Below are 144,179 nucleotides of genomic sequence, written 5' to 3'. Positions count from 1 at the left end.
TCGACACAAGTCCGACTCTCCTTCAACCCGCCTAAGCCGGAGCTTGGACCAGTCACATTTTCTCAGTCTAACTTAAGTCACAGAACTGTTGTGAGGGTAAAATGAAGGAAAAGCTACTGGTATATACCACCATAAGAAATGGTAGGACCACTGATTAACAGACTGGTGGGGGAAGATGAAGGGGGCTCCCTAGCAAAACAGCATTTCTGGAAAATTTTTTTAAAAAATGACATAATCATGCCAGAGTAATGCTCTAGGAGTTACCTCAAAGTCTATGGGTTTCTTCTGACAAAAAAATTGCCCCCACCCCTCAGACTCTCCCAGTAGGTTGCCAGCATCAGCTAAGTAAAGAAATAATAAATTGAAAGTAGGGAAATATGACAAGACCTCAGCAAAGGGATAAAAGTGTTCATTAAGCTGAAGCATTCTTCTTACATGGTTAGGAGCTGAGGAACAACTGGACCAGTGAAACAGTGAAGTGTGTCCCCACCCACATATGACGATCTTCATACTGTTTTTACACTCTGTACTATATAGAAGTGTGTTCTGGACAGTAAAAGTGTAATGGTTGGAACAATGCTGAGAAGTTCTACTTCTGTAGGGAATTATTCACATCCTGCGTCTTTTGGCTTGCTTTTCTTTTTAGGAATACAATCAAACCATTACAAAGAATAGGTTTCTGTCCTTGTTTATTTTATTGTGAATGTTGCCAATTTCCTTTCCTAATGAATCCTTTACAAGATTTCATATATACATACTGGTAATTGTATTTGGAAATTCAATTTGCTTAGATGCAACAAACAAGTTGAGCATAGTTTGAAATGCAAGGAGATTTCCTTCCCTAAATATTTACCGTAATTAGACAGTCTGTTAAATCTGCCTTCCCATCTGCTTTGGTGCCAGCCTGTTGCCAATTTGTTTCTCATTACTCAACAGAGTGGAAAATTATTATGGTGAGATAAATGTGGAATCCACAAGTCAGTGATGTATCTGTCATCAATTATCATTGTTTTGCTCAAAAATCTAAGTATTTTATTATTTAAAGGGATAAAGGATGAATTGGGCTGGTTTATACCCCCTGGATACAAACCCTCTGAGCTAGTTCTTGTTTATTTGAATTGCAGACTGAAAGACAGAATAGTTCTGCTGCAGCAGCACAGTCAAAAGCCACAGGACTGATATGGCGGGTGAAACGGAGTCCTTATATTCTGGGCGAGGGAGAGATATTATCCCACCACTAGCCACCAATTGTAATGGAGTCCTTATATTCCGGGCGAGGGAGAGATATTATCCCACCACTAGCCACCAATTATAACGGGACAGGTGGCCTACAATCAAGGTTCCCACTAAACTGACCAGTGGGGTTTCCTTTGCCACCCCAAATATCCCGGGCTAGTGTTCAGGGATTTTCTTTTTACTCTGCTGCCACCATTAAAGAGAAGGAACTCTGCTGCTGGCTGCCAAATATATAAAGGATCCCACCTCACATTCACTCTTGATCTGGGGGGAATGTCCTTCATAGTCCCATATACAAAAATGGAGGGAACTCAAAATTGGCTGGGATTCTAGTCTCACAGACAGGCACTCTTCAACCGCTCACACACAAACGCAGGCTGGCACAGAGGGTGCTTGAACTGTGAATGAAATTTATTTTGAAAACAAAAGAAAGCCTTCTTAAACTGGCTCAGAGAGGTACTAACGCTTGATGGTTTCAGAGAGGTTCTTTTCACTTAAAAATTACAGTGGTTCAAATGTTACTTAGGTTTCACACAGACACACGCAGGTGTCTCTTCAGGAATGATTTTGCTTTAGATCTACTAACTTTCTTCACAAGCAGACACTAGTCCTTTGTGATCCACAACCCACTGAATACACACACACACACACACAGCCTATGCCCTGTGAGATTCTGGCATACAAAGCCTCGCTCTCTCACACTAATCCCAAACTGACCTCACTGCTTCTGATCGGGCTTTTCCCAGACTGGTGTTACACAGGGGTAGGACAGACTCTAGGTCTGGACAGTATTCACTGTCAAGCCACTGACTGGCGCATCATTTTTCACCAAACTCAGGGCCTCCTTCCTCTGACAAGCATCCTCAGCTTGTAGAGTGACTGGACTTCTGTCAGCTAACTCGGCTGAGACAGAATCCTACAATACAGATCTGACAGACCGCTCTCTGTCAAACTCTGGCTCCTTCTGATCTCTGTATCAGAATCTCTTCAGAGAGAGTGTATCCTACTGACAGGCTCTGCTCTGTCTATTTATACTGCCAGCACTCTGGCTCCCCCTATCCCTGGCCGTAGGCAACTGTGCCTTTCTCGACCAATCAAATGGGGTCTTTTGTATAGTGGAGCCTGCTGCCTTAACTCTGGCTGTTACTAAGACCTCTTCATTAGGCCTTTCACACACACCAGCCCTTCAGGGTGGGGCAAGTCTGTTACAGCGGGCTACTGGAGGAATAGTTGAGGCAATCAGATCAGGACTAGAGAAGTTTGAGATATCCTTGTGCAGACACGTGCCCTAGTACTGTCCATGCAGGCCAGCAATTACATTCACTCTGATTTTGCTTATGTGGTTTTACTGTCTGCCAGTAAACATCTGATGTACAACCAACCCACAACACACTGAATATATTTTATAAGTCAGACAATTTTGCAGCAGTGTAAAATACAATTGAAACTATTTTGTAGATTTGCATTCATTATTTTACAGTCATGTCAAGCTATGGACCAAATACAATCTTTTTTTAAAAAATGTGACTTATAATTAGGACACAGGAATTCTCACTGAAACTTCAAAATAGAAGTTGTGAAGGACTCAGTGCTCCTACCATTTTGAGGAATTTCTTTCTCCACACTTCATTAATGGTTAGCACAGGAGATTAACAAAGTTACCGGGATCAAGATCAATTGATATAATTACTTGTTATGAGCCACAACTGCCTTCTTGATACTCATCCTTCAACTTTTGCCCTGCCACATGTTTAGTACCAATATAATCCAGAGACTCTTAGGTATGTGCAGTATTTCCATAGTATTTCCACAGCTTGTGCATCCTACAATCCTTCTGCTCTCTTCCCTTTCACATCAGGACAATTACAGGTCATCCTAGTCCAAATGGCCCAAGCCAGTGGTGAAATTCAAATAATTTAGCAACTGGTTGTTTACAAGCACCATTTTAACAACCGTTTCTGCCGAAGTGGTGTGAACCTGCTGAATCCCACCACTGCCCAAGTCCCCTAAAAAACTATAAGCCAGATCTGACTTTCTGTTCTAGAAAGGATACCAGCCCCAGTAGATGTATACAGCAATGGGTGTAATTCCTTTTGTGGAAATCAGTTCAAAGGAAAATTTCTGAGCTCTTTGATTTCTCCTGTAATCTGTGTCTTGACTTCAACATGCTCTCCACACCCAAAGCATCTTGCATTTTTCATGTCTCCATTTTGCATGTGTGTGCGCTGCACTTGGGACAGGCAGCAAAACTGTCTGAGAGACTGAAATGCTATCTATGGAACTGGAGAACAAGGATGTTGGTCTAATGCCAAGTAGCTTTCAATTGCTAGGTGATGTAAAAAGATGATCTTGTGGTAAGTTATAATAACTTCTGTCTGTGGAAGGTTTGAAAGTCAAACCATAGCCTGTTCCATATTTCCTATTGCAGCATATACTGTCATATTTTTTAAAATCCTGGATGTAGATTGCCTTGTGTGACAATCCCACATACTGGGAATACATTATTAGGAACTGCTTCCCTGCACTTGTGCTCTGCATACGCATTATGCCATAGTGCATGTACAATCACATGTGATGATTTCCATTTTGATTTCTGATGGTTTCTCACCAGAGGTGTAGCTAGGTAGACTGGAGCCCGGGGACAAAACTTGAGTTTGGCGCCCCCCCCCCCCCGTGATGAGTGAAACTAACCAAACAATGATTTTTTGCACTAGGTCATTTCTAAATCACCATAGAACATGCCCCAACACAGCAATAGTCTATACCACTCAGCAAAAATCAAACATTTAGACAATTTTTTCAAAATGCTTTCAAAATGTTTTACTACGGCAATTAGATACCTAGGCAGAAGGGAAAGTGGCTGCAGCATTCCTCCAAACCAGGCAGTGCAAGTAAGCATCTTAAATCTCTCACAAATCACCGTCACTGACAAAACATTTGCCAAACGAATGTCAGCGTCATCTCTCACAAAACACCTCCCAGCCCCAGCATAACATACATGGCTCTCTCCCCAATCAAATGTCTTTCCTAATTTTGTCCTCACACCAACCCTATGAGGTAGGTTGTTAGCCTGAGAAACAGCTCCCAGCCAGTGCAAGTGGGTAGTAAGCATGCAAATCTCTCAAAAATCACTGAGACAGCTCTACTCCAGCTGTCAAAGGGATGAGTGGTGTCACCACCACCCCCTTCCTTACCAGGCTTCGTATGCAGTGGTCCATGGGCTTGGGTTGGAGAACTCTGTATAGCATTGGTGGCGAACCTGTAACACTTGGTGCCAGAGGTGGCACTCAGGGCCCTCTCTGTGGGCATGCACAGAATTAGCCCCCCCCCCACAGACACACACACACACAGCATTTTATTGGTAACTGATTAATCTGAGATTTAATTATCTGTGACTGCATCCCAGAGAGTCACCCATTATTTCCCCAACATTCCCGCTTCCTCTGGTGCGAGTATCACTAGAGTGCTTTTTAAAAACATTGGCTGTTGCTATTGCTATCACACCATCCTGAGGTGCTTAGTTAGGTTCAAGGTTAATCAGGACTTAGAAGGCTAAGTAGGGTCACCACATAGTCACTACTTGGATAGGAGGAGACTACCAAGGAAGACCAGGTTGCTATGCAGAGGAAAGCAATAGCTAACCACCTCTGTTTCTTGCCTGGAGATGCTCCATGCAAAGGATTGTCATGGAATGGGTTGCAACTCAATGGAATGTTCTCTTTAATTTGTATTCCAAAGGTGTGCACTTGAAGTTCTAAAAATCCTTTGCCATGATCTCTGAATTCTCAGCTTTCATTAACACCCCCCCCCTCAATAGACTTATTCTTTGCAGAGTTATAAAGCTAGAAATTCAGAAATCATGCTGGTAGATCTTTGGTAGTACACACTTTCTGACCTCCTAAACCTCATTGTGAGGCTGGGGATGGGAAGAAGCAGTGAGTAGGATTCTAATTTTTTAACAGCTGGATCTTTCCCAACCAGCTGGGCAGCCTCCTTGGAAAGCAGAGTTGCTCAAGCCAGCAACCCTCACCTGGGGGCTGCTGGGGCTTCTCTCCCACAAGGAGGGCTGGGGAAAGAAGGTTGGCTGGGGAAGAGGTGAAGAGGGCACCACAGTTCCATCCACGTAATTTTTAAGCACTTCACTATTTGAATTTTTAAACAGGATATGTTGGGGATCAGTAATAAAGGCAATCTGCGGCTATCTCCGGTGCCTGTCAAGACCCCCTCCTAGCAGGGTGTCCCCCCCACCACAAAGTGCCCCCCTAGGAAGACTCCTAGTTTGGTACGGGGTGGGAACCTTGCCAGCCTGTTGCCGTCGGGGGATTCCCGCTTGCCAACTTCCCTGCCAGGACTTTGGTCCTTCCTTGTCCCAGCCCCCTCATCATAAGGCGCCGAGCTGGCATCCCCACCACCCCTGAAGTTTTCCTTGGGGTTCTGCATCACTACCTGCACCCGCTCTAACCACTACTGCTCCACAAGTGCCTGGCACCGGCCACAGGAAGGAATCAAAACTGCCTGTTGGGGTGGGAGGAGCGATGGGCCCACGGAGGAAAACTAAACAAACCTTCCTGGTGGAGAACCAACAAGCGCTGCTAGGACTGGAGTCCCCCTCCCATTCCCGCCTATTTGGGCGCCTCTAAATAAAGGGAGGGAGCTGACCAGGCCGTCTGCGCCCCCCGGGGCCATTTGCATGCACCCCGCACCCCCGTGAGCGTGTGCTTGCCGTCTACTCCCTGGGGTACTCTCCCAGCCAGAGCTCCCTTCGGCGCGCTGCCGCCCGCTCGTTCTCTGCCTCCAGAACAGGGAGGCCGTCAGGGAAGCGGCCCGCATCCCCCCCCCCCGCATGAGCATGGTCAGATGAAGCCTCCGGCACCCGGCCAGCAGCAACCCCCTTCTTTTCTCCCTCACTCCCTTCCTAAAAGCCTCTTCTAAGGCCGAGTTGGTTGGTATGCCAGGGGGGAGAGCAAAACGTAAACAAACCTTCCTGGTGGAGAAGCAACAAGCCCTGCAAGGACTGGAGTCCCCCTCCGCCTTGCCCACCTATTCCAGGCGCCTCTAAATGCAGGGGAGGGAGCTGACCAGGCATTTCGCCCCAGCGTCTGCTTGCCACTTACTCTCTCCCAGCCAGAAGCCCTTTGGCGTGTGGCACCTGGCTTGGCCCAGCTGGTGCAGCCGCTCGTTCTCTGCTCAGAACAGGGAGGCGGTGTGAAGCGCATGCATCATCCCCCTCCCCAGCGAGTGTATGAGGTCGAGATAGGCCTCGAGCCCAGCTAACAACAACCCTCTTGCTTTCTCTCCCTCCTCAGCCTCTTCTAAGGCCTTGAGTGAGAGTCGTTAGCATGCCAGGGGAGGGGGGAGCAACAAACCCTTGAGGGAAAACTAAACAAACCTCCCTCGAGGAGAAGCAACAAGCCCTGCAAGGACTGGAGTCCACCTCCATGCCCACCCTATTCAGAAGCCTCTAAACACAGGAAAGGAGCCCAGGCGGCACCCGACCGCTTGATGGTGTGCGGCCCGAAAGCTTTATTCTCTGCTCAGAGCGAAGGAGGCTGTTGTGTGAAGCGACGCATCCCCCCCTCCCGCAGAGTGCGAGGTCGAGATGAAGCCTCCAGCACCCAGCCAGCGACGCCCCCTTCTTTCTCCCTCACTCCCTTCCTAAGGCCTCTTCTAAGGCCGTTGTTGTTATGCCAGGGGGAGGGGGGAGCAATGTGGGCGACCCGGATGAAAAAACAAACCTGCTTCCGCTGTGGCTCTGCGACTAGGAGGGACTACAGGCTGTTGGTCCGGCACTGGCAGGACTTCGAAGGCAAAGCCCGAGCCCGCTTCTTTGCCCGCGATGCCTGTGCTTGCACTGCTGCTGCGGCTGCTTGCTTCCTCCCGGGCCTTCTCTCACCTCTCCCTTCCCTTATGCGCTGCTGCAGTCACTCTTGGCAGGGGAGGAGGTTTGTGTGCAACCTCCGGCCACATCTCGCTGAGAGAAGGAGAAGGAGAGCCAAGGCCCACTTTACGCTGGGTCCAAAGGGAGCCGGAGCTTCCCCGCCCTTCGACTCTGGTGGCTTGTCTGAATGGTGGGACTGGCCCAGAGAGGCTACCGTCCAGGGTGGGCGTGGCTAAGGCAGGCTGCCGACTGCTATGTGCTTGGCTTCACATGATCTGGTGCAGTCTGGGGAGGCGGGGGAGGGGCCCACCACCCGACATTTTGGCGCCCCCCACGTGACCGCCATTGTTGCGCCCGGGGACAAGGGGTACCCCTCGTCCCTATGGAGAAACGCCACTGTTTCTCACATAGGACTATTATTTTAATCTAAGAAATATGAACAGCGGCTATCTTCATAGCCAGAAGACTGATTCTGGAGAGGACTGTCTTCTTTTACCACCATTCGGTTCACATTCCCTATTAGGCCTACGTTCCCATTCCCCTTCACTCCTGTGAGTTAAACATGCCAACATTCAGAAAATTTTCAATTTAAAGAACCCATGTATACTCAAGTATAAGTTGACCTGAATATAAGTCGAGGTACCTAATTTTACCACAAAAAACTGGGAAACCTATTGACTCGAGTATAAGTCTAGGGTGGGAAATGCAGCAGCTACTGGTAAATTTCAAAAATTAAATAGATACCAATAAAATCCATGAAGGTATCTCACTAGTTGTAAGAAAAGTTGACTAAAGGCAATCCTTCACAAGTCAGAGGACCGGAACAGGATGATGAAGGCAAAGAAGGGGAGACTGCCTGGCTTAGCTTTATGTCAAAAGTACAATGTGAGGTACCCACAAGGCCCCTCCCTCCAAAAAATGGCTCACTAGAGATTTTTTAAAAAGTCATTAAGCAAGGCAGTTTTTAAAGGAAGCAGATACTAGCTGGTTTGCTAGCACCACCTTGTGAACAGTGTATGCTTTTATCCTTGCATGTTCAGGGACATATTTTATTCAAAGGTAAGATTTACCCATCAGGAAGATCTACAGTGTCTCTTTGTCTCCTACCACACTTGCTAAATAGCACAGAGGGTATTTCTGTCCTTAGAATTGTAAGACCCTCTTTTTTCAGCTTTAATTTGTACTGTTTTACAGAGAGGAATTTACACAAAAACTCAGCTTGACCTGATTTACTAGTAACAAATCTTGACTTGCATTTTGCAGTCTTTAAACGCTACAAGTGCAATGGAATCTCTCTCCAAGAGGATACCATGCCTGTCAGAACACAAATTTCAAGGGCACAGAGTAATACCTAACAGGGCATTCAGAGCCAATGGAGCAACTCTAATTGCAAAGACTGTGGCTTTATCAAAGCTGGAGGATTTACAAACCTAGATTTACATAAAAACACAAAAAGGGAATGGTGAATTTAATACGCAAAGTTGGATGCAGGCAAAATGCTTCTGCCACAGCTGGTGTGATCTCCTTTCTCGGTGTGCCACAGCTCCAGCGGCCATCTTGGAATTACCGTATATACTTGAGTATAAGCCGAGGGGGCTTTTTCAGCATTAAGAAATGTGCTGAGAAAGTCAACTTATACTCGAGTATATATGGTATGTTGTTGTTCCAGCATTGTCTACTTTGTTCTAATTAAATTGACATTTGATTAAATTGATAAAGTCAGAGTTCATCAGGGTTTCCATTCAAAAGACGTATATGTGACCAGAAATGGACATTTGAAAAACATGCAATTTGTCATAGATTAATATCTGCAAAATTAAACATCCAGTGCTGCAAATCCAGTTCTGAAATATTATCTAACTTGGTCAGCCGCTAGACGTGTTCCAGATGGTATCTCTTCACATTACTGGAATGGTGTATCCTGAGCTACTCCCTTGAGTGAATCTACCCACTTCAGCACATGCACACATGCCCTAATACGTTCTTAATGTACCTTGGAACAATAATAGCCATGCACACTTTACAGGGAACATATTTGATCTAATCCATCCATCTGTCTGTCTACACAACTAACTTATGAGAGCCAGCATGGCAGAGGCATAGCTAGGAAAATGGAGCCTGGGGCAAAATCTGCTTTTTCTGCCCCTTCCCCCATGGGCAGCTGCTCTCCCCCACCAAGACCAAACACGGGTGTTTTTTTTTTTGCACCAGGTCATCTCAAAGTCATCATCACATTATAGAACATGCCCCAACTCACAAATCTGGATAAAAGCCAATCCAGATGATTTTAAACAGACCCTCATGAATTCATATGATTTTTGCATTGGAATGAAATGAAACCACCATGAAACTATAGAACATGTCTTAGTCTACAGGCAACAACAAAACAATTCTGCATCCCACGCTCTATGGTGCCACAGTGGCACAAAAACCTGTTTGAAAAATGCGGATCCTCATGATTTTTGCACTGTCATCCCAAAATCACCAGCACATTACACCCCAAACTCCAGCCATTAGCCACATGTCTGAACACAACAATCACACATCCCATGCTTCATGGTGCTGCAGTGGCACAAAAACCTGCTTGAAAATAATGAATCCTCATGATTTTTCCACTTGGTCACCCAAAAATAACCTGCACATCACTGCTCATACCCCTAGACACAAGTGTGAACACAACAATCACACATCCCATGTTCTGTGGTGCCACAGGGGCACAAAAACCTGCTTGGAAAACACAAATTCTCATGGATCTTCAAGATTTTTGCTCTAAGTTCCACCCAAATCAGCATCAAATCATAGCCCAAGCCCCTGACCACATGTCTGAACACAACAATCACACATGGCCTTTTCTTCCCCCACGCCACCGCAAAAGGCCCCAAAAGGCCTTCCCTCCCCGCCCTGCCCCACCCCAAAAGGCCAATTGGGCCCACAGGGCCTGGCAGAGGTCTTCTCTTCCCCCACCACCCCTTGTCACCTTCCCCCACCCCTAGCCACCTTCACGCCACCCCTAGCCACCCATAATGGGAATGGTTCACACCTCAGAAGATGTGTCACTGTCATGGGCCAGCCAGGCTCAGTCAAACCAGGGATTTGAAGGACTCCTCACATGAAGAGTCAGATCATACAATGGCTCCAATCAGCAGCAGTAGAGTTGCAGGAGGAGGTCCACTATGGACAGCACAGTGGGTGACAGAGGACTCCCTGTACTCATTTCCTTGCAGGACACCCCTCCCCAAAGTGCATGCTCAGGAGGACCCATCAATTAGGACAGGTATTGACAGGAGCTGCAGATAGGTGACAGAGACTTGACCATTGCAGGTTTGAAACCTAGGGGGTGGGGGGAGATCTGCTGTGGTGACACCACAGACCTCCCCCCCACAAAAGGGCTGCTGACTGAATTATCTGGCCTTTGGCTCCTTGTTGTGATGCATTTGTATTTTTTTTTCTGTTTCAGATCCTGATCCAACTGAGAGAGCTTCTGCTCCTACCACTGACCTGCTGTTTCACCCACAGCCTTGCCTGCAGAACAAAAAAATGCCTCCAAGGTATACAGAAATCTCCAAGGTATACAGAAATCTGAACATATTGGTCCTCCACCTTAATGGAAAGCCACACTGGGAGAGTCACTCTTGTTTTCCTTCAGGAGACTCAGAGGTGGAGACAGAGGCTTCAAGTTCTGTTGCCTTTGCAGCCTCCACCAGTAAAGTGTGTTGAAAAACATAACTGTGTTTTTAGAATTTGACTGAGTGAGGGTTAGTTGTTGAAGAGGAAGAGATGGAGCCTTATTGGAATTGCAGATGCTGGAATTTGCCTGTGGAGTGAATGGAGCTCTTTACGGAGTGAATGGAGCTCTATGATGGTGTCCCTTCTGTACGGACAGACCTTGAGGTTCCAGGCTCCTTGACACAGAGAGACATCAGTGGGGTCTGTTCCCATTCAGTTCACCTCCCGACTCAGCCAAAATCTCTGGAGGAATGAATCTGTGAAGTCTGGAGCTATGTTGCCATCACAGGGGATCTCCAGGTCTCACTGGGGGACAGAACACTGGCTGGCAGCTCATCTGCTTAGTACCATCCCTCTCTTCCCCTGTTTCTATCACCTCACTCCTCCCCCATTCCTCTGCATCCCTGATTGGCTGTGGGAGCTACTGCAGGCTGCCTACTGCTCTTTGATAGTGTAATTGTGATGTTTACAGTAAAAATAAATAAATAATATGAAGCCCTCCGTTTTCCCTCTGACAGCCTGGGAAATATCCTCTTCAGGGGTGGCTCAGCTATGTCAAAGCTGGGTTGTGTTGGTCGCAGTGCAACTCCTGGGCCTCAGGATTACACCACCCAACAGTAAATTAACTGTAGCTTTAAAATGTATTGTTTACACTTAAACCCCCCAGAAATATTAATATTCATAGATCGGGCATAATTTGATTCAGCGTTTCATAATCAACCTATGGTGAGTAAGGCTTAGAAAAGGTTGTCTTAACACAGTTCTTACAGGGCATTGGTGGCGAACCTTTGGCACTCCAGATGTTATGGACTACAATTCCCATCAGCCCCTGCCAGCATGGCCAGTTGGTCATGCTGGCGGGGCTGATGGGATTTGTAGTCCATAACATCTGGAATGCCAAAGGTTCGGCACCATGGTTACAGGGAATCCCTATAATACTTCTATCTTAATCACTTGGCTCTTCCTTTGAGCCACTTACTATGATTTTTTTCCCTTTTATAAGCATATTTTATAAAATACCTTTTTAAACAGTTGCAGCAAAAGTTGTCACAGTTCTGTCACACTATTTGACAAGGTCACAACTTGATCCCCTTGCTGAAATAAAAAAGGAAGGTTTTGCTTTCCAAGTCCCTCCATTGGGTGGCTGGATTACTGCCTTGTAAAACAGCGTGACTGTACTGTTATTGCTGAAAAAAGAGAGAGCCATCCAAGATCTCATTGGCTGACACCTTGATTTCACATGATGTAATATTTATATTCTTCAAAGTAGTATATAAAACACAGGGTTTGCAACTCTAACACCTAATAAATTATACTGAGGTAGCAATTCAAAAAATTGTTTTTTAAAAAAAAAATCAGTTTGCTTAATTTATTACCTGCCTGCTAATATGATTTTTCATGACTTTCTAGCATTTGTAGGGTATAACCCTGGATTAGAATTGGTTTAACTGAAAACAAATGCACAGTGGAATGAGCTGAGCCAGGAAAATCCTCATGCTAAGGGAGCAGCTAGATAAGATGCAGAAATTCTGTGATCAAATATCCTGATACTTTTAATTGTTTTTAAAAGTGGCTAAACTTCCCCTTTCCCAGATGTAGTAGGGTCACCAAAATATCAATGTTTATATTTAATAAATACTAAGGCTAAAACTAGATTAGAAATGCGAAATAAATGGCTAGATCTCGCAATGTAGTCAGATCTCTGATTGTGGCAAAATCTTCCGAAAGTTATAATTTTATGTTAAAGTAAAACATATGGTCGTTTTTCCACAGCAAAATTGCATTGTTGTTAGCATGGGCAATACTCCTGTGCAGTCAGGAATTCTTCACTGTTCCTGAAGCTGCACAGCATCTGCCTCTGTGTTCCACTGCCATTTTCCCTTTCCCCCGGAGATTTCAAAAACCACTAAATTGGAGGTTATTTTGAAATGCTTCCATGTAACTCTGCTGACTCCACTGCTGAGCCAAACATCATGGCAGCAAAACCTTTCCTTTCCTTTGCCCAATGGGAGGAACGCCTCTGCCGGGAAGAACCGAGGAGCCGTGGAAAATCAGAAGCAGGGCAAAAAAAGCTGCGGCAGGTAAACTTCTGAATCTACCACGGGTCATTTTTGACTGTGGAAAAAAGTCCTATAACCCACACAAAACCATTCTTTTTGCTCCTGCACCTGAAGATGTCAGGGCAAATAGCAGCATGATGGAAGAGAAGAGAAAATGGCATGGAAAGTAACGATTAAATCCTTTCTCCCAGTGCCACCACACAGATTTATTTCAGCAACTTCAGCAATTTATTTCAGCAATTAAACACACCAAGCTATCTGATCACAGTTCTCCTGCAATTCAAATAGTTGCCCCTCAGCTCTAGGGGTTAATGTCTGACAGCTTTTTCCAGAAGCATGGTTTTGTAGGACTTTTGTTCATCTCTTCTAGAAGCCAATGGGGCGATGGTAAAAGTGTAGCTGGTGTGTTTTTCCCCTCAAAGATACACAATTTTTATATTGACACATTCATTGCTCTGGAGTTAAATATGGAGAGAATGATGTAATCTCATCCATCAACATCTAACAAATTTTTTTTTCAAATCCCTGAGCCCATTTTTAATTGAAGAAAACATTTTGTGCTATAGTATAAATCTGATTTGGAAATGTTCGTACATGCTATGCCTTAGGACCTTTTTCCATAGTGGCTCTGACAGGTCTGCAAAGAATGTGAGTTGAAGATTAACCCAGGGCCTGTCCACATTTCCATTTTGAAATCAAAATCAGATAATACCATCTTCAGTAAAAGAAATCTCAACATTTCACATTATAATGAAGACCACTTCCTTTGAACAGAAGGAGAGGTTGAATCCAAACTGCTTCTCGAAGAATTGAAAACATACTTTGACAAGTAGGCACACACATGGTCAGGTTGTCCGTGCTGTGGAATGCTCTTACACATGATCAAATGTATGTAGGCTGAGGTGAGCAGAATTTATTTACTTAAGTATGTACAAGAACCGGGGGGGTGGGGGGGCACAAGAGATCTGTTCCAAAAAATTTGGGAAATCAAGGGGAAATTTAAAGCAAGGTTAAGCATGCTGAAAGATGAACACGGAAACAACTTAACTGAACAGGACAAAATAAAGAAAAGATAGGAACAATTCAGTGAAGAACTATATAGAATAGATTATAGGATGATGTATTCCTTCCAAGAAGAATCTTTTGAAGAAGAATCTGCAGTTTTAAAAAATGAAGTGAAAAGTGTTCTTGAAGAAACTGGGATGTCAATAGAGCTATTTCAAACCACAGAAACAGTCTATCAAAATTGTTATAAGAATATGGAACACTGGAAACATATGGAAGACTGGAAACATAAATATGGAAGACTGGAAACATTCAAGCTATATTCCAATTTAAAATGTGTGTGTGTGGGGGGGAGAGATGTCAAAGACTAATTTCTCATATAAATAAAGCAATGTTCCAACTCTTACAATAAAGGCTGCTACCATATTTGGCTGGAATACAATGTGGCCAAACATCAATGTTTCTTTTTTCTTTTTAAAATAAATAAATAATATATGTTTATTAACCATTTCAATCATTACAATAAACTCATTAAATTCTATACAAACAAATCAGCACATCATAATGTACAAAATGTAAAGTTAATTCTTATATGAACTATACATATGAATATATAAATTATAAATACATTAGCTTGAACAAATTTGAAACTAAGATCAAAAGAAGGAGTTATCTTGCTATTTGAAAGACAAACAGAAAAAAACAAAATTCCATATTCCATAAAATATATACTTTATAAATGTTGACAACATTTCACAAACCAATTATATTCCCTTATTTATTTAAATATTTTGTTAAGCCCCAAGTTTTATTAAATTTTTCTGGATTGTTCCTTATTTTCCAAGTCAGTCTGTCAATAGACATTATGGATGTTATTTTCTTTTCCCATTCTTCTACTTTAGGAATGTCACTTGATTTCCATATTTTTGAGATCTTTATTTTTGCAATTGTCACTAAATATAGGAATAGGTTAATATTATGAATTATTACTTTGTTGCTGGACATCCCTAGAAGAATTGTTTCAGGACGTCTTGCTATTTTTGTGTGAAATATTTTATCTAAAATGTCAATTATCTTATCCCCAAAGGTTTGTATTTGACAGCATTCCCACCACATGTGGATGAAGGAGCCCACTTTCTTTTTGCATTTCCAACATTTATTTTCATCACTTGTGTTAAATTTGGCTAGTTTAGTGGGGGTGTAGTACCATCTATGGAATATTTTAATAAACTTTTCCTTTAAATTAATAGCTAGGGTGAACTTGTTATGTCTTTCCCAGCATTTGTTCCACTCTTCTAGTAATATTGGCCAGTTAAAATCTGAGGCCCACTTTATCATTACTTCCTTTACTGTTTCATGTTCCGTTTCGTAGCCTAGTAATATTTTATACATTTTATTTATCAATTTTTTGTCATTTTTGCATAGTATTTCTTCAAATTCATTAGTATTCCAGTTGGGAATTCCAGAATTCAAGTATTCCAGTCTTCTACTTTTAAATCTTTTATAAAATCTTCCTCTAAGTTTTTGTAGGTATCCCAATTGCAAAGAATACCGTTGCTTTGTAATTCTGTTATATCCTTCATTGACATCTGACCATTTGATTGTTGGAGTAAATCTTTGTAATTAGGCCAGTTTCCTATTTCTAAGAAGTCTTTAATTTGTAATGATTCTGCCCTAGATATCCATAATGGTGTTTTATTGTAAAACCTGTCTTTGTATTTCATCCATATTCTGTGTATTGACTTTCTGATTTAGTGGAGTTGTGTTTATTTTTTGTTCATTTGGCCAAAGGTAAGCATGCAATCCTTTCCTTAAATCAATTTTTTCCAAGTGCAATAATTTTTTTTTCTTTTAGAATTATCCAGTCTTTTAACCAAGTCAGTGTGGCTGCCTCATAAAGTTTCTTCAATAGCACAGTATCCTCTACGCAAGCAAATGGAGGGAGGGGGGGTGCGCCAGCGTTTAAACCCCTGACACCTGCCTTGCTCTCAGTTTAGTTCTACTGTAATAAATCACAATAATTTATTAAAACAGTCATTAACCAGCATAACAACATTGCTTGACATAAACAAGCATGCAATTTTTTAAAAAAATCAATAAAATTCCCTTGCATAAAAAATACTTAATCCACCAATGACCAACAGATTTTATATGCAGCTGCACAAAACTGTTCAGTCTTTATTGTATGCAGTGGTTTTCTATCTATGAGAAGCAATCTAATGTAGTGTAAATGAGTGCTACTGTGTAGTTTTGCTAAAACACATGTGCAAACTTTTTTAAAGGGTTGTTTTCTGATGGCACCGATGACAGCACTAGTGACCTTTGCCACCCTCGGGGTATATGACTGAATATTTGATTGTGTGCTGAAATAACACCCTTCCTAAACAAATCTAAGGCATACAAGGGGCTGGAAAATACAGTGGTAAATAGGAAGTGTGCGACATTCATAACCAAGCTGATTTCAAAGCTTGCCAATCAGCCACACACAAAATAGGGAGTAAGGTTACCATGTGGAACGGTCTTCAGTCAGGACTGAGCAGACTTATTATTTAGCCTCAGTGTTAACCATCTGAATTATATTTATTGTTGTACATGGAGAATGAAGAGCATGTTTTGAAAAAAAAGGGCAGAACAAAAGATGCAGAACAGAATGCAACACTGTATTGTTTCTATGTTATCTATGGGAAACCTCATATTTTCTGTGAGCAAAGCTGTTTCATATTTAATGTTCTATTTGTGCTCTGTGTTGTTTGAAATTAATGTCAGATCACAGCCTACAGCTCGGTTTTCCGTTGCTAGTATTAATAATGGTGAGTGACACATTGGTCAGAACTTTTCCACATTGCTCACATTGTGTTACATCCACTTAGTAATTTGGTCCTTTGTCCTGACAGGCTCCCCTTTCCAGAATAGCCAGTGATCTTTGGAGAGTTTTTATCTATCTTGATGTTACTTACAGCCACTACCATCCTGGCTGAGAAAAGGAAGCTAACTACTAACACATAGTTTAATTTCTTGCATCTGTATTATGATGTCATATCAAATTGCATTAAACATACCCAAAAGTAAACAGCAGGGTGCAATACCAAAGAGTTCATGCTTCAAAGCAGCCATTTTCTCCAGATAAACCGATCTCTCTGGTCTTGTGAGCATACTCTCTGCTGGCATACACCTGCAGGGTAGACCACCTTGGTCTCTCAGGAGCTAGGCTATCCTTTTGGAACAAGCAAAACTTGTTCATGATTCTGGATTCTGTTCATAAGTTGTCTACTTTTGTCAGGTAGTTAGCGGCACTCCTGTAAGCTTGAGTCCCTGCATCATGCCAACCCCCTCCCTTTCCCCCTGACTCCCTTTTATCCCTCTCAGGAGATTCCCTCCCTTCTGGGAGCTCCCTGCTCCAGCCTCCTAGTGGCTGGTGATCTGTCTGTTGTGCTCTGCCAGTCTGGGACTGGCTCTTCAGCTCTCCTGGTCCTCCTCCTTGATTGTAGCCTAGTTGGGGCTGCAACCCCCCCCCCTCCACTTCACTCCACTCCACTCTTTAAGGCTGCAGTGGGTTGCTGATTGCAATTTGGCCAAAGCTGTGCTATCTTCACCTTTTCCCAGGAACTGCCGAGGCTTGCTCTTACTGCCCAGGCCCTCCTGCCATTTACCTGGAGTATTTGGGAGAGGGATGGAACAGGCTGCTTGGTGCTGTGAGGCAGCCCCAACAGAAGGCTGGCAACCATAAGCAAACCTGATTTGTAACTGTTACACTGTAATACTGAGAAGGCTGGCAAAAAGGAGAACAAAGAAACAACCACATCATATATACCACTGAAATGAATCTATTTCCTGATGTTTTCGCAAAGCCTACTGTGTGGTTTCTTCAAGCCTATAATACCCTCATAACAGGCCAAGTGAATGATGGGTGACTCCCTAAGCATAGCTCTCACTGAGAACTGGAAGACTAAGTGTTGTCAAAAGCCTCAATTTAAAAAAGGATAGGGAGGAAAAAAGAGGTTTGTAGGGTATAGTATGTAAGTCCCTAGTTTCTAAGTTTAGACATCAGACATAGGCTGTTGTCACATCGAGGGGCATTTCTACTAAAGATGACGCCCAGAGCAAGCACTGCCCAGCATTGAGCTGCGCACATCACCCCCACCCCCAACGCCACATGTAGTTGGGGGGATGGGGCGCAGTTCAAGGCTAGAATTGCTGGCTTCAGCTTTAAATTGTGAGCTCCATCTCCAAAGCCTGCAATTTAAAGGTAGACCCAGTCAGGTTGACCCCAGCCTTGAACTGTGAGTTCTGCCCTGACTGGATCCAGCTTTATACTGTTGCCTCTGTCTCTGAAGCTCCACTTTTGAAGTCATGTAGATTCCAGAGGCAGAGTCAACAGTATAAAGCTGGACCCAGCCTGGCTGAGCCTGCAATTCAAGACTGGCCTTCGCTTGGCTGGGTTCAGCTTTAAACTGAGAGCTTTGAGGTGGAGCCAACAGTTTAAAGCTAGACCTGGCCAAGCCCAGCCTGGAACTGTGCCCCCCCCCCCCCAACTGGTGAAAGGACAGGGCTTCTGGGGTGGGAAGGGGGTCTAGGGTGCATGACACTCCTTCCTCAAATAGCATTGCCCCACCCTATGGCCACATCAACATTTTCATTTCATGTTGTCAGCCACTTTGTGTGCCATTTGAGACAGAAAGGAGGGATATAAATCCTGAACATAAATTTTAACCTTTTAACAAGTTAAAAAAACCTGCATTAGGACCTCTTTCTATAAACTAGTGTCCCTTATGAAAACAGTCAGAGTTAGGGTGTGTCTTTGTTACTGACTAGCTGTGGCATCTCTGTGCTCCTTGGGTTGCTAACTCTAGGTTAGGATAGATTATAGGCTTCTCATTGGTTCAAGGAAATTGGCTCACATGACCACTGTTGGAGCTGAGGCAAGTTCGGAAGCAATGTTTACATTCTGTTTTGCATTCTCTATAAATTGGCATCTGTTCTGAAAATTTCAACCATAAATGAGAACCTGGCCACTGTTTTTTGCTCTATTTTTCCCAGACATCCAATTTGATGTTTAATGCAACATGGTGACTATAATTACTAAAACCAAAAAAAAACAAAAAACCCTGCAGCTATCAACAAGAGAGACACTCATACAACTAAATGAGAAGCACTGCTGTGTCTCAAGGGATATTTATAGAAAGATAACCTCAACACCATTTGGCCTGTCAGGGAGGTCCTCTTGATTACTGATAGTGTATGCTTTAACCATGTGTGATGCAGTGTGTTGGAGGAAGCACTGAGAGACACAGTTCTCCTGTCCTAGTTTCCTTTTATCTTTGCAGCTCACCACAGTGAGTGTGGCCCACCCAGAAAGCTGGCAAAGAGTAATTTTGTGAGCTTTTTAAGCTTTCCTGCATTTCTCCATGAAGTGCTGCTCCAGCTCTCCCACCAAAGTATCTTCCTTTACATCAATCATTGTGGACAGAATTATGTCCGCATAGTCATTGTCCATTACATCATATAAATACAGTTCTAGTTTCATGTTTAACTGCTGGTGAAGTGCACTTAATGCAGGAATGGCACTCACGCCCTTTTAATAGGAAGTTTGTAGCTTATTTATGTAGCCATCCTCTGCGGTCCTTCATGGTAACTTTCAAGGGGGAACTGGGCTTTCTTTCTGGGTACTTGGCAGTGCATTCTGTGTGCACTGCTCTGAGAGATATCATAACTTCATCCGGATGTCAGTATGCATTGACTAATGCTTTACATGCATGCATGCATAGTACATGCATCATAGCGTTATGTGTGGATAGTGTTACTGATGGGTGACAATAGTAAAGGAGGAGTGGTGTAGGCTTGTCAACTCTAGGTTGGGAAATTCCTGGAGATTTGGGGATGGAGCCTGGGAAGGTGGCACTTGGTGAACCCAGGAATAAGATGCCATAGAGTTCACTCTCTGAAGCTGCCATTTGCTCCAACTGATCTCCGGAGATAGTCTGGAGATTAGCTGTAGCTCTAAGAGAACTCCAGGCCCCATCTGGAAGTTGCACACAAAAACTACTGGGTTGGTGCAAAGTGGTTTTTGCGTGCACCTGCATATTGGCCAGAATCACCTCAACTTTCTGAGAATCACAAACAGCATCACTGGAGGGAGATGCAGGATAAAAGGCACAGTTCTAGTTGTTTGCATGCCACAGCATCTGTTGGAGCAGGAGTGGGGTGAGTCTTCGCAGGATGAGGGCTAATGTCCTGTGAAGACCTATGAAAGGGCTGTTGAGAGATGCATATGTCAGTGCATATGTGCAACTTCACTGCTGCCTAGTTGATACTCACCTTGCTGCTGCTTCTGGGCTCTGATCTTCAGATTGGACCCCTTGGACTTTGCTTAATGGACTCTTGGCTTCCTGTTATGGTAATTTGGCTCTGATCTTGGGCTCTGTCTTGCTTTGGCTTCTACATGCTGTGCTCTTTTCCTAATTGTGAGTCTTCACAGACCAGGCCAACCTCCTGCTATGACCTGACACCTCCAACAGGCTACCTAGACCAGCACAGAGGAAAACTTCTAGATTCTTGTGCTGCAGTGCTATGTGGCGCCCCACTATTGAGGTAAGTCCTTCTGCACCAATGTTCATGCCACTTTGTGCAGAGTTGGTGGCACTGGCACCAGCATAACCATCTCTCCGCTTCCAGTGTAGCTTCAGCGTTCCCTTTGGATTGTAGCCTAAATCTCCAGCAAAAAAACTTTGGCCCTTAAATGCTTACAAAATAAGTGCAGTTTCTCCACAAGGGGAGATTACAAGATGGGATGCCAACACCAAGAAAATACACTCAAAATATACCTGTCTCTTGTTTCCAACTGTCTCACCTCTGCAGGCAAAACCAGAGAGGTTGGGGCTCAAGATAGGGATTTTCAGTTTCAGAGTGCAACAGTTTGGGGGAGATGGACTTTCAGGCTCCACAGGGCTTTAAAAGTAAGAATGAGAGTTTTGAACTGAACGTGACTATCAGTTCAGATCTTTCAACACAGGACTGCCATGACCTCTGTGTGTAGTACCTAATAGCAACCTGGCTGCTGCATGTTGGACTAACAGAAAATTTCAGACAGTATTGATGAAATTCCAGTTTCTAGTCAGTTTGGAAAAGTTGGATAACCAATCCAGAAAGGAAGAGGGTAGATTCACGGCAGCCAGGCACAGCACAGCACTGCCATTACTTAAGAGGTTCTCAGTGGCACATGCTGCAAGAAAAGAGGGGGAAACCTCCAATTCTACTGCAAGTCCCCTATGCAGCCCAATGAACTGCACCACATTTTTAGCTGCTGGAAGTCTATGCCGGAAAAATGGGGCATTTCTGAGTAGGAAGCCCTTAGGAAATTCTGTCAGCTCTGCTCCCAGAAATGCCCCCATCAGTGCAGATGCAGGCTGTATTTTAATGTCTATTTTTATACCTTTTGCCATTAAAAGTTCCCAATAATATTTCAATGCCTTCTAAAGCATTATTTCCCTTAAGGAATCTTTTTAAAAAAACTTTTAAAATTAGCATATACTTTGGGACAGTCTCATAGATTGTGTACTTAAACTGATGTGTTGATTATATATAGAGTTGTTTCCTTGTTATTTGAGTGTAGGTTTTTTGCCTGCTGAAATATTATAAAAATGTTCTCAGGCACCTAAGATACAAAATGGTGGCATTCCCATTTTTAATTACAGTGTAAAGTATCCCTACTTTCCAGCTTGCAATGGGAAGATGAATGAACATTCTACTGGGGCCATCAACAAAGAAATAAAACATATGTTCACAATACAGTTGTACTTTTTGTCCTACTGCCACTTAAAGTAACATGCCAGTATGACTGACCTTAAATTGTAAATAAGATTGTCACTGAGGTACCAAAATTTGTACTTACTGTATTAAAGGTAGATTTCTGTGAACAAACTCTAGATTAATTTTATCTAAACACTTACTGATCTCAGAAAGATTACTCAAGAATAAAGATTCTGAGAAAGCTAGCATAACAGCTTCAGTTGAAAGAGGATTAAAATGTGTTTAAAATCTGGAAAATGGTCCCTTGACCATATTTAGACCAACAAAAAGAGAAGTTACCCTGTAAGTCCAACTATTCTATAGTATGAAGATACCTAGTGAACCATGATCCATCATTCTGTCAAATTGTATCCTTTTTTATTAGAAACTTTGAACGTTCTCTAATGGCATTACAATGATTCAAATATTTGTTTTCAATCAGCATTTAGTGCATGCTAGTTATTTGTAAAACATTTACCTGATAAATTGGTGTTCAGATCAGTGTGCTAAACATTCAAGAATAAAAAGGCATTGCAGTCACCTGTCATAATACCCTATATTGTTATAGGTCAAGATGAGAAACCACTCTGTGGGACTGGCTCACTTGCTGTGAGAATTCAAAGGATGTTTATCTCGATTAGTTAAAGACCTATAATTGCAGCAGTTTGTCCTCAAGGAACGTAATTACTCTACAAAAGCTCTCTACAGGAAACCCGACATTAGACTTGGCTAATTAGGCTGACATTCACAAGCTGCCCTTATCAGAATGCAGTTGGATTGCCAATAGCATCTATAAATGCTGCATGAGTTGCTCACAGAAATCTTCTGCCACAATGATGCCTTTGGAATGATTTTCTTGCTGTCTTCAATACCTTTCTTCAAACAAGCCCCCCTTTCCCAGAGGCAGTTTCCCAGGAAGAACGATGGAATCTGACAACAGCCTGGAGACCAAAGCAAGTTATTATGGGGTGGAATGAATGTATTAGGTTTTTTCCTCCTAGTCAAAAGTTTTGTCATTCCATGTCCTTATGAAAGTGACTATTCTTCTTGCCACCTGTTGGCACATTCCACAGATCTTCCACCATTGCCCCTTTTCAGTGTCCAAGTTTCATTCATTTTCCTGTACGGGTTATATTTGGGATGTGATAGGCTGCCTGCAGTATGATATGAATAAGCTCTACCATTGATCAAAGAAAGCACAGCAAACAATGGACTGTAGAAGCTGCACAACTATACTAAACAAAGTCTCTTTATGATTTGAATAACCATTATGGTTATCTACTGATATGTAAGTAGCGTTCTATAATGCATTGTGGAATTTCTGATATTTCTAATTTTACTGTTGCAGCTTCATAAGCTCATAGGATATACTGTTACTATGTGCCCAGTAAATTTTACTTTTCTTCCCAATATGCATTTTAGTAAATCTGGAAATATTACTCCACCAAGCAACCAACAATATGAATCACCACCATTTGTGCATTAGATAATTACAGGAATTGCTTGTGTTTACAGAATTACTATTTGAGTTAATATGCCACCAAGAGAGGAATTGTCAGTTACTTACTGTCGGTGGTGTGTGAAACATTAGTCCGGCAAAGGCTCTCCTGAATAGCTCACCTACAGTAACAACCTGGGAGAAGGGTGAGTGTGTGGTAGCTAAGGATGGCACTGCAGTAGCATAGCCTCCCCCCCCCCCCAAAGGGATTCTGTGTAATGTTGAAAGGATGAAAGTGGAGGAAATGGACTGGGCTTTTATTACTACAAACCACTATTACACATGCAGTTGATCGCTCAGACATCCATGCAAAGAGGTAGTAGAAAAAAATCATCATGCATGCGGATCAGCCCTGAAATTTAAACCTGCTGCTTTGAGGCCTTGAGAATAAGGCCCAAAATTTGAATATTGGATCCAAAACCTGCAATTTGGAAATCCTAGAAGGATCCAAACAATTACATAACTAGCAGTGATATCCTCAGCAGAGTCATACCCTTCTAAGTTAATTGCAGTCAATTGGTGTAACTCTGCATATGATAGCGCTGTAGTTCCTCACTCACAAGACAGCTTTGGGTATGTGTTGGTCAAAAACCAGCTGCCACCTTGCCATATGGCAAACTGCTTTTCAAACTGAAGCATTTCAAATGCTGTCTGTCATATGGCATACTGTAAGAACGTCAAGTGTACAAAGAAAAATCCAAACAAACAAACCTTGGACATGCCCAAGTCCTTAGATGAGCCAGAAGAAATTCTTTGGAGCCCAGGCATGAGATGTTAAAATGCCTGTGGTCCCTGTCAGTGGTAAAGATTAGGTATTCATGATGCATCTAAGTCAGTGTCATTATCCTAGCAAACATCAGATTCAGTCCTTAAGAAACACTTCACATAGATTAATTAAAATGTTTTATTGAAAGTCAGGGGATTTTTTATTAGTTCACATTTTTAAAGGCAGAGTGATGCAATGTTGAAAGTACATCAGTTGGTTCATACAGTCACAAACATGTATTTATTATTAATGAAGACACATTTTAGGAAAGAGAAGCATGACTGGGATCAGGATGAATCAATGCTGAGGAATATTAATGTTCCTCAAAATACATTTTCACTATTCATTCTGCACACAACTCCAAATTCCTCTTTAAAAAATGCAGTGTTTGGCTTTCCATCAATTAAACTTGTCTTATATTGATCTATGTATAATAATGCTTGAATTTAACAGAAGAAAGGTTTACCGTCTGCTGCCCTGACTGAGCTGAAAGAAGAACTGGGGAAGAATGAATCCTCTTCAATGGATTTATTCATTTTCTATAATCTTCCAACTGATGGTGACCCTCTGAATCGATGACCTTCAAAACATCTTATCATTAACAGTCTTGCTCAGGTCTTGCATAGGGTGATGGCTTTCTTGATGGGGTCAATCCATCTCATGTTGGGTTTTCTTCTTTTCCTGCTGCCTTCAACTTTTCTATAATTGATTTTTCCAATAAAGTTGGTCATAATGTTGATCAATAAAGTTGGTCATTATGACCACATTTTGGTCATAATGTGACCAAAGTATTATGGTCATTTTAGCTTTTAGAGAGAGATCAAGTTTAATTTGATCTAGAAACTACTTATTTGTTTTTTTTGGTACTCCACAATATCTTCAAACCTCTACTCCAACACCACATTCAAATGAATCAAGTTTCCTCCTGTCAGCTTTCTTCATTGTCCAGCTTTCACACTCATACATATTAATGTGGAATACTATGGTATGGATTATCTTGATCTTAGTTGCCAGCATCATTTCCTTACACTTTGGAATCTTTTCCACTTTCTTCAAGGATGCCCTTCCCAGTCTCAGGCTCATTCCGCACATGCAGAATAATGCACTTTCCAACTGCTTTCAGTGCTCTTTGCAGCTGTGCGGAATGGCAAAATCTACTTGCAAACAGTTGTGAAAGTGGTTTGAAAACGCATTATTTTGTGTGTGCGGAATGGGTCTCAGTCTCCTCCTGCTTTTTTGGTTGCAGGCTGCCTTTTTGGTTGATGATGGAACCAAGGAATAGAAAATCATTGACAATTTAAATTTCTTTATCATTAGCCTTAAGATGTGTAAAACCTCAGTGGTCATTACCTTTGTCTTCTTCATGCTCAAGTTTGGTGCTTTTTGCTTTAACCTAAATCAGGAGTTATTTCAAGTCTTTACTGTTTTCTGCCAGTAATATTGTGTCATCTGCATATCTCAAATTGTTAAGGTTCCCTCTTCCAGTTGTCATTCCTCTTTCATCTAAATCTAATCCAGCTTTCCTTATGACATGGCAGTATAGCTGGATCAATCTAAAGAGCAAGCAGATAGCAAGAAGAATGCTAGATATGCAGTGCCTGAAACAGGAACAATTATTTTTATTTAAGCAACCAAAGTAAAGAGGATTGAAGCCCTAAAACTTTTCAGAACAAACATGTTCTAGTCTGTGGTTTATGCTGAATCAGTGACCCTTGCAGGTGGTTACCCAGATAACTCTGCATCTCTCTGTTCAAAATTAGTGGTAATATATTATCATTCTTCACACACATTTTCTTAAAGTTACATATATGGCACATAAAGATACAATTTTCCCACATGTGTGTGTCCCACAGTGGTCGAATCCCCACTACTGTCTTAGCCAGGTTTCAGAACACAAACTAACCAGATTTGAGGGACAACCGCCCCATTGCTTGCGTGGCAGATTCCATTTCTGGCGCTCGTTCTCCCTGTTAATCCGCGTTCTGGCCAGACCTGGTTGCAAGTGGCATAGACCCCATTAATACGGTTCAGAGCTGATCCAAGTGGAGGGATGAGGGTTGAAACCCTGACTCGTTTCCTGCCCTGGGGTGTGACGTGGAATTTGGGCAACCAATCAGTGCTGTGATGCGTGCGCAGCCTTTCCTTGGTTTTGTTTTTGCTTTTGCGATCAGCCAACACAAACGTTAAACAATCAAATGTGTGACTTTGAATTGTTAATGGTTTACACAGGTAACGAGTAACTGTTTGCACAGTTAAACATTAAACTTTTACACGGTTTTTTTTATCATGCCCATACAATGTACATTTCCACAGTGGGAAAAATGCCCCATCAAGGCATGCCAGTCAATCAGGGGAGACCGGCAAAGCCAGCTCGCCTGGTAGTGGGGATTGCTAAGAGTTCTACAACTGGGTGTGTCTGCTGTGTGTTTGCTGCAGTGGGGAGGGAGAAACTCTGATGAAGAGGACACGGTTTCACAATTAACAGGTTTGAACCTGCATGCAAATTTCAAGTGGGGATTCGATCAGTAGCAGATCTGGGGGAGCCGGAGGGGTCAGCCAACCCAAGTACCACTTTTAGGAATCACATGGAAAGCACCATTGAGCCAGGGTTCCCACCCTGCCAAAAAACTGCCCTCCTTTTGGGTACAGTATCTTTAAAATTCAAAGAGTCGCTGGGTTGCGGTGGTGGCCAGTTGCTTTCCTGCCCCCTCTGGCCCACAGGAGATGTGGTGAGTGAAGCAAATCAGCAAGGTGAGTTCATGTGCTGTGGAATCCCTGGTGGGGCAGTGGGTTGCTCTGTCAGTGTTGGACTTCCGTGTGGCCATGGGGGCAGCTGGGAGTATAGCACCCAGGTCAACTGACAGAGGCACATTTTGAGAGCTTGCCCCAGGCATTATTTTCCATAGATACACCCCTGGTCTCCCAGGCATTTCACAGTATGATCAAATAACTCAGAAACAGAAAATCCTCTAATAATCAAGTATCAACAACCTAGACTAGAACATATAAAGGCTCATACGGTATCATACTCCAATGAACATTCCAAGTTACTTTCTGTTTATAGGAATGAAATTAAATACACCTGTTAGATCATCACATCTGATCTGCATGTGATAGATTTTGTGTACTATGTTGCATTCTGCCAGAAGTTAGTAAACCAAGTGCCTGGCTGTTTGGCATAGCAATCATAATGTGAGCCACCATAATCAGGATACTAGGAATATTAAAATTTTAGTCCAGGTTCCAAGTAATGCAAACAAAACTCCAGTGAAGTCACAATGGAATTTGCTCTGGTTAACTTCTACCAGGACACAAGCTTTAGGCAAACTGAAAGGCAACTCTTGAACAAACCTGAAGTATGACAAGGAGTTAATTCTTGGGCAATCTATTCCTCTTGCTTGGCAGTGTTGTTGCTGTTGTTGCTGCTGCTGTTGCTGTTGTGATCCCCCACAATCAGTAGCACACTCATTTTGACTGAGCCCATCATTGTAAAAATCACAACAGAAAGTGAGAGGTGCATACTCTCCATATTGACCAGTTGTCTGATACTGACACTGCAGCGTTTGCAAGCTATTTTGCTACTGTACTCTTTGATCCACCCCACCCCCATCACCACTTTATCTCTTTTCTGTTCTGGTCTTATCCCTCACCTATCAGATGAGAGCTGAAATGTTTACTCCTTGTCCAGCCTCCACCCCTTTTTCAGTGCAGAGTGGTAAATTGCATAAACTAAGATGTTTTCAAATTCTTCTGAGATTTTTCTCTCCTTGTTAGAGGTTGATAGCCTTTTTAGTTGCCTTAGATGAGTTCACAATGTTATCGTTTTTGAGACACATTGAGCAGATGTCTGAAAAGGTGGAGCATAAATATTTTAAGTACCTATTTAGTAACCTCATTTTAAAGGATATTTTTAGAGACTTGGGCACCACAAGTGCATTCCCTTCTTCAAACAATTAGTCATAGACCCATCCTAAGGCAAATGCAAAAAAAGATATACAAGCTGGGTGATACATGTATAGAGGCAGCAGCAATTTCCACAGCAATATCACCAGTCTGCAACCCAGTTCATACTTCTCTTTCTTCACCTCACTGTGTGCTGCCTGAATCCCAGGCAGGGTCTACACATCTGGAGTGGAAAGTACCGTAACTGTGCCAGCCAACCCTTGTTAATATTCCATATCATGCTAGCAGTTTGCAGAATTTCCAGCTCTTACCCAAGTCTTAAAATGAAAATGTAGTCTATGATGAATGTAGCAAACTGTTTTCACATAACTAAAAAAAGGAAAAAATGTAAAAGACAAAGCACAACAAATTGCATTTGTTTATATTTCAATGGCCATCTGCCAAAGATCTCTCTGCTTTTTGGGTATCCGATGTTCAGTACACCATCTGTTTTTGAAGCTGAAGATTAGACTTTCTGTGTGCTCGTGAAAAAACATCATTGCATTTGTCCTGATCATTTTCCCTCAGCATTTGTTGTTAATTTACAAGTTTCTCACATCCCTCTGATGATTTCTGTCAGCCTGTTTACATGTTTTAAATTTCCGATGGAATGTACATTTGCTTTACTACACCATTTTGGATCTGTTGCAGATTTTCCAAAGGAAGAATTGATCAAATCCAACTGTGCGTTACTGGACATTTGAGAGCAATGACAAGTACCTGTGGGGTACACTGATACCAGACCTCCATGACTAAATTCAAGATGGATCTCATAATGATGCCTACAGCCTACACTAGAAGTAGGGGCTCCATTTGTCTTTTGTCTAAAAGGATGACATAAAGGGAATCATTCTTAGAGATCTTTGAACATATGCTTCTCTAATGAATCTGGCATTTATGCATTTGCATCTTCAGTCAAAGGAAGTTATTTATAGCTAAATGTATTCCTTACTGTCTGGCCTACGGCAGGGTAAGGTTGGTTCAAAGGAAAGTGTTGGATGGACTCCTATCAAATCTCAGCTCAGAAAAAGAGCTGCTGGGTGGCCTCACCGGTGTGTTTTCCAGAGATCATTCTCTCAGGGCTTTTTCCTGCTTTGGCTTGGAGTTTTAGTATCAAGCTGGCTGGTCATCAAAAAATAGGCTTATAGCAGTGTGTGAGAACTCCACCGCCATCTCACACCTTGGTTCACATTCTGATTTTTTTCCTTCCACAATTCAGTGAGGGTTCAGCTTGGGGCATGTGTGTGTGACTCTTTTGCCTTAGTAGCTTCTTTTGCCAACTTTGGTAGGTATATCTAATGCGCATTTTCATGGAAAGAAATGCCTTAGCTATCTCTATGGCTCATTCCGCACATGCAGAATAATGCACTTTCAAACTGCTTTCAGTGCTCTTTGAAGCTGTGCGGAATGGCAAAAACCACTTGCAAACAGTTGTGAAAGTGGTTTGAAAACACATTATTTTGCGAGTGCGGAAGGGGCCTATGCTCTTGACTTTTCTATGCTGTCATCACATCATCCTATAATGTGCTGGATGTGGGAGATTCATTCAGTGCCTTCACCGGAGATGAAAGTCAAGGACTCTTTGTTTTATTCTTCCTTTAGCTTTGTCTTGTTCTTATTTTTTCTCACAGCTTCTGATGGAATATTTTGTTTTTATTTTTGGTGAATAAAGATATTGCTGGTGAAATCATAGTTTCTCTAGTGCTTTTATTATTGCACCGATTTCTTGGCTGTGATTTTTAACCACTGTTCACATTCTAATGCTCACTAATCAGTTTGACTGATTTTATTATAATTGCATATTTTGGGCTGAACAACTAAATGGGAAAATAAGAATATAAATTCTTTTATAAATAAGCAGTAAATTAAAAAGTGTTATATCAGACATTAGTAGGAATAGAGACAGGAAGAGATTCTGCTGCTTGTAGCATCTAACTATCCTGGGCCCAGCCTTGGTGAGAAAGGCGCAGGGTAGGAATAAAATAAACTGTGGGGCCAGGACCACGTCTCTGGTCCTACACAGCAGAATTAGTTTAAGAAAAACTAAGTTAGAAATAAAAGCAAAAGACATCTGACATTAGAAACAAACAGACAGTTTTTACTTAGCAGAATTTAGAAAAGTTACAGAAGGTGAACTCTCCTGAGGGAGAGACACGCCCCGGGTGCCCTCGAATGAGAGACACGCCCCCTTCCGGGTGGCTCTCGAGTGAGAGTCACACCCAGCATATGAAAGACCCCAGTCTTTATAGATGCAAAGAGTACAGACGTCACACGGTTCATCCCCTTAAGTTTCACGTATTAATCCATACCCCTTTCACGTGCTACAAGCATGTATGTTCAAATCTCATTGGACAGAATCTGTCTCCTGGTCACAGTAAGACAGCCTCTTATTCTATGTTCCTTCTGTTACTCAAACGCTGCATGCTGTTAGCTTATGGCCCTCTAGGCATATGCAAAGGGCTGCCATAAAGCTAGACTCTATCTCCAAGAAAAACCCGTTTTGCTAAGTTTCTCCCAGAGAGAGATGTCCTTAAGCAATGCAGCATTCCTTACCATCATAAAACTTCCTTACCAGCATGAAATGTTAAAACATTTAAAAGATTTTACATACACTGATTCTAACACAATATAATTATAGTGAAATACTAATACATGTGAATCTCTCATTATCATTTCTGTGTTCATTTAACTATATAGAAAAACACTTTTTCCTTATTTAATTAATCACATTCATTTCTAACCCAAAAACAGAGTAATAAATGTATATGGCTTCTGTCACGTAGTAGCCTGTAGTTACAAGATCCCAAAGATGTGTATCTGTACCTGCCTGCATCTTCACTAGCAAGCTGGTAACCTGCCTTTTGACCTACTGCAAAAATGCAGGCTTGCTGGTCTGTATACACAGAACCCATTTTGATTCATCAAATTCTTGGTTCTATGACTTCCATGTTTCTTGATTAAATACAAATTTATACACATTCTAATCCGTCTCCACAAAATAGATCTGCTTTATGTTTTTTCCTGCTTTGTGCCAGGAAAACTGTTGTTCTCATATATGATAAACCAATCTTGTGAGAACAGAAGGTAAACTGTGCTATTTATTCTATTAGTAAAAATGTAAAAGACATAATCTGATCTATTTGAAGCATGATAATGTGCTGGACTGGTAGCTAGTTTCACTCTAGAGTGTCCTACAGTTTATATGAAGACACATCCCCTGCTTTCCAACTTCTTAATGTGGCTTTGCTACTAGGGAACAGGCAGAAGCCCAGCATAGGTGTCCTTGTTGCTGGTGTTGAAGAAGGTCACCGTTCATACCACTCTCCTACTTGTTGCATCATCTGCAGTGCAAAATGACCGCCCTTATTTAAAAAATAAAAATAATAATATCTTTGTGATTCTAGTTCAAGATAAATTCATTGGATAATGTCAAGAAAATGTAGTTAGCTAAGTGCTCTCAGGACACACATGTTGCAGATCTTGTGGAATAAAGAGAAATGTTATTTATTGCCAATTTTACTAGTCCTGACACAAGTTGCTTTTGCTTATAAAGCAGCCATTTAATACCAGAAAAATGGTTGATATAGTAGATATTCATTTCAACATTTTCCCCCAAATGAAATTGGAGACACATATTTGCTTGTAGTCGACCCACGTGGTCAGCGCAAAAACGAGACGAGACGCGGAGATAACATCTGGTGGAGATCGCCAGCAGCGGGAGCGCGGAGGTCCGTGTTCCTAGCGAGTCTCCCGCGTGCTGGTTCCTGGCACCTTTTATTGTGATTCTATCGGGGGCGTGTAGAAGGGAGGAACGGAGGGAGTTCCGGGAGGCCCGGGAGGTCGGGGAGATCATCATGTGATGCATGATCTCACCTGGCTACGTCTTGCGGAAGAGCGTAAGCGTCTAAGCCTAATCCTCACCTGGGGGCAAGACCATTGTCCCTGCGCCCGGTGACTGAGCCAGATAGTTCATGACCCGTGACTCATACGGGGTTGAGGAGTGGGGGTGCGGTGCGACCAGAAGGCCGTAGGTCCGTTGGTGTGCCAACGTTCTACCACGGTGCTGCTGGGTCAGCAGTGCATTACTACATTTGCTGATCTTGTAAACTCTAATATTTTCTTTTGCAACATTGATTATTTGTAATCTTGATTCTAATGGCTGAACATGTGACCCATATATGCTTTAATGTTCAGAGATGTTGGAAGTTTTATTCTGCTAACTCAAGCTATCAAAAAGGCACCATCAGTCAGGTTATGCAAGACTTAAATATCTTATTTGAAATTATTCTCATGACCTAGACCTAATAAAATCCTATGTGTAATTAAAGTATCATAATGTTTTAAAAACCTACTAGAATTAGCCCAATTAAAGGTATCCCAATCCAGGACTCTAGTAGCCAATTTTGGATTACTTCTTCAGGATTAGCTAAAATCCTGTTCCCCATTGCACTCATTCACAAAAAGTGTTGATTTTTTTAATGCATCAGGGAAGAGGTTTGTGGGCACCAAAAGGGAGACACTTGGTAATTTTGAAAGATATCTGTCGCAATAATATATCAAATTTGCTTCAAAACTGTATAGCTAATGTCTGTTTAAAATGCTGCCCAAAGAAATGGCAGGTGTTTGTTCTCACGGGCCTTCTTCATGTCACAGCTCATCTGAATATTAAAAAGAATCATTTGTGTGTATGAGAGTAAAAGGAGGTCAGGGTCACATTTTTTTTCTTTTCTTTATTCCCTTGGAACAAAGTAAAGAGTCAAACTTGAATCCTCAGAGTGGAGGGAGGCCAAACTGTATGCTTGGGACTCTGCTTTTGTAACTAGTGCGATATTAGTTAAATTGCAATAGACCCACAAGCACTCTCTGTCTTCCTTTGTTTTTTGCTGTCTCAACATCAGGCTCAGTTTTGGATTGGTCATTTTCCTTGTATTTCTCAGGAAACAATTTTAGAAGCTGTTGTTTTTGTCTGCAGTTTCCTTTCTTTTTTTCAGTGGTCGATTCCCACGGTCAATTAATCATGTGATACTCATGCGAAATATCAAGGTTTTAGCAAGAACTCCCTACTGCTTAACTGCTGATCACAGATTCATCCCGGTTCTGGCGCACGCTCTCCCCTTTATCACATGTTTTTTAGAAACCTGCATGGAAGTGCACCTTTTTTAAAAACACGAGCTGAAGCCGGATCAGTGGGGAAGTTCAGGGGACAGAATCTAGGTTTATTTTCCCGCCATAGGGAGTGATGTGGAGCCTTCCAGCCAATCAGAGCGCAGTGGTCTGTGTGCAAAGTGTGCGCAGCCCTTTTTTTTGTTTCGTGCCAGTGGAGGCTACGTTGAAACATGGCTATGTGGAAACGTTCTTTGACTTGTGTGCCGACTGTAAATTGTAAACAGAAATTAGACTTTTGGGCCAACAAACCTGCAAGTGTAAAGAGTTTATAAAATGTCGAAGCTGCGCATAAATGCAGCTGTGTGCGAAAAACAGCTTTCGTTCCTGCTCCAACACAATAGCCAATCAGAAGAAAGCTCCTTACCGCATAGGCAGGGAAATTCTGTCTACGAATCTACATAGTGACGTAGCTGCGCAAAAAAAAAGGTTAAAAAAATTCCCATCCCAACACAACAGAACAGCCAATCAGGATGAGGAACAACAGAGCCGCTGAGCAGATCGCATGTTCGTGGGGAGTGCTGCACTGTTTGAAACTGTGATAGACATCGATGTCCTCATCAGACACATGCTGCAGTGGGAGGGTGAAACCATGATGAAAAGGTGTTGTTTCTTTTGAAACCTGGTTGTAAACAGGTTTTTCAGTGGGGAAATCACCAGTATCACTCTCTGATGGAATTCTTTTATATTTTCTAAGGGATGATACTTACTAAAGTACCTAGATGACGTTTGTGGATAGCAAATTCAAGTGTTTTTGTCTTTCCATTATAATGATCCAAAATATGGGCTATTAGAAAGCATTGAGAGAAATCAAAAAGAGGGTAAACAAACTTGATAGAATTAGCATGAAGTTTCAACCTAGCCATTTATGCCCTACCCTATCTCTTCGAATCTTCCCACCTGCAAATCGTCCTTCATATTTAAAATGCCTTACTGTTCCTAGCTGAACATTTATGCTAGGTAGACTGAATGTTTTGACTACAGCCGAACTAATTTGCTAATATTCCACTCTTCGATGCCTTTGTCATTGTGCCTCTGGCATGATTGAGACCACTGGTCATATTTTGTTATTCTGTGATTCTTTAGTTAAAGATATCCTCAACAGGACACCAAAGTGGTTATTTTGGGATCTTCTAGATCAGGGGTCTGCAACCTGCGGCTCTCCAGATGTTCTTGGACTACAATTCCCATCAGCCCCTGCCAATTGGCCATGCTGGCAAGGGCTGATGGGAATTGTAGTCCCAGAACATCTGGAGAGCCGCAGGTTGCAGACCCCTGCTCTAGATCTTGAGATTTCCATTTTGTGCTAGATAGCAAGACTTTAAACCTGCATAGAAGTTGGGACTTCCTGATAGCAGAGTGGCAGGCATAGGGACAAGAACAAGTGTAAATGTTGAAAAGTGTAGTTTTTAATGTACAGGCTTCATGATGTGAAGAATGTGGACTAAAATGTGGGATAATGGTTAAGGTTCACAATATGAAAGTTTGAGGTTTTACCCTGTTTCCCTGAAAATAAGACCTACCCCCAAAATAAGCCCCAGGATGATTTTTGGGATTTTGGGAGGATGCTTGAAATATAAACCCTACTCCAAAAATAAGCCCTAGTTACAGATTCCCTAGTGCAGCTGATTTGGTCATGTGGGGGGCGCAAAATCATGGGAAAAAGTAAGACATTCCCTGAAATTAAGCCATAACACATCTTTTGGAGCAAAAATTAATATAAGACCCTGTCTTATTTTTGGGGAAACACGGTAGTGAGTTATGATGATACTCATAATTCATAACTGATACTGATAACAAATACTCAGATATGTGTGTGTTAAGTGTCATTAATTTACTTCTGACTCATGGTGACTCTATGAATCAATAGCCCTTTCCCCACCTACCATTTGCTGCACGCTACTGCCCCCAAATAGCGCGTGGTCCAGCGGTGCTCCCCACGAGTCCGGGCGGCGACAACGCAGCCACCCTGACTCTGCGCTCTAACGTCCCTTCAGCATGCGTCATTTTTGACGCTGAAGAAAACGTCACCTTCTGACTGGGGAACACAACCCCGGGGTGGAAATCGTTCGCGCTCAGAGTAGCGCGCTGCAAAATGTAAGTGGGGAAAGGCCCAATGTTTTCCAGTATGTCCTATCGTTGCAGCCAGTGGCATACCGCCCATGGGGACAGGGGAGTCAAATGACCCCAGGCACAATGCCCCCACCCCCTCCTCCCCCATGCCAACCTGGTTGGAAGAGCTGGGCTGGTGTGGGTCCATCTAGTCCGGCACTCTGTTACTCACAGTGACCCACCAGATGCCTTTGGGAGCTCGCATGCAGGATGTGAAAGCAATGGCCTGCTGCTGCTGCTGCTGCTCCTGAGCACCTGGTCTGCTAAGGCATTTGCAATCTCAGATCAAGGAGGATCAAGATTGGTAGCCATAGATCGACTCCTCCTCCATAAATCTGTCCAAGCCCTTTTAAAGCTATCCAGGTTAGTGGCCATCACCACCTCCTGTGGCAGCATATTCCAAACACCAATCACGCGTTGTGTGAAGAAATGTTTCCTTTTATTAGTCCTTCCCCCCAGCATTTTCAATGAATGCCCCCTGGTTCTAGTATTGTGAGAAAGAGAGAAAAATTTCTCTCTGTCAACCTTTTCTACCGCATGCATAATTTTATGGACTTCAATCATATCCCCCCTCAGACGTCTTCTCTCCAAACTAAAGAGTCCCAAACACTGCAGCCTCTCCTCATAAGGAAGGTGCTCCAATCCCTCAATCATCCTCTTTGCCCTTCTCTGCACTTTTTCTATCTCTTTGTTATCCTTTTTGAGATTTGGTGACCAGAACTGAACTCCAAGTGCGGTTGCACCGCTGCTTCATATAAGGGCATGATAATCTTTGCAGTTTTATTATCAATTCCTTTCCTAATTATCATAGGAAATTCCTTTCCTAATTATCCTAATTATCAATTCCTTTCCTAATGATCACCCCTACTTCCAGGTTAATTTATGAATAGGTTAAAGAGCACTGGTCCCAAAACGGATCCTTGGGGGACACCACTCCCGACATCTCTCCATTGTGAGAACTTCCCATTTACACCCACCCTTTGCTTCCTGTTTCTCAACCAGTTTTGAATCCACAAAAGGACTTCCCCACTTATTCCTTGATTGCTCAGTTTTCTCAATAGTCTCTGGTGAGGAACTTGTCAAAAGCCTTTTGGAAATCCAAGTAGACAATGTCCACAGTTCCCCCTTATCCACATGCCTGTTTACACAGTCAAAGCCAACCTCCTGAAGTAGGATTTTAGGTAAGGCAGGGACTTGTTCTGCAAAAGCTTCATATGCTGGCTTTTCCTCAGCAGGTCTTGCGTTTCTACATGTTTTATAATTTTATCTTTAATGGAGCAGATTCTGTACTAAATTTACTTCAGGAACAGATGTCAAAACTGACTGGACTAGGTACTTACCTTTGGTCCCTCCTAGATCCTTTCTTAAAGATTGGTGTGACATTGGCCATCTTCCAGTCTTCAGGGATGGAGGCCGATTTCAGGGATAAGTTGCATATTAAAGTAAGAACAGCAATTTCATGCTTGAGCTCCTTAAGAACTCTTGGGTGAATGCAATCTGGGCCAGAGGATTTGGTAGCATTTAGTTTATAAATGGCTGCCAGAACTTCTTTCTTGTCTACCACTATCTTTGCTAGTTCCTCGGGTTCATCTCCTAAGAATCTTGGTTCAGGTGCAGGAATTTTCCTCATCTCCTCTTGGGTGAAGACAGATGCAAAGAATTCATTCAGCTTCTCTACAATCTCCCTGTCATCCTTTCATCCTTCTTTTTAATGATCTTTTTAATGGCTGTGAATTTTAATAACTTTATGTTCATCATTTTATCATTTCAATTTTTGAGCCATGTTAAGGTGGCATATAAATGTTTTAAATATAATATATAAACTTTTTATAAATCCTTTTCTCTAATGGTCCCAACATTATCTTTGGCTTTGAAAATACTGTACCTACTGAGTGGATGTTTACAGAGGACAGATCAGGCCTTTGTTTCAATGTCTAGTTTCTGCTGTGAAAATGACATAAATTTGAAAGAATGGTGTGCACATCAACACAGTGAAGGTTAGAGAAATAATAGTACATCATCTGTGCACCACAGTTTGTACTTCTGGGTCTCATGTTTGCCATGGCAGACTTAAAACAAAATTTCCAAGTCCCACAGATGCCTCATGATGAGACTTAACAAAAGAATTCTGGCCAACCACAAAACAAAGAGAGTTATGGAGAAAGCAAAAAATAATCTAAGAGTGAGAAGAAACTAACAGTACAGTACTAGAGTGAGTTACTCATTTACTTCAGTGGAGTTAGAAGAGTACATGTCTGTTCAAACTTGTACTGCAAATTCACTGACATTTTCTTAATATCTAGTGTGTGTCTTTGTCTTTTGAAGTGATTATTAGAAAATAAGCTAGGAAAAGTTTTTTGGGGTGATATTTTTTCTTTTAATACATGCATAACTATTGCCTATATATAACTATTGTCCAAATAGTATGCATTAAACATTGGCTATTTACCATCCAACCCCCCACCCCAAAGAAAACCCCAGGCAAACAGGCATGCAGTTTTTGATTTTTAAAAATAAAACTTCTGCCTTTTTCACTTTTGAAAGTAGGTCAGTCACAAGTAGATGAATTTCCACAAACTGGACAAGAGGTTTGATTTTTATTTTTTTTAGCTATAAGAGAAGTGGAATTTTAAGGAAGCAAGTTAAAGGGGAAACCCAAATTCTGAACTTTTGTCAAATTTGGGTTCTGGACTATGTCTTATTGGCAAACAACTCAGGCCTTTGGTGAGAATTTATTTTCTCAAGGTTTTCTTTTTAAAGCAAGTGGCTTTCAAAATCAGTCCCTATTCCACTCCATATTCAAAAAGCCAAGTGCTAACAGGATGCTGCTAGGGTCTGTACTGACATAATTTGGTCACTGATTGTTTGAAGGTTAGAGCTTAGTGGGTGGCATTGGATCTCCCCCCAATTTTTTCATCTTGTTGTTGCTATTGGACTGCTCCCCCCCTTCCCCCTCTGTTCCCTAGGGATGGAAGCAAGGGCTCTATATGGTGGGAGGAAAGAGAATTCACAGCTAGCCTGAGACACTGACTGGTTTATTTACTCAAACAACAAACATTCAGACTACCATGACTGCAGTGACAGAGGGCAGTTCCTGAATGGGATGAGACAGTGTGTCTTCGCAGGCGCCCACCCACATCGAACCAAGGCTTTAACGGTACTTGTTCCTTACAAGGAAATGACAGTTTGAGTCACAGGCTGCCCAACTGTGTGTGTGAGTATGTTTAAGGCAAAGGCTTTCACAGGCTGTTTGCTAATAGCCTGAGGCAAAAGCTCTGCTCCTTATTTTCCTTTGCCTCCTCTCCTCGCTTTCCCCCTCTGCATTCTCCCACAGTTCTCATTCTTCTTGCTCTTCTTCAGACAGCTGCTTCTAAACACCAAAGTTACTTCCAGGCTTCCTTCTTAGATGGAAGGATGTTGGATAAACAAACACAATAATAAGAACATTTCTAAGAGCCGTGTCAAAAACTGACCCTTTGTTTTTTATGGCAGCCATGAACAAAGGGCTTTTAGGAGAGCAGGGATCTAGAGGAACAAAGCAGCTATCCCTCAGGTGGCCATGCCTGTTTCAAGATGGCTTCCCAAAGCTTTTGAACCTGCTGTTTTTTTTAAAAAAATAACAACCTAGGGTTGTCCTCTTTTTACATAGAATAAATAAAATGCACACAAACCAGTGGAAATGAAAGCACACACATTTCCCTCATATTTAAGTTCAATTCTTTGAATGCTGTTAGTAGCCTTTCATGAATGCCATCAGGATATCAGCTGTTAAAGTTTGACCCCCAACTGACATTTGTCGCAGGCAACAGAGGAAGCACAATAGGCTATATGCTTGTGTGCAGTTCCTTACTGACAAAAATTCAAAAATTCCAGGTCCTCCCATGTGTCGAGGGATATCATCTGCCCCTTCAACTACAAGTTTCTTTTACATCAAATAGACTATATGACCCCCAAAGTAATGTTTTTTTTAAATTAAATTTAATTGGAAAAATGATATTGTGAATGTTAATATCTGTATTGTCGAAGGATTTCACAGCCGGAATCACTGGGGTGCTGTGTGGTTTCCATGCTCCTACAGTTCCCAGGAGTCCTTGGGGCTCACAAGGTCTGGGAAGTATAGAGTCGGGGCTACCAGGGGGCGGTGTGTGTGTGCCATGCACCGTGTGCATGGTTTTGGGTCACGTGGGGGGGTGCAAAATCCCCCCGACCCCTTCCCCAGGCCCCTCCCTCACCTTCCCACATGACCCAAAACCATGCGCTTGGTGCATGGCACACATACCTGCCCCCTGGTAGCCCCGCCTCTGGTCAGGAAGCTAAACCCAGGGACGTAGGTATAGGTTTTTTATGGGGGGTTGGGGCGGGGCCATGCCCCCACCCACCCCTGAGGTGGGTGGCCATGCCTCCCCAAGCCCTGCCCCAGCCTCAGTATTTATTTTTTTTATTTTGCATTTCTACCCCGCCAATTTCCAAAGGGACTCAAGGTGGCTTATATACTTATAAAAATACAATAATATAAAACGTTACAAAGTGTAAACGTTAAAACATTACAAAAATGTTAACATTTGGAGGATATAAACATACATTAACAGAAATATAAAAATTTGGAGGAGCTTAGTAGAGAAGAAAGAGAAGGGAGCACTCTAACACATTTGGGTACTCTATTCTTCTTCCCAGAGTTTTCCACTGTCATCCTTACAACAGCCCTCCAAGGTAGTAGAGTCTGAGAACACGTGACTTGGCCAAGGTCATCCAGCTAGCTTCTTCAGGAGACTGGGGATTTGAACTCGGGGCTCCCAAATCTCAGCACGACACTCTACCCACCACATCCCGCTGCCCAGTCAGAGCCGGGCCGAGAGCCTCCTGGGAGGCCCAGTGGAGCAGCTCTCCGAGGCCAGGGATGGCAGAATTCCCTGCCCCGCTCCCCCCCACTGGCTGGGTGCCCAGCCAGCAGTCCCTTCTGTCCTCTCCTCCAGGCAGAGGTGTAGCTAGGAAAAATGGAGCCTGGTACAAAATCAGAGTTTTGCGTGCGTGCCTCCCCTCCCCATGGTCGGCTGCTGTGATGCTGGAATCCACCCCCAAACAGCATCACTTTCAATGATGTTTAAACTAGGGAGCCCAGATCCTCCTTTTAAATCCACCTTAAAGGGAGAATCTGGGGTCCCCAGTTAAAACAACATTGAAAGAGATGCTGTTTTGGGGTGGATTCTCCCCCACCCTTAAACAGCATCACTTTCAATGTTTAAACCGGGGACCTCAGATTCTCCCTTTAAATCCATGCTGAAGGGGATGGATTTAAAAGGAGAATCTGGGGAAATTTGGGGGGTGCCTGCTGTCAGGGGTGCAATTGTTAAGCTAGCAGCACCAAACTTTCAGGGTATCTTTAGGAGACCCTCCTGATGACACCACCCATCTTTGGTGAAGTTTGGTTCAGGGGAGCCAAAGTTATGGACCCTCAAATGTGTAGCTCCCAATGGAAACAATGGGGGATGGGGGCACCCCCTTTGGGAGTCCATAGCTTTGGACCCCTTAAACCAAACTTCATAAAACCTAGATGTTATCAGTAGGAGACTCTCCTGATGATATCACCCAGGTTTGGAGAAGTTTGGTTCATGGGGGCCAAAGTTATGGACCCTCAAATGTGTAGCCCCCATCTCCTATTAGCTTCCAGTGGAAACAATGGGGGATGGGGCACCCCCTTTGGGAGTCCATCACTTTGGACCCCCTGAGCCAAACTTCACCAACCCTGGGTAGGCTCATCAGGAGGGTCTCCTAAAGATACCCTGAAAGTTTGGTGCTGCTAGCTTAAAAATTGTGTCCCCTGCAGACCGAAGATTGAAAAAACACTTTAAAATACAACAAACCCTCAAACGGGTGGGCGGAGCTTTGAACATGTAATGGGGAGGGTTTGAACCCGAGAACCCTCCCCCTACGTCCTTGGCTAAACCAGTTTTAATACTAATTTACTAGGTTTTAGAAGCTTCAATAGTTTTTGTGTATTTAATCCTATAAAATTAAAGAAGGCAAAATAAGCTGATGTGGTGTAGTAGCTAAGAAATGGCTCTTGTGTTATGACTGTAGTATGTGGCCAGGTAAACTGCTGTCTCTGAGGTTCCAGCATCATCTGTAATATGGGGATAATCATAGAGCCCTACCTTGCAGGGTTGTTGTAAAGATTACCAAATGACAATGTGTGTGGAGCATTTTGAAAAGCACTGTATAAATTACTGAGCTAAGCATAAAAATGCCTTTGGGGAGAATGTAGAACTGATCTAAGTGATCCTGAGGCCAGTGCAGTAAGAGACCAAAATTCATGTGGTGTGGTGTCCAGTGGATCTCAGCCATTTAACCTCAATAATGTGTCAACAGAAGGACTGAACTGCCAGTTCCTAGCAATAAAAGTACAGGCACTGAAACATGCCCATCTGCATTCATGTACATCTGCTTCATAGAAGGCCAGGACATAAGCCAGAACTACTGTATGAGCCTTGCCACTGGGGACAACGCAAAAGCAAGTAACCGCTCAGGCTGCCAGAGTGAGTCACCCACTGTATACAGAGGCAAGCACATTCTAGACCATCTGCGTTCCAACTTCTTTAGCCCTGAAAAGTGCAGTGGGGGTTGCACTAGAAATAGCCATTTAAATATGCTTTCCTCCTCTTTTAGTGAAACAAAGCACACTTTATACAAAGTTGGAATTTGTTGTTGCCAAGTGTCAGTTCTCCTGTTAAAGCCCTTGGAATTAAAATGGCTTCATTCTGGCTGGATCAACCCCCAAAGCAATAACTAGTACACCAAATAATTTTACCCGATTGCAAACGGCTCATCTTCTAAAGCCATGTTATTAGTCTCCTCCTGGAAGCTGTCACAGTCATGATTAACCACTTCCAAAGGCATCTGCATTTGGAAGTTCAATTTGTTCCTGGTTCTGTTGACTGGTTGAAGCACAGGCAGAAGCACCAGAGAAAAAGCTGCTGTGTTGCATAGCAGGACATTGTGCATGTTCACATTTTGTGGACACTATGCTATGCAGATTTAGGTGTAAAGGATACTATATGGCTTGAAGGAATCGTATTTGCAGAGGGGAAACTGACTGTACAGCTGTGCTGCCCTTGGAATGGAACAGACGAAAAATCTGGCTTGTCTGTCGTATGCTACGGCTCTCTCTTATAAATGAAATATAGAGATCGTGGATAAAGTGCATCATCTTATGTATACTGTACAACTTTTTCCTTTGCTCTTCTTAGAGAACTAGTTCATGAAAGAATGAGGAGCGGGAGACAGGGACTGACGTGGGGAGGCCTACAGCAGAGCATGTTGAACAGCTGCTAGATCCAAACGAGCCCCACAGTTTGCTGCACTGATTGTTGAAGGGGTGAACTTGTTGAAGTCAGGATGACTTGGAACAGCTTAGAAGGGAACGGCTGACTGAAGAGCCCCTTTTGTAAGGAAAGGTATTATCCAGCCAAATTTCATGATTTAATCGCTCTTTAACCGGAAGAATTGTAACAAAGGGTGTGTCCTGCAAGATTTCTTTATAAAATGTGGGAGTCCAGTCACACATTTGTCCATAGTTTAAAAACACTGTTGTAAGAAACATCTCTTTGTATTTTGTGTGATGAGAACAGAAAAACCTGATTTGGGTTCTCTAATTTTTATTTTATTATTTTGCAGTGTAGTGTATTGTGAAGCCAGAGGCGTAGCTGTGTCAAACTGTGCTGGGGCAGACTCTGCATTTTCTGCCCCCCCCCATGGGTCCCACTCCTGCCCCCCCCCCCCCCCCCCCTTACCTTAGTTCTTAGTTTCAGGCTGAAAAGCAGCCTGTTCAGTTCAGGCTGAAAAAGTCTGAATGGGAACTACACTGCCCAGGATCCCTTGGGGCTTGCAAGGTCTTCTGGATAGTGTAGTTCCCACAAGGGCCCATTTCATCCTGAACAGAATAGGCCACTTTTCAGTCTGAAACTAAACCTGAAACTAAGAACTAAGGTAAATCGGGGGGGCGGGCGCAAAGGGGGGTCACTGGGGGGGGTGGGGGAAGGGAGAGGAGTTGGGAGCGATTTTCTGTTCCCCTCAGGCATGTACCCATTGTGAGGCACACACACACCCCTGCTCCCTTGTAGCTTTGCCTATGTGTGAAGCACTGAAAAGATTTTCTCCTTTTGCTTATTGTTAGCCAGTTTCTGTAATTATAAAGCCTCCGTGTTCAAATTAGTGTTGGAATAAGTGACTTATGAACGCCTGGACAATGAGGGGTGCTGTGTATCTTTCAGCTGTTCTATTGTTTGGTCTCCAGGTCTAGGCTCTGCCCACCAATTACTCCTTCTTCACCCTGCAGCCATTTTTCTTTCTTCTTCTCCTTTGTACCGAGCACAATGGTAATGGCTACCTGCTCCTGCTGGGGCTTTCCCACAGAAGCATATCACACATACGCGACGGCATGATAGAATGCCCACTTGTTATAGGGCAAGTTATCTCTTTAGACTAAGGTTTCATCTATCTACCTTTCACCTGGAACAATGCCTGTGATCCGAAGTTACTTGAAATAAATATAAGTTTTCCTTTTTGGTATATATTTGTTTGGAAGAGCTCTTTACTGCGCTCACACACAGGACTAGGCAGATCCATATTTAGGTAATTCTCATGCACAGCACATCTGCTGGTAACTTCCTGTGCTACTGGTCTAGTGCTGAGCCAGACAGAAGGTGAGATGCCTTGAAAGTAACATCTACGTTCCCCCATGAGCCAATTGGTTGTATGAGCTTACCGGTTCCTTCTGAACAGTAAGGGCGGCATAGAGGACAGCTTATTTCATTGGTTCTGCAGTGCCTGGAGTAAGAATTGTTTTCATCGGGCCCCTGCAGTTGTGCCTAATACCTACTGGATCTGCAGCAATTAGCAGGTGGTACATTTTTATCACTGTGTCAGATCAAGCTTTGCCAGGTAATTCTAGAGTTGTGAGCTGTTGTTAAAGATAAGTTGTCTACTCTCATTCAAGGGCCACATTAAACAACTTCTGAACCCTTTTGGAGACAGAAGGCCAAAACAGTCCTGTGCTGGGAATTCAGTGTTCAGGCTCCTAGCAAAGTTTTAAAATGTACAGGTACATAGTGGCCCAATTTGAATGTGGATTCCAGAAACAGGCAATGCTCCTTAATACCCGAACAACACTGTTCATGTGACTCTCCCTGGCAGAGCAGATTGCATTGGAGCTTTCAGGGATTGGGGAGAGGGCACATTATCTTTGAAGCAAAGTCTGATGAATTTGCTCCTCTTCTCTCTGGCAAAGCTTTTGTGTTTTTAACAACTACACAACAGATAACAACTCTGAGCAGAACACTGCCATCTTGTAATACCGCCCAGAGCCCCTTGGTGATAGAGCGGTATAGAAAACTAACTAACTAACTAACTAACTAACTAACTAACTAACTAACTAACTAACTAACTAACTAACTAATAAATAAATAACATCTTCCTAAAGAGAGGAAGCCTAGAATGTATTTCCAGTAGAACTATTATGTTCTACTGAGTATTCTGGGGACTGTTACGGATCAATTTCTTTTCTTTGCATAGATTTCATACATAGCCACAATGGAAATTGTTTTTCATTGTAATTTTTGAGCTTTACAGAATGTGTTCCATGTCCTTCCAGATGCAGCCAATTCACAGCATTTGATTAAGCTGGCCTAACCTGTAGAAGCAAAACGTCAACCAAAAACACCTGTATTTCAAAAAGTGCCTGTTGCACAGGAAGATATGTGGAGAGCACTAAATTCTAGACAGCATCACATGCTTACTCTCCTCTTGACAGCTGGAAGATGTAGATTATAGGCATTCTGATTTCTGGATGAGATAAATACTGCATTGGCTACAGAGCTCTCTGTGTGGTCTTAAAGGAGAGATGTTTGCACTTGCAGTCTTAGATTTTTCTTTCGAAAAGTGATGTGGAGCATATTATTTTTAAAGACATGAGACTTCCTGGCTTGACTGATAGTTGTGGCTTGAACTAGGGAGTGGCTAACGTGGTGCAATCCTACTTTTCATGCTGGGCCCTGCTGAAATAGATATGTGATAGGGCATGTCTAGTTGTTTAGTTGTTCTAAGTTTTATCTTTTCAGCTTGTCTGGAAGATAGTTGAAACTATATATATGAGGAGACGAAATCAAGAATCCTCCCTTGACAAGTCCAGAGTCAATTTTATTATTATTATCCCCTCTGAAAGGAGAATTGGCACAATGATGTCTTGGCACATTATATTTTTGAAGGCATTTTGATAGCATGGATTTGCTTTCTAGAGCTGTTGAGTTGTAAAATAGAGAATGACATTGTGATTATTATCCATGCCATCCTGAGAAGAGTTACACCCCATGTTCACTGAAGTTGAGGGATTTGGAAGAGTGTAACTCAATTTAGGATTCCACCCTGTGCTTTGAAGAGGATCCATACGCATGAGGAGTAAAGCACTAAATGTCTGATGGATGACAAATGAAGCAAAATTCTGAAGAAACAGAGCCTGTTTATCATAGGGGAAAAGAAAATTAAACAGGGTTGGGACAGTTCTGGAATCTCAGGAGGGCAGCCCTGAAGAGAGGAATGATTTATGATGATGCAAGGCCAAACCAGAGGGTGTCAGAGACACAAAGCTCCTGCTGCTTCTCTGAGTCTCTTTTCTTTCCCTTCCTTGTGACATCCAATACAAACATGATATGATGTTATACCACACTGTATATATCTTTGTAGATGACTCATATCATTGACTGGAAGGATGTTGGGAGGGGGTGAAGAGATATGTAGCCTAATGACATCACATGTTTTTTGGTTTAGATGTTCCTAGGGAGCAAGCAGAGAGTCCAGTCTGGATGGATGTTTCTGGTAACTTTTATTCAGCCCCTGAAGAGGAACTATTAGAAAGTCACAAAGAAACCAGTAAGGTTACTACTTGTCCCTTAACAGTGGAGCACAAGATGGAATTTCCACAGAACCCTCTTTTAATGTTCTTGCATGATAAAGTGCACCTATCCAATTCCACCCCCAGCCCCAGCCCCAGATACCCAGCATGTGTTCCAGATACCCAGCATAAATTCTGAGAGATGTATGCCTAATACAGGTGGGATATGTTTTTTTCTTAAAGAGATTTAAACTCTGGAATTTAGAACAGCAAAGCCAAGCATCTATCATCGTATTAGCCCACCCAATAAGTTCTTTTGATGCCATAGAAAATGCCCCATCTCAGTATCTTACTGAGAGACAGTTTGATCTAAGAACTACAGTTAAATCTTGTCAACACCCCAGCCTTCCTCCACACCTGAAACAACTAAGTTCCTGGATGAGATTCCACTTACGTTCCTCCTTCACTAGCTGACACCCAAATGCCTACTTGCCTGAAGTCATGACTGAGAATGTATTTACAAAATTGCACTGACAAGCACACTAGGACAGTTATTTACAGAGCAGTAGCACTCCCAAGCTTAAGAAACAGAGATTTCACACTGAAAGCTCATTTATAAGATATCTTTTCCTGATTAATTCAGTGGTCTCCTTAAAACCCATGTTTGAACTGACTTCTGTATCTATCTAATAAATTTTAATTCTGTCTTTCCTCAAAGGAACAGCACACATGAGTCTCCATTCCCAATTTATATTCACAATTGCATGAGGTAGATTGGCCTAAAAGACACTGAATGACCCAAAGTCACCCAGCAAGGTTCATGGCAGTGTGCAGATTTGGTATCCCAGATCCTAACCTAACCACTACGCTATCCTTTTAAAGAAAGAAAGGGGGGGGGGGTTATAGAGTTGCAGAACAAATATTTACAAAATCTCCTTGAGAAACTGCCTTGTACTCTTGTGGGTCCTACTGAATGGTAGCATTCTAGAATGCCTGTCCTTTTCATTTCAGTCAGGGTTACCACTGAACTGTGCTGTTGTGGAATCCAAGACATATTTTTATCCCCATAGTAGAGCTGTTCCACCAGGACAAACCACATGCACAGCAGGAGTCTTTTAAAGAAAATTTTGTTTGGACTGCTCACTCTTCAGAAGAGGAAAGCCACCTTTCCGTTTCAAATGCAATGGCTTCTGTCTTCAATAATAAGAGGGGCTGCTCTGAAAGCTTCAAAGAAACCTCCAAGTGTATGTGTGGTTCTTCCATGCCCACGCACAAAGTTTGGTTGGACCTCCCAGCAAAGCCCTATGTTCACTTTCCAATCATGGATGCTGGTCTTAAGTAAAATTTAACATTTTTCTAGATGACTATGGTGGGAGAAAATCTATCCCCCTCTCCTTCATAACCACACAGAGTCTTTGCTTGGGGTACTTTGGATTAACGCTTTTTTCCAATACCTACTCATCAAAACCTGTATTTTCTCTTTTCCTAGCCACATCCGATAACCTCATTCTTATTTTATTTTCCTAACCATCTGCCCTTCCCAACCATCTTCTATTCCTCTGAAACTTCCTTGTTAAATTAATTTAACTGCTCCTCTGGCTCAGTTACATGGCTTCATTGCCAGCTGGCCCATCAACATTAGCTGTTTTTCTTAACCACCAGGTTTTGTAATACTCAAGGAAACCAGCAAATCCTTACAACTGAGCATTAGAGCATCACTGGTTTGAAATAGTTAGGAAGCTGACCAATAGTCAGCAGAGGTGAATGGCGGGGGTGGGCTGTTTCCCCAGCTTTTTCTTCCTGGCCGCTTGCACTTATGGTTGCAACTAACAATGTTACATTTCACATTAGATGTTCAGAATTTTTTGAGTTAATGGAGCAGCACCAGCAAACTTCTTCCTCATTCCTGCAGAAGCCAGCCCTTCATTCCCACATTGTAGGGAATAACTGGAGTCCTGGAAGCACTTGGCAGGAAATGTCACCACTAATAGTCTTCACAGTCTTCTGACTTTTAAAGGGACATGTAACCACCAAGTTGCACTAGACATCAGAACTGACATCTTTCAAACTCTTGTGCCTTTCGCCCACAGGATATATCCACACATCACTGTTGTTGCATTATAGTAATTATTCACAGCTCGGTTGTCTTGTCTACACAAGACATCCAACAGGGAATTATTTCTACAGTGACATATGGCTACAACCATAGACACATGCTGGTAATGTTTTCTCATATTACTGACCTTCATGCCAATAGATCAGGGGTCCCCAAACTTTTTAAACGGGGCCAGTTCACTGTCCCTCAGACTGTTGGAGGGCCGGACTAAAAAAACTATTGATATGAACAAATAGTTTGTAATGTTTTAAGCCATTGTATTTAATCATATAAGTTATATAAGTGTAATTCACTGGGCACTAAGCACTTCAGAAACTTACTTTCGTTGAAAGAAACGAAACTCATAAAGCAGCCTGAACAGGGCCCCACCAAGGAGATAAGGAATTAGCAGAAGCTCACAAATACAGATAACAGTAAAATAGAAGCCCTGTCCCTAACACTATGAACAAATTCCTATGCACAAATGATTGTAAAATGTTTGATTTCACCTTTCAGCCTTTCTGTCATGGTCTATTTTTAGAACAGTGACCAAAGTATGTCAAGTACAGGGTGGGCTCCAAATATTGTTGGGGAGGCTGTGGAATACCTGCCCCTGTAAAAAAAAATAAGCAGAACTTTCCCAATGAAGCATTCCATCTAACCCAGGATCAGGTATCTTCCTGGGTTCTTTCCTCCCTAGCTGCCAGCGAGCAATTCGCCAGCCTGGCTGATGCCAATGAAAGTGAGGCGGAACAGAAAGCCTGAAGGAGCAACACATGTAAGTAGCTGAGGAGGGAAGGGCGGAGCAGGCGTTGCCACATGTAAGGTTTCCAACTCTGGGTCAGAAAATGCATGGAGATTTGGGGGTGCCATCATGTAACTGCAATCAACGGCCGTTGGGGCCAGTTCCTCCTCTCCCTCGAGTCCCCACTGCCCATGAATGGAGCCATCGCCGCCATGCCTGGCGGGCCAGATAAATGCCTTCAGGGGGCCACATTTGGCCCCCGGGCCGTAGTTTGGGGACCCCTGCAATAGATGCACCAGCTGATAGAGTGCTATCAAAAAAGGTTGCTGTTAAAAGCACAAAAACAAAGTGTGTATTTTTTCTCTCTCCAGGCAATGATTCCAATCACTTAAGGGAAATACTCCAAAGGCTAAACTGAACAATACCTGAGATATCCATGACTGGATCTCCCAATGCATTCTCTAATATAAATATGCAACCAGGGAGCACTTGGCTTGGACTGGGACTGTGACAGTGTCTGGTGGCAGTGTCTAAACCCTTCACCTCATGCCTTTTTCCAACAGAAGTGCTTTTAGCTACAGCAGTATCTTCTTTTGTTTCCTATGACAAAAAATGGGAATTCCAGGAGTGGAACATTGTCCCCTGCATGGTGACTTGTAAAGGAAACATCAGAATATGTGATTATGTCTCCTTGACATAACATGTACTTTGGCCCATATGAACCTAGGTCAGTTTGTAAAAGTCCCACAGATCAGTGACTTATGCTACAAAGAGGAAGCCTGCAAAAAGTACTTCCCTTTGTTGTCTTTGGAGAACTAACTCTATTGCAACTCCATAATTTTATTGCATAATGCGATGTAGTGGTTGGAGTGTCAGACTAAAATCTTATAGATCCAAGGTGTTTCTACGTGGAATATTTACCCCAAGTTTGATGGTATTTGGATTATGCTAGAGTGGGCAACTGTGTGTACTCTTTATTGGACAGTGTGACTTGTGACTCCGAAGTAATACAATTTTTGTTTACTCCTGCAGTTCGGCAATAAAAAGATCAAATCAGTAATTTTGCAGGTCTTAATTTAGCCAAATTTGCTATGCGTTTCAACAAACTTTGGTTGAATGGTTTGAGAAAATTCTCTAATGCAGATGACTTTACTTTTATGTCAGCCAATGGTTGTAGTGTGATAGATTATGTCCTTGTTTCACCTCAACTTTTAGGTTCAATTTCCCAGTTTGTTGCCGATGATTATGCCTTGAGTGACCATCTCCCTTTAGTGTTTTCTCTTTCTGTTGAGGCTACCACAAATCCTGAATCCATCAACAATGATCTACATTTTTGTTTGAAGTGGTCATCACAAATTGAGGCCACTTTTAAATCTTCCATAAAATTGCCTTTTGTTTCCAATTTAAAATCGGGTATAATTAAAGCAAAAAGTCCAGGAGTGGGGATAGAGCTGTTTGACAACTTAATTACTTAATTGACAAACTCTTTGATAAGCAAAGACCATCCCAGAGGAGATACAAGAAGTTCAAATAATTCTTGGTTTGACAAGGAATGTATTAAAATTAACCAACAAATAAGGTCCCTATATAGGAGTCTTCAGAACCTAGAGCGCTATCTCCAACATTGTATGGTATTTGGATTTTTTCCTTCTTCCCAACAATATCATGGTGCATTTGTGTACCTCCTGGGATTTCCTTGGCTTTTCCCCATTTTTTCTCAGAACTGCATGCTCTGAGGTTTTGGGAAAGAGCACAAGAAAGCCTGGGTGGCTGCCTCTAGGGTGCGAATTTCCTTGGTTCCATCTACACAGCAGTCATTTTCCCCATAGTAACTAGTTCCTCTGCATATTGCAGGGGGATTTTCTTTTATTTTAATTGGTGATTTATTAGCATCAATGTACTTTTATACCAAAATATGCATCAGGGTCTCTAAATCCCCAGCTTTTAGGGTCTAACTCCTTCCTTGCAGAGATATATGGGGAAGTGCACAATGAAATGGGCTAGAGACTTTTTTAAAAAAAAGAAGCATGGGAACTCAGAGAATACTATTCAGTTGCTGATTATAAAAATAAAACTGGCAAAGAAACCTGCTTTGTGGAAGCCCAGTCACTGCTGTGCTGCATTACCAGTTGCAGCAGATACTCGGAAACTACACAACCCTGTTCCTTTATTGAAAACATCCTGAGTTCAATTTCTTACCTACCATGGAAGTTCCATGGGTGTCCCTGGGCAAGTCAGACTCTCTCAGCCTAACCTTCCTCACAGGGTAGTGGCCATGATGATAAAATGAAGAAGAAGAGAATGATGTCCTAGACTACTTTGAATCTTCCTTGTAAAGAAAAGTCAGACCATGTGCACGAGTGTGTTTTAAGCACTACCAAGGCCCATTCCACACAGTCCATTTTGGGTTATATAGTCTGTCCCATTTTATTTCCCCCAACCCAGGTTTTTTGAAAATTGCTAAACAAGCCACTCCCAAGCAGGCAGGCAGGAGGCGCTTTATTGCCCTCCCTTCTACCTGTCTTCTATGGGGAGGGAGAAGCCACTCACCAATGCAGGGGAGCCCCTTTCCTTTTAAATTTTTTTTGAGGCTTGCAGCTGTGTGGCTATGCAGGTGCAGTCGGTCATATGATGGGACAACAGTATGGCTGTGGAGGCTTATTTCAGCTTGCCTGCGTAGCTCTGCATGTGTTGCAGGGCATTTTTTTTAAAAAGAGAAGCATCTCTGTGCAAAGGTACAACAACAATCCGGATTGTTTCCGTGGCCTCCAATCGCTGCTTGCACAGAACGCATGTGAACAGGAAAACAGAGAAATGGGTTCCTTTATTACCACTACAACCCATTACACATTTGCTGTGTGGAAGGGGCCCAAGTCACTTCTGACATGGAAACCCTATGAATTAATGACTTCCCAAATGTCCTTTTGTTAACTGCGTTGCTGAGATCTTGGAAAAACAGGGCTGTAGCTTCCTTTCATTTTGGGTAGTCTCATCATAGGTTTCTTTGGTACAGATATCTAAATAAATTTCTAATCCCTATCCTGCAAACAGTTAAACTTCTTTGAATGCTAATTTTTTGTCTACACACATTTTGAGAACTGTATGCTGAGATCTACATTAATATCACCTTTGCTGCATCATGTCATTTTTTAATCCTGAGAAGTAATCTCCCACTCAAAGATCTTAGGAAATATTCCCCAAGAAGGAAATATTGATATAAAACTGATATACATCTATGACTACTAGCCAGGGTGGAGAAGAAAAAAAATTAGACTGGATTCAACTATGGTGAAGAAGAGAAGGGGGAGTGGGCTCTTTTCCTTTATAGGAATTGACAACAGGCCTGGGTAAAATGTCCTGTCCCTTTAATAGAGGATTAATGTGTAAAAATGGACTGGTGAATAAAGGAATGGAGGTAAATAACAAAATCTTGTAAATAACATCCTTCTAAACTCCTATTAAAGAGACAGGCCATTTTTCTGTAGGGCTATCAAAGCCCTTCTCTACAACTACTGAAAAGGCTATGCTTAGAATCATGGGATTTGAATGGGTAAAAGCTACATGAGATGGAGGCTGCAATGAGAAGCCAAGTTAGGTGAGATGAAATGAGAAACCTGGTTGAAACTAACCCTTGACATGCAAGCAAGTTTAGTCTGTTGATTTATTTCCTTTGTGAAGTCTGAAAGTGTAGTAAAGCAGACTCCACACCTTATTTGTGAAAGACTGAATGTGCTACAAACACACATTCCAAGCCTGCCAAACCAGTCAGATCATTATGTGTCTCATCACACAAGATACCTGTTTGAACAGAGCCCCTAATTTCACAGGTGAGAGAATGTCTTGATTCCTGCTATAGACCCCCCACCCTGCTTCCCCGCTGGCACACCCATCAGTCACTTAGACCATTAGTGAGATGACAAACCATCCCAAATTTGAGAGTGTCCGTCTGGGCTTTTTTTTTTTTTAAGGATGGGAGAATCAGTCTAGATCAGCCTTTTTTCTTTGAGTTCAGATTTGCATGGCATGATCTAGTACATTTTTACTTAAAAGTAAGCTGAGTCCGATGTGACTTACTCTTATGTAACGTGTCGATAGACTATACAGCTGTTTTTAGGAAAAGTTTCAGAGTTCCCTTTCCCCACCCTACTCAGCTTGGCAAGCTTTTTACAGGAATTGCTTTAACCCAAGCTCTGGCTTTCCAGCCTGGGTCTTTGAAGTTGAACAGCAGGCACAGTTTGGGGACACTTCTAAGCGCGCAGTAATTGCCTGCAGCTGCTGGCTGCCTCTCCCTTTGGGAAATGTAGCCTGCAAGTCACAGGACAGTGAATTTCCGTATCTCCTGCACGCAGCAGCTCTGCCTTTGCTATTTAACTCTCAGCTGCCTGACTGTGAGAGGCTCACGTTCAGCCCTGGCTGTTGTTCAGCATACCTCTTCATGCCGCTACACAGCCGTTGGCCCTGTTTTCATCTCCAATGATATAACACAGCCACGGGCGTTAATTAACACTCCTGATTTTTTTCTTTTGGCCAAGGAAGTTATTCAGACCCTGCTGATGGAAAACTTCTGAAGGCATTTTATATGTATCACTTGTAATTGCTGGCTCCAAAATGCAAGATATGATCCTTTCCAAATGGGCAGGCAGAGCCTTCCATTTTGCTTACTGAGGCAGTGACAACAGCCTTTGATGGGGAAGAATGTTTGATGACATATTCAGCACAGCCTTTGGAACCTGACGTGACTTCTTTGGCAGGCAGCCCAGCTGCATCTTCATGTGTCAATTCATGATAACAAGAGAAAATGCTGTTCATTCCCAAAATTTCTCATACTCATACATCCATGAAAGAGAACACCATGCTATCACCCATGCCGCAGGACCAATGGTGGGGACAGCAGTTATCCAGGATAACAGTGATGGCTCCGTGGGCCCCTCACTCCAGACCCTTGGGACACCATGCTTTAGGTTGCTGCAGAGACAATTGACCCTCCCAGTATCCTAACAGCAATTCCTTCTTTCTCATTCCCTTCCCTTGGCTCCACAAGTTTGAAAGAGATAAAAGTGGTTGCAGTTGGGAAAACTCTCGAAGAGAGTTCAAATAGAACAAGATGCGGTGTGTGTACAACATGAAATGTTGCCCGGGGCAGCAAAACCACTTGAGCCAGCCCTGCAATGCACAGCAGATGCTAATTTGTTTTCTTCTTTCATTTTGAAAAGCCATCCCACCTGACACTCACAGGGTGGCCTTTAGACTGATGGGCCTTTAGACTGATGGGAATCACCTTGCTTTTCAGAATTACTTCTAGCAGACAGGCCCATCTACCCCATCTGGATTACAAACTAACAGTCTTGAGGTAACTGCTAAGGGCTACAAACTAACCATCTTGAGGCAACTGCTAAGGGTGTCAGTAAATTGTTGAATAATATTCTTTTAATGGGGAATAATCATGTAAACCTGGCCCTGCTCAGACAACATCTACATGTGGCAGGCACATGATTTTCACACTGCTCTGCACCAATCCTTGCAGTTCAGAACTTTCCAAACAATTTTGGTCTGGGCAATCCCATGGCCAACAAAAGACTTGTTAGAAGAAAGGGATGCCAGTGACAGAGACACAGATGAGGATGACAGCAGAACAATATTACACACTGTTTGATATGTAAGTCTGGACTGTAGCCCCACTGTTGCTCTGGATATGCCCTGAAAATCTGGCAAGACACTTTGACCCAGCTCATAATGTTTTGCAAGAGCTCACCATGTGACTTATCTCTACCATATTGTTAACATATTTGCTTCTGCTCCATAGGAAATGCTGTGATTTACATGAAATAGGAACAAGCTACCACAGTGTAATAGTAGGAATGCTGGATGAGAAGCTGCTAGGAATCTCAAGTTAAAATCCTTGTTCCGCTATGGAAAGCTCCCTGGGATACCCTGAGCCAGTAATTCTTTCTCATCCTAACCTACTTCACAGGGTTGTTGTGGAAATAATAGAGGAAGAGAGGAGAAAAATGTAGTAAACTGCTTTGATCCCCCCTACTGGAGGGAAAAGCAAAAAAAGCAAGAAAATCAATAAATGTTAATCAATTAGCTAAAACATTGTATGCCATCTCTCAACCTAAAAATGAGGATTTTGAGGCAGTTAAAAATTATCAGCTGAGTGGAATAAATTGCCATGTGGAGGCAGGCAGTTGTGTGTGTTTTTTTTTTAAAAAAAATAACTCTCCTTAAAAGTTGCCCTAATAATTTATAGTGTGTAATGTGCATGGAATGGAAGGCTGATAGAAGGTCACCTCTTTTTTTAGTAACCAGAACCACATAGAAATATAGGATGGCTCAAAATAAGTAGGAGGATTATTTTTTAATAGATCACTGGATGAAATGCAATTCCAGGGAGAATTATCCACAGTTCATAAACATTTGATTGCTCCTTGTTTTTTGAAACCCTAAATGATCACAGTGTTGTCAGGCAAAGCTTAGACAACAAATCCACTTTTGATTGACTAGGATAATTGAGAAACAAATTTACAGACTCTGATCCAGTAGGGCTATGTGGGACTATGTATGAGTAGCCTTTAAACAAAGTTGAAGCCCTAGCAGTCAGCTGTTTGATGGAGGAAGGGGACAGCTGGGGTACTGAATTCAGCCCCCTTGCTCCAGCCCCCTTCTTGGGCAGCCAATCAGCTAATATTTAAGCTGCTTAAATGAGGGCAAAAGATTCATTATTGTGGAAGTTAGTTCAAGAAGAGTCATCTTAAGGTTCCTACACACACTGGCACAATGTGTTTCTGTATCCTTCTGTCTATGTGGATTTTGTTGCTGCATGTCCCTGGACCCTCGCTGGCTCAGGGCACAACTTCAACACACAATGAAATTAGGCATGATCCAGCCAAATGTAAGCATTTTGTAAAAGCTCCATAGATTTTGATATGTGTTTAATTCAGTTGGAACCAATGGGACTTCACACTGGCTAGGAAACCCCTACAATAAACTCTTGAATTGTATTTGCTTCTTTCTTTGATGTGTAATGTTTTGAACTTTTTTGAACAGCAGAAATGAAGAAATTTGCATATTTAAATTGTGTATCATAAAAATGTGGAATTGTTCTCTTATTGCAGGAATCTTACAGCATGAAGGGGAATTCTATCCTGGGAGCCCTTGTCTGTGATATGAAGTAATAGTGTCCAGATGCATGGTACTATCACCTCCTCTACCATTTCTGAAAATTAGGCCACAAGAAAAGAAAGAAGAATAGATGGCCCAGAATTAGTAACACAAGGCAATGTTGCCCTCTAGTGCTGCTGTTAAAGAAAACCTAAATCATTTTTCAACCATAGGATTGACTGCTAAGGATCCTTTGGCAGTGGTACAAAATGGATTCTATGACTTCTTTAATTGAAACAATGGAAACAAAAGCAAATTTTTCATTAACACCAAATGTTTTGGCAGGCAGAATTGAAAAGCAGCTAAAGATCATATATGCATAAATATTTTTATGGTTCATTACTATAATTGCTTCCACAAAAAGTGACTTATATTACCAAAACAAAGGTATCTCCTGTATTGTCGAAGGCTTTCACGGCCAGAATCACTTGGTTGCTGTGTGGTTTCCGGGCTGTATGGCCGTGTTCTAGCAGCATTCTCTCCTGACGTTTCGCCTGCATCTGTGGCTGGCATCTTCAGAGGATCTCTGAAGATGCCAGCCACAGATGCAGGCGAAACGTCAGGAGAGAATGCTGCTAGAACACGGCCATACAGCCCGGAAACCACACAGCAACCAAAGGTATCTCCTATTTCTATCAAGCAGGATGGAGACGAACCACTTTGTTTCCAGCCAGCCGCCCAGCCCGCCCGCCGCCCAGCCCAGCCCAGCCCAGCCCTGCCCTCCCTCATCTAGTCCCTTAAGACTAAGAAAACCATCACCTGGGCTTGAACCACTGTGCAACAGGTCCATTCAAGGTACTGTGATGAACAGCTTTGCCGTAACAGAGGGAAACAAATAGCCCAACAAATAGCCCCCCCCCCAAAAGGGATGAAGAACTGTCAAAGAATATAGAGAGGAGTTGTTCATGTATCATACCTTAATGGATGCATATAATAGCAGTGAGTTATGATTATATATTACACCTTATTGGATACATATAGTTGGTTATATAAAGCATTTATTAGCATGGAGTTGTTGTATCCTTAGGAGATATACAAGAATGTGAATATGTAACAAACATATAATTAATAGATACAGTGTTTTGGCAGCAAAAAATATTAGTAGCATCTTCACAGATATTATGTTGAACTGGATCCAGAGAAAATTGGATCCACTGACTGAAGGGTGGAGTTACGGTCACCAGTTCACCTCTCCAGCTACCCCCTTCATTGTAGGCCTAACAATAGTTGTACAACATCCCAAACACAATAATACTGAAAATGATGTGAAACATGTCCACCTGCCAACATATGCATGATACCATGTCAGTATTAGGATGCACCTGTGTACACAGGTGTTTCCAGTTTTTAATACCCTTTCCCTGAGGTTTTTCCAACCACTCCCAGTGCTTGTAAAATTTATAGAAGAAAAGCAATATCCTTGGACTGAAAATGATTAAAGACTGGTTCACAGTCTCCAGTGTAGTAATACTGAGTTCATATATGTGGTATTCAGGTGTCCGTACTTGCCACTACATCCATAATAGTATGTGTGGACCACACATTATGAGCATACATGTGTAAAGTGCAGTCAAGTCACCACCAACTTACAATGACCCCAGGAAGGAACTTACAAGGCAAGTGAGATGCGGAGGTGGTTTTGCTATTGATTTCCCTGCAGAGTCTTCCTTGGTGGTCTCCCTGCTGACTACCAATTCTGTTTAGCTTCTGAGATCTGACAAGATTGGGCCACCTTCCCTCCACCATTACAATGCACATTAAGTGATGTCATATTGAAATTCATTACATCATTGCAGACTGCATGGGTTGTTCTCAGTCCCAATAAAGTTAACAGTTCTCGATCACAGCTTCAGTTTCATCTCTTCTACTGCTTGATTCTTACACAAATATTAAGCTATCCTAGTGCATCAGATGAGTGGTCCATCAAGGTATGTATTATGTACTATGAGTGGCAGCATCTCTCCAGGGATTTGGGGAGATGTCTTTTACATCACCTACTATCTGATCCTTTTAACTGGAGATGCCATAGATTGAACCCAGGGCAGATATTCCATTACTGGACCACATCTCCTCTTCATATTTGTAACAATGATGCCAATAGAACTCCCTCCCTGGGACTCCTTCTTTGATGACCTTTAGCTGCTAGTTAAAGGGGTGCTCTTTGTGCCATTAGTCATGCCATTAGTTGCCACTCTCTTTGAGTGAGTCTTTGCTTTACCCAGTGACTTATATCTATTGATATGGTCTTGCTGAAATTTATTCAGCAGGTTTTTTAAATGGTTTTTGGCTTTAATTATTACATATGTTTCATTTTATCCTTTGTTTATTTTGTGGTGAGCTTGCAGTGGTAGAGGTAAGATGTAGAAGTCAGCCATGCTGCTATCATGACTTGGGCATTTTGCTGATACAGTTGTGAGTAGAATTACAGTTTTTAAGCCCTTTAAATTCAGTGAATTTAGAATGGTGTATCTCTGCAAAAGAGTGCCCTGGGATGTTAGCCCTCTCTTAATATGAAATAGTGGGATACATGTTAGAGAAGGCAAGTGAGATGCGGTGAGAGAAGCAGATGAGAGTAAAAGACAGGGAAAATTCAAAACCCTCAGTTTCCGTTTGTAAAAGTTCTATGCCTAAGCGCGTTCTCTCATATCTCAAGTGATATAAGAATCTAAAGAAAATGTGGAAACATTTCATTGCACATATTTCATGATCTTGGCACTTTGCAATGTGGGCATGAAAAACAATTCTTATATGGGGTGTTGTGTGGTTACCAGGCTGCATGGCCGTGTTCTAGTAGCATTTTCTCCTGACATTTCACCAGCCACAGATGCAGGCGAAACGTCAGGAGAAAATGCTATTAGAACATGGCCATACAGCCTGGAAACCACACAACACCCCAGTAATTCCGGCCGTGAAAGCCTTCGACAAGTCTTCTGTAGTCTAAAAGTTTGAGGCAACATTCTATTTGACTCTTTGGTAATTTTGTTATTTTTCAAAAGCCCTGTGTCATTTCCCGGAAATCCATGCAGCTATTTCCAAGACCAACTCGATCAAGAGCAAACCTCTCCCAGGGACTCGTCCAGTCTAGGCTGAAATATCACAATATCTCAGGCAAGTGGGCACATCACATTCTTTCTCTTCTGGGCGGTCTTTGAGAACAGAAGGGCCCTGTCTTTTCCGCCAATCATGATAATAGACTGTTTACAACACAGTGGAGCAGTGGCTCGCTTAAAACACAATGGGTTGCACCGTAAATTACTTGTCTAGACAGATTTGTGGCTCTCATCTCATTAAAAATAAGGCTTGGAGTTACTCACTGCAGTCTTCAAGCCACTTACTCAAGAGATACACTTCAAGACATGATTGGATTATACCACTGCAAGTGGTTGCAGACCTGGGACTTTACAGCTATGTGACAGCAGATGTAATCTGTTAGGTTGATAGCACATCATGTTAAATTTAAAGGCAATTGTGTTCCACACTCTTTATTTTCTCCTTAATTGATCTATTTTGATGATGGACAATGTTTAAATATTCTGTATGAAACAATGTTTCCTTGAGACAAACTCAGTAACTGAAAAGCCTCCCAGAAGGAAAATGATTTGTATTTCAAACCTCTAAAATATAATACACCAGAATGAGTAGAAGCCGTCAACATTTTTGTCAAATGGTGAATCGCAAGTGTCAAAAAATAATTATGAGATAGTTGTTGTACACTCCTTAAGTGGATAACAAAATTTTGGTAACTTCTAGAAAAGTAATATATGTCAATAAAAAGACCAAAATAGAATGCTGTGACCAAGGGGATCATCCAGATGGTGGCTTTTGACATTCCTTGCTCAGCATGGCATCCAGCATGCAACTGATTGTCCAGGAAGTTTCCTAGAGAGCATTAGCCACCCTGCTTCCTGTGAAGTCCCAAGCAGGAAGCTAGCTGTGCAGATTTATGACTCAAAATTCCTGAAAACTGGGATTGGTGCAACTGAAATCTATCTAAAAGAAATTCTCACCATACATTTTTGATAGATGCACACACATATATTATCTTGTCAATTAAAGTATGATAATTTTCATCGTTGTTCTTTACTTATTTTTTACACAACACCCTCTCTTTGCCTTTATCCTTCAAATGGAACCATGCTGATCATGGAAACAGTTCTTCCACTTCCTAACATGTTATTCAATTTACCATATTTCCTCTGATATTTTCAGTATTGCAGCCACGTACTGTATTCAGAGTGTCCTGTGAGACATCCACGATTATGATTTCCCACTTTTTAAAATTAACTAGCAGCCTAACATAGCTACTGTTTAGGTTGGGAAACTAGAACTGAAGGAGATATGTTTACTACTTTTCTCCCATGCAGTCTCAGAGCTATTTTCACATTTTGGTTGGGATGTGTCATTTGCATTAGACAAACAGCACAGGAGAGGTGCTAGATACTTGACTCCACTGACAATCATTCAATTCTCAGAGCAACTTCATAGGATACGTAATTAGTAAAAATAAGTAAATACCGGTAGTAGGAGATTCTAATCACTAATTTTCCATGTTGTATCTAGTTTGACCCTCAGGCTTTTGCCTTCTGGCCCAAACCTTCCCCTCATCAAACAAGCCACAAAAAGGAGAAAAACATAATCAGCTACCAGTTCTCTATATCCTTAGCACTGGCAGGACTTGTGGCACAGGAACAAGGCAATCTGTCAGGGGAGTCTGAGAGACCAGTCAGATGGGCACTGGGTTTTCTGTGCTTGGAGGTTCCAGCAAAAAATTAAGCTTAACACTCAGGTGTATGGGCCCAATTTGGGCCCAATTTCTCAACACATATTTTGACATGAAATGGCTCCAGAAGAATGCTATTTGCTCCAATTGGCATAAATTTATGGATAGATATATTAATGAGCACCATGTTGGAGATAAGGGGTGGTGAGCAATGTGAGTCTTCATGTTTAAATTGTTACACAGCCAACCTCATGGAATAAAACCTAGATGAGATTTGAATATTATGATGTTTCAACCAGAAGCCTAACCTAGTCCCACAATTTACAGATGTCATAATGTCAGTCTACTGTGTCTGTCCAGAACTTATGTTGATTGATTTTTAAAAAAGAAAGAATAAAGTATCACATAAAAACTGCCATAGTAACATGAAGCAGATTTTTTGTTTAATGTTAGGGGCGTTAATTTAACACAATGTAAACATGGCATGGATGGGTTGCTGCACAATTTACTCAAACAATTTACTCAAACTTACTCAAACTTAAAGATGTTGTATTTCAAAAATTTCAATATAAATTGACGTATGAATTTTCAAATAGAAATTAAACTGGGGTAGGAAACAAATTTCAGAATTTGCAAATTTTTAAACACCTCAAATACTGGTATGGATACCTTCTTCCAATTCCTATTATATGTCAGGTTTGAAGTTTATTTTCAAGTTCACTTTTTTAAAAAGCTCATCCCCACCCCAGTCAAATCCAAACATACACACAGGTCCCTGATGCTGCCTTCAGATCTTTCTAGTTCTCATTTTACATCTCAGTCTTCCTGTTGCAATTCCCCCACCCAAGATTAATAACTAAATGACCATTCTTCTATTTGCTTGTAACTACCAGCCCTTGCATCTGAACCTCCTTTCCCACTAAAAGGAAACAACTTCTGAAAGTCTCTTCCTCTATCACCAGAAAACCTTTTTACCCCATTTAAAATGACGTTATGCTCACACACACTACAATTTCTACAGAGTTCTCACACCACCCGTGGGAGTAAATCTTCAAAGACAATATTGCAATAATGAGTAATACCAATTGACTATTAAATTGTTTTGAAATACGTAACATCTACAAACTCAGGTTACAGAAAGGGTTGCAAAAGCAGAAGCTGTTAACAGATCATGAAAACTGTAACTGGAAAAATAGTTTTAAGAAGACCAGCACTGACTTTGAGGGGTTCTTTATACTTGTATTGAAAATGTTTCAACTGTTTATATTCATAATTCATAGCAGATCATCAGATAATTACATGTACCATGTAATTGGTCAAGTACTCTTCTGCATCTTTTTCTTGTACTCTGGTATCATGCGTAGGATTGTTTCTTGTACTTTGTTGGTGTGGAAGACCCACAAAGGGATGAAATGCAGGAACAGTGCCTTTCAAAAGAAAAAAAAACTCACTAAGATTTAATTATGTGGGCCAGCAATTCTGTTTTCCAGCAACCGGAAAAATTACCATATATGTTCTCCTTAGGTAACAACACATTTCAGATGCAGAGTAAACCAGTACTTAGGGGAGTTGCCCAAAGACACACTTAAAACAGGAGTTCCAGTTCATCTGCTTCTGATACTGAACTGTCTCACACAAAGACTTTGAGTCACACCCCTCCCCTATGTTTCTGACTGCTTTGCTTTTTGGGTAACCCCTGCTCAAGCATCTGCACCATCATCTGCGTCTATAATTTTCTGGAAATTCAAAGGGTCTATGCACAACCATATTCTGTATGATTGACACAACACCAGTCAATTGGTACTGTAGTTAATTGGTATCTGATAAAGGCTTCCTACTACATTTGATGTAGGGAGAAGACAGTGAAGGTGACACAATTGCAGTTATTTCACTTCTGTAATGGAGTCACTGCTGAATGTATGTTATGTAAGGATGCACCTGAAAATGCAGTGACAAGTTCTACTCTGTAGCTGACTTCTGAATGGCGTTTGTTAGCATGGAAGAGTTGTATGCAAGAAGAAGGTATGATAAGTGATATTAGAATTCTCAAGATGGGTCATCCTTCTCATTTCAAGGACTCAGGATAGTCAACAGGTAAGAAAAGAAATCTCACCACTTTTGGTATTGAAATGTGGTTCATCACCAAAGCAGGTTTTATCCCACCATTATAAAGATCTCATTATGGCTTAGTATCAATAACTTCTAAGGTTATACATTACCATAATCTGAGGTGTTAATTTGGCTATGAATTTAAGGCCTTAAACAGTTCAGAATAAATTGATGGAGCTGAGCAATGAAGATGGAGATGATGGAGCTGAGCAATGAAGAGGAGAATGATAGTGGCAAGGCGACAGAGGCAACGGCAAGCAGAAGTGAAGGAACCACTAGGATGACTGGTGGCACTACAGGGGGAGATACAGATTACCCTCTGGGCCTGATACTCTGCGCTCTGTCTCCCAACCTCAGGGTCATTCTCCCTTGCATTTGGGGATGTCACTGACCACTTCTTTACCCTAACCCTGGGGAGACAAACATCAGGGGCTTGACCTAGGGACACTGGGAATGTTAGCATCACTGGGGGTAGCAGCTGATGCTGAGCACATGCAGCAGGTAGACTTAACACTGCCAGATGGCAGTGAAGTTGGGGTGGCAGAGACTGGGAAGGGTGGCAGAGGCAAGTCCTGTCCCCCGGAGCCAGGTGTTGTAACCACTGATGCCATGGTGACATAGGAGATGCAAGCCTTTCTATGTCTTCAGGACTTAATCTGGATCATCCCATCGCCCACCCTTTCATCTATGTGTGTGGCAATGGAGCATGAGCAGCTGGAGAGCTATTGAAAGCAGCAGGGATACTTTTCCAGGGGTCACCAGTGGATGGAAGGGCTATAAATCTTCATGATGGCAGCTGCTGGGAACTTGGAGGAGTAGCTTGCTGTCATGAAGGACATGGAGAGCATGGAGAGGATGCTGGCGGATCTGTTGGAGACACTTTAGGTCCCTACTTAACAGCTCACCCTCCTGTTTCCTCCTCCAGCTCTTTCATGAGCATGGGTGGTGCGGGGATTGGCTTGGGGACACACTTGGCAGCATAAAGAACAAGAAGAAGAGTTTGGATTTATATCCCCCCTTTCTCTCCTGCAGGAGACTCAAAGGGGCTTACAATCTCCTTGCCCTTCCCCCCTCACAGCAAACATCCTGTGAGGTAGGTGGGGCTGAGAGAGCTCCGAGAAGCTGTGACTAGCCCAAGGTCACCCAGCTGGCATGTGTGGGAGTGTACAGGCTAATCTAAATTCCCCAGATAAGCCTCCACAGCTCAGGCAGCAGAGCTGGGAATCAAACCCGGTTCCTCCAGATTAGATACACGAGCTCTTAACCTCCTACGCCACTGCTGCTCCTGGGTGACCAGCTGCCTGGCATGGTTACTGGTGAGCTGAGGGATGTTGCAAATGCACACATTGAGCATGACATCCCCCCCTTCTCCTTCCAAACTTTACATGGACTTTGCTCCATGTGGGCACAGAATCAGCTTGGGGTGGGGAATGGAGGCTTGCAGCTGTGTCTTTTCTCCGATGCTTTGAGCTGACCTTTGTTCCTCTGGGGTGGGGTGTGTGCCGCTAACAGTTGAGGGAAAGGGTTACCAGATCTAGATTGGGGAAACCCAGCTAGTTGGGGTTGGAGAGGAACCTCTGAGTGGGATGTGTTGCCATAGAGTTCACCATCCAAATCAGCCTTGGACTCTAGGGGAATTAAGCTTTGACATCTGGAGATGGCCTGTCACTCTGAGGAATCTCCAGTTCCCACCAGGGGGCTTTCAAAGTCCCTTTAAGGAGAGGGGACTTCACTGACTAGCAGCTCATCTCCCTAGCCTCACATCTTGCCTCCCTTGGATGGGGTCTGCTGCCATGCTTAGTCACTGTGCCTCCAGCCCCCTCATTGGCTGCTGGTGCCGTCAATCAGGGTCCCACTGCCACTCCCCTCCCCACACACTTCAGCGGATCATCACTGCAGTGCACACTTTAACTTAAAATGGCTCCTTTTTTTTTTTTGCCCCTGTGGAAGTCTCGTCACAGGTAGCAGACCAGCAGTGCTGTGATGGAACGGCTGCTGGCTGCAGTGGCCATCCCAGGCCTCTGGGTTGTATTGCCTGAGTCCTTTAAATGCTGCTAATAGAAAGCCCAAACAGCCTTTCTTATTTGATGAAATTTTACAACGATTTACCAAGATCTCATGGGCTAAGCATCCGTGTGTTTCATCGCTGAGTTTGACATAATCCAGGGATTCTCTGACAAACGCTGTTGCTGATTTTGTGATTAGATTAGGCTTTGGGTTCATGGACATTGGAGTAGATACACCAAAAGGAGTCACTACCTGAAACAGGATCATCATCATCATTAAGAACATAACCAAACAAGAAGATCTCTGAAAACTTTGTAAACTACAAGACATTTGTGCTTTGTTAATAAGGACTATGTGTTAGGATGCAGTAAACAGCAGAGGTTAATATTTCACATAATGAAGAGTTGAGAAGAAAGATAACAAAACATCTGAGATGACTAATATCTATTCAGAGAATTTGAATTTTAGATTAATTCCAAAGGCAGATAGAAATACATCACCTGTATGATAATTCCCTTTCCTTTATATTCCACTTGAAGTGCTTTTGAGAATGTGTACACAAAAGCCTAAACAGACAAACTTAAATATATTAATTGAAGCAGAAATTACAGTTTGTATACTTGTATATATAAACATTTGACATTATTACTACAACATCAGACTTTATTTCTCATTCTTTCAGTTTCCTTCCTTTGAAATTATTTGGATCCCCTGAGCCTACCTGACATTACCCTATTTGCCAATTTTATTCTTGGATATTCTTCTTCATGGGAATTAGGGGTATACACAATTTTTCCTGTGTTTTTGGGGATTTGGGTTGACTGGACCCAAATATTTTCAGAAATGGGGAAAAAAGTCAAATAGGCATACTGCTAATTTGGAATTTTCAGTTCCGTTAAAATCTGTGGGGAATTCCTTTGGGCTTTGGTGGGCTGTTTTTCAAGGTAGCCATACCAAATTTTCAGCAGAGCTACAGGTGACTCTCCTTAGAAGAACTCCCAAGTTTGCTGAAGTTTGAATCAGGGGGTTCAGTTTTATGGTCTGCCAATGGGAATGCCACATCTATCCATGTTTTCAATTGTTTCCAATAAAAAATGGGGCACACCATTTGGGGGCACATAAAGTTGAATTTCCTGACCCATATCTCACCAAACTTTGTGGTTCTTCTGAGAAGAGTCAGCTATGCTGAAAAATTACCTTGAAAAATAGGCTCCTCAGTGCCCTCCAGATTTCCCATAGACTTTAATGGGCCAATGTCACACCTGAGCATCTCATGGGAAAAGTGCCCACCAGAGAACTTTCTGTGTAAGCCACTTCACACATTACAAAATGCACGTGTTTTCCACATGGACTTTTGACCAATGTGTTCTGGTAGCTCCCCACTAGGAATTTAGTGCCCAGGTATACAGGCCCAATTCATATCAGGACAATGACATATGCGAAGTAAATGTTTACGCCTTCCCACTGTGACATTTTTCCTCATTTAAAATGGACCCAGTGTGTGTTACTTGCTCAATGGGGTTCCATATGTACTGATGGGGTACACATAGATTTCCTCAACAGGACAAATACTAGCTTCCCAGGGGCATTCCAGGTCTGGAAAACAGCATGGGGGAAACTTAAGCTCTCCCTTACCACATGGTACGTTTCTAATCCAAATTGGCAGCAGAGAAACTTAAGCTCTTTCACCCCACGATAATTTGATCATGCATCATTTGCCAAATGGCAATAAGGATTTCAGTCTACATATATGGAGAAATACTCATCATTGTTCACTGTATCATAAAACCAATAAAATAAAAAGTAATTTGAAATACTTACTTTAGAAGCAGAATAGATGGTATATAATGGACAGGGGAAAGTGCCAACAGCAGAAGCAATGTTCAGAATAAGTCCTTTTTGTCTGGAAAAAAATATAAAATTGAGCATAAATTATCTATAATCTGCAGTGAAAAGAGGATTTGGAAATATGCTCAGAGGTTCCAGGGTGGGGCAGTCTTAAGACTTCATTAATAAGCATGGTTTCAAGCAGAAGATTTCCCTCCATTCTCAGACTGAGCATCCAGTCTGTAAAAATCTATAATACTACATTAAAAATCTTAAACATTTATTTGACAATATTTACATCATGGCTTTCCCACTAAAAAAGTAAGCCAAGGCAGCTTACAAATGAAAACACAGTATAACAACAGAGAAAACAATAACATAACCACCAAAACTTAAATATATGCTAAAACATAATTCTTTCCAAAAGGTATTTACTAAGCCCATCAATAAAACAGAATATCCACAACACCTTGTAAATATCAGCAAAGGAGGGGGGCATCTCACCTCATCTGGGAGATTTTTTAACAATACTGCTAATGAGAAAAAATGAAAATGACAGGAAAGAAGGACATCCCACCACCCTATGCCATTGGCTGTCCCTCAAAATCCCCACAACTGTTCATTATAAAGGATCAATGAGAATAAGAATTCACAGTTAAGTCTGAATTTCCATTCTTCAGTAGTACCAGTCTAGGGCAGTCCAGCGGACACTGTGCAGACAAGCAGAGTCCAAAATATTATACCAAATCTATTTTCGGGTGGTTTTGATGTGCGACACTCTGGACAAGAGGCTATTGCTTGGAAAGAATGTTGAAAAACAGAATGTTTCAAGTTGACAAAAGTGTCAAATAATGGTGCATTTTTCACATTCTGACTGGATATTAACATGCACAGAAGCTGAGCTGGAGACAATAGGTCGATATGGAAATTTTTTAATGTCTTGATGATCAACACCATGATATATATTTGTCTTTCCTTACACTGAAAGATTTAGTTGGAAAGGTACACTGACTGATCTTTTAACTCTTTTCTCAAGCAGGGAGTCATTTTTGAAGTTTTCTGAAAGGGTCTGATCCAATGATGGCCTGTTAACTCTGGAGTCTGACTGTGCGTTGGTGCACCTGAATTCCCCAAAGCACCTCCTAAGTCATATGGATTGGTACCCTTGTCTGTGTTTCTATGAAATTTCCCTCTGCCAAAGAAAAAGGGAAAGACTTAGATATTTCCCAAGTATTACAACCTTCCCATGGATGGTAGAGATGGAGAAGCTGTTGTGGATCTGGAAAGTAAAGTGTATAACAGATAGCCCTGGGAGGGCTCTCAAAATGGTATCACTAAAAGATATCACCACCATAATTTTGCCATGAGAAGGGGTTAGTATAGTACTGTGAGCAACTGCAAGGGCTGTCCTGTTTTGCACTCTTTAGGAATTACTTCCTCGTCCCAGCAGCAGTGAGAGCCTTTGAAGGCAAACTGATCCCAAAAACCTTGTATGGCGCTCCAATCTGGCTAAATCATAATCTAAAGCCTCTTGAGTCTATACAATCTAGCTTCTTTCGCAAACTACTTGGAATTTCGAACAGCGTGTCATCTCTCTCTTTATGTTCGGAATTAGGTCTAAATCTTCTCGAAACACGTATATGGCTCTCCTCGCTTCGATACTGGCTGCGCCTCCATTTCCGATCAGAACAGGACAGCCTAACAAAGCGAATGCTTTCGGATTCCTACCTCTCCACTTGGAGTCTTCTGATCAAGGAAAAAAATTAATTTGTTAGGCTTCGCTTTAGACTTCTTCATGAACATGGACGAAGCGCAAATAGTCAAACTTCTGTCGCTAAGGCTACTTGACATTGAAAATCAATTGCTTTCCTACTCAATGCATGAAGGGCATTTTACCGGAGGGCTCCCACCCTCTTCCCTTCAGTAAAGGGGCTATAGGTACTTTTACAATATATCTTCACCATATCTCCGACGTTACCCTAATGCTAGCCCGATTCGATGCCCTACCTTCCTTGGTCCTGAAGCGGTAGATTTCTCCAGATCCCATACACCAACAAAGAGCGTGTCCCTGCTCACAAAAAGCCATCGAGCAATCGAGTACATCCTCCTAGATTGCGAACTATATACTTCATCTAGAAGACAATATATAGACCCATACACTGAGAACTATGCCAACTCACCAGACAAGGTTAAATCCTTCTTTCTGCTTTGTGATCAGTCTCCTCAGAGATCCCTAGACGTTGCCAAATTTCTGGCGCTGGCACAGCAGATTCGTCATAGATTTTAGTTTATTTATTTATTTATTGTTTTAACCGCTGGAAATGTTCGAACCTACTTATTTTAACTTGATTCTCCTCAACCTCCCTGTTGTATTTTAAACTTATGCCAATAAAAAGGTTGATGATGATGAGGTATTACTTCCTGCCCCTTAGAATAAGGGAGGCTGACAGTTCCCCCCGCCCCCCGTTTGCAGTTCCTGCACTGAGCTTTCTGATAGGCAGCCTTAACTATAACCTTTTGAACAAAAAGATCTAAGTAGAATAGTAACTTCATCTGCCACATGCAGGACTGTCTTTGGCTCATTCCGCACATGCAGAATAATGCACTTTCAAACTGCTTTCAGTGCTCTTTGAAGCTGTGTGGAATAGCAAAATCAAACAATCTCAGCATTCTTTTTTTTTAATGTGTTTCTAGCCCTTATAGTTGAATATATACTTGAAAAAGTGGTGGTTAATAACAGGTTCCGATGGTGGTAGGATTCAAACAGTGGCGCTGCTGCACACACGCATCTCCAGTGCCTATTGGGCAGGGAGGTTGCTTTAGTAACCCCTTCTCGGCACTCAGAAAAAAATAGTAACCACTTCTAGAGAAGTGGTGAGAACTGGCTGGATCCCACCTCTGCTTGAAAATGAAATCTCATAAGTCAGAAAAGAGCTATGCATAATTCCATAAGAGTTTTATTGGAGTAAATCAAAAGTGCATTTAGTCTAGTACCCTGATTTCAAGAACGACCTGCCAAATGTTTCCAGGAAGTCCACTAGCTGTGCATTAAAGGCAATGGTCTTCCTTTATTGTTTGTTCCCCAGCAGCTGGGACTGAGTTGCACCACGCCTCTGAACATGGAGGTTTTGTTTGTATTATCTTGCCATCAATAGATTTTTCCTAATTTTATCTAATCTTCTTTTAAAGGTCTTTAAATCAATGTCAATACTCACAAGGTATAGAAGTATAATCTAGGTTTGTCTAAAGAAGTACTTCCTTTTTCATTCCTGGATCCACTGTTATCAGGTTTTGTTGACTGACTCCAAGAGAAGAAAAAATGTATTTCGATACATGTACCTATTTTATAAAGCTCCACCATGGCCTGTCTTCATTGGGCACAGAAAAGAGGCACAAATGCCTCTCATAGCCCTTTACTTTATTCTGCAGAAACTGAATAAAAAAGGCAAAATGAAGACATGCAAATGTGTACAGGTTATATAGCTCAGAGAATTAACAGAGTACACATTTATTTATTATCTGAGAAGTACTGCATATATTGGCACCAAACCTAATGGCCTCAACCAGTGTTGTGAGAGTTTTGAAATAAGGCTCATGAGATCAGAATCCAAATCCCTGCTCTGTCAAGTAGTCATTCAGTATCTCTCCCCCTGTCTCTCACTTCACAGAGAATCAAATAGGGAGGACCATATACAATTTCTATTGATTTTCTTAGGGAAAGGACAAGATAAAAATCTAACAACAATACATTTACACTGTGACCTTGGAAATCTATAACAGTGAGGTTTCAGCAAGAAAGCCTAACAGTATGAATTCTACACACAAATGATCAAAATGAGAGTTTCTTTCAGAAAATCCAGAATTGACTCCAAACTAGAGTTTTACCTTGATACCATCTGTTTCATAATTATCTGTGTCATCTAAAAAAGAAGGAAAGCATATTTTGAGTTGTAACAATTTGCATTTTTACAAACAAGGTACTGAATAGAAATGACTACTTATTCAAAGCATTCAATTGTGATGGGAAGCAGCTCCAATGCAGATAAAGAAAGATGGGTGAGGGACTAGTCTGATGGGTTTTGATCCTACTGCGCAGTTAGAAGAGGAAAATAAATTTTTGAGATCTGTGCCAAAATATGCCTGCCAGGGAATCTTTTCAAGCTCACAGATTGTAATCAGAAGAGCATGTTGTACCATTGATGGTGCTGAATTTACGCTGCTAAACAAAGTTTCAGTTTACTAGACCCTAATGAGGAGTTAATATCCCTAGCCTTATTCCACCACTTGCAGTTAAAAAAATTAGTACTTGTCACCACTATAAGTCATCATAGATATCCTACCTAGAAACTATTTCCATTTGTATTGTCAAAGGCTTTCACAGCCGGATTCAACTGGTTGTGGTGGGTTTTCCGGGCTGTGTGGCCGTGGTCTAGTAAATCTTGTTCCGAATGTTTCGCCTGCATCTGTGGCTGGCATCTTCAGGGGTGTATCACAGAGGCTCATTCCGCCAAGGCCAAAAAACAATGATTAGTGAAAACAGTGTGAAAATGGTGTAAAAGGGTTTAAAACAGTGTAAAAGGGTTTATACTGCTTTCACACCATTTTCACACCACTATTTTTGGCCCATGCAGAATCAGCCAGAGAGAAGTCTGTTACACCTCTGAAGATGCCAGCCACAGATGAAGGTGAAATGTTAGGAACAAGATCTACCAGACCACAACCACGCATCCCGGAAAACCCACCACAACCAGTATTTCCATTTGATTCTTTGAAAACTCTTCTTTAAATAAAAATCCACAGATCTTTTCTAAATACCTTCCAATTAATCCTGTATTTTTGGGTAACTTGTTTCCATAACGTAGATCTATTCTAGGCAAATGTTTTCTCACCTTATCTTTGTACCATGTATATGACCAGTTTAGCCTTTTGTGTTGTACAGAATGCCCACTATAAGATACCAGTTTTTTTAAAACCCACCTTTATTTGGAATCAAAGCCAGTGTTCACAAACTTTTCACTCACAAGCAAGAAAACATCTAACAACTTCTCAGCAAAGGATAAGGAAAAATATATGATATACACAATCCTGAAACTATATACTATCTTATTGCTTGAGAACTATAATCTCTGTTGCCCTGACCTGGCCAGCTCAGGCTAGTATGATCTTGTCAGATCTAAGAAGCTAAGCAGCATCAGTCCTGGTTAGTACTTGCATGGGATTAGACCAAGGAAACCAGGGTCACCATGCAGCGGAAGGCAATGCCAAACACCTCTGTAAGGGTCTTGACTTAAACACCTTTCTGGGTTTGCCTAAGTCAGCTATGATTTGGCAGCATTTTACACACAAAATATCTGTCACTTTAGAGTTACCAAATTTCATTTCCATCATTTGCCCTAGTTAGGAAACCTTGCTTCTTCAGCCAGGCTACAGAGCATCCCTTTTTGCTTTCAACCAGTGAGGAGCAAGGCAACTGTTTTTCCCACATTGAATAAATCTACATGGTTTTGTCAAACACTCCTTTTTTAAAAATTCCAATCAGACCCTGACTGTTCTACTCTGTAGAAAATTCTAATCTTCTGGTTCTAGAGAATACTAAAGAAGTCATGGCCTACCTAACTCAGCTTTGTGCTTCAGGAAAGGCAGTGTTGTCTTGTGAGCTCTCACATTTTTTCCTGCTCTTCTAAGGAGTTCAGGACAGTGTACATGCTCCATCTCTGTGCACTTTCTCTTCACTACAAGATGGGTTAGGCTAAACAAAGGTCCAGAGCCATCTTGTCAAGGGTGGCTCAAAGTTTTGATTGCCATCATATCCCTGTACCCATTCCTCATTACTGCTCCTGCCTCCATCTGAGAAGTCCAAGACAATGACCTTCCTTATCATGCCTATGCAGGTCTATTATCATGCCTATGCAGGGGCACCCTTGCCAGAAGAGAGGGCAAAAATGCAGTGGCAAAATCCAGAAGTGGGTGCCACCGCACAGGGGGAATGACCGGAGGTGTTCCCATGGTGGAGCCGACTTTAGTCAGCTTCCACCTGGGCTTTCAAGCTGGGGATGCGATGGCCAGGGCTTTGGACTTTCACCACCCAAAAAGGTGGCAACCCTCCATTGAGCCCTATAGAGGGCTTTCCAGGTGGCCAGGGTTTTCTTTTTCTTTTTTTGCTGAAAGTCCTCTGGGAGATGGTGCAGCAGTGCGACAGCAGAGCTATCCCCAGCTGCAGTGGCCTCTGAATTGGGCTGCATGCTATTTATGATTTTAAATATGATAGCCACTTTCAGAGTTAGAAGGCCTCTTACTTCTAGGAGTTAAGAGCAGATATCAGGGCCTTCTCACTCCTTTAGATCCTGCTCTTGAGCTACCTAGGATCATCTGGCTGGCCACTTAAAGAACCAGAAAGAGCCACAAAACTTCCTTATGTTCTTATCCAGCCTGTGTATGGATATACTGTCAATCCAGCTACCTATTCCACTTGGAACATGTACTATATTTAGGGTTGCCAACAATCTGGAGCAAAAATCCTGTCCCTTATATAAAGGCTAAATAGGTTATTCTTTATGAGAGGATGTTATTCATCTCCATCTGTGAAAAGCTTCAGTTGCCCATTTCCACACAACAAACCTCTATTAAGGGGAAAGGACATTTCTTTCAGGCCTGTTAGCATAACAAGCTATATTAATATATTAAGCTTATATCAGGTCCTGTTGTTCCCCAAGTAAAACAGTCTTAGGTGCCCTGTACTCAGCCAGAACAGGGTGGGAGACTCACAAGCAAGGTATAACAGTTCACCAAAGAAGAGGTTTTACTGCATAGAATAATTGAGACCCTAACTCCTCCCAGGGTCTGACTAAAATAAAGTACTTGCTTGACTGGAACAACTTGAAGCTTGAGACTTTGATTCTTTTTTTACTTCTTCCAAGAAAGTCCACCTTGTCTGTGCTTTCCTGTGGTTCTTTCAGTGTCCTCTATCTGGACTCTACTTTCTGTAACACCTTAACTTAATGCTCTACACTTTATACACCTTAGACGTAAGATATATTGCAGCCTTTCAGCTCCACTAGCACCTTAGACTAAATTAACTGAACAGGGGCACTACTGGGTAATAAGGAAGACTGTGAGGCTGTTGCCTCTAGGGGGCTTCTTCAAGGGGCAAGGTCTAACTACAGTTCCCTCCCTTAGAACACTATACAAAAGGAACTAAACCCATACCAACTATAGGGACAACTGAGGCTTAATAAAGAAATAATTAGAACTTCTCTGGGGGCATGACAGCCCCTATAATTTGTGGAATATGGTCATGGGGATTTAGTTAGAATAACTAGTTGATTAACAACAGAATAGCAATGCCACACATGACACTAAAAGTGCGATTTATATATTGCCCATGTCTGTGATATGAATTTGAATGTGAACTTAAAATGGTTCTTTCCTGCATTCTACCATTAGCCACATTTAAACTGGTACACTAGGGATGGGGAATCTTCAGGAATAGCATGATAAGAGAGTCAGAGGTCTGCTTCAGAAGGAGGAAATCAACACATTCAGCAACAGGAATGTTAGGTAAATAACAAAAGAGTAACATAGAACTAACTGAAGGTTATTAATTTTTCTGTTCAGGATGGAGTAATTATTTTAAAGAATGTGGTCTGTTAGGTTCTGATTGCAAATGCAGAGCACAAATCACTGACAGAGATCCAGACTAAACTAACAATGTCCACTAATTTCCCTTTTTTTCTGAGGATCCCTCATATTGTTCCTGACGGTCTCCTATCCCCCAGGACAGCGGTCGGCAACCTTTACCACCCAAAGAGCCATTTGCACCCATTTTCCATGGCCCTGAAGATCTACCAAGCCAGAGAGAGCCACTTCCAGTTCAGCCCCTCCACTCACCTTTCCTTCCAGTGCTGGGAGGTGGAGGCGCCGGGCAGGTAAACCCCCTCTGCCCGACGGAGCAGGCAGCGTGGGCAGAGGGGGGGATGGTGGCTGCAGCCTGCCCGGTGCCGCCACCTTTTGTGCTGCTGGAGGCAGCGACACCGGGCAGGGAAAATCCCTCTGCCCGACTGAGCAGGCAGTTGCCGTGGGGCAGAGGGGGGATGGCGGCTGCAGAGATGGCAGAGGGGGGATGGCGGCTGCTCTGGAGGGACACACCCATGCTGCCCTCTGATCTCCAGGCCAAGTGGAGCCACAGTATAAGGCTGAAAGAGTCGCATGCGGCTCCGAAGCCGCGGGTTGCAGACCCCTGCCCCAGGAGCAGTATTTTGTTGAGATCAATCTGCTATAATGGGAGTGGAGAGACAGGAAAGTACTTCTCATTGTTATAAAATGTAGCTTGGATCCCATTCAGTATGATTTTGAAAACTGCCTCCAGAATTATTTTATTGATATGGAAATTAGTTATGCTCAGACAGACTGTTTTTCCTGTGAAATACGTCTTTTTCTGGAAGTACTTTGTTTGTGGAGTACATCAACAAGAAATACCTTCAGTTTTCATGTATACTTTATGTATGGTACATACCTTGGATACTGAGATCATGTTGCAATTGATAAGATCCTGTCGAGGATAAAAAGCAGAAGAGTTGCATACATGGTGAAGACAAGATTCTGTTTTACATAACCATGATGTAGGGGAATGTGTTGATGTCCAAGGTAGAGATGGGCACAGGAAAACATTGACAGGGCTGTCCTACCATTAGGTAGGATGTGGTATCCCAGGTCAAATAAGAGTCTAGGGCCATTTCCGCATGAATGCGGAAGCGGCCAAGTCAGCGTACTTGTCGCCGACCTGACGATGCTAGGACCGTCCGTACCGACGGTGCTAGAAAGAGCCGGGCAGCCGGTGCCCCAGAGCGCCGGCCGACCCGGCATGTCCCTGACGCCTCGGCGTCGCGCCGAGGGCCACCAGGGGACGCTCACCCCCCTGGAAGTCCCGCACGCCTGCTCATGAAAGCGCGGGGCAGGGGAGGGCGTGGTCCCAGTATTCACCGGCGGCAGCGGCCAATTCCAGGTGGACAAATACAGGGAGAAAGAGCGAAGCCGGGGAAGCGGCTGCCGTTCGCCACGCAGTAGCAGCTTCCAGCCGGCGCTTCCCAGCAAATCGCGTTCCAGGCGCACTGGGGAAGCGCCAGGCGTGGGGACCCCGGCGGTGAATTGGTGCAAGAGGCGGCGGACTGCGAAGCAGCTTCGCCCTGTCGCGAATGGCGGCCTGGGAATGGCGCTTTTAGCTACCATCCCCAGGCCAGCCATTGGCCCGTCGAGGAAACGGCCTGGAAGCTCTTAGAGAGTATGATTAAAGGACAGCAAACTGTCAGTTAATTAGACTATTATCACAGTGAGCTGTGCCATTTAGATCTTCTGCCTTTCTTGGGCCAACTTTGTGCCTGGATAATTATTGTTAAGGAGCCGCGAGGCATAGTGGTTAAGTGCTTGCACTGCCACTCACACAGCCAGGAGTTCAAGCCTCCTGTGGGTCAGATATCCTGGCAGCTGGCTCATGGTCAACTCAGCCATCCATCCATTCCTTGGTCGGTAAATGAGTATTTAGCTCATAGCTAGGGGGTAAAGAATAGCCGGGGAAAGCAATGGCAAACTACCCCACCAAAACGGCTTGCCTATGAAATCACTGCTTGCAGTGGTACCCCAGGGTTGGACACAACTGAAGGGGAAATTTTACTTATTATTTTTAATGCCATGTAGTTATCAATTTCCATAAAGAAAATTAACCACTGTGGCACTCCACAGGATTAGCTCTGGTTCTGCCACCAACAGAAAGATGAAGTTTCCTTTTTGACAGGTTGTTATTTTTTTCCTAAGTTCTAGGAAAAAAGCATATTAGTTTGTTTGTTTTGTAAACTGGATGCAGACCCACCCCATACTCCCAGGGTCAGCTACAAGGTAAAGATGAACAGAAGTATGCCATTAAGCTACCACCGTACCTTTGTGTGGAACTCACAAACACCTGGATATGCACACACAGACACATTCTAACACACTCCTGGAGCATGCTCCACTGGTGCCAGACAATAGGGCTAGAAGGAATGTATACACCTCATACTTTTCTGCCTGCCCAAGTTTTTCCTTTTGCAGGAAATGGAAGGCAGGCTCAGAAGCCTTTGTAATGGAGCAGTACTCTCCTATTTCATGTAGGACAGGTACTGCAGATAAGATGGAAAGCTGGTACAGAAAGCAAGGAACTGTTCACATAAAACGATATTCAAGCTTGTCAGTTGTAAATATGGGTACTATTTCACTGCATCTCTGCCCCTTCCCTTGTTCTTATAAGTGTTTTTAAATGGATTTTATGGAAAGTATGGGATTTTTAAAAGCATTTGCGACAACAGCTGCATCCAGATATCATGCCAAAATGAGATTAAGCAAACGCTTTTTGGGCCTTGGGCATGAACACAGTTTGTTTCCGGGCTCATATGCTCTTTTTGCTCCTTCCATCTCCTTCCTCCACTCATGCATTGAGCTTTAATTGAATTTTTCCCAGTTTAACCAAGTTGCAGTTCACTATGACATCTGAAAATGGGTTTCTTGGCAAATTGGAGTTAGTTTCCACAACAAACCAGGATTATAAACCTCAATGTAATCCCTGTTTAGAATCCTATTTTGTGAAGAGTAAACAAAATCCAATTTGTCAAGGCATTGGAAGTCATGTCAAATTGGACCTTGATCAAATTAAGAAGACTTTGTAAGGGGGGCGGGGAAGTTGGTGGGAAATGAGATGAGCATGTGAGCACAGTTAACAAGCTGTATTCATACTGATACCGATAAACTTTTGGCTGATTACGCACAAGGGTTTACTACATGGTGAAGGCAAATATCCACTGTGGCAAGATTTCTTGTATGGACGTATTTCCTCTAGCACTGCCTTCACTTTCCACTCTCTTCACAGCAAGCCAATTCACTTATAGCACAATTTTAATTTTGCTTTGCTGCCAGAGTGGGACAGCTTTGCCCCAGACCTCTTCCCTCCACATGTAGCCAACCCATCTATTCTTACCCCCCCACTTCCTCACACTGCTTTGCAATCTTTTCCTTTGCCCTCCTTCCTGTTGCTGACTACTTCCTGCATCTTGTCCTGCTGAATCATATCTATTGTGTCATGAGGCAGCCCCTGGATACTTACCAGGACCCAGAGGACTCTGAGGCAGAACCTGAGGACACAGTGCAGCCAGAGGTGGCTGCTCCTGAGGAAGATGAGGCAGCAGAGCCAACTCACAGCCCTTCCCTGTCTGATGACATGCAGCGGGAGGAGCCTGCAGATCCTCCTAGGAAACCCAGTGATGAGCCAGCTGTGCATAAGAGGCAGAAGCAGAGGCTGCTACTGAAGAAGCAAAAAAGGAGTGCTTGTTTGGCAGCAAGCTGTGGGAGATTAGAAGTCTCTGCAACTGATGAGGATTAATTCCTTGCGGAATCCCAGCCCCTTGAACAAGGCTCTCTATATAAGCCTTGCTGTGAGCTTACTTCTGCCTGGGTGCAACAAGTGTGTTACCTGTCACTGCCATGTGCCTGGTTCTTCATTGATTCCCAGCCTGCCTTGACCTATTGTAACCTGACCACATCTTGCCTGCTACCTGCCTTGACCTATTGGACTGTGACCTGACTATGCCTTGCCTGCTGCCTGCCATGACCTGACCACACTTGTGCTTGCCACCTGCTTTGCCCTGCGGGGTCGGACCCAGCCACACCCCTGCCTGCTGGCAGCATATATTATCTGTGGCCTCCCCACTCCTGCATATCTTTAGATTCTTTTTAAAAATTAATAATCATATTGATAGGTTGATAAATCGATACTAGCACTAAAAATGTAAAAATAATAAGACGGCTTGATCGTCCAAACATCCGATTTGCCCCTGCATTTGATCAACAAACTGGGACATCTCCAGCCTAGTAGTTTTATACACAAGCAATCAGTGATCCAGACTACACTGGGAAAAGCCTATCAGTCCTGACACTTCAGTTTACAGCACATTGGGAGACAGATGATCGTGAACCTGGAGAGCTCAACAAACAGCAGGTCATGTTGCCACTCCCCTCTCGCTTCCTGCTATAAAAAACAATCCGCATTTGGGCAAATTGTTCAGATGCTGTATTCAAGACTTTTCTTTAATAGTTCGCCTTTTTATGTCAATATATCAATCTCCCTATTGATCTACTGACAAGATTAAATATAAAAATTAAAGATTATATTAAAAATTAAAGCATGTATATCAAATAGAAAACCCACGAAACATCATGTGTCCCGCCGACACAAGCAAAAAGCTAGCTGATGGGTAATGCCTGCTCCACTGCAAGCAGGGCAGTGGGTAATAATACTAAACATACCCTGAAACAAAGACTCTCTTTGAAGTCACAGGAACCTTGCTGTGCATAATTGGCCTTTGTGTTATTACAATTTCTCATGACATCTCAATGCAGCTGACATGATTCATAGGGAGACAAAGAGATTCAGACATTTGACTAGTTAAAACCAAGAAACTTACCAGATACACTTAATTTGAAAATCATGAAATTAAGCACCTCATTCTAACAGGTCGTTTAGGAAAATGGCTGTACTCTTACTTATGTAGAAATTGTCCTTGTGTTCCATATGAAAGGGAAGTGTAGTTACTTCCAAGAATGTATATTATTGTAAAACAATATTTACCTCATCTTCCTTTGATCCATTAAGAAAACAACATGGATGGGGATTATGAAGCATTCCAACATTGTTAACTAATAAAAGAAAACACAATAAATAGCAAAATTAGATGATGTAACTACTTAAAAATGGGTTATTTTGTGGATACAGCAGTTGATGAGGGTATTTTACATCAGACCAGTCTAGACCCAGATCAATCATACATTGGGCTCATGAGATCTTATTTGATGAAATACAAAGTCAGTAGACATGAGATGGGGTAATTTCCCTCAGTGTTTTGTAGAGATACTTCAAGATAGATCTCAAACTCCAGCATGATCTCAAACTCCAGTGTTTTGTAGAGATACTTCAGGATAGATCTCAAACTCCATTGCATGTTTCTACCATGGTCCAATTGTTGACCAAAATGAGTTGATTTTTGAGGCATGCCTAACTCATATAGGTTTTGAAGTGATAAGTGGATTGAGTAGTTTACAGGCATGGAGACTCATTCAGGCAACCATTTAAGCCCAAACGTCTTAATTTTTAATTCAGTGACTGTAATCTGCCATTGTCTATTACATATTGAGCTAAATGGTGATTATGTTTTGTTAGTCCAAACTTGAGGTTTTTAGCTTTATTCGGGAACAAGAATCAACTTTGGGGATTTCCTAATCAAAAACTTTTATTTGAATTGCTTTTAATGAGATGGAATTTCCAGTCGTCTCCATTGTTTACATCTTCAAAGTGTATTTTCACATTTAAATTAAATAACAGTTATGGCTTCCTCATAAATAACTTCAAAAATTATTTGCAAAGAAGATTCGTGAATTGTTAGTGTAAGACTTAACAGAGAAAAGTATTTTAATTATCAGTAATTGTTATTAGCTTGGAACTTTAAATATGTGGTTAAAGAGCAAGTGATATTAATTTTTGCTGTTCATACTTGATATAGATGAAGTTGGGAGTCCTTATGTTCAGTGTACTTTCTTATAATTTCTGATCTTTTTCTTTTCTTTGCTTTTTGTAAGCATTTCAAGTACTAATACAATTTGACATCAAAGAGAAATGCAGACATTCCTGTTTTCTATCTGAAAGATACTCTTAAAAGTTCTTGAATAACTTACCCAAAATTCCAATTTCTAAACCTTGAAGACTTTTTTCAATATCATCATATATATTATTTTTGGTGAAATCAGCTTGTATGATTTTCACATTTCTGCCTGTGGCTTTTTCTGTGTTAAGAAAAAGAAGAAAAGCACATGTGTTCTATAGCAATATAGCTGGTTGCTGTTGGCACATTGCCACACCATGCCACTACAGGAATTGTAGCACTGAATTCTAGTCAGCACACATTTTAAGCAGAAGACAAGTTCATCTTTGTCAAGGAAAAAACCTCAAAATAAAAAATATAGAATTTAAAAGAAAAAGAAAGGTATTCATAAAGAGAATAATGTTTCAAGCATGAGTTTATAAATATGCAGTGGAACATGCTAGGGAATGTCCACTATATGTCCTCCTGTTTACAGATGTGTTTAATTTTATTTAATTTATATCCTACCCTTTCCTGCTAGAGCCAGGAAAACTGTGACCATATCGAAAAAGTGAAATTGTACCAGTGGAGAAATTGAGTAAAGATATTTCACGTTTTTTAAAGTCTTACCAATTTCAGAGGCTACCTTCCTCAGCGTTTCAAGAGTTCTGCTGATCAGAACAGTATTTAATCCCCGCTTGGCCAGCTACCAAGAAAAAACCAGTTTCAAACAAGGAGCATTGAAAAATGTACAAAATTATGATAATTCAATTTCAGCATCTGCAGTTTCCAGATACTTGAATTGGTGACATCCCAGTTATTAAAAGGAATTTTACCCATTTCTTGTATCTTGTTCCCCAATGTGTTCTTATTTTGTAAAGTGCAATTATAAGCAGAATAACATTGAACAAATTGGAAAATTCTGACTCCTAGTGGCAAGAGCAGGGAAATAATTATGCAGATCTAGGTCTTGGGTATTGTGATTAATTCTATTCCTCTCCCTATCCAGTTATTCTAATTAATTGTTCTGTAGCACATCCGTATTAAAGAGACACTTCCATTTAAGCATCTCTTCAGTGTTTTATGGAAGTGTCTCTTCAACGTTATGCAAAAATCAATAGTTCCTGCCCTCAAAGTTCCATGAAGTACAAAATGAACCGGGGGGGGGGGGGGGGCCACGACATTCCATGGTGGAGTATACTACCACACTGAATTTTATGACTGCCATGTCTGTGAGCTGGGGCACAAATGTCTCAGTCATTATGGGATAGCTGCCAGAAGCAGCATTTTTAATAGAATCTCTTCCAAGTGGGCAACCAACTTGCAACTTGCTGCATGTGTAGCTACTCTCATCCTCCAACAAAAACAAACAAACATACCACATCCTACAGCCAAAAAAAGACATGACTGCAACAACTCCCTCATCATCCATATTGAGGAGTCCTAAATAAACAGAACTCTGAACCTCCCACATTAAAGTCTCCCACTGGTTTCCCCTCCCCAGATGATCCCTATCATGTACGGAAACTATGCTTGCCACATAGAAGTCCCACCATAGTGGGCCTGATAATCCGTGCACCTTTCATGTCAGAGGTCATCTTACTAAGTGGTTGTCAGTGCCAAATGCCCACAGTTGCAAGATAACAATACTCTATTTTAAAGGACTGTTCTAAGAAAAAGCCCTCTGAATACTCCACATGAATGGTACCACATGAATGGTAAATAGTATACTAACTCCATCATGTGCAGGGATGGGTGGAGGAAGGGGAAAGTGAGGATGGGGTATGAGTCTGAAATTGTGTGCATCAAGGAATGCTGCTGTAAATTTCGTTGTGCGTACACAGTGACAATAAAATGCTTATGCTTATGCTTAATTGTATATATGGTTATCTTACCTCAAACGAATAGGCTTTTCCAATCCCATCTCCTGCTCCTGTGATTACTAAAGGAGGAAAAAAGGAGGTAAATGCATGGCAGTTGGTTATCTTGGTCTCAGTTGCTCAGGATTTTTTAATGTCCTAATCTTATTTATCTTCAGAGTGTTTGAAAGTGCTATACAATACATAATTTGAGGTAAAAATGCATTTAAAATAATGCCCTTAGTGATTAGTGACAGAAAGAGGACAATCTATTACAGTATAGTTCTATAGACCTCCACTAGTGTCTTCTCAAATATGTAGTTGTGCCTATCAACTTAACTTTGAGGTGGGTAAATGAGACTTCTGATGAAAAAAAGCATCTCCCAACCCATATTTTGATGAGGTTCTGTGAAAGAAAACAAGAGTTAACATTTTTAAATTGTATTTTAAATTTATTTCTCCTTTCAGTTTTTGTTTACTTTTAGAAGACCTATTTTAAACTGAAATTTGAGGTGAATACTAGCATGGTGCAGCTATGTCTATACATTTAATGTGCAATCCTATAAAAGTGTAACTGCTTAGGATTGCCCCATATATCTCTTAAAACTAAATCCATGATCTTGTAACAAATGGTTTGTTAAGCTGTTCTTTAAACTGGAAGGATTTTTGCTGCAGTATGAGGAGAGGGGAAGTGCTGAGAGAGAGAAAGAAAGAAAGAGGTGCTGGCAGCATGCACACATCCTACACACCTAAAATGGGATTTCTGATTTGCAAAAAGGGGCTTAATATACCAGTGGAAAGTCAGGAGCTATTGTACGTTAAAGGCCATGGGAGAAGCTAAAGCTTTCTGGCACATTTGCAGTACCCCAAACCTGAGTTAAGGGGGCTGGCAGAATTTTCAGGAGACAAATAAGGGAAAACTTATCCTGAAGGTCAAGTTATTTTAAAAAATAATTCCACATTGATGAATATAAGTTAGAGGGGCTATTCTGTTCATTAGGGACAGAATAGCAGGAGGTCAAATATTCTTTCTATAACAATGTGAAGGCCAGTTAGATTTAATAAACACTGGAAAACTGTATCCAAGGAATAAAGGCTTTTCATAACAGCAAATTCTCTTGCATTTTCAAATGAGTAACAATTTAACCATTTTATGTATTGCCAGAACTAAAGCATATCAACAAAAACAAGGTGCCTGTTTCTGAAAGATGGAGAATTTGATATCATATTAGATTTAGTATTATATTTGAAAATGATTGCACACTGTTCAGATTTGTTTTCCATTTTAAATACAGCATAAACCTTGTCAAACAATCTAGTTGGTATAAAAGAAAAACACATAAAAGTGAGAGAAAAGTCTTACATGCTTTACAACAAAGGATGAAAGTAGCATTAATTACTAGATTAGCACAAATTAGCCAATCATAACTACAGAAATGTGAGGAAAATTTCTTACCTGCCCATTCTCCCATTGACCGAAAAAAAGACTGAGGCACTGGACTCCATATACGTGGGTAGAAATATTTCAAAAACCAAATGCAGTTCACCAGACAAATCAAACAAATGGTGGCTCCAATTAAAGTGAAAAGCCATTGCTGGAATTCTTCCATGGCAAATCAATGCTGTAAGCTTGGACAAGATATTACTATTTTCTCTTTTCTGATATACTGCTACTCCAGGTTCTGGCAAAAAAGAGAAAGAACAGTGTGTCTAATCAAAACCTTTGAGTCACGTGGGGTGTTTTTCCCCATGGAAATTATTACAGAAACTTTCTCAACCCAGATATGCAAACTACAGGAGCCAACCAAACCAAACTGAAACATCTAAAGCCACGCAGACAAATATGCAATCTTTCTTTAAAAAATGACATGAGATAAAAATAAAAGCTTGGATATATTTAGATGAATATAAATATTTATTTTTTGGGCAAGCACCTGCTTTTAGCACACACACACACAAATTTTTTTGGTGGACTTTCCTAAATCAGCACTGGACCTGAAACTGAATCCCAAGACTATTTCTACCCAGTGCTTATTCATTGACAGATTAGGCCATTATCATTGACACTGCTGAACTGCTGTTCATGTTAGCAGATCGTGCTGTTGTCTTCTGTACGTGCATAGTTTCTCTTTGGACACAGGATTCTTTATAAGAAGGCATGCACATGTATTCATTGCCTATGGAAGCTTGGGCCTGTTGTATTATCCTGCCATCACTGCTGGAAATAGCAAAATACAATCAGTTTTCTGGAACACAAATGTATAGCCAAAATCCACTGACAATGGGGACAGACATTTATTTTGAGAGAACTAAAGCAGCTTGAAATAAGAATCACTACATGTGGTGGTTTCAGGTGGGTAGCTGACTGTCTGTAGTAGTAGTTCTGTAGCACTTTAATGACCAGCAGCTTTCATGTCAAAGTATTTGATGAAATGAGCTCATAAAAGCCTATACAATGGAAAATTTTGCTGGTCTTTAAGGTGCTACAGGATGTACATTTTGTTCTAATTGTGATGGGTACACCTAGTCCAACTTTACTTCTGATAATTAGGTTTGGAAAGGGAAAGGGTTGTAACTAGGATGCTTGACTATGAGCCATGATCTGTCTACAAGTTGAGCCATGATCTGTCTACAAGTTGAGATCAGTGCAGTCAAAAATTCATATTTGATAATGAGGCATTATACAATCATGCATGCATGTTATCATAATGTTTTCCAGTGGCTTCTTCCCATTCTCATGCATTGTTCAACACATTCTTTAATTAAATAAAATATTTACATTTCAGAATTAGTGTCTAACAGATGTGAAGCACCTTCTTTTGTTTTACATGTCTGCCTGACAATGTTCATTAATGGCAAGTGCAAGTGAACTGTCCAGATCTGGAGCAATATGCAGTAATATGTTACTCCAACTCTGGAGTAACAAGACTGCCAAGGGGGAATCTGGGGGGAAAATTCAGGGGGACCAAGTCAGCTGGAGGGCTCCTGAAGGTCTTATGCTGCATCCAGCTAAATGCATTTCCCAAAAATTTTCCTTGTGAATTCTGGCTGCAGTCACTAGGGGTGCAGGGAACGACAGTGTGTGTACACTATTAGGAAATTATACTACAGTCAAACCACTTCCAATTCTCATAAAACTACTGTCCATACCCATGGACGTAGGTAAGGGGGGGGGGTTCTCAGGTTTGAACCCCCCATTCATGTCCAAAGCTCCGCCCACCCGTTTGCGGTTTTTTTAAAAAACCCCATTCATGTCCGAAGCGCCGCCCACCCGTTTGTGGGTTTTTAAAACAGTGCTTTTTCAGTTTTTGGCCTGCAGGGGGTGCATTGTTTGGGCTAGCAGCACCAAACTTTCAGAAATTGTTTGGGGGACTCTCCTGATGATACTACCCAGTTTTGGTGAGGTTTGGTTCAGGGGGTCCAACCTTATGGACTCCCAAAGGGGGTGCCCCCATCCTCCATTGTTTCCAATGGGAGCTAATAGAAGATGGGGGCTACACCTTTGAGGGTCCATAAATTTGGACCCCCTGAACCAAACTTCACCAAACCTGGGATGTATTATCAGAAGCGTCTCTTAATGATACCACCCAGGTTTTGTGAAGTTTGGTCCAGGGGGACCAAAGCTATGGACTCCCAAAGGGAATGCTCCATCCTCTATTGTTTTCAATGGGAGCTAATAGAAGATGAAGGCTACATCTTTGAGGGTTCATAACTTTGGACATCCTGAACCAAACTTCACCAATCCTGGTATGTACTATCAGGAGAGTCTCTTATTGATACCACCCAGGTTTTGTGAAGTTTGGTCCAGGGAGTCCAAAGCTATGGACTCCCAAAAGGGGTGCCCCCATCCCCCATTGTTTCCAATGAGAGCTAATAGAAGATGGGACTATACCTTTGAGGGTCCATAACTTTGGACCCCCTGAACCAAACTTCACCAAACCTGGGTGGTATCATTCGAAGAGACTCCTAAAGATACCCTGAAAGTGTGGTGCTTCTAGCTTAACCATTGCACCCCTGACAGCAGGAACCTCCCAAATTTCCCCAGATTCTCTTTTTAATTTAAAGGGAGAATCTGAGGTCCTCAGTTTAGAAGAAGAAGAAGAGTTTGGATTTATATCCCCCCTTTCTCCCCTGTAGAAAACATAAAGGGGCTTACAATCTCCTTGCCCTTGCTCCCTCACCACAAACACCCTGTGAGGTGGGTGGGGCTGAGAGAGCTCCGAAAAGCTGTGACTAGCCCAAGGTCACCCAGCTGGCGTGTGTGGGAGTGCACAGGCTAATCTGAATTCTGCCATGAATAAAGCCTCCACACAGCTCAAAGTGGCATCAAAGCCGGTTCCTCCAGATTAGAATGCACCTGCTCTTAACCACTCGCCACATTGAAAGGCTGATGCTGTTGTTTCAGAACAGGGTGGGGGATAATCCCACCCCAAACAGCATCATCACTTTCAATGTTGTGTTAACCTAGGGGACCCCAGATTCTCCCTTTAAGGTGGATTTAAAAGGAGAATTTGGGCTCTCTAGTTTAAACACCATTGAAAGTGATGCTGTTTGGGGGTGGATTCCAGCATCACAGCGGCTGCCCGGGGCGGGGGTGTGTGTGTGTGTGCAAAAGTCAGATTTTGCACCAGGCTCCATTTTCCCTCTATGTCTCTGCCCAGAGGGGTGGGGCAGGGGAGTGTGCCATCCCTGACCTTGGAGAGCTGCTTTCATAAGCGCTAGGCCGGGGGGGCTTGGGGAGACGTGGCCATGCCCTAGGGGCAGATGGGGGTGTGGCCCCTCCCCTGAACCCCCCCATAAAAACATCTATACCTACGTCCCTGTCCATACCCATCCTGAAAAGGTCTGCTCCTCAGAGGCCATGGCCAGAAACACTCTTTATAAAAGTGATTGAGACCTGGCAATTTGAATGGAAATGGAGTAGCTGTAAATATATTATCATGGAGCCTGTGCGAAATCACTTCAAAAGCCTGTGCATGACATATTCAACCTGGGAATTCCAGCTCCCCCATAAAGCCATTTGGCTTCCCATCTAGACAGCGAAAGATAAGATCAGATATGTCACTTGGTAGAGAGGGAGCATTGTCTTCCTTCTTCACCCAGACTTCCTTGACAAACATAAGTAGTTTTGACCTTAAATCCATTTTTCATCCTCAAATTCCCAGTGAACTGATATTTTATAACCTCCACTTCAAAATGTTCAAGCATTTACTTTCAAACATAAATGAAGCCATTCTCACTCCCATGCAAGGAGTTATCAGCTGGAATTTCAGTAGAGGAGATGAGGCATGGGACAATTATGAAATCCACCCGCAACAAGTATGCAACACTTTAAACCAAGCAAAGAATGCAGGCCTCCTGACTCCATAGCCTGCACTAGGGAGTCTGGCAGAAGAAGAAAAAATAAACTTACTAAGCAAAATGGTTTATTCTGGGGACAGTATATATAAGAACACCACTGATAGATTAGACCAGTGGTCCATGTAGTCCAGCATCCTGTCTCACACAGTGGCCAGCCAGGGTTTCTGGAAGATAAACAAGAGGGCACAGAGGCTGAGGCCTTCCCTTGGCACTGGTAGTCAGAGATCTACTGCCTCTATTTGTGGAGATTTCCTTTAGTCACCACAGTTAGTAGCCACTGATAGAACTGTCTTCCATGAATCTCATTGTTTTTAAAAACGGCTTGTGTTTCTTCTGATTTCTGTCATATTATTGCCTTCTTTTCACGGTCAAATAATCACCTTTCCTTTTCTCCCAATGGGCTTATTGTCACAATGTGATCATGCAACTTTATTTGCATTTGATATATGCATTGGTAAGCTGCAGTGAAAAACATCTGCTGACAACTCCGCGATCACTTGTACACTAAGCCTTCCAATCAAATCCCCTCTTTAGAAGTAGGAAAAAAGAAACACACACTCTAGTATCTCATAAACATCAGTATCTGATGTGTAGGAAAAGAAAATGCAGAAAGTCCTATTTAACGGTTCTTGTCTTCATAAAATTCCTCATGGGGGCACAATTTTATAGGGTAGGATCCAAAGAACTGGACAGTGGCTTTTGCATATGGCCAAAGGGACTTGAAATTGGCATCTTAAACAGTAATTCCTCCCCTTATCACATGACCCTGCAAGGACATCTTCTGCTGCTGCCAGCCCACAAGCTTCCTCTGTAGAACTTCCAGCCCTATGGAACAGCTTGCCAGAAACACAAGTCTACTTTGCAGTTTATAATGTAACTATTATATTGGAGAGCCCTTGGAGTATCTTTGTAACTTCCATAGCATATTTGTTCCTATGTTATTTATAAAATATGATCTATATGATTTTAATCAGTTGCCCACTTTGCATCCAAGCTATCTGGGAAAATGGAGGCTTATAAATGTTTTAATAAATATCAAACCTCATAGAAAGGAACTTTCTAAAGCAGTAACATGACAGAAGGCAGCAGAAACTTCAGAAAGTAAAAATCCCACTGACCGTTTCCATCTCTTTGGATGCATTTAAATAACAGTTTTTCTATATACTTCATTTGAGAAACAAGATGTTTGTAAATACCTTCAGATAATTTCCACCCCAGAGAGAAAATATGAAGGAAACTAGTCAATAAGAGCTGGACCTTGTTTTCACTGTGGTGACAAATATCAATTTTGGCTGAATCACTTCAGCTTGCACATGCTGGCTTCCATGACTGAATTCGCCTCTAAACAATATGGGGGATGTGGGTCTGTGGCAGTTGTGCGCATAAATGAATTTATTTTTAGAAGGTGTACATTTCAGGATATGATCCCTGCATCCCAGAAGGGATAATGACAGGAACACATTTCCTCAGTGAGAGCTAAACAACTGCCTGTAAGTGCACTGCAAACTGTCAGCAGTAACTTTGCACCATGGTCTACTATGGACAATAATGAAAGAAAACAGATGAATGTTTTTTTTAAATGAATATTGAGATAAAGGAACACCAACCCCCAAAGACATATTAGAATTCCCATGCAGAAGGAATTAAGTAAGCATGTGCATATTGTATTCTTCAGAATCCAGGCTGGAGAAAAAGGCCCAAATTAAAAGATGTGACAAGGAGAAGCTACAGGGGCCAATGTCCAACCAGTGCTTCCAAAACCGTGGAAACTAAACTACATTCCAGTATTTTCCATCCATGATATTTTACTACACTGAATTCCAGAGATCATATCTGTGTCAGAAGATTCACTCATATCACCTCCTTGTCTAGACCATAGGTTTTCCTTTGCTTTATATCTTACACTAAATGATCTTATCCAGGATACAGAGTTTTCGTAAAATTGAACAAATGTGTTTTGAGTAGTCATTTCCTGCTTAGTAAATTGCCGGACATTTTTATGTCTGCATCATTTCACGCCACCTAACAGGAACGTTCTGGATTTGTGCATCTGAATTATGATATGGTATAAGGCATTAAAACAGAAAATACTTAGAAATAGGCTTTAGGACCATTGCACAGCTCTCTCTCTTCCATAATTTTTCATGCTCTCTTCACTGTTCATTGTTTTCTCTCAACTAAGCCAGTGTGGAAGCCTGGACACCGACTCCACAGAAAATATCACTGACAGCAACAACTTCACAGGGCAAATTAAGGAAATGCAACTGCCTTATGCTATACAGCAAGTGCAAGCTTGACTCAAGGCACAGAAAACACAATACATTTTCAATATTAGATGTGCTTTCAAGGCCTTCAATACTGCTATGCACCAGTGGCTGCAGATCCCACTGTTCACATTTGCATATTCATGGCTGATAAAGGAACTCTGGAATTATAATAGGCCATGCAGTCAAAAATCATCTTAATATTGACTCAGGAGGAAAGTTTTACTTTGCAAAATGTTCTTTCTATGTTTTCATCTATGGCATTATAGAGCTGGAGCCAAACAGCCAGCTAGCCCAATCCCCATTTGACCCCACAAAGGCTATATCAGGCGTCGTGGGACCTCCAAGAACAAAAGCCACCCACATAGGATGGAAATTACAGCAAAGTAGGGAATTATGTGAGACTGAGCAAAAAAGCTAGCTGGATCCAACCTCTTATGTACATGGCTCCTATCACAGATCAACAGACATTTAATGTTCATCTGCTTGTGGTGGGTTTTTCCAGTGGTAGGATTCAAATAATTTAACAACCGGTTCCGAAAGGACTCAGTGGTGGGATTATAACCATTCTCTGAACTAGAAAAAAAATTAGCTACCGGTTCTACCGAATAGGTGGGAATAGGCTGAATCCCACCACTGGGTTTTCCGGGCTGTGTGGCCATGGTCTGATGGATCTTGTTCCTAACATTTCACCTACATCTTCAGAGGTGGCATCTTCAGAGGTTTATCACACAGAGAAGTCTGTTACATACTGTCCAGTGGGAAGGGAATATTTAGTGGAGTATATATTGTCCATCTCCCAGGGTGGGCAACCAATCAGTAAGTGTTTGGGTGGAACTTGTTATGCAAGGATGTGGTTGATAGTATTGTATTGCAGGTGGGGTTTATCAGTCCAGGGAGTGATTCACATTTTCATGCCCTGCAGCAGCAGCAGCAGCATTGGCGAATGCAAATCCTGTGTTTGGGTGGAGTTCATTGTTCATGAATTTAGCATGCCCTTGGGGTTTGCTTTTGGTGTTTTTAAGTACTGGTAGCCAAGCTTTGTTAATCCTCAGAGTCTCTTCTTTCCTGTTGAAGTTGTCTTGGTGTTTGTGAATTTCAATGGCCTCTCTGTGCAGTCTGACATAGTAACTTTCTGAATTGTCCAGAATTTCAGTGTTTTCAAATAAAATGTTATGTCCAGTTTTTTTAAGACATGTTCTGCAACTGCAGATTTTTCAGGATGGTTAAGCCGACAGTGTCTTTCATGCCCCTTAATATGAGTGTGAATGCTGCATTTTCTGGTTCCTATGTAGACCTTTCCACAGCTGCAGGGTATGCAATAGACTCCTGCAGAAGTGTAGGGGTCTCTCTTGTCCTTTGCTGAAAGTAGCATCTGCTGTATTTTCCTGGTATGTTTGAAGATGGTTTGTAGGTTATGTTTCTTCATCAGTTTCCCTATTTGATCAGTGATTCCCTTGAGGTATGGTAGAAATATTTTTCGGGGGGGGGGGCTGTTTCTCCTCAGTCCTCTGGGTTTCTCTTGGTCTTAAAGCTCTTCTGATTTCTCTTGTGGAGTAGCCATTAGCCTGCAGAGCCCAGTCTAGCTGATTGATTTCATCAGGGAGGAGGTGAGGTTCACAAATTAGTTTAGCACGATTTGTCAGAGTTTTGATTATACCCTTTTTCTGTTGTGGATGGTGGCTGGAGTTTTTATGTAGATACCGGTCTGTGTGAGTTGGTTTTCTGTATACTGTGTGGCCCAGTTGATGGTTGGGTCTGCGAAAGACCAAGACATCTAAGAAAGGCAGCTTTCCTTCTTTTTCAGTTTCCATGGTAAATTGGATTTTTGGGTGGATGCTGTTAAGGTGGTCCAGAAAATTCAGCAGTTCCTCCTCGTCATGGCTCCAGATTGTAAAAGTGTCATCCACAAATCGGAACCAAGTTGCGGGTTTCCTGGGTGCTGTTTTGAGGGCTTGTTTCTCAAAATGTTCCATGTAAAAATTGGCTATCACTGGGCTGAGGGGGCTTCCCATGGCTACCCCTGCTCATCATTGTCCCATTGGAAGTAGCTGGTTGTTAGGCAGTGTTGAAACAAAGCTGTGATGTTGCCTGGAAAAATCTGGCCAATGAGTGTGAGGGTGCCTTTCACTGGAACTTTGGTGAACAGTGAGACACCATCGAAGCTGATAAGTTTGTCACTAGGGTTGAGATGGAGATTGCAAATTTTTTCATTGAAGTGGGTTGAGTCTTTAACATAATGCATTGTGTGTCCAATGTTGCTTTGTAACTGTGAAGTCAAGAATTTTGCCAGTTCATATGTGGGGCGAAATGTTTCATATGTGGTGAAATGTTAGGAACAAGATCCACCAGACCACAGCCACGCAGCCTGGAAAACCCACCAGAACCAGTTGAATCCGGCCATGAAAGCCTTCGACAATACATTTAATATTCATGTTTTTTCAAACTCCTGTTTGCTCATTGGTGATCCCAAGATCCATATTCATTTGGATGAACTCACAGCTTTCTTGCTACTGTGAAAGATGGAAAGTCTGTGCACAGAGTTGGGGTACAGTTTTCCAAATTAGTATTTTTCAGAGGGTTAATAGTCCCAGAAATTTCCAAAAAACCTTTAAAAAGGCCAATCTTAACAGAGCTGGGAAGCAGCAGGCAGGAGCAGAGCTGAAGGCTGGGTTCTCGCAGCTGGGAGATAGCAGCTTTGGCAGTTCAATTCATGCCAATTTTTTTCAGCATGATTCAGAATCTGCGTTTCATATCCCTGTTAACTGCTGTCTTTCAAAGTGAACTCTCCCCCCTCCACCAATGAAGGTATTTTTTTTTTTCTTTAGCCGAATACCCGTCCCTATCTGTATGTATTGAAATTCCTCTGACGCAAACACTGGGTACAGAAACTGAAAGTCCAGTGCCAAAAAAGGAAACACTTAAGTGTTTGATACCATCACTGAGCAGTTCTCAGCAAACTACTGCCCAGGCAATTTAACTATGTATTAATCAACACATTTATTTTAGATGCTATGCAAGTATTTATTTATGTTTATTTCTTTGCATCTTTAGCCCACTCTCCCTTGAAGGGCTCAGGGCAGCGTACAGCACATAGCATAACACCAACAATTACAGCATCAATAAAAACAATTTGGTAACTCAACAAAACAGATTTAGAGATCAAGGGTGTTAGCAGCCCATAAATAGAATAAGGTGTTCCCCACTATTCAGAAATGGATTTTTCAACCATGGAAAGTATCAGATGCTGAAAAGATGGTTCAGGCATAATGCCAAACCATCACTGATGGAAGCATAAACAAACTGTGACTGGGGTCATAACAGATTTTTTTTCCTGCTAAGCATATATAAAATCAAATCTTCCCACAATAAAAAAACAAGCACATACAAAACACCAAAAAGAGAAATATCCAAGAGAACAATAAAGACAAAACAAGTGTCCAATGCACACTGAAGATGAATAGATGTATTGGAGGACTGAGTATCATCCTGGTGCAAATGTCTCAAACATTGGTAAATGCAGATCAGACTTACAGTCCTCTAAGAGAGAAGTAAATGTATTATCTTCTATAACAATAATAGATGGGATAATACAGAACTTCTCTCATTCCGCTGCAGCTAGGCAGCTTTGTCAGTGAAATGTTTATCTCAGTGTGTCCATACTGGGAATATTGTATTCTAGACAAAATACTTTAAATTACCCTTGCTTTCTTTGTTGTTATTGTTTTCTTGTATATTGCTCTTTTTTATGTTTTATATGATTATGCTTCTCTCTTGATGGCACACTTCATTTTGTCATTTTTGTCTTCTGATTTTTTTTTGCAGAGTACACTTTTTTGGAGCTTCCTAATTGCTATAGTCTTGGTGTGGTAGGTATTTGTGTTATTTTTTGGGACTCACACCCTTTTTTATTCTATTAGCCAACTCACCATAAGGCAGATTCATATGTTCAAGGCAGCAATGCTAAGCACACTTTGCTGAAGCTAGCTACAACATCTGAACCAACCCATGTACTTGAGTTGAGCAAAGACAATTTAACTCCTTAGTTACTACCTTTACAGCATAATATAATGAAACTGAAAATTCAGTACAAGTAGATGAAGCTTCTAAGGAACCAGGAAGCAGCCTTATGCTGAATCAGACCACTAACCATCTAGGCCAGCATCAATTCTAATTGGCAGCAGTACTCCAGGATATTACATAGATGGCCCTATCCAAAGGGGGGCATGAATCCACTGCTGGGAGCAGCGTACCAGTGGATTTGCCCTCTCCAGGGCACTTGTCCAGGTGGAGGGGGTGAATCCGCTGGTGGGCAGCCACCGCAGCCCTCCACAACAGTGGGATATGGTGGTGAATGCCATGCCGACCATTTGAATGGGGTTGGAAAAGTCTCTTCCTGACTTTTTAACAGGTGAGTGTATGTGCACACCAGGAATTCAACTTTCTTTCTGAAAACCATCACTACTAATCCACAGCCCCCTTTTAAAGTACTTCCTACATGAAATGTGTGATTGTTTACCCAACTTCTTCATAACAGATACAATAAGAGATTTCCTTCTTAGTTTCCTACCAGTATTCCATGCATCAAGAGATCTTTAGTCTTTTCATTGTTGATTTATGTTTAAAAGAATATGAACAAGCCAAAAAGGGGAACTAATATTTTATTAACAAATAGGATTTCTTGGGATTTACAAAAAGCATACTATAAAACATGATTACATAAAGCAGAACTAGACAAGCAGATGCCTTCATTATTAAGGGACCTTTAATTTTGCTGGTTGGCCTTTTACTAAACTATTGAAGGCTTGATTGTCATTCACACAATGGCAGTGGTTGCAGTGCCTCTGTTAGATTACCATTATTCAGAAGTTCACATTTATGGATTTTCAAGGTTAACTGAGTGAAACAATAAGGGAGAAATTTCCAAGATGTCTTCAAACGTGAGGAACTCCTCCACACTGAAATCATATGGTGCTAGTGTATGAACCCAGAAATTAAAAGTTATCCATGTACAAGGAATTATAAGGATTTAAAGACATCAGTGTACACTGATCACAATCCCAGCATCTAGTATATGATATTCTTTACTGAACAGCAGCCTTGAATAACAGTGGAATTCTAAGCAGAGTAACACTCTTTTAAATCCACTGAAGTTACGGGCTTAAAAGGACATAATGCTGAAAAACAATAAATATTCTACAGAAAGGTATGATACCCTAAAGGAAGCTTTTGCATTATTCCTGGGTTGACTTCTGCTAGTATGTTTTTTCTAATCAACAGCAACACAGAACAATTATTTGTTCAGTTATGAGCTTAGCTACAAAACAGAGTCATGTGGGAAAATGACCAAGCAGACACTATCTGCTGATATGGAAACAGAACTCAATGGGTGCATTGTGGACAGAAAGTCTTGGTGACAGGCACCCTACCTACCCTAAACTGATTAAATGAATCAATTCTCCACATGGGAGTCTTCTAAAATGGGTGTGAAAAAAAAACCATGTGAAAGAGCCCACAGGAAAGATAAAACAGAAAAATTAAAGACTTGCAAAAAGACAAACTGTTGCTATCACACATCATGCTTCTGTTTATTAGAAACAAAGTACCTCCTCTAGCTGAGTCCCAAATTAAACCACAACTAATGCATCTAAAACATTTCTCTACAGGGTTATGAGTTTTGTTCTATTTTAGCTGAGTTACACAATTTAAGAATACAGGGCCATTGCCCTCCCCATATCTCCTCCATAACAATGAATTAAGACCTGATTCTCCTACTCAGAAAAACCTCTCACGAGAGGTAATTATATGAGAGGGCCTGAAGGGGAAAGGGAAAGTTTTCAGACCTCTATAGCAATAGAAAATACTTTTAAGTACATATGTGCAGAATGTGGACAAGTCCAAATTACAAAGTGGATGAAAAGGGAAGTTGCTGTGCAGAAGGCAAGAGTTCTTTATATGTGGGCCCCAGACTGTTAAGGGTTTTAAAGATTAAATCCAGCATCTTGAACCTGATCCAGAAGCATATTGGCAACCAATCCAGCTGGCAAGAACAAGTTGAACAGAATCTTTCCAAGAGGCCTTTGTTACAACTCTTGCAGATGCATTCTGTACCAATTGAAGCTTCCAGAGTAGCCTCAGGGGAGGCCTACACAGTCATAGTAATCCAACCTTGAGGTGAATTGCATGGTTTACTGTGGCCAAGTCATAGCGAGACAGGTAGGGGGCTTATTGCCAAATACAATGAAGAGTATTAAAAGCCATCTTGGTAATAGGTGAGAGCTGCTATTTCATGGTCAGTGACACATCTAGGATGACATCCATCCAGACTTGCATCCCATCAAAAGCTGGTAACTGTAGCCCTTGTCCTTAGACTGGTCTGGCTCAGCCATGGGACCTCCATCTTAGATTAAGTTTCAGCCTGCTCAATCTCAACCACTTTACCGCCACCTCAAGGCAACTATCATGTCTGTTGATACTAATCCCAAGTGGTTGTCCATCAACAGGGAGAGCTTCACTTCATTTGCCTATGGGTGACAACTCAGGCCAAAATTCTTCACTGGGTAACTGGAGTATATAAATATTGAAAAGCATTGGGGAAAGGACTGACTCTTGCGAAAACCCTTCTGGAAACAATGAGGCAACACTAAGCTGTTTGTAACCTTGACAACAGCTGTAAATGTGCTAAATACCAGACAAGTACATTTGTGCCAGAAGAGTCACATCTCCTCCATGCATAGAATATAGTTCACCCAGCTCTGTCTCATGGCTAATGAATCTTAACCAGAATACAGAACTTAAGCAAAATCCTACTGAACAGATTAATCTTGAGTAGTCATTTTGTCCTTGGTAAACAACAGGGTACATTTTTATATCATTTTATGCCATGTATCACGAATATTCTGGACTTGTGCATCCCAAATCATCATCACTACACAGTGTGTGAATTAAGAGGGAATGTGTTTGGAAAATGTGTTTTAGCGCATGTGCACCTCACTCTTTTTTCCATGATTTTTTCCATGATTTGTTAACACTCTCTTGGCTATTAATTGCTTTCTCCCAACTAAACCCAAAGGTGAAAGGAAGTCTGGCCATTCTGTCTGTGACAGTACAGAACAAATTATTGGACAAAGGCTTTGATTTCATGAACAGTAATAGTTTCAAAGGGCGAATTAAAGAAACAACTGCCATGGTAAGAAAAGAAGCCCTTATTCCATACAGCGTGTACAAGTTTGCACACAAGGCACGACAGATTTCCAGTATCAGATGTGCTTTCTGGGCACTCAATGTCAGTTATAAGCACCAGCAGTGCACACACAAGGTTGGTGGGGATATTTGGGATGATACAGGCTGCACATTTTAAGACCTTGTAGTAGAGCTGGGATTGATTAACCTAGGAGATAAGGTTTCTGCTTGGGTACTCTCTGTACATTGAGTTGTACAATTACAGAGGTGGATGGAGCCTCAGGGCCATGAGCGAGGCCATGCGTCAGCTGGCTGGCTGTGGTTCAAGCGACACATTAAGTTGTGAACAGAGAGACAGAAGCAGACTGTAGCAGTAAGCAGGCTTCTGAGGTTTATGTAAAATGTGGCAACTTGACAATTTTGTTTGAACACCCTTAAACTTTTCTGACAGTTTAAGCTAGCATTTTATTCTAGATTCCACAGTCACCAATGAGGTAACTTAGCAGCAAATCAACTGTATCTGAATGGAAGAATTCTGACAGTGTAAAAGTGCTGACAACGTAAAATTAGACAAACATTTTGAATTTAGCTACATGCAAACATTTCCAGGACAAGGACAAAGTATCATCTAACCTGCCAGCTGTCTCAAGGAGAGTGCAAAGATATTGTGCTATTGCATCTTGATGCATAAGAATCAAGCACATCTACTGACTACTGGTTTCCAGATGTCACATTCTGTCCCAGAACACTGCTCAGCTGAGGATGCCCTGGGCCACAGTGTGTGATGAGGTAGATTCCTGCACATGCTTGCCTAATTTCCATCAGGGCTGGTATCGTTACAGCTTTTCACACCAGTTCCTTCTGCTAGCTCTTGGCACTGGATATCACATTTTCTTCATCTGTTAGGTGCTTAGGACTGTCCTGTCCCCGTATTGTTAGAAATGAGTATCTCAGTCCCCCTGCCATGCTAAAGGAGAAGACAGAGAACACACAAAACATCAGAAATCTATGTTGGACATCTGCCTGAGAATGATACATGGATTCAAAATCACACTTACCAGATATTGAGTCCTATGAAGTTCAACATAGAAAAAATGTAGTCTCCACCAACCAGCATTCCTATATAAGCGATGGACACATTCTGCAAACAAAAAGTGGTCCCTCTAATTGAATTCATGAAATTTACTTTGTATCCAAACACATTCCCAAAATCTTGCCATGTTTGGATTAATATATAAGATAAAAGAAAGCAGTTAAACAAAAAATATATAGTGTCACCAGTAACATCATTTTAGCTTGTTTTTATACATGTAAAAGTCACCCTCTAAGTGACATGTCCAGAGGCGTATGGAGGGAAAATGGCGCCCGGAGACAACTTGGTCTCTGGGTGCCCCCCACCTGCACTTAGGAGCGGGGCTCAGGAGGCATGGCCCCACCTCGGATCCCTGCCCCCACAGGGCTCCCTGCAGCCCTGCTGCTGCAGTTGCCAGCCTGCAGTGATATGCTTTTAAAAACAGTGGCTGGGGATGGGGCTTGGGGCAGAGCTCAGGAGCAGGGGCCAGCCCCCAGCCCTGCCCCCCCACTGAGCTCCCTGAGCCTAGTTGCTACTCTCCCCAGAGCCTGGGGAGAGCAGTTGCACCACACACCCCTGCTCTCAGTGCTTTTAAAAGCACATCACTGGAGGCCGGCAACTGCTTTCCCCAGAATATGGGGAGAGAAGCAACTGGGCTGCAGGGAGCCCAATGGGGGAGGCTTGGGGGGGGCTGCCCCTGAGCTCCACCCCAAGCCTTGCCCCCAGCCTCCATGCTATTAAAAGCATGTCACTGGAGGCAGACAACTTCTCTCCCCAGGCTCTGGGAAAAGCAGCAGCCAGGCTACAGGGAGCCTGGGGGAGGGGAGGGGTGTGGAGCGTGGTGGGGCGCAGAGCAGAGCTCCCCCAAGCATCCCTGGGGGCCGGCTCCTGCAGAAGCTGGCCTGCAGGGAGGCTGAGAGGGGGGTGGGGCACTGACTACAGGTGCATGTCTTTGGTCACGTGGGGGCTCTCCGGCACCCCCCATGTGATTGAAAGGCACGCACCCAGGGACATGGGGATCCCCATGTCTCTAGGTCGGTACGCCTCTGGACATGTTAAATGTTCTTCTTGAAGAAATGTGAATAATGCCATGTTTGCCTTAGACTGCAGAGCCACATTCATGGTGGATAGTTGAAATCTAGTCTCCATCATACCATTCTTTGTGTCCTTTCAAACCAATAAGTTTGCAAAAGGAAAAAGCTCCTAAATGGGAAGACGGTGCCATGACTCACCTCTCCAATTTGTCCAATAGATCCGATATATATATATATATCATCCCCCAATACCAGATGTCCATCCTTTTTTCATTACCACTATCCTATTCCCTAACTAAATTAAAAATGCATACTTTCTTTCCTCAACCCCCCCCCCCCCATCAAAATGTTCTAATGCTCTTCCAATTATTAGAATAAAGGTTTTTAAGCACCAGGTCATTACTGACCCACCCACGGGGTGATGTCACATTATGACCTTTACTAGGCAGACTGTGTTTGACAGGATGGGTCTAATTAAATTCTCTTTAAAAATACACTGTCATCAAGTGAAGTGACCTGTTTAAAGTCAGACACAGTAAATCAGATACAAGATTGTCTCATGATTTCCATAGCTAGTTCTGACATGTGCATCCAGCATCATTCCATTCCTGATTTGCTGCTTACCTTGATAGCACCAACCACCGTGGTTGTGAGGGCAGAATTATAGTGGCTACAGAGAACCGTAGAGTACATTAGAAGAAACCTAAAGCAAAGAATTATATCTTACAGCCAGACCCAATTTAAGTATTTTCCCCCCAGAAAGTAAGATTTCCTCCCCAACCCTGACAAAATTACAACCTTATTAGTATCTTGACTATACACTGCTGTTTACATGGTAATAGTAAGAGCCCATCTGGACAGGGCTTTGCATTCCAGATATTTTGAAAAAAGCCAAAATGTCTGCCACAATGTAATCCAAGAAGATATTTATTTGAAGGGCTGAATAAATTATGCAAAGGATGATATGCTAGTATGGACTTTCATACCACAGCAACTTCCACACTGTCATTTAAACATCAGGATCAGAAACTGTCACGACTTAAAGTCTTAAGAAAATGTTATACTCTTTTAAGTCCACTGATTTCAATGGACTCAGGATGCAATTAGATGATATAGTATCCGCAGGGACATTGCAGCAGGAATTCTGGTTAAAAATGCTGGGAGGGGGGGGAGCTATCTTGCTTGGGACAACAGCATAGGGTGACAAGCTCTTGTTCTTCCTACATCAATGGGGTATTTGGGCTCCTGGAAATAGTGCTGGAGGAAGAGACAGGGCCCAACCCCCATTCAGTGGTCCAGAGCCAGATCAGACCTGCATGACATTTTTTAAGCAAAAGAATTCCTTGGGTTAAATGGCTGCAATTTTCCTGTGAACACCATATCATCTAGTTGTGCCCTTAGAATGGGGGTGCTATGCTGATGATTGTACTGATATGCTTTAAATATACTGAAGTGGCAGAAAAATTAGGGATTTAACTCTGCATTGTTATAACCTTTCATTGGTGGAGTGGGGGGCACAGAAATTAAACAAAATGAAGAACTGGAGACATGACAGAAATGAATAACTTGTGGGGATTACCTTTACTTGCTGATGAAGAAAAAATCCCAAGTAAATGCCATAATATTGTACAAGCACTGGACAACAAGTACATTGTTTTCATTATTCACTTACTGCAGTTGTTTCCTGCTGGCTATGCAGGGGAGGAGCAAGGTGAAACCCTGCTGCGGCACTGCCCGCCCTGCCCCAGAACGCCCCCAGATTGCCCCCTGCACCGGCGCGCCTGGGGTGTCACACCCCCCTCCCCATTGGTGCTATGCCACTGTGGCTATGTGCAGGCCAAGAGTAGCTTCAAGAGATGCAAAACTATACCAGAAATACCTTACTTACTTACAAAGATGCCTTACCCCAATATACAGGAAAGCAGAAATTGACATATGAATAAAACATTGGTCCATTGCTTGAAATCAGTAACCTAGTAAAAGAAGAAAAATAGATGCTTCAGATTATTTACTGATGACATACTTAGATTGATTAACTCAGAATTTCCTTGCATAAAGAACTCCATGCACACTTCAATAATGGGCGTGCAAATGCAAGATTCTGCACTCAGATCCCTAGTTAGATGGGTACTATAACAGCACAGCTGGGGCTGTGGCTTCAGGCCCTTTTCAAACAGCCAAAATTAACTGGTGATAATTTAAGATCCACATATGGGCTTCCAATGAATTCTGGGCCAATTTAGCACTAAGAGCTCTGTCATGTTCCTGGGCCTCAGCACCTGGCACAGCCCACTCTCTTGGGTCCTGAGATACCTTTCCTCTGGCCTCAGACATTGCTCAACTACCTCTGATAGTGATATCTAGAGGAACCCTTCCCAAATGCTGTCTAGCCCTGTGCTGTGCAACAGCTGAGTTTCGTCTTCTCAGCCAACCAGGCCTCTACCCCTTTTATCGCCTCCCATTGTATTGAGCCATGTCCCTGGTTGTTTCCCCTGGCTCTTCCTTCAGAGCCTTTTTTAAGCAGCCCACTTGGCACAGCTGCTCCTCCCTCTTTGCAGCTGTGGGGCGGGGCTACTTCTCGGGCTGCCTTGCTCTGTGGCTGGCCTGGACCTTTCCTGGGCTGCTAGGACCACTCCAGGGCCTTCCCTTGGTGGTTTGGCTGGCCTGATGGTGGAGAGAATATGCTGGTCTGTGCCTTTGACCTGCAGCCTTCTACCCAGGTGGAACATGGGCTCACTCTCCCTTGTGCCTTCCAGACACCTCAGCCCTCCTGGATCAAGAACCACCCAGGTCAAGAGTTTTTCCCTGGTGTGTTGGAACAAGCTTGGGGGGCGGGGAGCAGGAGTATGGAGGCATGGTCTCTGGACAACTCAGAGTTGTCTGGACAAAAGACAACTCAGTATACTGCAAATGTTGCAGATAAACTATAACAGTTGGTTGAATGCAGATAAACTGTAACAGTTGATCGAATGAGTCATCTATCACCTTCATCAAGACCCCAGTTCCACACAATAATTGGGATATAAAAGCTAAAATTATTTTAACCAGATGATCGGGAGGAGGAACAGGATTATTACCCCCCCCCCCTTTCTACCAAACAGTGGTTTGGTGGAATGTTAACTTTTTTTAAAGGACCACAGATATACTGCTATGCATGAGCCTGAGTAAGTCTGAATACAATTCAGGATTATTTTTTTTATTAGATCAGGGTATAAATACTTTCATAGACTCATACAAATTTTCATGTTAATAGAAAGATCACCAGCAACATTGATGTGTGTTTTCCATACAAACCATAGAAGTGAATACTACATATGCAACAATGACAAGCTGGTTTAGCTCATTTAAGAATCGCAGTTTGAAGTACATTCTAATTTTTACCACTGGCCTCCTTTTGAATCAAGAAGAATCTTATTTACTTATTTATTCAGTACATTATAGTGACCATCAATGGCTCATTCCGCACATGCAGAATAATGCACTTTCAAACCACTTTCACAACTGTCTGCAAGTGGATTTTGCCATTCCGCACAGCTTCAAAGAGCACTGAAAGCAGTTTGAAAGTGCATTATTCTGCATGTGCGGAATGAGCCAATAAATCACTGAGAAAGGCTAGATATTTGCCAGTTTCGTGTTAGTTTCACTCCCAAATGTACATTCAAAATATGTTGGGGGTGGGGCATGAAATGAAAGTAATCTGGGAGTGCCACATTTATCTGCACACCAAGTTTCCTGGAACCCTTAATTCTGTCCCCAGACTGAAAGGATTGTACACAAAGTCTTAATAGGGAGGCCAAGTAATCAAACAATGACCCAGGCAGCTGTAAAATGATAGAATTTCCTTCTCATGGAAACATGTCAACATTTATCAGTTTGAATATCTTCCAGATGTGCTGTAACACTTCTCTATTGAGATCTGTTTGATCAGAAGAAGCCAATTAATTTGTGAGATTTGGGGGATTTTATCATAAATTTTGCATACTGGGTTATTTTTAAATGTGTTTCTCCTACTTTTCCCAAAGTTTTCACTATTTAAACTCAACGGATTCGGTCAAATGGTGCTCTTTCACTAGTTTCACAGGACTTTATTAGTGGAAGAGTGTTTCTGTGGACAGAAGAGAGAATTTTTGCTGATTCCCACTGCAGACCCTTCTGTTGCCTTCTACACTCTTTGTGAGGGGTAACATGCCTAGAAGTAAAATACCTGTAGGGTTCAGTGGACCAGTATGAACAAAAGAGGGGGAAATTCTGTTCTGTGAATTTTGCTCTGCTTGCACAAATATGGATCCAAGCCTGGCCTCCTTTTTTAGTCAACTGAAACTAACATAAATTAAGATGCTGATTACAAATGATATATTTACAATTAATTAATCGTGTTTATTTCCCAAAAGACGTCACCAGGCTCTCCTCATGGTTAGAATTTTGTCTGCTTTGAGCATTCCTCATAATTTTCTTGAAATCAATAGCGAATGGTAGAATGAATATTATTTGGGTGTAGTTCTAAATTTGGAGAATGAGCTAACTCCTGCATCACCATAGACTTAAAAAATCAAATAGGGAGCCAGTAATCAGAGGCATCTGGTCAGGCAACTACGAACATGCATTCACTTCTCCAGCTGTGGAGTACACTAACACCCTGCTTCACTACATAGTCAGATTAATGCTGGTCCACAATAGTAACCTGCCTAGATGCACTTTTTGAAGATATACTGAGGCTGCTAATGGTCACTTGAAACCACATTCTGGAGATTATGGACCAGGGAAATAATTAATGTATGATTTGATGCTGTGTTTTGTACATGCCACTTACCTGCTGTAAGTCTCCAGTGAAAAAACTTACAAGAATTGTAGGAATTACCATAAAACAGGCATTATAAAAAATGACTCCATATTTTCCCAGCTCCTGTATAAAACAGACACATCTGTTTAATTGGCAAGCTAACTGAAGAGAATTAAAATATTTGTAATTTTTTCTACTGAAATCTCAAATATTACCTAATGGCAGCCACAATGCTTAGTAGGTAGTCTGTGTTTATAGGGTGGTTTGCCATTGCCTTCCCAGTCATCTACACTTTACTCCCAGCAAGCTGGCTACTCATTTTACCAACCTCAGAAGGATGGAAGGCTGAGTCAACCTTGAGCCGGCTACCTGAAACTGATTTCTGTCGGGATTGAACTCAGGTTGTGCGCAGAGCTTTGCCTGCAGTACTGCAGCTTACCACTCTGCATCACGGGGCTCCTATAAGCAGGAAACACAGTTAATAAATGTACATCATTACTGTGCCTATGTACAGTTTCCATAACATGCGTTTCTGTAAGATACATTTTTAGGGAAGGTTGAATGACCAGTGGTAGAACAAATACTTTGTCCCAGGTTCAGTCCCTGGTATCTCTAAGAAGTTGATGTGAAAGACTTCTATATGGGGCCCTAAAAAGCCACTGCCAGTCAAAACAGGGAAAACATAACTTCACAGGCCAATGGTCTGATAAAGTACAAAGCAGCTTCATGCATATACTAATATATTCCTAGGTGTGTATTAATAAGCTACTTGCAGAGTAATAATCTCAACAGAGTTGCAAACAGTGGAGAAGCTCATAATCATAGTTTATATCCTGATTCAGCTTCATAAAAAATAGACAACTGCCAAGAGACATCAAATGTGTATGCCAGAGCTTGAAAACTGCTGGGCACCTAGCCACCCAAGTAAATGCCTGATTATTTCAATGCTATTGCCACAGGATGTTGACACTTTATCCCTTTGCTAAGATGGAATCTACAAATGCATAGCAGGCTTCTAAAATACATTCTCTAGCACTGATGGAAGGATGCTGAGAACATGCTCCTTTTTTTATTGAGGTAATGGACCAAAAATGTTAGCAAGTTTGATGCAAATGCAGGGGCAAGAGGACAAATGAAACCCCTATAATTACCTTGGGGTCAATTTTTTGCTTTGTGTAAACTCCATTTGCTGCTGTGAAGATATCATTCAGCAACACAGAAGCATAACCTCCCAAACTGAAAGCCAGATCAGATCTAGAAAAGGAAATATATGGAGATAAAAGTGTTTCTAAAAGCCCCAGTGGCAGGATCATTATTTGCATCGTTATGTGTCTGGGTAGCTCCACAAATCATTTAAGTATTATAAACTTGTCAACACAAAACAACAAATTCTCAATTAAAGCAGTAAAAAGAAAAGGACAACACAGCATTCGACTTGACAGTTTACTCAGGGTTTGCTTTGACTCATTCCTGGCAACTTCTTCAATGATTACTGCAGTGCTCCACACAACCAAGCTATGATCAGGCTAAGAAAAAAGGGGGCAGGCAGGAAATGGCTGGTAACATAATCTAACAAGAACTGCAGATGAACAGTTGTCAAATTCAATGGAGTTTGCGACATTCCTGGCAAAATCCACTGAAATTAACAGAGATTTTTCAGCAGATTCTGATGAGACCTTCTGTTACTCCAGATCTTCCCATTCTCACCTAAGATAACCACTTTTATATTAGAGACTTTATATTTTTCCACTTAATTATGCCCACCTCTTTTCAATAATAAATTAAAAACTGTAACATTCCCACCACCCAATAAATTTGCAAGAAACATCAGGAGACAGATAAATAAGTTAATACTTTGCTAAGGGGAATGTTCTCTCATTTGGTTGTAGTGGCTGTGGTCTGGCAGTTTTTGCTCGAATGTTTCACCTGCATCTATGGCTGGCATCTTCAGAGGCCTGTCCCACATCTAAAGCTGGCATCTTCACTAAAGCTGACATCTTCAGAGGCATCTCACAGTAAGGTGTGTTTCTCTGCACCTCTTACCAGGACACTCCTCTGAAGATGCCAGTCACAGATACAGGTGAAACATTAGGAACAAAAACTACCAGACCACAGTCACACAGCCTGGATGTGCACTACAATGGCTAGCGCCTGAGGCATCCAAAGCTAGTTTTTAATTGATGTTAGTGCTCCACAAGCTTGGGTTTAAAAAACAAAACTCTGCAACTAGTGTCAAGCATTGAAGGGAAATGTAGATTTGTTTCTTTCAAAAAGACCCTCATTTCAAGCCACATGATCTCTTTTGTTACTGAGGGGCAGTTTCTCCAGCTGAGCCTCCAGTGGGCTCGGGGGGGGGGGGGGGCTTTTTATCGCCATCTGTATCCTGTTGGTTTTACTAGTTATGTTTTAAATGCTGTATAGTATAGGTTTTAATATTGTGATATTCTATTTTATATTAAATGTTGTACGCAGTCCTGAGCCCTTCGGCTAATAAATTAAAATAATAAATATAAATAAATTTAAAACAAAAAGATGTATCACGTTTCTATCTTTCAGTATTATGAAGTAGAAATATTGAATGGGAAACTCTGCTTGGCAAGGTATGATTCATCTTCATTTGCTAAAGGTCACAGTTACGTTTGCTAACTGCCCTGCAGAAAATATTCTCTCTTTAACAGAGGCTTAATATATGTAAATGGACAGTTGATACTTATTGTAGCATGGGGATAAATGATATCACCTGGTACAAAAGCTTGTCTGTTACACAGACAGGATATTTTCCCCCAGGGCAGTTGGCAGGCCTAGCCTCAGTTCTCTCTGTGCACCAATACCATTGCCCTCTCTGTACCCAGACCATATTAAGCACAGAGTTAAACATGTTTTATTTCAATGGGACTTCAGCATGATTCACTATGCACTGGACTGACTCCACAATGACTCAGCACTCAGGGAATCACAGTCTCTTCCTCAGTCAGTGGCAAGAAGATTGGAATAAAAGAACTCCAATTCTGGGGGGGGAAACCCTGTGTAATCAAAACAGATAAATCAAATACATTTATCCATCCATATGTTTTCAATTTACATTTGTTCCAAGGGCAAATTAAATTGCTCTCCCTTCTTCTAGTTACAAAATTTGGGAAAATGTGTGCAGAATTCCTTGTCTTCAAGCATGGTGTAGTGGTTAAGAGTGGTAGACTCTAATCTTGAGAATAGGGTTTGATTCCTCACTCCTCCACATGAGCAAGCAGACTCTTATCTAGTGAACTGGATTTGTTTCTATGCTCCTACACATGAAGCATTCTGGGTGACCTTGGGTTACTCACTGTTCTTCATGAGCCTGTTGTGGGGAGAGGAAGGAAAGGAGTTTGTAAGCTGCTTTGAGGCTCCTTATGGCTAAGAAAAGCAGGATATAAATCCAAATTCTTCTTCTTCTTAATTGACTATCTAACACAGACTCTTTTGAGGACAATAGAATAAAAATGTTTTGCAACATACATTTCCCAGGTGTATATTTGCAACTGTCAGTAGCAACGAATGCTTACACAGTCTCAAAGAGCAAAAGACAATGATGTAAAGTCTTACCCAGCAGCTATGAAAGCCCCAAAGATGATTGCAAACACACTGAGTATGACACTCAATGAATAGCGCTTCCTATAAGACAAACAATATCACTAAGAGGTTTTTTTTAGGAATTAAGACATCAACAAATCTTTCATTGACCTGAATCAGCATTAACAGGTCACATAGAGATGTTTGTGACATCACAAGAGTTAAGTTTATTTCACTGTACTAGAACTATAGAAGATGATACACTTTTCAGCCTAAAGGGTCTGGCAACATCTGCTCTGCTTCATTTGTACAGGCTAAAGTAATGAAAACCAACTCCAAAATTTTATTCCCCCCCCCCCCAGTCTGCTAGGGGTACATAGGTTTTGATTATCATGTGGAGCCATCATTTCTTCATGTACTGCACCATTTACTTAAAAATTACAACAGGGAATGGGGCAAGTCCAGTATTATAAAGGATTTCCCTCCATAATGAACAGTACTGATTTGGAGTTAAAATTACATTTTCTCTCCCATTAAAAATACATTTAGTAAGCCTGCACTAGGCAAGAAAATTTGGGCCTTTATGAACATGCCCATCGCAGTCCTATACACCTTGATACCTTGACACAGCAATAATGTGATTTCAATTGAACTTTTTCTTCAGCATGCAAACATTATAACGTAACCCTAATCACTTTTTATGTGTTTGGGTGGTGTGGCTCACAACTGAATTTCTAAGCTGCTATTTGATTAGGTGGGGGGGGAGGTAAAAAGGTATTAACAAGTAAGGTATCTATGCATGATGGTTTATAGGAAAGGGAAACTCCTTTTCTTTACAATGCAGGAGCAATCTATTTGCATTTTGATTTGAAGAGGAGAAAATTACTTTCTAACTCCAGAATATGAAAAAGGAACCCACCAGACCAAGCCACATAATAATATCTATACACTGTGCTTGCAGTATTGACTATGGAATGACTGGGCACAGTGTTCACAAATATTCAAAATACTTTGGGAGAAAAGACTGTTTGCAATCCATCTTCTGTGAGGGAAGGGAAAGTTGCTAGATTTGTACCTTACACCCTACACAAGCCTTAGGGAAAGAAGTATCATTGTAGGTGTGCTGAGGATTGAGAAGTAGTCTCAGAAAAGTTAAGGAGTAGCAAGACTATAAATGTGGCTGTAGAAAGAGGCGCTGTAATTATTGGGGGAGTGTAGTCGACCCATGTGGTCAGCGTAAGAACGAGACGAGACGCGGAGATAACATCTGGTGGAGATCGCCAGCAGCGGGAGCCCGGAGGTCCGTGTTCCTAGCGAGTCTGCCGCGTGCTGGTTCCTGGCACCTTTTATTGTTATTCTATCGGGGGCGTGTAGGAGGGAGGACCGGGGGGAGTTCCGGGAGAGCGGGAGACGGGAGGTCGGGAGATCATCATGTGATGCATGATCTCACCTGGCTACGTGCGGAGAGGAGCGTAAGCGTCTGAGCCTAATCCTCACCTGGGGGCAAGACCATTGTCCCTGCGCCCGGTGATTGAGCCAGATAGTTCATGACCCGTGACTCATAGGGGGATGAGGAGTGGGGGTGCGGTGCGACCAGAAGGCCGTAGGTCCGTTGGCGTCCCAACGTTCTACTACGGTGCTGCTGGGTCAGCAGTGCATTACTACAGGGGAGAAAACAGAACCTGGGGAAAGGTTATTAGAAGGAGACACGAAGAAAATGGCAGAGGAAACTAGACTCTGAAGTAACCTTACAGCATTTACACTTTGAAGAGACTGCATGCAGAAGAAACACAAAGGAGGCTGGTCAAGAAAATATAGTTAATGGAAACAGAACACCAAATGCTGGGAGCTTAAAGTCAGGAACCTGAAAGAGCAACAGGAGGAGCGAACACAGATCCACTGAGAAATGTAGCCAGGCTAAAAAAATGCAGGGAGAGAACAGAAGTAGACTGATAAGGTGAGTGATTAGGTGTAGATTCTGACCGTATCTTTATTAATTGTGTACTAGCTGGGGCTACAGTACTATGACCTGGCAATGGTAAGGGGCAAAAACACTGATTGCGGTGGTGGTGGGAAATTTCATAAAATCAGTAAACTAATCAACTAATTATTTGGCTACAAGTTTCTTGTTTTCACAGACTGAATTAGCTAATTTATTTTTCCTTCCAAGTATTCCAAAGAGATCAAACATTCACTTCAAATTCTATTAGCCAGGGGAAAAAATCACCAGTCTAAGCATCCAGGCCCAATATCACAAACATATTATTTGATCAGTTAGACATCAGAGGTATTTAAAAAATGAGTGTCAAACACTTACCCAAGTATAATGACTTCCAGCAGTAATGTAAGTGGAATGGTAAACTTCCTAAGGACTGTAAACATTGGCAGGCTGTTTTTTTAAAAAAAGAACCTAAATTGTGTCAGTTGCAGTCTCTTATATTAGTTCTTATCTATTTTTGTTAAGCTGAGGATGAAATCACTAGACAACATTAATAATCAGCCTGAACAAATTCTCAGCCTTTCTTACAGCCAAATGTCAGACTGACACCAAAGGCTGATTACATAACAGTTTTGCTGGAAATGAGACATTAAAAAACAAAACAAAACACGAAACCACCCCCCTTCCCCTTCTGTAATACAAAAATCCTCAGAATATTTGAACTGCATTAAGAAAAATGGACCCATTCATTGTCCAGGCATCCACGACATCTGTCATACACCAATTACTAACTTTAATCTTGAGGGGGAGCCACTGGGAGAGGTTCTGAGAACCTGGTGAAATCCCACTGGCTATCAGGGTTTCTTGCCTTGAAAACCATACGGGGTTGCCATGTCAACTATGATTTCCTGGCTAGGGGAGCACTATTATATTGGTATTTTGGGGTTTTCAGGTTTAAAAAATCTGGAAATGTTTTTTAAAAATCTGAAAAAAGCTATTTTTGGATATTCAAAATTTGGATATTCAAAATTTCTTGAGTCTATTAAGCCCACAGCTGAAAAGTTTCCAGTGGCCTCTGAATTCCAAATGGGTCTCAGGGACAGCAAGCAATGCAGAACTGAACGGTCCACCCAGCTTAGCTGAGCCCAGTGTTCAACTATACATCACCTGCTATCTCCAAGATCCACATGGAGTTCAGTGATGACAGCACATAGCTGAACAATAGGCTCAGCACAGCTCAGCATTCAGCTCTGTGCCACCTGTCACCTCTTAGCCCACCTGCACTTTGAAGGTGGTAGAGCTCAGTGCTAGGCTTGGTCTAGCCAAGTTTATCTCAACTCCACCTGCTGCCTCTGTGACTTAGTCAGCCAGTAGGTAAGTGAGGGGGAATGGGAGGGAGGGTAGAAAAGAAGGAGGGAAAGAGAAATCCTCCCCCTTCCCAGTTTAAAAAAATGGCAATTGGGGCCACAGCTGCCCAAATAAGTTTTTTTAAATTGGCATTATTTGGGATCTGCTTTTGGCTCCCTAAAATCGCCACCACATTGGGGGGGGGGGGGAGATAAACTCAGTGGTGGGATTCAGCCAGTTCGCACAGGTTCAGGTGAACCAGTTGCTAAAAGTGGCCGGCTGCTCTGAGGTGTGAAAAGCCCCGTCCTTCCCTCTCCCAGGGGAGTGGGAGCGAGGGGGCTTTCAGAACCCCGACACAGCTGGCTGCTCTGACTCAGGGAGGCCCGGGTGGGCGGCAGCCACTGGAGGTCCCATGGTGGGCTGGCTGGCCACAGATTGGGCCGCACGCCTGGGCCAGCAGCGCAGCTTGCCGGGGGAGCTCCCTCACTCAGCCCAATCTGTGGCCGGCCAGCCACCCGCGGGGAACTCTGGCGGCTGCCACCCACACAGGCCTCCCAGCCAATACTGGAGAAAGCCCTCCTGCCTAGCCCCTGCCCAATGGAGGTGTGTGGGGGGGTTGGCAGTCTACTGACCCTGTGCTGGCTTCTGCCGGCCTCCCCACCTCTATCAGAGGCAGATGCGGGCTCCGCTGGAGGTGGGGGTAGTGGCCGGGCAGCGGCCTGCTATGAGCCCGCTGGGAGCTCCTCAACTTGAGGGGTGCCCAGCAGACCTGTGGTAGGCTGTCACACCCCCACACCTCTGTTGGAGGCTGCTGGAGGTGGGGCCCCCGGCAGCAACCTGCTGTGGGCCCGCTGGGCACTCCTCACCACGGCCGGTTGGTGAAAGAAGCCCAGCCCATTTAGTGGTGGGGCAGCTGGCCTCGTGGCATGTGGGTCAAGCTGCAGCCACCACCGTCCCTCACTTCCCCCCCACCCAACATTGAAAAGGGATGTGCAGCAGCCATGTAAATAGGCGGAGGGGCATGGCTGGGGAGGTCGCGGGGGCAAACTGGTAGTTAAATAATTAAAATCCTACCACTGGATAAACTTCCTGACAAATACCAATAAGGTTTTTTTGGAAGGGTTGTCTGATGAATGCACATTCCTATTCACAGCACACACACACATTTGGGTTTATGGCAGTGACTATTAACTGGTCTTACAAGAATACATTTCCTATTACTGGCTCTGTCAGTAAAAGGCAGGGGGAGGTGCAGGGTTTTTTCTAGGCCTGCTTTAGCCTTTCAGCCTGACTCATTGAGGTCATGCCAGGCTAGGGTTGCTAGCTCTAGATTGGGAAATTCTTGGAGATATTGTAGGGGAGCCTGTGGAGGACAGGGTTTGAGGAGGGGAGAAGCCTCAGTCAGACATAATGCCATAGAGTCCATAATGCCATAGAGTTCATAGATCAGCTATTTTCTCCAGAGGGACAGATGTTTGTCATCTGGAGTTCAGCTGTAATTCTGGGATATTTCCAGGTCCCACCTGGAGGTTGGCAGTCTTAGAAGCAACCTCCAGATGACTTGATACCACCTGACTTGCATGACTCAGCTACAACTGGCATTATGTTCAACAGTCAGTGTGGTACAGCAGTTAGAGATTCAGAGTAATGTCTGGGAGACAAAGTTTGAATTCTTATCTTGCTGTGGAAGCTCACTGGATGATTTTGGACTAATCCAATACTTTCAGCCTAACCTACCTCACAGGATTGTTGGGCAGATAAGGGAAGAAGAGAATAATGTAAATAAATGTAAATAAATAATAAATATAATTGAAGATGTAAGGTAGATAAAATATAGCTTGATGAATAGCTGAAAAGCAGGGAATGAGGCAAGGGAAGAGGACAGAATATAGGGATTGCTGAGGAAGGGAAAGAGAAAATAGTGTGGATTGAGGGATAGAGGGGAAGGTGAGGTGGTTGCACCCTCCAAAGCAGTCATTTCCTTCATGGTTTGCCAGTCTCCAGGTAGGGGACAGAGATTTGTTGGTATTTGCAAGTGTCTGTCACAATTCAGACATGAAGGGGTTAACTGTGTGCAGGCTAATTAGCTACTGACGTTAGAGTTTTATGGCCAGTCCATTGATTAAAGTATTGGTCAGCTAACCCCAGCATTGCCTCTGTGAGACTAGTCACATAGAATGAAGTTATAAAGTAAAGTATGTTCCTTTGTTTGTACCACCCGAGGTAAAACCTTTTGCCTTGCTAGGTAGGCACCATGTGGGTGTCAGGCCTGTGCCGTTCTTGGCCTGGCAGCTTGCACATCCAGACCAAGGCCACAGCTGGCCCAGCCATTATCGCCTGAGGCGAAGGAGACCTCCCCCTGCTCGCATGTAACTAGTCAATAGAGCTTGAATGTTCACTCTTATTTGCCTTTCTCTAAAGGAGTGAATTGCCTGTGGTAAACAATGCTTCTGTTCCCACCATCCTTTATAATGCTGATATTATGGGAATTCGAGGGTGGGGGGATTATGGGTTGAACCATACTGTAACTTACAGGTATATACCAGAGGCCAGAGAACCAAATTTTAGTTTCGGCTATCTGAGCCTTGAGCTGATACGGTTCCAATAAAGCTCTTGAAACCTTCTTGAGTCTTGTTTGATGACCAGAGTAACAGACCCTAACAGTGGGATAACATGGTGCTAAGCTATGTAACCAAGTTAGTTTTAGAATAGAAAGCTGTTCCTTATTTTTCTTCCACGTAAACCCTCCCTAATAGAAAGTAAACTCTTTTATAAAAACCAGCAACTGTCCATGGTCTCATTTCTGCTACTCATTTCTGCTACTCTGTTATTCCTTGGAATTACAACTGCTCTTCCTATGTCAGAACTCAGTTTCCCTGGAGGCAATGGCTGCTTTGAAGGGTAGACTCTATGACATTACACACTGCTGTGGTTGCTTCCCTCACCAAACCTCACCGCCCAAGGCTCCAATCTCAAATCTTCAGGAATTTCTGAACCTGCAGTTGGCAACCCTAATGGGAAAAGGAAGAAAAGGAGAAAAGGAAGCAGTATCGCTACTCTGTTATGGAAGCTCACTGGGTGACTATGAGAAAGGCAAGGGTAAGAGAAAAGAGATGGCCTCCACAAGTGGGTTGTGATTTTCCTGCTTTTAAGTGTGTGTACTCCACATTCTCTTTTCAATATTTCCATTTCTATTTTCCATCTCTCTCAAAAAAAATCCTGTTTGAACTTGAAACTGGGCTGTTTCCAGACTAAACTGGTAATTTCCACTGATTCCTCTTCTCGCTGGTCACCCCCTATCTTCCAGGGGCAGCATTTCACAGAGACTTGTAGGCGGCAGTAGGTTGGGGCAGGCAGAATTCTGCTGGTGGAAAAGTTAGCCTGGATCCAACCCCATTAATTTCTGTTCGGCTTTTCTTCTCCTAAACACAAACCAATATCATCTTCATAAACTGGCATCATCTTATTGTGAAGAAATATCATCTTCACATACTGGCATCATCTTATGAGACCCAGTTCATACACTGTATGAACCAATATATGAGGCTACCTATAAACAGCCACTTGGGTTGGCTGCATATGGCAAACTCCAACCTTTCCCCAGAAATAATATTTGCTGTGGACACACTAGTATGTCTTGTAGCATACATGACCTTTTATTCTGCATAAAAAGTTGTTTGATGTTGAATTGACCACTAGAGGGCAAAAACAACATCCATAGCCAACATCCCTTCAAACAGGAAATGTGAGTGTGTGGGAAAACCCCATGTTTGCTATACTTCTGCATTTCAAGTGGCTGCATATATGAATCAGACCCACTGGCACTCACTAAAAGAAAGTATCAAAATACAAAACATAATGGATTAAACCCAAACCACTGTGAGCAGAGTAGAGGAGGTTTGTGAAAGGGATCTTTGTTGACTTCCCCATCTATGTTCAGCCTCTTTCAGCACCCCTTCCCCCCCAAAAAAAGAACACTTGAATTTGAAAGCCAAGGGTCCCTTCAAAACAGTGAGAAGAAATTCAAACAAGCAGCACTGGAAAGAGGCAAAGTTAGCAGACAACACTGGCCTCTTGGTGCAAACTTTGTTTAAGGGAAGGAGAATTCCCTCCTCCGTTGTACCTCAGCCCACACTGTTCTGAAGGATCGCCCAGTCTTCAGGAGAAGGTTTTGTTGGGAAAGAGCTCACAGAAAAGCAGAAAATTGCAAAGATCCCTTCTGTGGACTCTGCTCAAGAACTTTAAACAGAATTGCTAATTCTATCATAATTTCTCCAAGCACATGAAGTGCAGATTTCTCCTCCTCCTAACACCTGAGCTGTTCTTACACCCCAAGACTCACCACACAATTTATCAACATGGCACTATATCTCTGCCTCAAATGTCCATGTAGAGAGAAACAGAGCCAAGCTTGGATATTCCCAAACTTCAGATTCGGAATTTTTACTAAAAAAAATTAAATCAAAACCAGACTGCTGGGTAATAATCCAGTTTTTACTGTACCTTAGCTTACTTGTGCTTGACAATCCACTTATGTGATTTCCCACATAAATCAGAGGAAGTGGAAACAGCTGCAATAAAATGAGACCACTAGTCAATTTAGACCCATTTCATACTACTGTGAAAGAAATACACCCCAACAACATCTTCATGCAACTGGCTACACTCCAGTAACTAAAGGAAATGCATACAAGAAAATAACCTTTGTCCATTATTACATTTACTGAACTTTGTACATTTTGTTGTAGTCAAGATAAACGGCTCCAGCTCCATTGTGCTTCAAAGGCACACTGATGTTGCAAGAATTAAAGATCAGACTCATGATAATGTCAGAAAACCTCCACAAAATCATTTGGCATGTCAAACTTCTGACCTTGGCTAAACTTAACATGACAAACCCAATGGCAATGTTTGCTGCTACACAAATTCATTAATGGCTGGCCATTAAGAGTTCTGTCTACTGCTGGCACACACTAGATGTCAGTCTCCAAAATACAAGTTTACTCTTACAAAACTGGTTCTGTATGTTTGGTTGGAAGTGTGAACCTTTCCAGAAGCTGATTGGCAGTGTAACTTTCCTCCCGTCTATCCACAAACATATTCCTTGCTTTAGCAAATGTGAACCCCAATAGGGGAGAAGTACACTATGCCTGTCTTTTTTCTATACTAGGATGTGAAGCAGCCAGGGAGATGAGGATTAATAGGGAAAATGATACATGCAGGGGGAAAGGTCAATTCCCCCACAGCCCCAACCTATATAAGATCATCCCTTACTGATTTTTAGGACCAATAATATTTTAGAAATTCTAATGATGGCTCCCAAATTACTATCAGTGCTCATCGTACCTTTTTAGGGATACTTTTGTCAAAATTAGGAAAGTTAATTATTTTATTTAATTTTGACGTATACAAGATGAGAATAGTGGTCATCATCTGAAAAAAAGAATACATAATCAGGCATGCAGCAACAACAAAATATTATTTGAAATACCTAGCTGGGATAAATCACAGACCACTACTGCTCTGCCTGTGCTCCTACACTGCAATATAGTGTTTAATACTATCATTTTCCAGCTCAGTTTGCAGATTTTATCATCAACATTTGACCTTAAATGGGTGTTGCTATTCTGGAATGGAAGAGGCGTTGAAACGCTGCCTGATGACTAACACACACCTTGAAACATGGATTAGCAATCAGATGGTGTGCAAGGGGAAACAACTGCTTAACATTTCTTCCTTTCAACATATATAACTTTTTAGACCTCTAAAATGGCATATCTGCAAAAATAAATGCAAGATATTTAGTTAATACTCAAAGTGATTTCTCAAAAAAAAAAAGGTGTATAAAACTCAATGCAAAACAGTGGCACCAATTAATTAACAATGGCCAAATCTGGTTTTGCAGATTAGTCTATTTGCCAAGTTCACCGATGTGTAGTACATACCTGTCCAATTCCCAAAAACAATGGAGATGGAAATCTGAAAAGAAAAAAAGCAGTCTTTTTAAAACAAGATAATTAATGTGCATCAACCACTCAAATTCCAGAAAGAAAACAAAACCTATCAGCTTACAGTTATTTAAAAGGTCAGTTATTGATTCTGCACTAGAAAGGAAGAATGTTTTTCAGAAGTCATTGAAAGATAAAACTGACTTGTTCATAAGCCAGTGTTGTATAGTGGATAGAGTCCTGGAGGAAGACTGGGAGATTCAGGTTCAAGCTTGTGAAACCTTGGCCAGTCACTCTGATTCAGCCTAAACTACCTTACAGGGTTTTTGTGGGGATAAAATGGTGGTGGGGAGAATGATGTATGCTGCTCTACTTTCAATCAATCATCAATCAATACGTTTTATTGGCATAGAAAATATACATATGAATTCACAGTTATTAAAAAGAAATAATATATATATTATGGCTTAAAATCAAGATGCAAGCTAAATACAATATTTGGCTAATTTAGCTGTCTTTAAAACAGGATTGCTGGGTTGAAACTAAAAATTTTGCTACATCTAGAGACCTTGACGTACAGAGATTGCAGGGCAAAAAGTAGGTCTTATCCTTATCGGAAAGAAAAGGACATTTCCATACATGAGAATCAATGTAAAGGTTTCTTAGTGCAGAGTAAAAAACACAGTTCAGGAGGATATGTTCCACCGTCTCGATAGCCTTTTGCAAACAAGGGCAAATTCTCAGGTGATAAGGGATCTGTAGATATCTGCCGCTTAAATATGCTGAGGGGAGTGAGTTCAAGCGCTGCCCTAAGTTCCTAAAAGGAAGGGCAAAATAAAAGCAGATTAAATAAACAATTTAAAAAATATCCCAAATCAGCTACCACAAGATATGGAGAGAACCACCAGCTGAAAAACCTTTGAGGAGAGACTGGATAAATTCATGGAGAATATTTCATTATTATTAGCCATGTTCAGAGGCAGCAAATATCCAAGAACCATTTGCAGGGAGAAAAAACAGAAATAAGTTTTGGTCCCTGTAACTGTGGGCCTTCTGAGTTAACAGGGATGGGCACTGGGAAACATAATGCTGGACAAGATGGGCCACTGGGCTCCTCTTAAGTTTACTTTGAAAAAAAGTAGTGCAAGTCAAATGCAGAGGGTTACAGTAAAAATATGGAAATAGCTGCATTTTTAGTACTATGTTTTCAAGCCAATAAAAAAAGATGAATTATTGGAAATGTATATAAGTGAAAACTGCTGTGTACATTTTGGTAGCTAACAAAGCTTTTTTCTTCAACATGACATTTTCTTCCTCTTTTATCTTTAGGGTTGCCACTCCATCTTAGGAAATGCCTAGAGATTTGATGGTAGTAGTTGGGGATGATGGAAGTTGGAAAGGGGATGGATCCCAGCAGAGCTTGGATGCCATAAAAAGTCCACATTCTAAAGCTGCCATTTCCTGCAGCCAGGGGATCCTCATTGTAGTTTGGAGATCAAGTTGTTATTCCAGGAGAATTCAAGTCCCATACTGAACTGGTGATCTTGTTTATCATACACAGACAAAGCAGTACTGTAGAAAGAGCTGCCTAACAGTGAGGATACACTACGCAGTGGAGTAGTGGTTAAGAGCAGGTGCATTCTTATCTGGAGGAACCGGGTTTGATTCCCTGCTCTGCCGCCTGAGCTGTGGAGGCTTATCTGGGGAATTCAGATTAGCCTGTGCACTCCCACACATGCCAGCTGGGTGACCTTGGGCTAGTCACAGCTTTTCAGAGCTCTCTCAGCCCCACCCACCTCTCAGGGTGTTTGTTGTGAGGGGGGAAGGGCAAGGAGATTGTAAACCTCTTTGAGTCTCCTACAAGAGAGAAAGGGGGATATAAATCCAAACTTTTCTTCTTCTTATTAGTTAAATTAATTTAAATTCCATTACTTTCCTAATCTACCTGAGGGATTGTGATGTGCTGAACATCTTCTGTGATACCATATCACAGAACAAAGCTCCCACAAATCCATAGTCAACACAGAAGTAATACCAATTTATTTATTTTATTTGATACCCCACCCTAAGCTGAGCTCATGGTGACTGATATACGTAATTATAAACATATTAAAATCAATAAGGCATAAAATTTCAATTAAAACATTCAGCATAAAATTTCCTTGATGGCAATTTAATTAATAAATATAAAGGAAACTTACATTCCTACTCAAAGAGGTGGTGCAGAGCGGGGCCAATATAGCTTTTCATACTCCATATGGTATCAATTACAGGCCCAGCAAAACATTTCAATTTTGCAAGCTCTGCAAAACTGCAAAGTTCTGATGTCTGCCGGCAATGTGTTCCACCATGGAGGAGCCAGAGACAAAAAGGCTCTGTCTCTGAGGAAGCCAACCTGATGTCTTTGGGGGCATGGATCACTAAGAGATTGCTGTTGGAGGACAGCAGGGTCCCAAAGGTACAACAGTCCCAGATCTCTCAAGGTCTTAAAGGTTAACATAAAAACCTTGAAGACAATCTGGAATTCAAGTGGTAACCAGTGCAGCTGATAGAGCACAGGTCTTATGTGCTCCCTCACCAGAGTCCTGGTGAGCACTCTTGCAGTTGCATTTTGGACCAATTGCAATCTCCAGAGCAGTCTAAAGGGCAGGCCAGTTTAGAGAGAATTACATCCAACCAGTCTGGAGGTGACTATCATATGGTTCACTGTGGCAAGGTCTGGGCAGGAGAGATAGAGGGCCAACTGCCTGACCTGACAAAGATGGGAAAAGTCCAATTTGGTTTAATGTATTGTCGAAGGCTTTCACAGCCGGAATCACTTGGGTGCTGTGTGGTTTCCGGGCTGTATGGCCGTGTTCTAGCAGCATTCTCTCCTGACGTTTCGCCTGCATCTGTGGCTGGCATCTTCAGAGGATCTGATGTTGGAAAAGCAAGTGGAGTATATATATCTGTTGGAGTGTCCAGGGTGGGTGGGAAATTGCTTGTCTGATAGCGAGTGGCACAGTTAAGGCGTGCAACCAGGTCCAATAGTTGAGGGCATCTGAATGATAGAAGTATGAGAGTAACAATGAAGACTATAGCCTGGGAGTAACTTACCTGTAGATAGCCAAGGTGCACTGGTGGGAGCATCTGAATAGGAAGTTATCCTGGCCTTTGTTTCTTTTTTGTCTATGCGGTCAAATCCCTGTGTTTGTAGTGGAGCCTGGTTTTGACACAGTCTTGACCCTAGGTATTTCTTTCAACACTGGCAGCTTCAAGGTTTCTGTTCATTTTCATGGTTTCTTTCCTTCCTGTTAAAAATTGTCCATTGTGCTTATGGATTTCAATTTAGCTTCTCTGTGGCCAGTCTGACATGAGTGGCTTTCAGAGTGGTCCAGAATTTCTGTTTTTTCAAATAATATTCTATGTCCAAGAGTTATTGGAACTTTATCATGTGTTCTGCTATTGCTTTGATTTTTTCTGGCTGAAAATAATAGTCTGCGAATTGCCTTTGCACCGTGGTTCTTTGATAATGTCGTTAATCTGAGCGCCATGCGTTTGGTGGATTTCCTTTATGTAGACTTGTCCACAGCTGCATTGGGTATGCTTGATGAACTTTCCTGCGAAGAGTAGCTAAAGGATCCCTCTCTATCCCTTTGCTGAAGCAGTAGCATCTGTTGAATTTTCTTGAGTGGGTCCTGTAGATTGTTTTGGTAGGTTGTGCTTTCTTCAATCCAGTTTTTCCATAATGCGATCAGTGGTTCCCTTGATGTATGGTAAGAACAAAGATAAAGAGCCATCTAGAGGGAAGGTGTTCTTCATTGTTACTCATACTTCTATTCAGATGCCCTCAACTATTGACCTGGTTGCCGCCTTTGTTACTCACAGACAAGGTTTCCCCACCCACCCTGGACACTCCAACAGATATATACTCCACTTGCTTTTCCAACATCAGATCCTCTGAAGATGCCAGCCACAGATGCAGGCGAAACGTCAGGAGAGAATGCTGCTAGAACACGGCCATACAGCCCGGAAACCACATAGCACCCATCCAATTTGGTTGTTTGTGGCATTTTCCAGACAGACAAAATATCCTGGGGGAAAACCGGTTTCTCCCTCCACACGGCAGCCTGTCAGCATGTTCAGGCCAGGAGGAATAACTTGCATAGCCCCCAGTTTAGTTTCAATTTCCTCGCCAACGTTGCCGCACATGTGTGAACTGTCCTGTTTTTCCGATGTTCTGATTGGCTGCAGGCGGTGAGGCGGGAAAGTAAACTGGTCTGTCTCCTGCAGTGTTTGCATGGGAGCAGTGCAGTTTTTAAAAAAAGAACCGCCAATTTTATCATTTTTTGAAAGGCGCGGGATAAGGGAAATCTCGCGGGGGCGGGCCTGAGTTAGACCTGGAAGCCATGCGGAAGTCATGGCCGAACTGGGATGTTTCACTTCCTTATCCCAGGATATACTGGCTGTGGGGAAAACGCCTGTGTGACCAGGACCTCAATAGACAGGGAGGACTCCAGAATCACACTAGCCTGTTACACACAGCACAATTATAATGTTTTGCAAACATTATATTAAAAAATAATTTTCATGGATTTTGTCTGCAGGAACCTTTTATATCATGTTCTGAAAACGTGCTCCTGAAAATTATTTGGGTTGGTTTAGCTCATTCACATAGAAAACATCCTCCCCAAAATTCTTTTCATAACATCCTCAAGACATTATAATTGTGTTGTGCGGAAAAGGCCACCCAGGATTTTAGCAGAGGAGGCAGATGTTAATGCCTCACCAAACAAATTTGACAGACGGAACACCTGATCTGGCGCATCCCATCCCAGCTACAGGACCTCCATCTTTGTTGGATTTAATTTCAGCCTCCTGGGATACAACCATCCTGCCATGGCTTTCAAAGACTGAGCCAAAACATCCAGGGCAGTGGCCAGATGGCCTTCCATCGACAGAAGCAGCTGGGTTTACAAGTCACACTTCAAAGAGAAAAGCCAAAATTAATGGCCTAACTTTCCTAGTATTGTCAGTACTAAGCAGCAGCTGTTTTCATTACCAACTCATAACCAAGCTTTCCCACCTGCATCCTCTGAAATCCCTTATTGTTAGGGCTTCCATTATTCTGAGTGTTCGGAATAGATCTTTCTTTTAAAGCTGTTGGCTCTATTTGGCTCTAGCTTCCATTAAGGGAAAACTTCAGTTTAAAAAACTAAACATGGGAACTAGACTACTCCTAACTTCTTCCCCTGGGCCTGTCCTATTTTGCCCATCCTTATTTTGTTTATCTTCATGGCTGGTTGCACCTGGCAACTGATCCCTCTGGCCATACCTATAACAGAAAATGCATAGAGGTAGCAAATCCATATTTCCACAGCACAGCAATATGTCCATGCCCAGAACTGCTGCTGTCTTCTACCAAAACTTCCTGTTCTGCAGTCCATATCTCTGAACTCAATTTTCCCTGATCACTATTTTGGGCTAAAGTTCATTGCTAATACATAGATGTCTTTGTTGATTTCAAGAATCCTTAGCTTCTAAAATCAGATGAGTCTCCATCGTATCATAGAAACTAATATGGATGGACTAACCCTTAATCTGAGAGGTGTGAAAGAGAAAAGCAAGACAAACCTGGAACCTGTAGTGTTCACAATCTGCAATGTTAGCTTACCAGATATTTTACTAATATATAGCTGTGACCTATGAAATAAAAAATGCATCCTAACACAGTCAATTCAGAAACCATGTTAGAAAATATAATTATGAAGCAAGATGGAAAAAATATTAAAACAAATGAAAGAATGGGATAGAAGACATTATCGATCACAGGAAAAATCAAAGCATTAAAAATGTGTATAATGCTGAAAATGTTTTATCTATTTTGATCTCTTCCTTTGGAAATTAAGAAGAAGCAATTCAAGGAATGGGAGAGAAAGCTAAAAGCTTGGGTGTTTAATAATAAAAAACCAAGAATTATGAATAAGATCATATATGTGACAAAAAATTACTTAGGTTGGGGGATCCCAAAAATGCAAGAATATTATGAAGCATTTCAGATTAAGAGTTTGATGAATATAAACGAGGATAATGTTGAAAAATGGGTTAAGTTTGAAAATGAAATAAACAAAAGAGTTGGTGTCCATGGTATCTTTAATAAAGAGTTGAAGAAAGGAAATCAAACAGCAATAGGACCAAGAAAGGTCTTGCTAGATATATGGGAAAATTTGAGAGGTAAATGGATGCCTGGCACCCTGGATGTGGCACCTTTGGGAAGTGTGGTTGGAAAAGGAGGGGAAAAAGTGATAAAAATATTGAAAAGAAAAGGAATTCAAACTGTGGCAAATTTGATTAGGGAAGGAGGAGAAATTATGACATTACAAAATTTTATAGAGAGAGGAGGAAACGAGAACTGGTTGGTCTTGAGAGGCATTTGGGAAAGGATACAGGTTTCACGGATAAAAGGAGAATATATAATGTCGAAATGTCTGGAACTATATGAAACATGTAAAGGGAAAATTTTAGGGCATATGTACAAATATATGGTAGATGATAAGGAATTCATGATAAGAATATTGAATCAAAAATGGGAGAAGGAAGGATTTCTAGACATTGGTAATACTGAAAAATTAATAGATAGTTGGAAAAATATAAAGATCGAGAAATATATGGAGTTAGAAAGAAAAGTGATATTAAAATGGTACAGAACACCAAAACAACTAGCATATGTGATAAAAGGTCTTAGTTCAAAATGCTGGCACTGTGGAGACCAAGAGGCATATTATAGCCATATGTGGATAGAATGTGCAGAAGTGAAAAATTTTTGGACAAATGTATTGTTATATATCGAGAAACTGGTTAAGATTAATATTGATTTAAATAATGACTTAATGTTCATGGGTGTAATGGAGGATAGAGGGGTGGATAAAAAATATAGTTATATGTATAAAATAATGATTAAAGCAGCCCATGCAACAATAGCCTTGGGCTGGAAAGAAAAGCAAAAATGGACATTACAGAAATGGCTAGATTATATCTGGGAACAAGTGACACTTGATATTTTCGATATATTAACCAAAAATAAGATGTGGCAAGATAAACAGAATGAAATTTTGAAGATATGGATAATATACGTGGACTGGATGAAAGAAGCTCGAGTCAATGAAGAAAATGTAGGAGAGAAGAAGGCTCACAGAAGGAATGAACTTACCCTTGCCATTTGTGTGAGCAAAACCACTGCAGCAAGATATGAAACGGGGGGAGGGAGAAAAGGGGGAAAGTGTATTGTTTGAAAATGTATGAAGAAGGAAATTATTATAAACTGTAAAATTCAAATGATACAATAAAAATTATAAAATAAAAAAGAAACCATGTTAGAAGCACGTGTACTTATTTATTTTCATATTTACAGTTTTTCCTCCTTCATTTTATCTTAATAACCCTGTCATAATTTGTTTATTACGATCCAAGATCAGTCAACATCAACCTAAGGGCACAAACTAATAAAATAAAACATAACAATAAAACATAACCATAACCACAACAACAACAACAACAACAACAACAACAACAATAATAATAATAATCTTAACTTAGATAAGTGCTAATTTTAGTGACACAAGGCAATTAATAAATGAAGCATCTGCTTCTTTATCGCCTAAGGTACAACATTTGGCTTCCTTAAGAGTGATTGCATTAAGGCAAGTGGTCCCTGGTCCCAGAACTATTCAGCTGTCCTCACCAGGGCTCTGGCACCAGCCTAGTGGAATTCTCTGTCTTGTGAGACCCAGACCTACAGGATTTAGGTAAGTTCTGAAGGGCCTTTAAGACAGCCAGACATATGGTTGAGACAGCAAAACAGTATAATAGGTCAGCTCCCACCCATCTCTCCTCCCTTCTTTATCCCTTCCCTTCTCCTTTCCCTTCTCCTCTCCTTTCTCTTTTTTCCCTTTCTCCTGTTTATCTTTTATTGGTTTTCTTTTACGTTCTTGGGGTTTTTCGTTGTCTCAGCTCCTTGGAAGACTGTGAATTCTAGGTCACTGTTGGTCATCAGCCTATGATCATTTGTGAATCAATTCATCATTAGGAAGAATCAGTATCCATGTGTAGATTCCCCCTCTCCCCCAGTTTGGGTCAAATGAGAGATAAGATGGAGCCCGCAACGGATGCTCGGCAGCAGAGCTCCGTTACTATAAGTTTTTAAGCTAATTTCCTCCCACATTTTTAGCCTGGAGAGGGAGTGATATGTTTACATTTTGATACTGAACTATACTGGCATGAAAAACCACAAGTGAAATTGCAACTGTAAGAGCTGTGACTGCTGGAAACTCACCAAGCCTGATAAGCAGAGGTGAAGTGGAACGAAACGGCATGAGGTACTTTGAGCTTCATGTTTCTTGCCTCCCCTGTGTTCCTCGCCCTCTTTTTGGCAATGACTTTCGCTCCCCTCATCATATTATTTCCCCCATGCTTGGTGGACTGGTGACTGGGGGTAGAGCGCTCCGGCAGCAGTATCATTGGGAGTCGGTGGCAGAGACTCCCCTCCATTTTCTAACTTGGACCCTGCCGAGCCAAGAACTTCACGATCAAAGGGAGCTGAGCGCAATATTCGCAGGCAGAGCAGCTTGGGGGCAACAGTATCGGGAGTTGGTGGTAGAGACCCCATCTTGCCTCCAAGTGAAGACCTCGTCGTGTCGGCACCCCCGCAGCCAACAGGGGTGGGGCATAACAACTGCGCAGAAGCCTGTTGGAGGAGACCGCCTGGTCGTGGGTCTCTGGGATGACTTCGGTCCTTTGGAGGTTATATTAATATCGAGGACACTGGAGATACGGCTTTGGGGTGTCTTAAAATCAGGACAAGAACAGTGGTGTGAACAGTGGGAGCTATCTGTGGGGCCAGTAACACAGCCCAGGAAGAACAACGAAGCCGTAGCTTTAATTGAATATCACAAGCCGGCTGTGAGAGAGCCGGGCAGGTTGTGGCTCTGGGAGTGTGGCTTACCTGGAGAGCTGGTGGCAGCTGCTCTCTTTGATGCTCTGTAGCAGTGACTTTTCCCTACTCCACCACATCTTTCTTCACAGCAATGGCTGCGTTTTATGTTTTTTCATCTTGGTGACCAACGGAAGGGGAGTTTTGGTAGAGAGTCAACAGGCCAGGCATTTCCAACAGGGCAGGTTGCGGATCCTGCCTGAAGGGCCATTTATACGGCGGGGAGCTGTTAAGACATCGATATCTGATGACACCACCATCTTCCCCCTGACGGCGCCAGCTGAGTCCATTGTAGGAGGAGCTGGAGCAGGAATTGCGTTTCCAGGAAGCAGCCGTCCGGGACCTAGAACCCCTTGCCCCAGGACTGAAACAAGGTGGCTAAGGATAGGGGCCCCCTGGCTGCACTATTCTGGACTGTGGCCCCAGATCCACCCGACTCTGCTAGGGGATTTTCTTTGATCCAGCTGGCTCATGCATGAGCCGACTGGCAGGTGAGAAGTCAGCCCCTCGCCCCTTACGTCTCGGCTGCTTAGCACTTTCACCATCTCCTACACCTACCACTACTTCCCACAAAGTTTTACTGGAAATCTACAAACAGAAAGCAGCCTACCTTCACTGTTATTTAGCGCTTCTTTCAATCCTCAGCTTCCCAACCTTACTACACACTTCTCTCATGTAGCGCCCAGGGATTATTGTTGCAATTGGAATGTTTTTTTGTAATTTATTATTGTTTGTATCATAGGGCGTTAGTTGTAGAGTAATAGTTAGTTGTCCAGCTTCCTGGAAGGTTGTATATAGATAGGGCTTGAGGACTAAGATTCATAGGCTTTTAGATAGAGGGAAGTTGCATAATTATGGGGGCACCAACTTTGGGGCTGGGGATCCCTGTTTTGACGTGGGATAGGAGTAGATATTGCCATGGTAGAAACTGGGCGGACCACGTATGAAGGATAGAAGACGCATGCGAGATACAGTTATGCTTTCGTCCCCACCTTCTGGCCTCCCGACCTATCCCAAGAAACGATGGTGGAATTTGGGATCAGGGACACTCTGCTTCGTCACATTGCTTAGGTATTTAATCAATGCCAGGTTACCAATCAACAAAGTAAGATCCACCGGTACTTCGAAGGATGCCCAGCAGGTGGACCTGGCAGCGGAATTGTCACCGAAACCTGGAATGCGCAAGGTGAGACCCGTGCGCCTTGGGCGAAGTCAGCGCCCCCGGGTTCTCAAGCGCCGTGCCTTCACCCGATCCGCGCAACACAGGGCGAGGGGGGGGGGTGGGGTGGCATTGTTCATCCATTGAGAGTCTATTCCCTTTAGGGCAGTCCACTGTCCCGGAGGTCCACTGGTGCATGGAATGTAGTAATGCGGCCTGGAGTGGTTGGCCTTGGAGAGGTTGGCTGTTCTCCTGGGGTACCGGTCGCCTAGCGCACCGGGAGACAGCCTGTCGCGGCTGCTGGAGGTGGTGTGGGACTGGGCGTTGCGATTCCCCAGACTTATTGTTCTGGGGGACTTCAACGTCCATGTCGACGCCGCCTCATGTCTAGCGGCCGCGGACTTAGTGTCATCCATGGCGACGCTTAGGCCTCTCCTTAATAAACTCGCCCCACCCATGAGGCCGAACTGCGCTGGATTTGGTCTTCGGGTCAGGGATGAACTTGGTCGTATCCTCTATTGATAGAGTGCCATGGTCCGACCATTATGCCTTGAAGGTCCGGGTGGACTTGCCGCAACACCCCTGTCTAGGCGACGGGCCGATTTTTGCCCACCCGCGGAGACTTATGGATCCACTTGGTTTCCTGAATGCTCTCCGGGACCCTGAACCCGCCAGCACACTCGATGAGCAGGTGGAGGACTGGAATGCCCGGCTCTCCGATGCCATCGATGTTGTTGCCCCCCGGCGTCCTCTACGCCCCCGCTCTCGACGCGCTCCATGGTATACGGAGGAGTTGCGTTGGATGAAACGGGGTCTTAGACGTCTAGAGCGAGTGTGGAGGAAATCTCACGACAAAGCTGCGCGAACATCTTATAGGACGTTTATGAAAGCCTATGAGATGGCGACGAAGGAAGTGAAGAGGGTCTTCTTCTCCTCCTCCCTCGCGTCCGCTAGCTCCCGCCCAGCTCAATTGTTTCGTATAATCCAGTCATTGACCTCTTTGTCAGAGAGGTCATCAAATTCTCAATTGGATATTAGCTGTGAGGCATTTATGAGCTTTTTTGCGGATAAGGTTGCGTCACTCCGCCGTGACCTTCCCTCCACGTTGGCTACAATTAGTGAACTGGAGACTCCCTTGCCATCTTCAGGCCCTTGTTTGGCCCAGTTTTCCCCGCTCTGTGAAGCCGCTGTTGACAGGACCTTAGCTGCTGTTAGACCAACTACCTGTCCTCTGGATCCGTGCCCGTCTTGGCTTGTGAAAGCCTGCCAAGCGGAGCTACGGCCCCATCTGTTGAGTATCATCAATAACTCCCTTGAGCAAGGAGTTTTCCCAGATGGGCTGAAGGAGGCAGTGGTCCACCCACTCTTAATAAGACCATCATTAGATCCTGGGGATCTGGCCAATTACCGCCCCGTTTCGAATCTTTCGTTTCTGGGGAAGGTAATTGAGAGAGTGGTGCTGGAGCAGCTTCAAGGTTTCCTGGATGACACATCGGCTTTTGACCCCTTCCAGTCCGGCTTCCGTGCTGGGCATGGGACGGAGACTGTTCTCGTCGCTGTCACAGATACACTCCGTATGCAGCTTGACCGAGGCGGATCGGCGCTGCTGGTACTGTTAGATCTTACCGCAGCGTTTGATGTGGTCGATCATGACCTTTTGACCCACCGCCTGGCTGCCTCTGGAGTGCGGGGCACTGTCCTTCAATGGATTGCCTCGTTTCTCTGGGGTCGGAATCAGCAAGTGAGGCGCGGGCATGAGGCCTCCTGGAAGTGCCCGCTCTATTGCGGTGTACCCCAGGGGGCATTATTATCCCCGCTGTTATTTAATATGTACATGCGACCCCTTGCTCAGCTGGTACGGAGTTTTGGGCTGTCTTGTCATCAGTATGCGGATGACACTCAGCTCATTCTGTTGATGGAGGGGGGAACAGCCACCGCCCCTGCAGCTCTACAGCATTGTTTGGAGGTGGTTGCTGGTTGGTTGCGACAGAGCAGGTTAAAACTGAATCCATCGAAGATGGAGATCCTCTGGCTGGGCCATGAGGGGGAGAGGGGGATGTTTCAGCCACCGGTGTGGGAGGGGGTCACATTGGCACCGACCCCCTCCGTACGCAACCTGGGGGTCCACCTGGACTCGTCTCTATCAATGGAGACCCAGGTGGCCCATATAACTCAGGTTGCTTTTTTCCATCTTCGTCAGGCCCGGCGGCTGGCCCCCTTCCTCTCCCAGACTGACCTGGCCACAGTGATCCATGCAACGGTCATCTCCAGATTAGACTATTGTAACTCGCTCTACGCGGGCCTTCCCTTGCGTTTGATTCGGAAGTTAAAACTGGTCCAAAATGCAGCTGCGCGCCTGCTCACAGGCAGTGCCATCTGGGATCATATCCAGCCTGTGCTGCGCCAGCTGCATTGGCTTCCAGTAGAGTTCCGAATCATCTTCAAGGTGTTGGTGCTGACCTTTAAGGCCTTACGCGGCCTGGGACCTTCATATCTTCGGGACCGCATCGCCCCACATGTCCCTATATGGCCTCTTCGCTCAGCGGAGGCCAATCTACTGGTGGTCCCTGGCCCCTCGGTGATACGGCTGACCTCCACGCGGGCCAGGGCCTTTACAGCTCTGGCCCCAGCCTGGTGGAACGCTCTTCCACCAGCTGTCCGGGCCCTGCGGGACCTTACCGAATTCCGCAGGGCCTGCAAGACGGAGTTGTTCCGCCGGGCCTTTGGAGGAACCAGCCGTTGATGGTGCCCCCCCCCCCCCCATGGCCTTTTACATCTGTGCCTTCTGCTATCTGGGATTTGCTGATCTTCCCTCCCTGAAAGAGGGTTTGGAAATGGAATTGTCGGACGCCATTGCAAGTTAATTTTAGTCTTTATACTTACTCTTTTCTATTGCTGCTTTTAATGGTTTTAGTTATTTTACTTGTATATGATAGGTATTGTGCTGTACACCGCTCAGAGCCCTCCGGGGATGGGGCGGTATAATAAATTGAAACATAAAAATAAATAAATAAATAAATATTGCTGTTGGAAGCTGTCCTGAGACTTGCTGATTGGGAACAGGAGGGTTATAAAACAATAAATAAAATTAATTAATTAATAACCTTGTGAGATACGTTGGGCTGACAGTAACAGGCCTAGGTCACCCAGCAAATTTCTATGGCAGAGTGGGGATGTAAAACTGATTCCCTGCCCCCATCATGTGCACCTTCAAAACTGTCTGTTTTTTCACAATGCATACCAACAGCAAGACAGGGACTAAAAAGTGGTACCTGTGAATTCAGTGTTTGTTACCCATGGATGTTAAACCAACTGGCTTTCAAGTAAATAGCATTCTGTATTTACTGATATATCAGTATTTTAAAAACCAGCCTTGAGAATTAATTTCCTTGAACCAAGAAAACTTTAGGCTGTTTACATCCATCTGGTGCAAGCCACTAAGAGCTAGTATGATTTGGGGGTTAGAGATAAATCAGGATCTGGGTGACCTAGGTTTGAATTCAGTATCAGCCAGAAGCCTTTATTGGCATTATAAATTGGCATTATAAATTGGTTTGAATTCCCACTCTGCCATGGATGCTTGCTGGGTGACCTTGGGCTAGTCACACACACACAGGCTAAACAACCTCACAGGGTTGTTGTATAAATACACAGGAGAAGAGAAGAAGTGTAGGTCTTCATTTGGGAAGAAAGGTAGGGTATAAATGAACAAAATCTTCACTCTCCAGTCTCCACTCTCTTTTTCTAGCTAGTCACCCTGAGAACGTTGTTGTAAAGAACTCTGAAAATGAACCTTGTACCGAGCAGCACTTATTTTGGACCGCCCTGACAGAAGAGAACCACTGAAACACCTTGCAAAACGGAACTGTAAGATTAAGAAGGAAAAGATGGACAGTTTGCTTCAACCGCGGGGCCATAATCACGGAAAATTAGAAAAGGGGAAGTAGTAACAACACTGCAACAAAATGTCTGTTGATATGAGGCGGCAAGAAATCTGATATGGGACCTCCATTCTGTGAATGGAGCAAGAGGAAGGCATTGGCCTTGCTCCACCTGCAGCGCGCCCCGCCGCCTTCCAGGGCGCTCCCTGTCTCACCTGTAAGTAGTCAACACTGACTTGTTCACCAGGACGATCAAGAAAGAACAGGCTCCATAGAAGAGGGCGGAGAGCAGCTTGGGCAGCGGGGCGACAGCAGGAGCACTAGCCGGCTCCTCTTCCGCTTTCATCTCTTGGCACGTACAGCAAGCCCCGAACGATTCGGCATGCAACGAGGCATTCCCGCGGCCCCTGCGCTACAGCCCGGGGAAAGTGTCGCCAGCCCCTCCTCGGCGAAGGAAACGAAGCCAACAGGAAGAAGACCGCGATCGGCCAGCCTGTCCCCACTCACTCCGCTGCAATGTGTTGCACTCCCTCTTTTTCTCTCGGTGAAACTTCCAGAGAGCAGGACGTCGATGGCCTGGGCAAGGACGCCTCCTAGTGCAACATTCCTGCAGTCGGCGGCAGCTCACTTTTTGTGCCACAGTCTTCTCCCAACCACCTTGCGTTTATGGGATATCGGGTGAAGACGGGAGAGGTGGGCAGTTGACCGAAACCTGGAGCAAAAAAGTGCCCCGCCCTTTTAATACCGATTTAATGTGTGCAAATAGGAAGGCTGAAGCTTTTTCATGGTATGGAAATAAATATCGTTATCTGGTGCACAGCATCAAGTCTACATTAAGTGGGCGGAACATTTTCCCCTACCCCCTTTCCAAATTGTTGGCAATCCTAGGTGGGACTGGGAGATAATGTCAGTTTGATAGAGATTCTGCACCCTACAATAACCCAGGAGTCCCCTGCTGGTTTGAACCTGAGGATGCCTTTGGAACTGTGACATGGAGTGGTGGGTTCAATTGTAACAGTTCTGTTTAACAGATTGTCTTTTATAATGAACATATTGTTTGAAAATATTTTCTTGCATACACTCAGGTTACTTCACTTATACAAGCAAGAGCCTTTTGCTATGGTGGCAGCTGTTACTGAAGCTACTTCTAAAAGATACAGCCAGTCAGAAATTCTGAGGAACAAAAGTTCCACCTGCTTTCTGAGGAACAAAAGTTCTCCCCTGCCCTCCCCTGCCCCTCTGGGCAGAGGCATGGAAGGAAAACGGAGCCTGGTGCAAAATCTGAGTTTTGCGCTCCCCCCCCCCCCCCCCCCCCCCCGGACAGCCGCTGTGATGCTGGAATCCACCCCCAAACAGCATCACTTTCAATGGTGTTTAAACTAGAGAGCCCAAATTCTCATTTTAAATCCACCTTAAAGGGAGAATCTGGGGTCCCTAGTTCAACAACATTGAAAGTGATGCTGTTTGGGGGTGGATTATCCCCCACCCTGAAACAGCATCACTTTCAATGTGGCGTAGTGGTTAAGAGTAGGTGCATTCTAATTAGGCAACTGCACACAAATACCAGTTGCCGGATCAAGTGTTCCCACGAAGGCCTTTTGACAGACAGTATTCCAATTTCCAAAGGGGTCAAACAGGGCTGCATCCTGGCCCCCACTCTTTTCAATCTTTTCTTAAGTGACCTCCCCTCTGCTCTCTCAGCAGTGAACAGCCATGCCCCAAAACTGGGTACATCCCATGTATCAATTCTGCTCTGTGCAGATGACGCTGTCCTTCTCTCTCGATCCAGAGTTAGTCTCAGATGCTTAATGAAGCGCTGTGTGGATTACTGTGAATCCAACAGACTGACAATTAATTATGAAAAAACCAAGATATTGGTCTTCTCTAGGCGCTTTAAGAAGCTCACATGGGCCATGAAAAGCACCCAAATTGAACAGGTTAAGTGCTATAAATACCTTGGCCTCTCATTCTCCTTTAACCTTTCATGGGCAACCCAGAGGAAGGCTGATCTCCTAGCTACATCTAACAGTATGTCAGCATTACTTCGTTTCTTTTGCAGCAGTGGCCACTCCTTTATCCCTCCTGCCCTCAAATTTTTCAATGCCATAGTCGCCTCGAGATTGCTTTACGGAGTCCCAATTTGGATTCAAGCTATTAACCACTCCTTGAATTCTCTTCAATCCAATTTTTTTCACAAGATAACTGGACTCCCAAATTGTGTGCCGTATGCAGCCCTTTGTCTGGGGTTAGGTCAAAACTCCTTGGAATCAGCTGCTTGGCTGAGGACCTTTAGATTCTGGCTGCGAATTCATTTTTTCTCAGACTGTAATTTCCTGGTCCACCGTCTGCTCTCTGACACCCATTCCAACACCTGGTTTTCCATAATTGAAGAAAAAATGGCCTCTATTGGACTGTCAGTGGATTCACTTTGCCCCTTGTACTATTCAGAAGCTTATAGGAAATTAAAAGGTCAACTATTGGATAGAGAGTTCTCTACCCTAATCACCGCAGCCAAGAAAACGTGTTCCCCCCTGTATTTTTCTCTCCCATTTGAACGCGGCCACTTGGCACACTACCTGTACTGCTTAATAAACCCCGTTCAAAGGAGAGCCATAATGCTCGCCAAGTTTAATGTTATGCCTTCTGCCTTGTTGCATGGCAGATTTAATAAGCAAGAAAAGGCTAAAAGATTGTGCCCATGTAACGATCGATGGCTCAGTTGAATCTCTGGCCCACCAATTACTACAGTCTCAGATTCAAGGAAATCAGATCCAAGTATGTGAATCTTACTCCTTTACATTTACCCCATCTCCCCGATTTAATTAGATTACACTACTTGTTGGACAACCCTGATCCTTCTCTCTGTATGATAGTGGCAGACTTTCTCCTGGAAATTACCAAACGCCAGTAGATTTCCTTTGACCTAACATTTATTTCCTGTTTTGTATATGCTTTTTAATCCGTTTTTTATTATTGTTGTACTGTTGTCTATGCTAATAAAGGCTTGCTTCTTCAAATAAATAAAAGCTTTTTTTGTCTTTTAGATGCTACAAGACTGCATTTTTGTTGGAACACAGCTACTCCTTTGGTATTATTACCATGCTCAGTCCCTAGCAGCTGCCTTTTTCACAAGTGTGGGGTTCCTAGAGTGGAGCTGTAGGTGGCAAGGCTTTGAGGGGGAAGTAGACACTTACAACACAACAATGTGGGGAATTTCAGCATTCAGCAAGGGAGAAACAGGTGGCTTGATTTGTTGACTGATTTGCTGTTTGCAGGGATTTTGACACAGGAAAGTTTTCCACAATGTTATCTTCAATGATCTTCCACTTACACTTACCATTTTTTAACCTTTCTTGAGACAAGACAGGGTTGTCAGCAACTTGTTCTGTGAATACTTACAAAGTTACAGTAGCCATTTACACACATTTTCCTAGCATGGACCTGTATGCTAGGCTCTGGGAATACAGGAAACTTGGCTGTTGTTCTTTTTGGAGCGTGGTAGCTATTTAATTGCTACCAATACACAAACTTGCAAGGTTCAACACAATATATCTGCACAGGATTACTAGTTGAGTTCGAAGAGATACTTAGTGAAGACTCCAGCACGGGCACTCCATACTTCTTGATTAGAAAGCAATGTGGGCGATGAAATTCAAAAAGCAAAGATCCTCTTTATAAATGCATGCTCATGCAAGTCTGACTTGGCTGTTGCTACCACAAACAAGTTGGCGTTTTAGAAAGTTTAGCAAAACTATTAGCTTACTGCAACTTTGAAAGAGGCAATTTGTCTTAGAAATTAGAATAGGCAATTTAAAACAAGTCAGCCCGTATCTTAATATTGCTATACAAATTTAGAATGTTACTATAGTTCTGGTTGCTACTTCTCGAAGTGGTATCCAAATAGGAAAAAGACCAGCTAAAGTCCATTAAAAGAGGGACTGAAGTACCCCTTCAATGAGGAAACAGATAAAGAACTTGTTGCTATTTTAGTTATCACTGATCATCAAATAAAAGTGTCTGATAAAAATGATGAATAGGGCAGAAAAGAATTTCCCTCTGACGCATAACTCAAAGATGGTGTGCTGGCAATTAGGCAAGCTAATTATGCCTTCTGAGAAGAAATATCTCTTACAGCACACTCTAATGCAGTTATTCCAATTTAAGCCAATTGAAATTATTGGGCTTAGGGTGGAATAATTCTAAAGACTGCACTGCTAAGATGTTTACTATAAGTCCAAAGAATTCACTGTAAGCTCTATAACTGAAGATCATGATTTGGCATGATATCAGAACTAAGGGAGCGGTGCTTTCATTTTTGAACACTGAATTGTCAAGAGCTTTGACGTACGTAAACGGTTTCCCATTATCTTCTGCACTGAAGAGAGCTTTACCTTGAAGTACTCAGTGCATAAACACAAGACCACTGGGCATACATCAAGGCTCCTGTAAACTTCTGATTATTGCTGAGTCATGAATGTTAATATCACAAAGACAAAAAGTTCAGACAACTTTTTATTCAAACCTTATTCAAATTACAGCATTTCAAATCATGCTTTAAACTACAGCTTAATCATATGAAGAAAACAGTTCTTGAACTACCCTTTTTTAAAGCCAAGATTTTTTAAGCCACAAATGTAACTTATTTTGCTTGAAGATTTTCCAAAGATGTATTTTATACACAATTGGTTAAGCAGCTTGACCTTGCCCACAAATAGGCAGAATTTAACAATTTGATTAACTACATGTTTTCAATATGCACTCGGGGTAACTATTTGATATTGATAAGGGTAAGAAATTTGTGCATTCTGTTAAAAAACTGGGGCCTATTTGCATAACTGGTGATAAGTTAGCACGTTTTTCTACAAGGATATGAATTCAATTATGTGAAGTGCAAATGTCTTTCCCAGCTAAGTCAGCTCCAGGAAGGGCATCAAAGTTGATGCTTGAAGACTCTTAGTCTATTTTCTAATAATAATTTTAAGTTTATATGTAACCAGAAGCGCAAATTGAAGTGCTTTGTTTTAATGATATAGAGGTGCCACACAGAAGTGAGGAAGCCAAGTGACAATGCTACATGGATTCAATTCCACTAACATTCAAGGTCTTCCCTGTCTGCCATTTCCTTACGCATACACAATTCTAACAATATATCAACAGCTAAGAAAAGTAATCTGTACTTTCATATTGCAAATCTGTTGTTCATAATTATTTTTATTATGAGGCATGCTGAACCCACTATCAGTCTGAATAACAGAACTGGAAGGTTAGCTGGTCATGAACCTGACACTTCAAACACTTATGCTAGTGGCCCCCTTTCCCGCCTCCTAAAATAGCAAGTATTTGAATTTTTTGTCTACTACGCACCTCTACTCATTTTGTCCACACAAGAACAATCTATCAAGATAGAAATCTGACATATGATAATTTGTTTAAAATCACTACAATAAGGCATCCTGCTAAAACTTTATTTTATTTTCAGTGCTCAAAAAGCACTAAGCAGTCATCATATTTTTATTTGGAAAAAAAACTACTACGCCACACATTTAACACTTCAACTACTGCTGGAAGCCTATATTTCTAGCTGTATAGCCAATACTTTTTGCAACTTTATCAGTAACTGTACTACAGTTAGTGAACACAAACTTGGCATGTAATTATGAAATAAAGCAATAAGGTGGCGTTACGCAAGGAAAAGATCTGCAAGGAAGTTTTGAAGCAGTACTTTTAGTGTTTGCTAATAAATCTTATAAAATATTTTACTATAAACCGACACTATCCTGCAAATATCCCTATTAACAAAACACAAATGCCATTGTTACAGGGTCTCTGAAGTCTGAAAAAAAATTCCACACCCTATGTGATGTTACCACGATGCCTAGAATTTGCAAGATTACATCACAAAGTTATAGGCAAGTCCAACAATGTGCAAAAGGAACAAGCGCTACTCAACCAAGAGACTGCCAAGATCTCAGTCCACACCAGTGCCTCAGTGTCAGCAGTCACAGTAAAGATCCTGAACAACACAGCACCCGGTTCTTCAGTGCTACTACAAGGTTAAGACAACTGTTCTAGGACCCTTGTCAGTAATGCTAAGTAAAATATGGACGTTTCAAAATCAAGGTCCCTACTTACATCCAACTTCAATAGATGTGTACCATTATTCTAAAGTGTTAAGTTCAGAAAGTGCTTCCTGTGAGGACTGCATCCAAGAAAGACTGGCATCTATTTTAAACACTTTTACATGGAGGAAAGTCCCCCTGATTGCACAGTGGCTGACTTCCATGTACTTGTGAATAGCAGCACAGCCCTATCCTTGCAAACCTAGCATTCTATCTCATGAATTTTTCACCCTGCATTACGCAGTCTATTTACAAAATACTTTAAAAAGCTTTATGTCTGACTTTTCCTTACAAAAAAAGTGCAATTCTCTTACCCCATTTTTCTTGGGGCAACAACATTCTTCATAAATTCTACAAAATAGCAGCCTATGAAAGCGAATAAGGTGCTTAGCTTATGCTGAGGAGCTAACTGGTTTAGGTACCAAAACACAGTACATTTATCAGCAGGTTCAGTTTTTCTACTACTGTCGCAGTGGAGCTCCATCCAGGTTTGCAAGCTCAATGAGTGCTAGTGCCCCATGCAAGCGTTCACGCTGTTCCTGAAGGCGGCTACAGGCAGCTGTATGGGTAATACTCTTTTCCTCATCATCATCTTCATCAGACTGAAGATACTCCATGGGATCTTGCTGCTCCTGATCAGGCTTATGTGTAGTTTTGCTTCTCAATGTAGGAGTGCGCTGCTCTCTTGTCTCCCAGTATCTATATAAGGATGAAATTTAACATTAAACACTGTCATGGCAAAATTATGTTCAGTTAGCTTCTTGTAAAGATTTTCTATTTAATAAGCTAAGGAAAGACCACTCAGAAGGAGCAATGAGTATAAAACCAATCAACTTACTTTGCCAGCCATTCAGCCACAGCTTTATTAGCTGCTGTTTGTTTTTTATTCAGGCTGTTCGTAGGTTCCTCTCGCCTCAGTCTTGCATACGGATGCTTGGGACAGTGTCGGTTTGCATGTGTAAATCTGCTTACACATCCTTATTAAAAGAAAAAAATCCACTCAGCACCAAGATAAAGGTATTATATATGCACTATCACATTTAATATTTTTATATTTAGTCCTATAAATAAAAGACTAGTGGGTGTGGAAACCAACATTACAATGAAATTACACAATTTGGCCACCAATTGACGATTCAGTAATCAATAGCATCTTAAAATATCCCTTGTATATTCACAAACCAACCCACCATTTCAATTAACCTAGGCTGCACTGGAGTTTCCTTTAGTCACACTCTCACTGGTCATCAACCTATTGCTTATGTACTCCCCTTACCATTTTTTTCAAGCCACATATCCCCTCTCCCATACCTGTTCCTCAGGAAAGAAGACATGTATACATTTGCAGAAAGAGCCAAAACCAAAGAGAAGATGATGCCCTGTTTTGGGTTTCATTTCTACCAGGGCTCACTCAAGACCCCCCAAAATATTTTTCATTATTAAGACTGAGTTCTGGAGTATAAGAAATAGTACTTCTGAACATGTAGAAAAAGGATTTTCCTTACTCAGGATTAAACAAGTTTTCAGGGCTTCTAGCATATGTTTACTCTTAAACACTGTTTACACATAATTTGTTAAGAATAATGGTATTCCATGTATAGTAGCCCCCATCCCACCAAACCTCCCCTGGTCTCCAATTTCTAATTGTTCCTTGCAAAACTGTTCTACTCCATCCAATTATCTGCCTTACTCAGAAAATTATGCATTCTTTGTCTACACCCAGAACTGAACTGTGCCAAGAATCCACCAATGATCTGCAACTACTCTATAAAAAAGGATCCACCAAGGATCTGTAACTACTCTGGAGCATTCCTTTCAAGTATCTCTCTTCTCAGTTGCCTAAATCAACGGATTCCAGTGAGGTTTCACTACTGTAGGGCCGTTTCCGCACGGCCAGGATGCGCCCCCACGCCGCCAAGAGTTCTGGCGTGAAGTGTTGAAGCTTCCGACCGCATGCTTGCGGCGAGGCCGACGGGCAGACGCCTCTTCTCCTTCTAAGCCCCACTCCGGTGTCGCCGTCGTGTCGCCTGCTGGGCGAAATTAGCCCATACGCTGCCCTCCGACCCCTGGAGGTTGGAGGGGACGAATGGCTGGCGAACTCTGCAGGCTTAATTTAATGCAGGACACCGTGGCTGGCGCAGAAGGGGCAACATCTTCCGGTTCGCGGTTAGCGACCAAGGCTGCCGGAAGAAGACGCTTCTCAACAACAACCCTTTAAAGGTGTTGTTGTTTAAGCACCTTTAAAGGGTTGTTGTTTAGGGCGGCCTGAGGCCGCCCGGGGGGGAGGGAAGCGGAGTCAGGTCGCCGCTGCTGCGTTGCAGCAGCGGCGCCTGTGCGAACGGCGGCCTGGGGGCGGCATTTTTAGCGCCCCCAGGCCGTCGTTAATGGGCCGTGCGGAAACGGCCTAGGTTAAAAGGATATAAAATTAACATTTTTCAAAACACATACTTCTGCTTTTGAAAACTTGGTGAATATTCCAGCAAGTTCTGCTCCACTAACTTCAACAGAAAAATTAAGCATAGGAACTGAGCAGTGAAAACAGTAAGACTTCAGCTGGTTTTGGTGTGTTTTCCGGGCTGTGTGGCCGTGGTCTGGTGGATCATCCTTCTGTGATACACCTCTGAAGATACCAGCCACAGATGCAGGCCAAACATTAGGAACAAGATCCACCAGACTACGGCCACACAGCTCGGAAAACCCACCACAACCAGTTGAAGCCGGCCGTGAAAGCATTCGACAATACAGTAAGACTTCAGCTTTTCTTTGGCTCTGTTGTTAAACCAGCCATATATACCTCCTTTCAAGCCATCACCTTGTTAAATATATATATATACCTCAGACTGTTTTCATAGCACTTTCTATGAGGAAAAAAGCTCACCATTTTCTGAACAGACAAAAGGTTTTTCTCCTGTATGGAGGCGTTGATGCGTTTTAAGTTGCCCACTCTGAACAAAAGCTTTCCCACACTCAGGGTAGTCACACAAATAAGGCCTTTCACCTGGAAAAAGAAGGTGAATAGTTATTCTCCCTTTGAAGTTATGCAAGGCATCCCTGTGCAGAAATTAAGCCATCTAAAGCTCATTCTGGAGCTGTCCCATCGTTACCAGTATTGTTACGTTATTCTCAAATTTTGCTACTGAAAATGGCTGGATGAGTCTCCTTTGGCCAGAAAGATATGTTGGGGATAATGGTACCTTTATGTACAAAAACCATGTGGAATTGGGAGTGAACTGAATGAAAAAGTTGGCTGGATCCATCTTTAGGTTTAATTTACTATGAAAGGATGCTCAATAAAGAAATCCAACAAATTAGAAGTACCAAATGTGGCTTGGATCCAAAACTGTAAACGTGAAACAAAAAGTAAAGTGTGTCCCATTTTTCTTCCTGCAGTACCCTGTTACCTTTGTTATTCCCATTGGGTCTCCTAACCATTAGGAACAGTGTTTTCAGGAGAAAGGGGAGGCTAGGAATGGAGGGAAGTCACATTTTGCAACAAAGACAGTCAAAGATTACTGGTAAAGTCGACTTATTTAAAGTAGTCCAATTCAACTGATTACAGTGCAAGAAAAATTAGGAGCCATGATTCCACAGAAAGAATCTGGTTAAGCACATATTTATCTGCTAAACTAAGAATGGGTTTTTAAGTCAGTCATTATTACAATGAACAAGTAAGGTGTCTTTGCTCAGGTTTTTTTTTTGCACTTTTGTTCCTCTGCTGCTTAAGCATGTTTCTCATAGCAAAAACATTGTCTTTTAGAAGCATTTAACTCTGGAGCATTGGCAACAAAAGAGAACTTCAAAATAACTTATAACCCTGGAACACTGGCAACAAAAGAGAACTTCAAAATAACTTATAACCCTGGAACACTGGCAACAAAAGAGAACTTCAAAATAACTTATTGCAGTCTTCCACCAAGGTATCCCATGAAAGCACAGAATCCTAGCGCTAAGAAAATCTTCATCTACCTAAAGAAACAGAACACTCCCATTTACCTGTATGGGTTCTTTTATGTGCCTGTAAAGATTTCTCTCTTGGGAAGACTCTGTTGCAGACATTACAGCGAATTCTGCTAGAAGAATGCTCTCCCTCACTTATTAGATCTCGGACAGTGTCTGCTCTTGGTCGGCCTCTTCTTATCCCATCCTAGTAAATTAATACACACAATCAAGTACAGGTATTTATCTAACAACTGCCATGGCAGAAAAGCTGTAAGCTTTCATACTTTGGAAAAACAAGGTCCAGAGAAACTTAGATGCAGACAAGTTCACAATGGGCATTACAAGCATGCATATAGTGGAACTAAACAGGAACCAGGGTGAAGAACAACAAACAGATAGCACCTAGGGAGGCACAGCCAGATACCAGCTGGGCCCACACAAGGATAAAGGACCAGACTCCATCCCCCATTAATGATGAATGAGCAGAAATGAAGACGAGCAGCCACAACAATGCTGAATTTGGGGCACTTCAGAGATGGGGAAAAAACAGTGTCTGGTGGGTGCCCTGGGTACATTTCTGGACAATAACTAAGCATGACTCCAAATTTCCAGTTTTCAATGACAATGCACAATTTTTGAAGTTTATTTGTGACACATACAGAGAACTACTAGGCTCTTTGTAGCATTACAAACACTGAACTAGATGCCACCTTAGCTCTTGGCCGTCAACATAGTTCCAAAAAGTGAAGCTTCCTGTTCTGCCAATTTTCGGCTTTCCTGTCTTGCAAGTTGTAATGGGGCGGTGGGGGTGGAAAAGAGAGAGAGAGACTGCCAACGTATTCCTTAACGCAACGGGAACCTCAGAGCTACAGCGTTCACCGTTTACAAAGACTGGCGCACGAGCAACTAAACGAAAGAGGGCGGGGTAGTAAAAAGAACAACGCGCGCGTGGGCACTACCTGTATATTCGCGCGCCCATTCTACGGCTAATGGTGCGATCGCTCGCTCGCGCGCGCTCAAGCCAGAAAAAATTAGAAAGCATGTTTTGGCGCGCGGAGGTGTCGTCATTAAGAGAGTGAATCACTCGCGGAAATGACTTAACTAGAAGCCTCAGGCGGTTCGAGGAATGAAGCGTGGGGGGAGGCAGTGTTCGAAAGCCCCAGGACCCTTTAAAAGGAGCGGTTCCTCAACGGTCGCCGGCCACGCGCGCCCCCTCAGAAACTCTCCTGCCCTTCCCCCCATCCACTGGTCACCAAACCATCCTCTCTCACAGGCTTTTCCCAAAGGCGCTCACCCTTGAATGCCCGCTGCTCCCGATGCCGCTGTCCGGGCTGCCCGCATCCTCGTCATCTGCGCCGGAGCGGCCACCGACGTCTCGGACCCCGCGACCGTTCCCTTCGCCTGCATCGTGGAGCGACTGATTCGTCGCCGGCGGAGGGCTGAGAGTGACGTTGTGCGCGTTCTCTCCCCAGCGCCACGGATACACCATGAAGTCGCTGAAGCCCGGGCTGGTGGGGATGGGCGGCGGCGGCGGGGCTCGAGCGAGCTCCTCGCCGCCTCCGCGGGGCGGCTTGACAGGTGTGGTTTTGATGACAGAGACCAAGACGCGCTTCGGCGAGTTCCCTGAGAACAAGATCACCGGCGCAGGGCCCGGCGGATCAGACATCCTGCGCCAGAACTCTCCCCCCTTCTCCAAGCCGACCTGGTTCTGCCGTTCCCGACTCTTCCTGTTGTCCGGCAGGGACGCCTCAGGCTTGCATTACAGGGAAGCTGCAAAGAGCTTTTGCAGGGTCACAGGCCGGCGGACAGCCGCACACTAACTCCCAGTCTGCCAGCAGCTGCGGCTAAAGACGATAAGCAGCAGCCGCCCCAACTCCACCGAATCCTAGACTTTCCCGCGTTACATTTCGCGCCTAGGCGGGACCAATCACTAAGTCGGGTTAAGGCGTCAAGGGAGTGACGGCCGTTGCAGCCAATGACTAGGTACAAAACTGGCACTTTCTTCCAGTTCAAAGGCGGACTGCCGACCGAAGGCATGTACTGGGTTGGGCTTACCCGTTCTTGGCTATCGCCATTGGCTTACGGACTGTAGCGTTAGCCAATAGAATTCGAAAGTTCGGTGGAAGGCCGGGTCGCCGGCTTCTCACCAAGGGCCGCCTCTTTTTTTCCTTCTGTGAAAGATTTGAGCGCGTGTTGGTTGACTTTGGTTCGGAAAGAGGCGTACCTTGTTGTTGGCGGTTAAATGCGCATTACTAGTAAATATGGTCGGGGAAGAGGCGGGATGTTTGATGGGTTAATTCAGCCTTCTGGTCTGTCATTACTGCCAAATCAGCTTCCAGGGCACTCTCCATAACACATGGCCACAGATTACAATAAGATACATTTAAAAAGCAGGGGCTGGTGGGAGAGGAATATAATAATTTTGAATCTCAAATCTTCTGATTATGAGAGTAAAGACCTCACAAATTCACTGAAGTGTTTAATTCTTAAGTAATAAGCATATGGTACAACCCTTGCTTCCAGTTTGATCTGTATCCCCTAACTTTGCCTTTGGCCTTTATCTACAGTGGGGGTATTCAAACTGTCACCCACCAATACCTGTCCTGGTGCCCTCCAAATGTTAAAAAGTGAGCAGGGCCAGATGGGCCTTTTGGGCAGGAAGGTTTCTGACTGGATTACTCTAGTCCTGTACCATCTGCACTGACTGCCAATTGAGTACTGGGTCATGTTCAAAGTGTTAGTCTTGGCCTTTAAGGCCATTCACGGCCTTGGACCTGTTTACCTGAGGGACCGCCTCTCCCAGGGACGTAGGTATAGATTTTTTTATGGGGGGGTTCGGGGGTGGGGCCACACCCCCACCTGCCTCTAGGGCATGGCCATGCCTCCCCAAGCCCCGCCCCTGGCCTAGTGCTTATAAAAGCAGCTCTCAGAGGCTGGGGATGGCAGACTCCCCTGACCACCCCCCCACCAGCTGGGCTCCCAGCCGGCAGCCAGCAGTTCCTTCTGCCCTCCCCTCTGGGAAAATGGAGCCTGGTGCAAAATCTGAGAGCCCCCCCCCCCCCCCGGCAGCCGCTGTGATGCTGGAATCCACCCCCAAACAGCATCACTTTCAATGGTGTTTAAACTAGAGAGCCCAAATTCTCCTTTTTAATCCACCTTAAAGGGAGAATCTGGGGTCTCCAGTTCAACAACATTGAAAGTGATGCTGTTTTGGGGTGGATTATCCCCCACCCTGAAACAGCATCACTTTCAATGTGGCGTAGTGGTTAAGAGCAGGTGCATTCTAATCTGGAGGAACCGGGTTTGATTCTCCGCTCTGCTGCTTGACCTGTGGAGGCTTATCTGGGTAATTCAGATTAGCCTGTGCACTCCCACACATGCCAGCTGGGTGACCTTGGACTAGTCACAG

General features: G+C 42.6%; 3 protein-coding genes across 4 annotated transcripts; all 3 read right to left on the bottom strand.

Moving 5' to 3' along the window:
* Positions 1–61,195: 61,195 nt before the first annotated feature.
* HSD17B3 (hydroxysteroid 17-beta dehydrogenase 3) lies at positions 61,196–83,859 on the bottom strand. The gene is made up of 11 exons (XM_048504144.1): positions 83,685–83,859; positions 82,265–82,311; positions 81,000–81,075; positions 80,464–80,571; positions 79,364–79,431; positions 75,230–75,265; positions 70,603–70,637; positions 66,712–66,793; positions 65,391–65,456; positions 64,993–65,142; positions 61,196–62,201 (listed from the first exon to the last, which is right to left on the bottom strand). Exons 1-11 carry the CDS (start codon positions 83,836–83,838, stop codon positions 62,091–62,093), a joined length of 933 nt encoding a protein of 310 aa, XP_048360101.1. The 5' UTR covers positions 83,839–83,859; the 3' UTR covers positions 61,196–62,090.
* Positions 83,860–94,498: 10,639 nt separating this feature from the next.
* On the bottom strand, positions 94,499–131,339 carry SLC35D2 (solute carrier family 35 member D2). 2 transcript variants are annotated; one of them, XM_048504142.1, is made up of 12 exons: positions 130,928–131,339; positions 116,702–116,735; positions 116,103–116,189; positions 115,260–115,327; positions 109,788–109,859; positions 107,504–107,572; positions 105,073–105,175; positions 103,952–104,044; positions 101,047–101,114; positions 99,766–99,844; positions 98,094–98,176; positions 94,499–98,002 (listed from the first exon to the last, which is right to left on the bottom strand). In XM_048504142.1, the coding sequence occupies exons 1-12, from the start codon at positions 131,056–131,058 to the stop codon at positions 97,900–97,902; spliced, it is 990 nt and encodes a 329-aa protein (XP_048360099.1). In that variant the 5' UTR covers positions 131,059–131,339; the 3' UTR covers positions 94,499–97,899. The 2 variants fall into 2 exon arrangements, with proteins under 2 accessions (XP_048360099.1, XP_048360100.1); XM_048504143.1 differs by lacking the exon at positions 109,788–109,859.
* A 3,872-nt stretch (positions 131,340–135,211) lies between these two features.
* Positions 135,212–142,691, bottom strand: ZNF367 (zinc finger protein 367). Its single transcript, XM_048504804.1, has 5 exons — positions 142,065–142,691; positions 140,825–140,975; positions 139,710–139,829; positions 137,670–137,808; positions 135,212–137,530 (listed from the first exon to the last, which is right to left on the bottom strand). Exons 1-5 carry the CDS (start codon positions 142,434–142,436, stop codon positions 137,293–137,295), a joined length of 1,020 nt encoding a protein of 339 aa, XP_048360761.1. The 5' UTR covers positions 142,437–142,691; the 3' UTR covers positions 135,212–137,292.
* Positions 142,692–144,179: the final 1,488 nt, after the last annotated feature.

The sequence above is a fragment of the Sphaerodactylus townsendi genome, linkage group LG07, assembly GCF_021028975.2.
Source record: "Sphaerodactylus townsendi isolate TG3544 linkage group LG07, MPM_Stown_v2.3, whole genome shotgun sequence".
Lineage (NCBI taxonomy): Eukaryota > Metazoa > Chordata > Lepidosauria > Squamata > Sphaerodactylidae > Sphaerodactylus > Sphaerodactylus townsendi.
Note: the sequence above shows the minus strand (reverse complement) of the source record. Positions and strands in the feature narration are given on the sequence as shown.

Coding starts and splice junctions, on each gene's coding strand:
- HSD17B3 (XM_048504144.1), bottom strand. CDS start 83,838: ATGGAAGAATTCCAGCAATGGCTTTTCACTTTAATTGGAGCCACCATT. Junction 80,572..80,999: donor GAAGGTAGCCTCTGAAATTG/GTAAGACTTTAA, acceptor TTCTTAACACAG/AAAAAGCCACAGGCAGAAAT. Junction 79,432..80,463: donor TTTAGAAATTGGAATTTTGG/GTAAGTTATTCA, acceptor TTCTTTTATTAG/TTAACAATGTTGGAATGCTT.
- SLC35D2 (XM_048504142.1), bottom strand. CDS start 131,058: ATGAAAGCGGAAGAGGAGCCGGCTAGTGCTCCTGCTGTCGCCCCGCTG. Junction 115,328..116,102: donor ACAAAAGTATCCCTAAAAAG/GTACGATGAGCA, acceptor ATTTTATTGCAG/CTGTTTCCACTTCCTCTGAT. Junction 107,573..109,787: donor CTGGAAGTCATTATACTTGG/GTAAGTGTTTGA, acceptor TTTGTCTTATAG/GAAGCGCTATTCATTGAGTG.
- ZNF367 (XM_048504804.1), bottom strand. CDS start 142,436: ATGTCTGATCCGCCGGGCCCTGCGCCGGTGATCTTGTTCTCAGGGAAC. Junction 139,830..140,824: donor ACATAAAAGAACCCATACAG/GTAAATGGGAGT, acceptor TTCTTTTTCCAG/GTGAAAGGCCTTATTTGTGT. Junction 137,809..139,709: donor TTTTGTCTGTTCAGAAAATG/GTGAGCTTTTTT, acceptor TCTTTTAATAAG/GATGTGTAAGCAGATTTACA.